Source organism: Oncorhynchus masou, chromosome 7 (assembly GCF_036934945.1).
Source record: "Oncorhynchus masou masou isolate Uvic2021 chromosome 7, UVic_Omas_1.1, whole genome shotgun sequence".
NCBI classification, from domain to species: Eukaryota; Metazoa; Chordata; class Actinopteri; order Salmoniformes; family Salmonidae; genus Oncorhynchus; species Oncorhynchus masou.
In genome coordinates, this window is record NC_088218.1 from 21,578,136 (window position 1) to 21,715,801 (window position 137,666).

The following is a 137,666-nucleotide window of genomic DNA, read 5'->3' on the forward strand; positions in this document are numbered from 1 at the left end:
CCTTTAATCAGTCAAGTTGTGGCCATGCCTCCCATGTCACCCAGTATCCAAACACACAACCTCCACTATCTTGTCTTCTCCTCTCTCTGCCACAAAAATAATTTATTGAGTGGGTATCACTTGAAAACATTGGGCAACGCTCTCCTTCTCCAAATCCACAGAGCCCTCTCCTTCCCCATGACAAAGACAATACTATAATGTTGGTACCAAACTTAAATAGTGTATCACTTCTACTAACAATGTTCACTGGTTTCCGTTGCTTTAATATCACATGGGACTACCCTTTTAAGTTAGTAAGCTATACTCCATTGGGTAGCTTCAGGCTTCGTTGCGGCCCCTCTTCAAGATGATCTTATATAAGAGGATGCTATTTTGCAACAGAAGGCGCACCGTTAAGGTAGCATCTTTTGAAGTTTTAAGTCAACCTTAAAAGTTGTTCCAGTTATATTCAAGTATACTGATACGATGCATGAACTAGGACATAACTTCTGACATACTAGATAATATACATTATACAGTAAGAGGAAAAATCCAGCAGCTTGTCTGTAAGTCAAAGAGAACCAGACCTGGGTTCAAATAGTTTTGGAAATTATTTCTGATATGGTCTTGATTGAGTTTACCTGGTGTAATGGAACCAATAGAATAGTTGCAAAAGTGCTGACGTTGACCATCTGACACTCCAGGCAGACTAAAACGAGCACTGCAAATATTTGAAAAAAACTCAAATAGTATTTGAACCCAGGTCTGAATAGAAGACAACACAGGAAAGATGAGTAAGTAGGCTAATACCCAGCTGAAGTGTGTCATTGAGTTCTTAAAACAGAAAGGCATCATCAAACACACACTGAAGAGAGGGATGTATTCCCCCAGTCACCGAGACAGTCCTTTGATGCAGAACCATCCTCCTCCCTCTCACTCACTATGCTGTTGATGAATGAGCAGAAAGTGTGTCAGGAGGCCTGGAAAAAAAGAGAAAGAGAAGAACATCAGATAGAATTTATTCAGAGGGGTTCTCTGTTGAACTAAATCTCAATTTCAGTGGCTGGAATTATACATTGGCATGAATGTTTTCCTGTGGATTTTGGGACTATGAGCAGGACTTGTGGGGTCAGTAATCTGGAACTATGGACCAAAGTTACCCTGACCATTTTAGATCGCATCCTTCTCCCAATTGTGACAATGATTCCGTCATTACGTAACAATGGGGATTCAGTCATTACCATAACACTGAAAGAGTGGCTTGGCCCATAATGGATTTAGTGCAGGGACTGACAAATTCAGAACGGCATGGTATAATATCTGCATTGGCATCCCACAAACAGAAACACCCCCAAATGAAATGAAATGGGAGAAACAAAGAAGACACACAGGAAGGATTATTTGATGAAAAGCCTATCACAATAAAGCCAATGAGATGTATTAGGCTCTTCGGGGGACTCAAACACGTACCAAAACATACAACAGCCATATGAATGCACTCTTACCAATTTGGTTTAATTGGTGCAGCATGTTCAATGCCATCTCTTTGAAGTAGAAAAACACATGAGATGTGTCTATGGTGTATTCTGTTTGTTTGACAATCAGGTGTTAGTGCAAGAGTCGTGCGGATGGTTTGAATGTTAAATGCCTTACACAATTCATTTCTGATCCATTGGGGTCTTGTCTACTATAAACATAAGAGTGTTGGTAGGATTTGGAATGGTGGTCTCTTTTTCAAGGAGAATATGGCGAAGGGCAAACTTTGGGGTAGATTCTGTAGATACAGAAGTAGATATTTTTTCTTACGCAACGTGGGGTTTACTGACCTCTAGAGTGCTTTTTGTGACTTTCCCGGCCCAAACATTTCAGCCATCTATCACAATATGTCTGTCATCCCTCCTACGACCCCCTTGTGCCTATAAAAATGTACAAACTGGAAGGTCCCTCGATGAACGGAAACTGTAGTGTTGTTATTAGTTGTGACATGTCCTGAAAGGAACTCGGACTGCTATTTCAGACACCACAACAAATATTGACCATATGGAGGTCGAAACCAGTGACATACACGAGCCGTCACATACGACATCGGAAATATAGGAAACCCTAAACTGTAACACCTCACAATAGAACAATTCAGTTCAGAGGCAACCCTGCATCAAATAACAGCACAAATGAAGCGTAGACATTCTAATTTGTATTCTAATTCATGGCAAATGTATGCCATCTCAAGTTCAAAATGTTTTCTGACACCAATGAATGGGTTTATGTGATAACACAAGGACTTGCGAACACAGCTTCCTCTCATACTCTCAATGCAAATATGTTCTTACTCCCTTGGTGACAAGCCATGTACTGTCTTGCCAGATGAGGACTTCTCTCAGGCCAACAACATGTTTTTATCTTTTCAAGCTTTATTGGAGAGTGATCCCTGTGGTTCAAACCATCTTTGCTGTTATCTGGTGCCCTGCAAGCTACTGGCTTTTTGCTTTCACAAAGATCTGTGTTTGATGCACTTGGATATTGTCACATTGATTGATGTAGGGCCAGGTAAACTTTGGTGAGAGACTGTGAAGTAGATAACAGAATGCAGCATAAGGCAGGTTTTGTCAATCTAGCAGATCACTGGATTAGTGGATCACTGGATTATTTGCAAGGTATTGAGGTGGTATCACAAGGTCAAAGAGAGGTGAAGTCCAAGAAAAATATCTGCAATTAAAATGTTGAAGGCAACTCAGATTGGCAGAAATAAGTAGTGTTCTCATGAGTGGCAACACCATTTTATTTTAGCATGGAAGTTGGAGGGAAGAGAAGGGAGGAGAGGAGAGTGTACCGTATGGGGAGAATGTGGAAATTAAACAGAGTAGCCGTATCCTAGACTAAATGTGGGTGACTCAAAGAAAGTATACCTTATTTCAAAAATACAGGAATATCATCCAGGGTTGGATGTGTTGATAATTATTTCATGAAGCTGGGTGGGGAAATTACCATACCTCTGTCTGCTCAAAGTGCTGAGTTCTGTTATTCTTAGATGATACTAATAATGGTATGCTACACAATGCAACTTTGGGATTGAGATCCATGGATCGCATTATGAAGTTTTAAGTAAGAAAGTATACAAATCTATCATCAGCAACCTTATTGAAGATGGGGGTGCCTGGGGATTGAACTGCCTACCGCAGCAGTTTCCCATGTAATTATTCATATACACTATTGTTTTCTACCTGAGAGAACTGGTAGGCTGCGAAGAAATTCATTTCCACCGTCTATATGTAGTCGCCAGATCCTCACGGTACCTTAGGGTTGATAAATATTGCATACTGTATATGATTAACTCTTGAAACCACTGCATATGAGGTATTATATGCCGATACTATGTAAAGTTGAATCACAACGTAGAGTGCTTGTGATTGGCTGTATTTTGTCGTGGGACTATTGCATTCAAGAATGACAATAGTAATGGATCAAATGAGATTGATCATTGGTGTAATAAAAGTGGGAAAAGTGGGAATTAGTTCCCAATGGTGCCTATTGGTTCGTCAATGACTCCGTATCACCATTATTCCACAGCTGCCTCCGACACCTTTCTGACAGCTGTACACTCTAATGCTGGGTTGAGATCCCCTCCAGGAAATACAGAATAATTTTCCCTCTGCATGTTACTACAACCAATTTATCAACCACCTATCCTACACATAGTCCCACTCTAATGCAACCCACTTGCCCCATAAGGGTACTGGTAATAATCAGAGTCATAACAGTTATGACTCCATCGTGTTATATTGCCTATATTGTATGAGGGATTTTTATTGGTTACATCTCAATGTAATGTGCTGTTCTGTTGGCGGCAACCACAATGAGTAGGCTGCACTTTGGCATACAAAACCCTATTGGCTTTACTAGTAACAGTATGGTATGATAAATTCAGGAGGTGGAGCCAAATACTCAATGATTCATTGATGCCGTACTTACTATAACTTTCAAGGGAAAGGGTTGTTTTAAGCAATGGGTTGTTGATTTTGGGGCACTTTTTGACTAGTCTAATCCCCCGGGGCCATGCGGGTTAAGTGTGTTGTTGGTTCTGTGCCGCTGCATAAGGCTTCCCCCCAGGCAGGCTGACCTATAGTGTGGATGGTTCCTTACTCTGACAATTTTACAGTATGGCAGGTCCAACTTCAGAGTAATGGAATACTTATACTGTAGGTCACGGCCCAGGGCCTTTGCTTTAAAACCTCTTACAGCTACCCCCTACTTTTTTCAATTTCCGCCTGAAAACATTCCCAAATCTTACTGCCTGTATCTCAGGCCCAGGACCAAGGATATGCATACTCTGAAGTTTGTGTAAATGTGAATTGAATGTAGGAGAATATAACACAATAGATTTGGTTTAGATAATACAATGAAAAAAACATGTGTTTTTTTTCATTTTTATTGTTGTATCATCATCTTTAAAATGAACAAGACAAAACAAACATTCAGATAGGTTGATGGGGACCATTTCAATGGAAAACATGAGAGGGAAACTGTACTTGTGTAAAGTTTCAGAATGATAACTTCCAAAATGAGTGTGCTACATGACATTTATCATGAAGTCACCCATGTGACCCACACAAGTAGCCCACATGTACTCAAGTGGCCAAATTGGTGAAGTTATACATTTTGAATGGAATAACTATATACAAAATACCAAAATGGTATTCTAACACACCCCCCCCCCAAAAATAGAAAAAACATGACAAATATATATATACATTTACAAATAACACTTTCAATATTTGGAAGACCCTCAGTCCTCTACACAATGTCATGCTGCTGATGCCAGGTGCCATAGCAGTGTCTTTCTGCTGTAAAGCAGAGGGTCACCAAGCATGTGGTGCAGGTGATGGGGGACTTCATTTTGCAAAGAACACAGCGACGCCTACATACTGTGCCCTTTTGGCCCTGAGGCACGTCCATGTCTGCAGAAATACATTTGGGTAGATGAACACCACTTGTGGCAGGAGCTGGATGAACCAGCTTCAGTGGGGGATAGACACCTTGGCACTGGGGGCTCCCATTCGGAGTCAGTGTCACTGTGACAGAAAATAGTTTCACATATGAGCCCTGTATCAACAGTTATAATAAACATATATATATATATAGAGTACAGGGAACATAAGGTTAAATATATTATTATAGACCTGCTAGATCTACTGTCTTTATTATATTACAACGGACCAGCTGTATCTACTGTCTCCATTTCACTTTAGCATTGTTGTGGGCCTGCCCTCCCCTCAACAGCCTCAAATAGGCTATTTCATTTCACAAATAATATTTTATATTATTAATTTCAAACAACGGCATTAGTATAAGAAGAACTTACCATTTGGGAATCGCTAAATAAATCGTCCTCCAACAATCTCTGTCTCACTTTCCCGATCAATTTCTTCTAAAATTGTGTGAACATCTGTATATCTAGACTTAGATTTAGCTTTCCCTGACTTTGTCGCCATACTGATTGATACAGTGGGGCAAAAAAGTATTTAGTCAGCCACCAATTGTGCAAGTTCTCCCACTTAAAAAGATGAGAGAGGCCTGTAATTTTCAGCATAGGTACACTTCAACTATGACAGACAAAATGAGAAAAAAAATCCAGAAAATCACATTGTAGGATTTTTTTATGCATTTATTTGCAAATTATGGTGGAAAATAAGTATTTGTTCAATAACAAAATTTTATCTCAATACTTTGTTATATACCCTTTGTTGGCAATGACAGAGATCAAACGTTTTCTGTAAGTCTTCACAAGGTTTTCACACAATGTTGCTGGTAGTTTGGCCCATTCCTCCATGCAGATCTCCTCAAGAGCAGTGATGTTTTGGGGCTGTTGCTGGGCAACACGGACTTTCAACTCCCTCCAAAGATTTTCTATGGGGTTGAGATCTGGAGACTGGCTAGGCCACTCCAGGACCTTGAAATGCTTCTTACGAAGCCACTCCTTCATTGCCCAGGCGGTGTGTTTGGGATCATTGTCATGCTGAAAGACCCAGCCACGTTTCATCTTCAACGCCCTTACTGATAGAAGAAGGTTTTCACTCAAAATCTCTCGATACATGGCCCCATTAATTATTTCCTTTACACGGATCAGTCGTCCTGGTCCCTTTGCAGAAAAACAGCTCCAAAGCATGATGTTTCCACCTCCATGCTTCACAGTAGGTATGGTGTTCTTTGGATGCAACTCAGCATTCTTTGTCCTCCAAACACGACGAGTTGAGTTTTTACCAAAAAGTTATATTTTGGTTTCATCTGACCATATGACATTCTCCCAATCTTCTTCTGGATCATCCAAATGCTCTCTAGCAAACTTCAGACGGGCCTGAACATGTACTGGCTTAAGCAGGGCGACACGTCTGGCACTGCAGGATTTGAGTCCCTGGCGGCGTAGTATATTACTGATGGTAGGCTTTGTTACTTTGGTCCCAGCTCTCTGCAGGTCATTCACTAGGTCCCCCCGTGTGGTTCTGGGATTTTTGCTCACTGTTCTTGTGATCATTTTGACCCCACGGGGTGAGATCTTGCGTGGGGCCCCAGATCGAGGGAGATTATCAGTGGTCTTGTATGTCTTCCATTTCCTAATAATTGCTCCCACAGTTGATTTCTTCAAACCAAGCTGCTTACCTATTGCAGATTCAGTCTTCCCAGCCTGGTGCAGGCCTACCATTTTGTTTCTGGTGTCCTTTGACAGCTCTTTGGTCTTGGCCATAGTGGAGTTTGGAGTGTGACTGTTTGAGGTTGTGGACAGGTGTCTTTTATACTGATAACAAGTTCAAACAGGTGCCATTAATACAGGTAACAAGTTGAGGAAAGAGGGGCCTCTTAAAGAAGAAGTTACAGGTCTGTGAGAGCCAGAAATTTTTCTTGTTTGTAGGTGACCAAATACTTATTTTCCACCATAATTTGCAAATAAATTCATTAAAAATCCTACAATGTGATTTTCTGGATTTTTCTCTCTCATTTTGTCTGTCATAGTTGAAGTGTACCTATGATGAAAATTACAGGCCTCTCTCATCTATTTAAGTGGGAGAACTTGCACAATTGGTGGCTGACTAAATACTTTTTTGCCCCACTGTATATAAACAGCTGAAGATGCGCTTTATCAAAACAACGCTGTGCGTAACGTGTGGCACCTTCCGGTATGAATCTTCAATGGCAAATGAACCTCTTTACGCTGGAGTTTACTACATGGGTTGGTCTTCCAACACATAAACATTACATATTGCCATTTACCTCAGCTCATTAGCTATCTACCCAGCTAGATTTCAAGACGATCAGTGGTCATTGGGTTAAAATACAGTCAATCAATGAAACAGCGGTCATATCATTGGTGTACAATGATGTCATTACTTGTTGTCTTCAAATCGGTTTCTTTCAGTCAATATCTCCAGCAAAATGACCCATCAGGTTTGGTTGTTTTACAAACAAACCAGTTGATTGCAATGAAACCAAACATGACTGGAAAAGTCACATTTAGTGTGTGTATTTACATCAAATTGGTCGTCGAAAATGGAATGAGACCGAATTCACGACACAAGCGGTTCACAAAATGTTTCGTGTTAGGTTATAAAAATGGATTTTATCAAACAAAAGACCATTCATTGTGTTACAATGACCATTGGGATTCCAAACAGAGGAAGATCGTCAAACGATTTAAACAATTTATTTTATTGCCGTTTGTGATTTTGTTACGCCTGTGCTTGGTTGAAATAGTTGTTTTTTATGGGGCTCTCTCCTCAGATAATCGCATCATATTCTTTCGCAGTAAATCCTTTTTTAAATCTGACAACGCAGTTGTATTAGCAAGATTCTAGGCTTTCGAAACATGTGAGACACTTGTATTTTCATGAATGTTTAATATGACTATTTATGTAGCGATCAACGTATGTTGTCGAATGTCATCCCGCTAATTTGTTCGGTGCGCAAAGGTTAATCAAGCTAGATGGCTGGATGGTGGAGAGGCCGAGTGTGAAGCATTTTTTGGACATGTACTACAGTATGAATACCCCATTTGTTGGAGGCACAGACCTACAGTCCATGATTGCCGTCGAAGATCATAATTGTACATAGCAAATTAAACTGGGACAGTGTTAAATGTAACACTTTCAGTGTACACATGAATCCCACTAATCCAGTGTTAAATTAACCCTTTTGAGTATTGTAAAAGCAACACTTCCTTGAGAGTTAATATTTACACATATTTAAAATGCAATTCTATTCAGTGTACATGACTATGAACAAATATTTTGTGTATTTAAAGTCGCCGAAGGCACATCAGAACATCCAACACACACAAATTCATTGATAAATACGGTTTTAATCACAATCCAGGAATTCTGGTAATCATTTGTTTATCTTCACCGGACATATAAATCATAAACTATTGGGCTTTTTCTAGATTCAATCATTCAACAGAAATGCATTAGGAACAAGAAATGTTGTCTCTGAAGTTTGTCCATTGTTCATCCTGTTGCTATAGCGTATGTACAGGTGTGCTACAGAAATCATTGATTTGAATGGATGCAAAACCAGATATTACTGTCATATATTGATATTATTTCATGAATAGAGCAACATTATAACCTAAATAAATAAGGGAGAAAAACAAACACAGATATCTATACCTAAATACATTTATGGCAGAACAGAACATGTTGACATTCCATAATGGGCCAGACAACATTAGAAGCCAGCAACGATGAGTGCACTTAATGCATGAAACAGTGTCAGATTGAATGTGCCAATGTGACTGACCGGGATTCAAACCCAGGTCTCTTGCATGCCACAAGACTGTGTTAGCCCTCTGAGCTAAAGCCTAGGCATTAGCTCTGAAGGGCGAACTCAAGTCTTTGCATCTCGGGAAAGATTACTCATCTTACACCAAGACCAAGATATTTTATTAATCTTACACCAAGACCAAGATATTTTATTCATCTTTCACCAAGACCAAGATATTTTATTCATCTTTCACCAAGACCAAGATATTTTATTAATCTTACACCAAGACCAAGATATTTTATTAATCTTACACCAAGACCAAGATATTTTATTCATCTTTCACCAAGACCAAGATATTTTATTCATCTTTCACCAAGACCAAGATATTTTATTCATCTTTCACCAAGACCAAGATATTTAATTCATCTTGCACCAAGACCAAGAGAAATGACTCATCTTACACCAAGACCAAGAGATATTACCTATCTTACGCCAAGAACAAGGGATATTAGTCATCTTACACCAAGACCCAGCCAACACTGCCTCATCTACACAGTAGAAAAGGGACGGGAAACCACAGGGTCTGTAACTGTTTAAAGGCCAGCGTGTGTAACCACACACTCTGCCATTATATCACTCAAACCCAAAACACACAACAAGCTTAATGATCAAGTAGCAAAGTGTATTTACATACCAGAGATACATGTCACTACTATAAGCAATTGGCTGCAAGTTGGTAATGGTAAAATACATGGGCGCACGACTTATTCTTTATGCGTATATAAATGTGTTATATATTTGAAAACTGTCGTTGTGAATCCCAGCCATTGACCCCAGGATATGATTGGTTGCTCTGTAACCAACCAGAGACTGGCAGTTTATCACAATCTCTTGAACTGTACTTGTAATCTGAGATACAGGTCTAAGATGATAGGGTTAAGGTTATTTTTTTACATTTTTATCGCCACTACTCATGCGATATAACATGCATAGAGAAACAAGAGACAGTGCCATCTAGGCATGTTCTCTCGCCCAGAGCAGCGTGATATGGACAATGGTAATGTTTCATCAAATGTTAGCTACTCCCATGCCGTTGATTACATCTCCTCATGGGATGTGTTCGATGTTTGGTTACAATCTAATGACTATGGCTCGTTGTCCTTGCCCTGTAGAACAGAATTCATGCATCAGTTGTATACTGAGAGACTAATACATCATATGTGCTTCTTTGATAGCTGTGCAGAATAGATATATAGAAATATAGAAATGGATGACGATGATATGCCGCTATCAGTGGTCTCAATGACCTTGATTTACAATGCGTTTTGTTGTATTATTTATATTGGCTGTGCATTTGATAGATAGTCTCTCATGGCATTCATTGCTTATAAAAAAAATATATATGATCAACCCCATATGTTAATTCAATAGATGTTCAAGCATTTAAAGAGGACAGAAATGTCATCGGTATTTCACATGGTCTTATAAAACAGACAACTAATTAGACAACTCCAAATACAAATTTGCACACTGACATCACATCTGTTATATACATTATATTTACAGTTGGAGGTCATTTCAGCAGTGAAGATCAGTCAAATGGTCAAAAACAAACAAACGCTCAGCCACTTCAGTGGTATGTTGTGAACAAACGCTCAACCCTGCCACTTCAGTGGAATGTTGTGAACAAACCCTCAACCCTGCCACTTCAGTGGAATGTTGTGAACAAACGCTCAACCCTGCCACTTCAGTGGAATGTTGTGAACAAACGCTCAACCCTGCCACTTCAGTGGAATGTTGTGAACAAACCCTCAACCCTGCCACTTCCGTGGAATGTTGTGAACAAACCCTCAACCCTGCCACTTCCGTGGAATGTTGTGTACAGAGGGAATCTATGGTCTACAATGCTCGCACGCAAGAGAGGGAGTTAACATACTGTAGTTATAGTCAACGTTACACCTTACAAAAATATCCAAATATTTCACAAAGACATGTTATACAGTATATAGCACAAGGCCATTGGCAGGAGAGTTCCACAGCTACAGTATCAAAGGTGGAGCTGATTTAAAGGAATGAAGTCAATTTACTGAGTGAAATCCTGTCATGCATTCACAATATCAGGTAGAAAAAGATGTGAACCATGACAGATTCATTGAGTGCAGTGGTGGGTATGTTTAGATTACCAATCAATATTCCAATTTCAAGACTGCTTGACAGGATTTTGAAAACTTAATGGACGCCAATTAGCAAAATCCAGAACCTGAGATATTATAACCCTCAACCCTAGACATTAATTTGCACCTGTGTTAAAATATTATAGTTCAGTATGTAATAATAATAATAATAGTAATAATAATAATGATGATAATAATAATAATAGCAATACTACTACTACTATTACTACTACTAATAATAATAATAATACACTGTACATAGACATACAGAAACAGGACCACTTCACTGTAAAATATGCAAATACTGTATGTGCACTTGAAAAAGATATTATCTGACCAAGACAAAAAAATATATACGTGATAAAGATGGCAAGCATCACAAAACATGAGTATATAATTTTTGTATTGATCCGCATTCATAAAAAATAATATGTAAATAATGATAAAGTTTACACCACAATTCATTGTGTATATGCATAATACATTACATAACATTGGTATTTTATTTGGGTTTGTTAACAAAACTTTTTTTTTTATGGTTCCCTTTTCTTTCTTGCAGATTGCACAAATTGAAATGGGTATAAAGAACATTATCAAACTGCAGAGAGGGCAAAAAGACTGGGAAGTATACAGTCCCAGTCCTACAGTATGGGTATTTATCTACATAGTTCTGTACAAAATTTGAAGAATTAGCAATCCCACCGCAATCCACAATTTGAGTACGACTGCAAATATAAAACCTTGAACAAAAGGGTCAAAGCAGTTTGTCTGTGTGACATAGAGGCAGTCCTTTGTTTTTCCAAGACAAAATGATGACGAAGGAGAACGAAAAAAAATGACAACACCATCTAACCCTAAAATCAGTCAATCAGTTGACATAATACATCCAGTAGATTAGATTAAAGAGGGAGAAAACGGAGGGGAAGATAATCCGCGACCACCTGTCGATGGCGTTTACGTCCGTCAGGTCAGGGATTTTGATTTTGAGCTGCGACGAGCGCCGCCGCAGTTTGTGCCTCTTGAGCTGGGCGTGCCTGTCGAGGCTGTGGCGAGGACCCGAGGCCCGGCTCGCCTTCCTGCACTGGACGCCGGTACCTGTGCTGGTGTTGTCAAATCCCATGACGGAGGAGTTCCTGCTGTCCGCCAGGCTGGTGGTGACCTCATTTCCGGCCACCTCGTTGTGGATCTCCAGGGTGGTCAGCAGGATATTACCGTGGGACTCCGCCTGGAGATAGAAGTAGATGATTGATGTATGATCTGGAGCTACAACAACATGATTATCCTGCTCTGGACAGGTTCAAGGGTGAGATGAGAACCGGAACTATGTTCATTATAGACCCATTTATACCTGTGGTTCTCAATCCTGGTCATGGGGACCCAATTTTTGGTTTTGCCTTAGCACTACACACCTGATTCAAATCATAAAAGCCTTTTGATGAGTTGATCATTTGAATCAGGTGTGTAGTGCTAGGGCAAAACTAATCATGTGCACCCCTTTGGGTTCCCAGGACCAGGATTGAGAACCACTGATTTAGACCAATGACATACATTAGATAATCAAGATATGAGACTATGTAGGAATGAGGTCACTTTGAATGAACGTTTGAATGGACAACACAGCACAATATCTGTTTTCTAGCAACACTACGGAACATATGGCTTGCAGGTTGCATTGGACATGCAAATGTCAAACCAGAAGTTGAAAAAAGGACAATGGCAACTTGGGTAGCAAGTGACACGTACAAACTCATTAAATTATCATGCGGACATAAAAAAAAAAATGTAATGTCAGTCAATGGTGACAGACAAGTCAGACAGATAGTGAAAAAATATGTGTCCGCTGGTCAAGACTCACCGACTGTGAGACACGGAGCGTTTTTGCTCTATTAGGCTGCTTAGTCAGCTTAAGAGATGACGTTTTACCTCCTTCCTGAGGAGACTAACCACAAGAAACACAACACCATATTTATAGAGTTTCTGATCTGCCGTCGTAAGAGTGTACGGACTGCAAAGATAACACCCGACAATTTCTCAACCTGAAACCCAAGAACCTTGGAAAAACTTTGAAGAAGTTAGAGCGTCTCGACAGAGATCTTCATGACGACTTACCCGATTGGTGTCATATTTGGCCGCTCTCTCGTTGTTGGCCCTCTCGGCTTTCTCTGCCAGCTTCTTCTGCATCTGTGGCCCACGGCCGAAGAAGATGTAGTTGACGAAGGCGTACTCCAGCAGGGCCAGGAAAACCATGACGAAGCAGCCCATCAGGTACATGTCAATGGCCTTGACGTAGGGGATCTTGGGAAGCGTCTCTCTCAGATGGGTATTGATGGTGGTCATGGTGAGCACAGTGGTGATCCCTGGAATACAATTGACAGTTTAAGGCAGGGTTCCCCAACTGGCCCCCACAAGTTTTCTGAGAATTTTTTAAATTTTCATTGTTGGACATAAAGACTGTAAAAAAAAGTCAGGAAATCAGCTCCAAGTCATTTTAATTAAATCAATCTGTTCCCAAGTATCCCCATGCTTAATGGAGAGACACGTGATCATATACAAATTTAAGCAAGGTTTGAAATAATTGTGTTTTAGTCAAACATTATGTCTGTTTGAGATTCTTGTGGTCAATTTGCAGTCTACTAATTATTTGTAATTATGTTCCAACCAAACCACTTCCCAGAACAGAGGGGAATATTATTTGATATAATTTTAGCCTCAGATTGCCTCGTAGTAGCCTGGTGCTCCAGTCTGTTTGTGCTTTTGCCAATTAACTCCTCCTCCAAAACATGCATGGCGTGACAATGGTAGAAGAGTTGGCTACAGTATATAACGAATGGGACTTGGTTGTCTTGTTGTGCTCTGAGCCAAAATCAGAGATAATAACCTCCCCGAATAGAAATTCAAAAGTTAGTCCTCTACTTGCCCCTCGGACACCACCAACCTCAAATAACTTGTTGAATAATTGTGTACATTCAGCCTCCAGCTGTGAGTGACATTTTAACCGTGGAAGGAGTTGAATTGAATGTCTCATGTTAAATATACTACACATTCTGTCCTAAAGAAAGGCCCCTAAATGGAAACAATGCATTCTTTGCACATGCTTTATCTGTTGTCCGTGCAGAAACACATATGTAGGAAAACTGACCTCAAATAAAATAGTAACATGTATTTTCTTTGACAATAAATATAAACCATGTGTATCAGTAGCTAGTACTGTCATAAAGCCACACTGGAGGTAGTTAGAGTGTAGGATCAATCTGGCCCTTTCCTTGATTTATTGGAACATTAAAGGAGACAGTTAAATATTACCGGTTTGCTGTGACAGTGTGTGTGTGTTTCTCTCTGTGTGTGTGTGTTTCAGCATTCTCCCCTTTTGCTTTTACTCATTGCAACGATCTCTGTGGTTTTGCTGAACGGCAGCCATGTTCTTTATCGGTGTTCCCTCTGTGGTTCTATTACTCTCTGTCCTTCACTGCACCCACCGACCTGACAATTTAATCACAGGGCCATGTGCCCGTGGGCCTCCCTTCTTTTTCATCAGGAGACCGGACTCTCTGGGGATAAATATATTTTTATGGAGCTTCTCTATCTATCTCTCTCTCTCTCTCTCTCTCTCTCTCTCTCTAGCCACTTTCAAAGGAAAAATGTCAGGCATTGTGCATTTAAATAGTACTTCCCAAAAGGTGTGTAGGTATTATGCATTTAAATAGTACCTCCCAAAAGGTGTGTAGGTATTATGCATTTAAATAGTACCTCCCAAAAGGTGTGTAGGTATTATGCATTTAAATAGTACCTCCCAAAAGGTGTGTAGGCATTATGCATTTAAATAGTACCTCCCAAAAGGTGTGTAGGTATTATGCATTTAAATAGTACCTCCCAAAAGGTGTGTAGCCATTATGCATTTAAATAGTACCTCCCAAAAGGTGTGTAGGCATTATGCATTTAAATAGTACCTCCCAAAAGGTGTGTAGGTATTATGCATTTAAAAAGTACCTCCCAAAAGGTGTGTAGGCATTATGCATTTAAATAGTACCTCCCAAAAGGTGTGTAGGCATTATGCATTTAAATAGTACCTCCCAAAAGGTGTGTAGGCATTATGCATTTAAATAGTACCTCCCAAAAGGTGTGTAGGTATTATGCATTTAAATAGTACCTCCCAAAAGGTGTGTAGGCATTATGCATTTAAATAGTACCACCCAAAATATGTGTAGGTATTATGCATTTAAATAGTACCTCCCAAAAGGTGTGTAGGTATTATGCATTTAAATAGTACCTCCCAAAAGATGTGTAGGCATTATGCATTTAAATAGTACCTCCCAAAAGGTGTGTAGGTATTATGCATTTAAATAGTACCTCCCAAAAGGTGTGTAGGTATTATGCATTTAAATAGTAAATCCCAAAAGGTGTGTAGGTATTATGCGTTTAAATAGTACCTCCCAAAAGATGTGTAGGCATTATGCATTTAAATAGTACCACCCAAAAGGTGTGTAGGTATTATGCATTTAAATAGTACCTCCCAAAAGGTGTGTAGGTATTATCCATTTAAATAGTACCTCCCAAAAGATGTGTAGGCATTATGCATTTAAATAGTACCTCCCAAGAGGTGTGTAGGTATTATGCATTTAAATAGTACCTCCCAAAAGGTATGTAGGCATTATGCATTTAAATAGTACCTCCCAAAAGGTGTGTAGGTATTATGCATTTAAATAGTACCTCCCAAAAGATGTGTAGGCATTATGCATTTAAATAGTACCTCCCAAAAGGTGTGTAGGTATTATGCATTTAAATAGTACCTCCCAAAAGGTGTGTAGGCATTATGCATTTAAATAGTACCTCCCAAAAGGTGTGTAGGCATTATGCATTTAAATAGTACCTCCCAAAAGGTGTGTAGGTATTATGCATTTAAATAGTACCTCCCAAAAGATGTGTAGGCATTATGCATTTAAATAGTACCTCCCAAAAGGTGTGTAGGTATTATCCATTTAAATAGTACCTCCCAAAAGATGTGTAGGCATTATGCATTTAAATAGTACCTCCCAAGAGGTGTGTAGGTATTATGCATTTAAATAGTACCTCCCAAAAGGTATGTAGGCATTATGCATTTAAATAGTACCTCCCAAAAGGTGTGTAGGTATTATGCATTTAAATAGTACCTCCCAAAAGATGTGTAGGCATTATGCATTTAAATAGTACCTCCCAAAAGGTGTGTAGGTATTATGCATTTAAATAGTACCTCCCAAAAGGTGTGTAGGTATTATGCATTTAAATAGTACCTCCCAAAAGGTATGTAGGCATTATGCATTTAAATAGTACCTCCCAAAAGGTGTGTAGGTATTATGCATTTAAATAGTACCTCCCAAAAGGTGTGTAGGCATTATGCATTTAAATAGTACCTCCCAAAAGGTGTGTAGGCATTATGCATTTAAATAGTACCTCCCAAGAGGTGTGTAGGTATTATGCATTTAAATAGTACCTCCCAAAAGGTATGTAGGCATTATGCATTTAAATAGTACCTCCCAAAAGGTGTGTAGGCATTATGCATTTAAATAGTACCTCCCAAAAGGTGTGTAGGCATTATGCATTTAAATAGTACCTCCCAAAAGATGTGTAGGCATTATGCATTTAAATAGTACCTCCCAAAAGGTGTGTAGGTATTATCCATTTAAATAGTACCTCCCAAAAGATGTGTAGGCATTATGCATTTAAATAGTACCTCCCAAGAGGTGTGTAGGTATTATGCATTTAAATAGTACCTCCCAAAAGGTATGTAGGCATTATGCATTTAAATAGTACCTCCCAAAAGGTGTGTAGGTATTATGCATTTAAATAGTACCTCCCAAAAGATGTGTAGGCATTATGCATTTAAATAGTACCTCCCAAAAGGTGTGTAGGTATTATGCATTTAAATAGTACCTCCCAAAAGGTGTGTAGGTATTATGCATTTAAATAGTACCTCCCAAAAGATGTGTAGGCATTATGCATTTAAATAGTACCTCCCAAGAGGTGTGTAGGTATTATGCATTTAAATAGTACCTCCCAAAAGGTATGTAGGCATTATGCATTTAAATAGTACCTCCCAAAAGGTGTGTAGGCATTATGCATTTAAATAGTACCTCCCAAAAGGTGTGTAGGCATTATGCATTTAAATAGTACCTCCCAAAAGGTGTGTATGTATTATGCATTTAAATAGTACCTCCCAAAAGGTGTGTAGGCATTATGCATTTAAATAGTACCACCCAAAAGATGTGTAGGTATTATGCATTTAAATAGTACCTCCCAAAAGGTGTGTAGGTATTATGCATTTAAATAGTACCTCCCAAAAGGTGTGTAGGTATTATGCATTTAAATAGTACCTCCCAAAAGGTGTGTAGGCATTATGCATTTAAATAGTACCTCCCAAAAGGTGTGTAGGTATTATGCATTTAAATAGTACCTCCCAAAAGATGTGTAGGCATTATGCATTTAAATAGTACCTCCCAAGAGGTGTGTAGGTATTATGCATTTAAATAGTACCTCCCAAAAGGTGTGTAGGCATTATGCATTTAAATAGTACCTCCCAAAAGGTGTGTAGGCATTATGCATTTAAATAGTACCTCCCAAAAGGTGTGTAGGTATTATGCATTTAAATAGTACCTCCCAAAAGGTGTGTAGGCATTATGCATTTAAATAGTACCACCCAAAAGATGTGTAGGTATTATGCATTTAAATAGTACCTCCCAAAAGGTGTGTAGGTATTATGCATTTAAATAGTACCTCCCAAAAGGTGTGTAGGTATTATGCATTTAAATAGTACCTCCCAAAAGGTGTGTAGGTATTATGCATTTAAATAGTACCTCCCAAAAGGTGTGTAGGTATTATGCATTTAAATAGTACCTCCCAAAAGGTGTGTAGGCATTATGCATTTAAATAGTACCTCCCAAAAGGTGTGTAGGCATTATGCATTTAAATAGTACCTCCCAAAAGGTGTGTAGGTATTATGCATTTAAATAGTACCTCCCAAAAATTAGAAAGTGGTAAGTACTCCACATCTGCTAACATACTGGTCTGCTACTGAACAATGAACTATTTGGGTTAGTCTACTGGTAATTACTGTGCTATGGAGCCTATACTGTGCTATAGAGCCTACAGTATGTGATCCTGTATGGCTCAGTTGGTAGAGCATAGCGCTTGCACGGCCAGCGTTGTGGGTTAAATTCCCAAGGCCACCCACATGTAAAATGTATGCACACATGACTGTAAGTCACTTTGGTGCTAAGAACTGACCATAGATGATACCAAAATGATAGTTGCAGCCATGTTTTTAGGCTATACAGTGTATGTGTACCATTCCATTGTTTACAAACTATGGCATACAACAAGCTAATACATTGGTTTCTGATGGGGTATGACAGTTAAAACTAAGCTCATGAGGCATTTATAAGAATCAATGGGTATATATATATGTATATATATATATATATATATATATATAAACACACACATATATATATATACCCATTGATTCTTATAAATGCCTCATGAGCTTATGAGATTAGTTTTTTTATATATATATATCACTCATTTAAAAGTTCAAAAATGGATCCACCAATCCCAGACTGCTCCTTTAATGTCTATCTAATTGTATGTTTCAGACAGCCTCCCTACTCTATTTCTGCTGCATAATCATCAGGAAGGAGCCACTAAAGCACCGTGCAAATGACTTCAGATCCTGTAGCACTCTGCTTGCTAACGGCATTATCGCTACATTATCCCCATCGTCTGTTCTCTGAAATTGGGGGGTTACGAGGTTATCAAGAAATGAGATTTGGTCCACACTTAACTGTCTCTAAGGTGTCAGAAGATACTCTCGTCTAAAAGTGAGGAAGTATGATCGCAGAGCCTTAGCAACTCTAGAGGACATTTAACCAAAGGAATACAGTACTTTAAACAGCACCAGTACATGGAACAGCTCTGGTACTTTGAACAAACTTCCGGAGTGTTACATCGCTGAACACTGCATATACAGGTCCAGGTTATTGTACCCTGCTTTCCCTGCACCTTGCATCCTGTACACCACTGAACGCATGCAGAAGGTGAGCTACACTGAACACACTGTAGGTCCTGTGTGGCTCAGCTGGTACAGCACGATGCTTGCAACGCTCAGGATTGTGGGTTCAATTCAATGAAAATGTACGCACTCATTACTTTAAAATTGCTCAGGATAAGAGAGGCTACTAAAATGTACATACTGAATGGGGAGTTTTATTTCTTTTGCTCAGAGTTATTGATTAAAGGTACTCCACGAGAGAGTGAAGAAAATGTGCTGGAACAAGATTAGGGCCAAGTGGGTCATCTGGATTTGGAATTCACTGTAACACAGCTCCCTAATCAATTTTACCTTCAAACAATTCAATTGTTTTCCCACTGCATTGATATCTTGATTGCTGCTCTTACCGGCATGCAGCTTCCACAAAGCACCCTTCTGGGTGGTAAAGGAAATCCCATAACGATATATCACTGAGGGAGTTAATGTTTTTCTCTGGTGGACTCCTTATTAGCAAACCACCGGATATTGCAGGCCTTTGCAAAGACCTCCCAATTCTCTGTTTTATGTTCATGAGAGAGTGCAGGGGAATCTGTCCATTCAGTAATACAGAGTAGACCATCAAAATAGAATTAGAGTATAATTATCTCATGGACTAGACTGTATGTGTGGCCCTACAAAAGGGTTCCAAAAGCGTTCTTCGTTTGTCCCCTTTTTGGTTCCAGGTAGATGAACCCTTTTTGGTTCCAGGTCGATGAACCCTTTTGGGTTCCATGTAGAACCATCTGTGGAAAGGGTTCTACATGGAATGCAAAAGGGTTCTATCTGGAACCAAAAAGGGTTATTCAAAGGGTTATCCTGTGGGGACAGCCGAATAACCCTTTTTAGTCCTAGATAGCCCTTTTTTCCTAAGACTGTATAACTAGTGGGATGTTGGGATCAGTCACAATAATAGGGAAACGGCATTCAGATACTTGTTAATATTGTACAATGTGTAACATATGGTGCTTGTACACCTACCTAATGCCACTCTTGCAGCCGAGGCATCGTAATTGATCCAGAAGGAGACCCAGGACAAGATGGTGATCAGGATGGAGGGCATGTAGGTCTGCAGGATAAAGTAGCCAATGTTCCTCTTTAGCTTGAAGCTCAAAGACAGTCGTGGGTAGGCACCTATGAAAACAAGATGTTGAGAAGTTGAACAGAATGAACGACTTCTTGGTTCGAGGAGCATTATGGAACACCTCGTGTTTTTGTTTTTGTTTCTATGGCAATGGCAGCATGGGTTGGATTTATCACCATGGAAACAAGCATCCTTGAACCATACTTCACAACAATTTGACACACGTTGGCGATGAATGCGAGGCAAATAATAAAATATTTCAATACTAACTGTGATGAAAGAAAATGTTGCACTTTCAATCGACATATATTATTTTATAATTTATGCATGTATAAAAGTCTTAGAGATTGATATGTTAGGCATTTGGTAATGTATGTATTTCTTCTCTGACCTGGCTCATGAAAAACAAACTTTATGATTCATCACATATCTGTCGTCATAAATGACCATTTGAGTTGAATGTATAGTGCACATTCCTCTCTGTATAGCATTAAACCAGTGATGCATGACTCTGGTCCTCAAGGGTCGTAGCGTCTGCTGGTTTTCGTCCATGTCTTGCCTTGTTAATCAGAGACGAATTAACATCTGGGTATAGTGTGTGGACTCCTCAGCCAATCAATGACACTTATTGATCCATTAAGAGCCAAGGACAAACGAGTACCAGAAGCAATGCAGAACTCAAGGGTGTCAGTTGTACACCTCTAAGCGATAGGAGGAAGTCCTTCCACTGCTACTACGACAAGTTGACCTAAAAAAATATCCTCCAGACCACACATTACCGTGGCTATTTATGTAAGCATGGGATTTAAATCACGCTAACATAGATCATAAAACTCCCATTGATTTGCACACAGAAATTCCTAAACAAACCAATCAAAACTCTCGGGTCAGAAACTATCTGGATCCATGGATTGCTGTCCATGTACTGTATACGTGAGACGAGGCACATTCGTGAGGGTGCCACAGGGTTCAATTCTTGGACCGACTCTCTTCTCTGTATACATCAATGATGTCGCTCTTGCTGCTGGTGAGTCTCTGATCCACCTCTACGCAGACGACACCATTCTGTATACTTCTGGCCCTTCTTTGGACATTGTGTTGACAACCCTCCAGGCAAGCTTCAATGCCATACAACTCTCCTTCCGTGGCCTCCAATTGCTCTTAAAATACAAGTAAAACTAAATGCATGCTCTTCAACCGATCGCTGCCTGCCCCTGCCCGCCTGTCCAACATCACTACTCTGGACGGCTCTGACTTAGAATACGTGGACAACTACAAATACCTAGGTGTCTGGTTAGACTGTAAACTCTCCTTCCAGACCCACATCAAACATCTCCAATCCAAAGTTAAATCTAGAATTGGCTTCCTATTTCGCAGCAAAGCATCCTTCACTCATGCTGCCAAACATACCCTTGTAAAACTGACCATCCTACCAATCCTGCAGTCTGACATTTGCCATCCGTTTTGTCACCAAACCCCAATATACTACCCACCATTGCGACCTGTACGCTCTCGTTGGCTGGCCCTCGCTTCATACTCGTCACCAAACCCACTGGCTCCATGTCATCTACATGACCCTGCTAGGTAAAGTCCCCCCTTATCTCAGCTCGCTGGTCACCATAGCATCACCCACCTGTACCACACGCTCCAGCAGGTATATCTCTCTGGTCACTCCAAAAAAACAATTCTTTCTTTGGCCGCCTCTCCTCCCAGTTCTCTGCTGCTAATGACTGGAACAAACTACAAAAATCTCTGAAACTGGAAACACTTATCTCCCTCACTAGCTTTAAGCACCAGCTGTCAGAGCAGCTCACAGATTATTGCACCTGTACATAGCCCACCTATAATTTAGCCCAAACAACTACCTCTTTTCCTACTGTATTTATTTTATTTATTTATTTTGCTCCTTTGCACCCCATTATTTTTTATTTCTACTTTGCACATTCTTCCACTGCAAATCTACCATTCCAGTGTTTTACTTGCTATATTGTATTTACTTTGCCACCATGGCCTTTTTGTTGCCTTTACCTCTCTTATCTCACCTCATTTGCTCACATCGTATATAGACTTGTTTATACTGTATTATTGACTGTGTGTTTGTTTTACTCCATGTGTCGTTGTATGTGTTGAACTGCTTTGCGTTATCTTGGCCAGGTCGCAATTGTAAATGAGAACTTGTTCTCAACTTGCCTACCTGGTTAAATAAAGGTGAAAAAAAAAATTGTCATGGAAGGGAACTGTCCCTTTAAGAATGGTAACATTATACGAGATATAGTTGGAGGCGAAAGTAGGTGTTGAAAGAAGATTGGTGATACAGAGGATGTAGGTGTGCAACTAAGCGTTCACACTAGCTGTGTCTGGACGTTTGTCAGCAAGTGGGAGAGTACACCGTATGTTATGAGGAGGAGGAAGAGGGGGATGAGGAGGAGGAGAGGAGAGGACGGAATAGAGGAGGATGGTGATGGTGATATGGTAACCATGACAACACCCATGACGACCACGACGTGAAAACTCTCATAATGTAAGGGTGCAATGTCCAACAACGTTCTGACAACGTTCACCAGTTCAACAGAGATCCCCTTTATCCACTGCTAAAGTGAGAGGGGGAAAAAGCATGTGGAAACAACTCATCTGAAACAACCAATCTGAGTTGACCTTTGTATTTCATTTATTTACATTTTCGCACTTTCTCTATTCACACTCACGCACCCTGACATTCCAACACACAAACACTCAATTCATAATTTGCTCACACATTTACAATGACTCTACACACCCGTACACCCACTCACATACACACTGAAACTACTCCTGTTTATAATATATGCCTTACCCCTATACATATCTACCTATACTCTTCCAGTATCACTGCACATTGTAAATATGGTACTAGAACTGACTGACCCTGTATAAAATATGCTTACTTACTTTCTTGTGTTTTTCTTATTTTTTATTTCCTGTGTTGGGTTCAAGATAGGCATTTCACATTTCACAAATAGGAATGATGATGGTGTCTAGGAATCGTTGACAGACATGTTCTCCACTTGGTTCTGGAGCTGTACATGACATTACACCTTGAAACTTGAAATCATTATGGCGATGTTTCCTTGTGAGCTTGGAGGGGAATAATTGATGCTCTGGGCCTTATTTTCCACATGAATTTCTGATGCTCCGTTTCCTAGGCCGCTTCTCCATGGCTTCTCTCTTTTAAAGAGCTGAAGAAAACAGCTGGGTAATTGCCATCCTACCATCATTCACTGCTCCTGTGTGAGTCTGTGTGAGTGAAGCAAGCAACAGCAGCACATGGAGGAAAGTTGGTCTTTAGCCAGGCTCGGGGAGGGAGACAGGCCTTTGAAGTATGATGCAAGGGTCCTCAGAGGAGCCAGGGAGAGGGGAGACAGAGGACCAGACTGAGGAGCCAGGGAGAGGGGAGACAGAGGACCAGACTGAGGAGCCAGGGAGAGGGGAGACAGAGGACCAGACTGAGGAGCTAGGGAGAGGGGAGACAGAGGACCAGACTGAGGAGCCAGGGAGAGGGGAGACAGGGGGCCACACTGAGGAGCCAGGGAGAAGGGAGACAGAGGACCAGACTGAGGAGCCAGGGAGAGGGGAGACAGAGGACCAGACTGAGGAGCCAGGGAGAAGGGAGACAGACGACCACACTGAGGAGCCAGGGAGAAGGGAGACAGACGACCAGACTGAGGAGCCAGGGAGAGGGGAGACAGAGGACCAGACTGAGGAGCCAGTGAGAGGGGAGACAGGGGGCCACACTGAGGAGCCAGGGAGAGGGGAGACAGAGGACCAGACTGAGGAGCCAGGGAGAGGGGAGACAGGGGGCCACACTGAGGAGCCAGGGAGAAGGGAGACAGAGGACCAGACTGAGGAGCCAGGGAGAGGGGAGACAGAGGACCAGACTGAGGAGCCAGGGAGAGGGGAGACAGGGGGCCACACTGAGGAGCCAGGGAGAAGGGAGACAGACGACCAGACTGAGGAGCCAGGGAGAGGGGAGACAGAGGACCAGACTGAGGAGCCAGTGAGAGGGGAGACAGGGGGCCACACTGAGGAGCCAGGGAGAGGGGAGACAGAGGACCAGACTGAGGAGTCAGGGAGAGGGGAGACAGGGGGCCACACTGAGGAGCCAGGGAGAGGGGAGACAGAGGACCAGACTGAGGAGCCAGGGAGAGGGGAGACAGGCGGCCACACTGAGGAGCCAGGGAGAAGGGAGACAGGGGGCCACACTGAGGAGCCAGGGAGCAGGGAGACAGGGGGCCACACTGTGGAGCCAGGGAGAGGGGAAAGAGTATAGAGGGGGCCAGACTGGACACTAAACTTGAATGGCTGCCATCAGGGACTCAAATAAAAGGTAGGGATGGTGAGGAGTTCTCGCATAAAAGCAAGTGCATATACATACAAACTCTCACAACCTGACATGCATGTGCCCGCATACACGAACATGCACGCACCCACGCACCAAATGATGTCAAGGATACCGATAACATTGAATCCGAACTGGAAGATACAGCCACTAGAGAACTTAAGTAGCAGTGAAGAGTTTCATAGTGGAGCACTGGTTGGGTAAAAAGCGAAATGGAAAATAACATGGTAAGGATGTGTATTTTCTGAGCATGTGTCAGGATTTGGCCAGGGTTGTTCCGGGTTTTGGTCACTAGATGCCCCCATTGTGCTTTTTGACCTTATGTTTTTTCCCTTGTTCCCCATTATTATTTGCACCTGTGCCTCGTTTCCCCTGATTGTATTTAAACCCTTAGTTTCCCTCAGTTCTGTGCTCTGTGTTTGTATGTTAGCACCCAGCCCTAGTGTTCTGTGTATTCTTGTCGATTCCGGTGGATGCTCTTGTGGAATTCTGTTTTTGTTTTTGAGTATCTCTTGAGGCTTTTTTGTGCTATTCCTACCACCTTTTGGATTTGCCATTTTTTGTATTGGAGGACTTTACTTTTTACTTTATTAAATACACCGTCTTAAGTACTGCTGTGTCTGCCTCATCTTCTGGGTTCTGCTGACTATTCGTGGCTCAGTTGGTTAAGTGACTGTTTCTCACTCCGGAGACCCAGGTTCGTAACCGGGTCCTGACAGAAACACAGAGCCAAAAATGAACCCAGAGGCAGCCAGTTCCCAGGACCTTTTTGCCATGCTGTCCCACCACCAGGAGACTGTCCAACGCCACAAAGCCGCCCTGGTTCAGCAAGAGGCCTTAATGGCTAGACATTCTCATCTTCTGTCGGAGATGCTGACTTCCATTAAGCAAATATCTGATCGTCTTACCCCGGCAACAGTTCCTGTCCCAGTACCTCAGATTCACGTACCCATGGCAGTTAACCCCCTGGCTGAACCTCGTCTTCCACCTCCCCAACGGTTCTCAGGTGATCCAAGTGCTTGTAAAGGGTTTCTCACCCAATGTTCTCTCTCCTTTGAGCTACAACCCTCATCGTTTCCCACCGACCGGTCTAAGATCGCTTATATCATCACCCTGCTGTCGGAGAAAGCCCTGGCCTGGGCTACTGCTGTGTGGGATGCCCATAGTTCCTGCTGTGCCAGCTACTCTGCCTTTGCTGAGGAATTCAAACGAGTGTTTCAAGGCCCAAGCAGTGGTTCTGACTCAGCCAAACAGCTCCTGACTCTCCACCAAGGTTGGCGCAGCGTGACGGACTATGCCATCCAGTTCCGCACGGTGGCAGCAGCGAGTGGCTGGAACAACGAGGCGCTCACGGTGTGCTTTCTGAAAGGCCTTTCCGACACTATCCAAGATGAACTGGCCACTCGGGAACCACCGGACAATCTCGAGTCCCTGATCAAGTTGGCCTCACGCATTGACCAGCGTCTGAGAGAGAGAGAACTCAACCGTAGACCTCTAGCCCCTATCAGTCCCAGCTCCGAGTCCCCACCTTTATCCTCGCTGGCTCCATCGGAACCCATGCAGATTGGACGCATCTCCCAGGCTGAGAGAGACCGCCGGATGAGGGAGCGACGCTGTCTATATTGCGGCAAACCGGGCCATTTCCGTTCCACGTGTCCCGGGCTCCAGGGAAACGCTCTGTCCTGTACAGACCGGGGGGAACTGTAACGGGAAACATAACCTCCTCCCATCCGTCCAAATCCCGTCTGCTCATTCCAGTCACCCTCTCCTGGGACAACCACAAGCTTCACCTTCAAGCCTTGGTAGACTCTGGAGCCGCAGGTAACTTCATGGATGGTGTCTGGGCGAAGGAGAATGGCGTTCCCTCTGAACCTCTAAGTGAACCCATGAGGGTCACTACATTGGATGGAAGCCCTTTGGGATCTGGACTTGTCACTCATGTCACTACCTCCTTGCGACTTTCAGTTTCACAACACCAGGAATTGATGAACTTTCATTTGATCTCCTGTTCCGAGTTCACTCTCGTCCTTGGATACCCCTGGCTTCACAGCCATAACCCTCACATCGACTGGTCTGTGGGCACTATCAAGCAGTGGGGTCCTACGTGCCAAGCTACTTGTATTTTCCAGAATTCCCCGAGTTCTACTCCCGAGTCTTTAGAATCCATCGACCTGACCCGAGTTCCCGAGTGTTATCATGACCTCAAACTGGTGTTTAGCAAACAGAGGGCCACCATGCTACCACCCCATAGACCTTACGATTGCCCCATCGACCTGTTTCCGGGCACTTGCCCCCCAGGGGTCGGATCTTTTCCCTATCTCCACCCGAACGAGCTGCTATGGATACCTACATCAAGGACGCTCTGGAACCAGGCCTCATGCGTCCATCCACCTCCCCGGCGGGAGCAGGGTTTTTCTTTGTGGCCAAGAAAGACGGTGGATTACGTCCTTGCATCGACTACCGGGGACTCAATGCCATAACCGTCCGTAACCGTTACCCGCTACCCCTTATGGCCACAGCCTTCGAGCTGCTCCAGGAAGCAGTTGTTTTCACTAAGCTTGACCTGCGGAACGCATACCATCTTGTGCGGATCAGACCTGGTGACGAGTGGAAGACCGCTTTCAACACGCCTACTGGTCACTATGAATACTTGGTGATGCCCTTCGGCCTGACCAACGCCCCAGCGGTGTTCCAAGCGCTCATAAACGATGTGCTTAGGGATATGCTTAACATATTTGTGTTCGTTTACTTGGATGACATCCTCATCTTTTCGAGCTCCCTTCAAGAACACACTAAGCATGTCAGACAAGTACTCAAACGCCTCCTGGACAGCCATCTGTACGTTAAGCCGGAAAAATGTGAATTCCATTCATCCCGAGTACAATTCCTGGGATTTGTAGTGGAACCCGGTCGAGTCCAAATGGACCCCAGGAAGGTAGGGGCGGTAGCGGATTGGCCCACCCCCAAATCCGTTAAGGAAGTTCAGCGTTTCCTGGGCTTCACAAACTTTTACCGCAAGTTCATCAAGAACTTCAGCTTGGTGGCAGCCCCTCTCTCAGCTTTAACCAAGGGTGGCAATGCAAGGTTTTTGTGGGGAAGAGAAGCTGAGACGGCCTTCCAAGGACTCAAGCAGCGCGTTCTCTCTGCTCCCATCCTGATACTACCGACTACGGATGAACCATTTGTGGTGGAGGTAGACGCATCAGAGGTTGGTGTTGGAGCTGTCCTGTCTCAGAGGGGTGAAGACAAGAAGCTTCATCCGTGCGCTTTCTTCTCACACCGGCTTACCCCGACTGAGAGGAACTACGATGTGGGGGATCGTGAACTCCTAGCGGTTAAGATGGCATTGAAGGAATGGAGACACTGGCTCGAGGGGGCTTCTCACCCGTTTCAAGTGCTTACGGACCACAAAAATGGTCCGTAAGATGGTCTCTTTTGGTCTAGATGGTCTCTTTTCTTCAATCGATTCCAGTTTATCCTCACCTATCGGCCTGGGTCGAAGAATCTCAAACCGGATGCCCTGTCCCGAGTCTACGCTCCTGCCATTCGAGATGACACGGACATGCCTGTCCTTCCTGCTGCTAAGATTGTGGCTCCGATCTCGTGGCAAGTTGAGGATACCGTGAGACGTGCTCAAGCTAGCGAACCGGACCCGAAAGGAGGTCCTGCCAATCGGTTGTTTGTCCCCAAGGCAGTGAGGACTCAGGTCCTTCTGTGGGGGCACTCCTCTCGCCTCACCTGTCATCCGGGCGTAGGTCGCACCTTGGAGTTCATCCAGCGTAAGTTCTGGTGGCCTACCATAAGAGAAGACGTTGCCACTTTCGTCAATGCCTGTCCCGTGTGCTGCCAGGGCAAATCTTCTCACCTCCGCCCTCAAGGACTCCTTCACCCTTTACCTGTTCCCCACAGACCCTGGTCCCATATCTCATTGGACTTTATTACTGGACTTCCTCCATCCCATGGCAATACTACTATCCTAGTCATAATCGACAGGTTTTCTAAGGCGGCCAGGTTCGTCCCTCTGACTAAGTTACCTTCTGCCAAGGAAACGGCTGAGTTGGTAATTAATCATGTGTTCCGAGTCTTCGGCATTCCTCAAGATATGGTTTCTGACAGAGGTCCCCAGTTCGCCTCAAGGTTTTGGAAGGCCTTCTGCCAACTCATGGGGGCTTCTGCCAGTCTATCTTCAGGGTACCATCCGGAGTCCAACGGCCAAACAGAGAGGATGAATCAAGAGCTGGAAACCACCCTCCGATGTATGACTCGTGACAACCCGTCCACATGGTCATCCTTTATTGTTTGGGCCGAATACGTGCACAACACCTTGCGCTCCTCCTCCACTGGTATGTCCCCGCACGAGTGTCAGTTTGGCTATGCTCCTCCATTGTTCCCGGACCAGGAGGCAGAAGTCAGAGTGCCTTCAGCCTTGAAGTTCGTCAGACGCTGTCGGCTTATGTGGAGGAAGACCCGTCTTAATCTTATGCGTTCCTCACAGAGGTACCAACAACAAGCCAACAGATGTCGCCGTCCCGGGCCTACCCTGCGCCCCGGCCAGAGAGTCTGGCTCTCCACAAGAGACTTACCTCTACGGGTGGAGTCTCGCAAGCTGTCCCAAAAATACATCGGTCCCTTCAAGGTTGCCAGGAGAGTTAACCCAGTTTCTTATCGCCTACACTTACCCAGATCCCTTAAGATTAATCCCACATTTCACATTTCATTGTTAAAACCTGTTGTTTTTTCTCCCCTTGTCCCGGCAGACAGACCTCCCCCTCCGCCTCGTGTCATTGGAGGCCAGCCGGCTTATACCGTCCATCGGATACTGGATTCCCGCCGGGTGCAGCGGTCCTGGCAGTATCTGGTGGACTGGGAAGACTACGGTCCCGAGGAGCGCTCCTGGGTTCCTGCCAAAGACATCCTGGACCCTGACCTCATTCGTCAGTTCAGGGCCCTCCACCCTGAGAGAGCTGGTAGGAACGTCAGGAGCCGTTCCTAGGGGGGATTCTGTCAGGATTTGGCCAGGGTTGTTCCGGGTTTTGGTCACTAGATGCCCCCATTGTGCTTTTTGACCTTATGTTTTTTCCCTTGTTCCCCATTATTATTTGCACCTGTGCCTCGTTTTCCCCTGATTGTATTTAAACCCTTAGTTTCCCTCAGTTCTGTGCTCTGTGTTTGTATGTTAGCACCCAGCCCTAGTGTTCTGTGTATTCTTGTCAATTCCGGTGGATGCTCTTGTGGAATTCTGTTTTTGTTTTTGAGTATCTCTTGAGGCTTTTTTGTGCTATTCCTACCACCTTTTGGATTTGCCATTTTTTGTATTGAAGGACTTCTCCTTTTTACTTTATTAAATACACCGTCTTAAGTACTGCTGTGTCTGCCTCATCTTCTGGGTTCTGCTGACTATTCGTGGCTCAGTTGGTTAAGTGACTGTTTCTCACTCCGGAGACCCAGGTTCGTAACCGGGTCCTGACAGCATGTGATAAAAACATTTTTTTTAAAGGGCTTTACCTGTGGAAAAGACAACATTTCTGGACACCAGCTTGTAGTCCACTATGGAGAACTGTGGCAGCTCAATGCGTGTCACTCCCGTCACTGCATTGTCTCCTCCCTTCCAGTAGAACTCAATGTCATCTGTCGTGTATCCATCTGAACCACAGAAAGAAAGACAGGGTTCAAATGTACCTACTGGAGTTGGATACCATGTGAAGAAACTAAGTCACAGATCATTAAATCTCCACTCACTCAATTCAACTGCTAAAATGGCCCAGTGCCATCAAAGACATGATTTTCCTGTGATTTATATACACTGAGTATACAAAACAATAAGAACACCTGCTCTTTCCATGACATAGACTGACCTGGCGAATCCAGGTGAAAGCTATGCTCCATTGTTGAAGTTACTTGTTAAATCCACTTCAATCAGTGTAGACAAAGGGGAGGAGACAGGTTAAAGAAGGATTTTTAAACCTTGAGACAAATGAGACATGGATTGTGTATATGTGCCATTCAGAGGTTGAATGGGCAAGACAAATGTAAGTGCCTTTGAACGGGTTATGCAAGTTGGTGCCAGGCACACCTTTTTGTGTCAAGAACTGCAACGCTGCTGGGTTTTTCACGCTCGACAGTTCCCAATGTGTATCAAGAATGGTCCACCACCCTAAGGACATCCAGCCAACTTGACACAACTGTAAATATGGGCCAGTGTGGATGCTGGATGCCTACAACACATTGTAGAGTCCTTGCCCCGACGATTGAGGCTGTTATGATGGAGGGGGGGTGCAACTCAATATTGGGAACATATTGCTTGTATACTCAGTGTTTATTTCCACACTCAAAGGTTACAGAAATACTGTGAAATTGTGAAAATTATGATAATAGCCTTTTAACGTAGGAGCTATTTGAAAACACCGCCTGTTTTGGCGGGAAGGAGTTTTGGCCTGCCTGGTGACATCACCATGTGGAATATTAATATCATAGACAAATAAGAAAGAGAGTTCCAAACATCTCTGCCAATAACAGTTATCAGTTTTCCCCTCCCCACTCCGACCACGCCCAGGGAGTCAATTTTTGTTTCTTGTTTCAAATATTTATTGAAAATAATCCAGTAAGGTGATTGTTACCCAGAAATGATTTGATATTGAGATAAAAACGGCTGTATTGGACCTTTAACACATCACAGTAATCTCCATTGGATTGGATATCTTATACTAAACTCAGCAAAACAAGAAACGTCCTCTCACTGTCAACTGCTTTTATTGTCAGCAAACTTAACATGTGTAAATATTTGTATGAACATAAGATTCAACAACTGAGACATAAACTGAACAAGTTCCACAGACATGTGACAAACAGAAATGGAATAATGTGTCTCTGAACAAAGGGGGGGGGGGTCAAAATCAAAAGTAACAGTCTGTATCTGGTGTGGCCACCAGCTGCAGTAAGTACTGCAGTGCATCTCCTCCTCATGGACTGGACCAGATTTGCCAGTTCTTACTGTGAGATGTTACCTCACTCTTCCACCAAGGCACTTGAAAGTTCCCGGAATGGCCCTAGCTCTCACCCTCCGATCCAACAGGTCCCAGACATGCTCAATCGGATTGAGATCAGGGCTCTTCGCTGGCCATGGCAGAACACTGACATTCCTGTCTTGCAGAAAATCAAGCACAGAATGAGCAGTATGACTGGTGGCATTGTCATGCTGGTGGGTTATGTCAGGATGAGCCTGCAGGAAAGGTACCACATGAGGGAGGAGGATGTCTACCCTGAAAAGCACAGCGTTGAGATTGCCTGCAATGACAACAAGCTCAGTCCGATGATGCTGTGACACATCGCCCCAGACACTGACGGACCCTCCACCTCCAAATCGATCCTGCTCCTGAGTACAGGCCTCGGTGTAACGCTCATTCCTTCGTCGATAAACGCGAATCCGACCATCGCCCCTGGTGAGACAAAACCACGACTTGTCAGTGAAGAGCACTTAAGCCAGTCCTGTCTGGTCCAGTGACGGTGGGTTTGTGCCCATAGGCGACATTGTTGCCGATGATGTCTAATGAGGACCTGCCTTACATTAGGACTACAAGCCCTCAGTCCAGCCTCTCTCAGCCTATTGCGAACAGTCTGAGCACTGATGGAGGGATTGTGCGTTCCTGGTGTAACTCGGGCACTTGTTGTTGCCATCCTGTACCTGTCCCGCAGGTGTGATGTTCGGAATGATCCTGTGCAGGTGTTGTTACATGTGGTCTGCCACTGTGAGGACAATCAGCTGCCCATCCTGTCTCCCTGTAGCACTGCTTGTGCACGGCTGTCCTGGGGTGCGTCGGGTTATGTACCCATTATTTGATTGTTCTGTTTTCCAGTGGGTTTTTTGCTCTCCTGCGTCTGACTTCTCTGCCGCCAGTACGCACCCTTTACATTTATACTGAAATTTTACACTGGATTTAGTTTTTATACTGAAATATTGAAATACTGAAATGTAATACTGAAATTGTCATTTCAGAGGTTGATGGTATTGGGGTCACTCACAGCTCTCGATCTCCAGAGTGCAGTTCTGCTCGTCCAGAGGGTACCTCCTCAGGTCCATCATACAGGCTGCCGTCGTTGTGATCCTGAGGTCAACACACACACACACAAGGGCGAAGAGGATCACATTAACTTAAGCTTTACCAGGAGCACACACACACATTCTCCATCCATACTGTCTGCTGTGGATCCACCTTAACTTCTCATCTGTGCATGAAAGCATATAATTACAGTATAATGTTATTCACCATGACGTTATGATCTCCTGAACAACCACAGTCAAGTCCACAGAGAGAAAGGATATCTCTCTGTTCCCACTTGTAAGCAAGAAGAGCTGAAAATGAACACATTCCAGTATAGACTATAATTGTTGAAGAGAAACTACAACTGTGCCTCGATCTTTACTCATAGTGTTTCAGTTGGTATTAGGTTCAGCCCGGTAGACCAGATTAACTTAAGATATGACGACATTCAGAACCAGAACTCATCATTACTGTACACTCACGTCTCGGTTACTTTAGTGGACAGGTAATGTAACATCGGAACATTCCACATAGTAATGTCTGGAGATCCTACTTTGGCATTCCATTCCATACATTATCACTTACAGTTGGACCGTGGGTTTCAGGGTGAGTGATTGATTGAGTTGGGATAATAACAAGTGGACTATGGTCCCGTATGGCTCAGTTGGTAGAGCAGGGTGTTGCAGCGCCAGGATAATAGGTTCATATGACTGTAACGCTTGGGATAAAAGTGTATGCTAAATGGTATAGATATGAACACTAGGGACTTTGTCCTTTTGGTCAGAGGTCATGAGGTTGAATATTTTCGGTACGACAGCGATTGATCTTCCTCACATGCCCTCGGCTTGAAGAAGTCAGAATCTAACCATGTTTACACAAGTTGCTGAATTCCTGGACTCCGTTAGTGAAGCTGTGACCATTAAGACAGTTTAAGCTCCACAATCTAAAGCAATACGTCATACATGTCTGTATGGATAAGAATGCCAGGTCACAGAGCTATACTGTCATCTCAGAAATAAATGCATTACATCCAGACGAGTGTGTTCGTCAGAAGCTATTAGCCATTAGACAAGATGGATGATTCCACCTGCGCGCGCACACACACACACACACACACACACACACACACACACACACACACACACACACACACACACACACACACACACACACACAAAGTACAACCACGCACGTGCGCACACACACAAACACACACACTTATCCACACAAGCACACGCACCCACCCTCACACCAACACACAGCTAATAACACAACTCTATATGAGCTGTACACAGGGTCAAGCTCATGCACCCACATACACACACACAAACGTGTTCTTTAGAGGGGATACATGAAACAGATTTACAGTATGTTAAAAGAACAGAATCAACGCATTGTATTAAATCCAATTGATATAAAACAACTGCGTATAATTCAAAACTAGCCCACTGCGAGTGATTAAAATGCAAAAATCATTGAATTTCCATGCTGGATGGCTCAATTTGGAAGAAAACCATGCATTATACATATTCATTATCCTGATGAACAAGTCAGGACTGGTCAAACAACAAAGACCAATGGTTATGGATATTGAAACAGGGAATCATAACAAAGAAACAGCTGAGCTTGCGTCATCATCTATACATTCTCTTTTTTTTCTTCATGTTTTCTTCTCACCATATATTTGGAAAATACATATTTCAACAAAGCATGACAATGTACACGCTACTGCACCAATATGTCGAGGGAAAAGCTAAACTGAGCCTATAGGAAGGGATTATATTTACTCGCCAAAAACATAGCAGCTGGTGGCCTAGAGGTGGTCCAGTGGTCTAAGCCATGCCTCCGGAACACAAAGATCACTGCAGCATGGTTAAAAATCTGGTCCACTGCTATTTTTGGACTCTCTCCGCTATTATTCCTCTGTCTATGCTATCCAATAAACAGACAAAAAAGAGAGGAGTGGGAATGCCCCACTTCTTCAAAAACACATTTAAAAAAACCTAGCAGCTCATACATACCACACAGTATTTATTACTATAAAATAATCAAATAATCGATTGTGATATCCCTTCAAATGAATCAGTCTTGGATGCATTCATCTAGAACCCATTGATTCCACTGCTTTGGAACCCACCTCAGGCCGTAGAGCACTGTTCCATCCGGGTGGAGGCGGATCATGCGGTTCTTGACCGTCACACCGTGGACGAAGGACTTCTTGTCATTCAGGAAGTAGGTGTCAGGGACCCAGAGTGAATCTGCCACCCGGTTATCCAGGGTGAGGTTCAGTGGGATCCCTAAGTACGCCAGCCTCTTGTCCCTCCAGTACTGCTGGAAGTACATGGTTAAAGTGTAGTCCTGGAAGGAGATGAACATATGGTGATGTTAGTATACTGTAGTATATTCACTTCCTTATTTTTGATTGACATACAGTGTGTGTGTGTGTGTGTGTGTGTGTGTGTGTGTGTGTGTGTGTGTGTGTGTGTGTGTGTGTGTGTGTGTGTGTGTGTGTGTGTGTGTGTGTGTGTGTGTGTGTGTGTGTGTGTGTGTGTGTGTGTGTGTGTGTGTGTGTGTGTGTTTCTTGAGGCTCTGAGAATGATTGTGGATAGGCCTATTTTGGGAGGAGAGATGAGGAGTTTACAGTCACAAGCTGTCAGAATGGTGACGGGTTCGGTTGCAACGTGGTGGCACACAGTACTCTACTCTGACCCATCCCCATGCCAACCAAACTGGTGTTCCAAATTTTCTCTCCACCCACTCCACTCCGCCTCAATTACCGACCCTCTGTGTCAAAATGGCCGCCGCAGTAGAAGGCTTCCCACCAGGCAGCAGGAGGTGTGGCATGGCTGTGTGTGGCATGGCTGTGTGTGGCATGGCTGTGTGTGGCATGGCCGTGTGATTCAGCCACAGTTCTAATGGTGATTACACAACAGCCATACTGTAGGCAGGGCCAGGCTGTACCAGGAGTCTGTCCAAGTGGCTCCGCCACACACTCCAAAATACCCGACAGCGATGTGTTTCTCTCTCTACGCCAGCAGCACTGTTATGAGTGGAGCCAACCACATGGTCTCTGACTAAAGCCAATTACATTGTGTGGTATTGGGTCCAATATTTCAGTGCACAGCCTACTCAGTCCTTGCATCTCGCTATGGAGGGGAGCCAGAGGCAGGACGTCATGCCAATTGAAACTGAGGGGGCACGTACTCCCTCCATCTGATCAGTTTTTAGGATAAAGAGATACAAAATGTACACTAAGTGTATGACTCTCTACACCTCCAACCAGCTATTCAATGACGTCCCCGGAGATTATTTCAGGTATTTCAAGACGGGAGTGTTCCAGGGGTGAGAATTGTAAACCAGTCAGGGATGTAGTTTTAGATGAGTCTTTACATGAAAGAGCATGAATGATTTAAATAACCACAACCACTGTAGCCGGGTCCTGCATTCAAAGCCGCAGCTGCCTTGGAATTCTTATAAATCTTGCACGTGGACAATCACAGAGCATTTCAAATAAAGGAGTAGTTGCTCACCTTGAATCAGACAGTTTATCACACTGATGCTGTCATGCTACAGTGGCAATTGTGGTGATCTCCTTGAAGGAGGAATCTGCACTTTCTGTTCCATTCAAAGTATCAACCTGGAAGGACTGAGGGGAAGGCTCTTTGCATGTTTACTGCACACTGTTTAGCTGTGTGTGTGTGTGAGTGTGTGTGTACTTGTAAATAGGCTTTAATCTATTTTCATTCAATAACGCACCCTGTAAGGACTTATCAGTCATGGTTGTCCATATTATTGCGATTTTACTGATACTACATTCTCCAAGAAAGCTTTTTTTTGTCATTCTTGTCAGGACCCGGTTACGAACCTGGGTCTCCGGAGTGAGAAACAGTCACTTAACCAACTGAGCCACGAATAGTCGGCAGAACTCAGAAAATGAGGCAGACACAGCAGTACTTGAGACGGTGTATTTAATAAAGTAAAAAGTGAAGTCCTTCAGGAAAACATGTAACTCCACAACCTCAAAAGGAATTCCACAAGAACAAAGGTAATCCTCCAAGACAAAAAGGTAAATCCACAAGGTGGTAGGTATAGCATAAAAAGCCTCAAAAGATACTCAAAAATAAATAAACAAGAACAAAAAACAGAATTCCACAAGAGCGTCGACCGGGATCAACAAGAGTTCACAGAATACTAGGGCTGGGTGCTAACATACAAACACAGAGCAAAGAACTGAGGAAAACTAAGGGTTTAAATACAATCAGGGGAAAACGAGGCACAGGTGCAAATAATAATGGGGATCAAGGGAAAACAAAAGGTCAAAAAGCACAATGGGGGCATCTAGTGACCAAAAACCGGAACAACCCTGGCCAAATCCTGACAATTCTGTAATTCATTTAGTGACCTAATGTTACTGATGACACTGGATGCGTCCCAAATGGCACCCTATTCCTCACATAGTGGGCCCTGGTCAAAAGTAGTGCACTGTATAGGGCATAGGGTGCCATTTGGGACACTGGCCCTGGTGGGAGGTGAACCTGCTCTTGTTTGGTGGCGTCGTTTATTCAGCCTACAGTGTGTGATGATCCCTGCATACTGACCGACGCAGTGGCCTACTATTCTCATTCGTCTATCTATTTGTTTATCTGCTCCCTGTCTCCAACAGACTGTCTCCTCATTATCAAACGAGCTTATCATGATCACGCTTTCACACTAAACCACTCTTTATGGAACCGGCTCCATCCCACCAACAACGTCCGTAATTCTACGGTCACACGCCTTGACGTAAATCTGTGTACTTTTAGTGCATTTACAAATGGGCTCTTTATGACATTGTGCATCCGTAGAAAGTTGAATGTGTGCGTAGACCCCAAGGTCATTAGCCAATACAATATCAACTGATATTGTGAGAGGCTATGTGAGGCTTATCTGTACGGTCCTTAGCTATATATTATCATACAGATTGACGCAAATCAAATGAGATATTTATAGTGTAGTGGCAATAGTCAGCTAGCAGTTTGTGACGGACTGATCGCAAACATTCTCTACGTTAACTACAGTATGTCGCTCATAGCTCAACTGAGGTCTCTTAGCTAAAACACCTCTGGATAGTGTGAGAAATAATAGCCACCTTGATAACCATAGTAACCATCAATGACAGCATACTAAGGCAAACAGCGATAACCTACACGAACAGTGATCCTCAAAATTGCAAGTGCAGTAATAAAAGTTATAAAAACAAATCAATGCAGCTAATTCGGGTTATACATGATTAATTATCAACCAAAACTCAGTAAATAATCATTTGACGCAGTCGGTCATTTTCAAAGCAAATTCCACAGCCCCCCCCCCCAGAGATTTCTTCTTGGAAGCCCATTTTCCACTGCGGGAAATCACCCTCTCTCCCCACTTCTGTGGTGAACCTCAACAGCATGTTAAAAATAGCATGCATGGCCTCTGTTCTACTCTAAGAGCCTTTAGTAGTAGGAGCTGATTACCCCAGAAATGATCTTACATACGCTATGAGAGGGGAGACCCAGAGCCATATATGGAGATGTAATGGACACTAATGGCTTCTAAACACACAGAGCTTTGGCTGCGATAACAATGGATCTCTCTGTACGTGCATTAGTGTGGTTTGATAGATAAATCAGGATTAAAATGGTGATAAAAGGCTTGATACAGGATTTACAAGTGATTCACAAGGGGCAGGAGGCGACCAAGAATTACACAGAAGACTGAAGGGATAAATAACTGCCTGTGTACACAGACACAAGCAACATGATATGATGCTGGGCCAAAGCATTGCACAGGAAATGTGGGCACTTATCTTCAGCTTTTGCCATGCCCAAAAGAAAGCACTCGCACACACACACACATACACACGCTCTATAGACTTTGTAGAGGGATCATGCTACTGCAGAGAGCTGGCTTCATGGATCGATAGAATCATGTCCGATAGCAATCATAAATGATAAAGTGGGGGTCAGCGTTGAAGCATAACCCCATTACTCCTCTTTTAACTCTCCTACAGCACTCTGGGAAATACGGCCTTAACTTCAGGAGACCAATTGCCTCACAACCCCTAGCAGACCTGCCAATATTCATAGGGGTTATAATGGTGCACTTTGACATCTGGTTATACATAGTCCCTGATGGAACGTTAAAATGAACCTATATGTAAATTCCAGGGTCAGTATGGTCTATGGGCTGTAAATAGGGCAGGATTTCTTCAGATAGACACAGTGAAAAGCAAACAGTTATGACAGGAACAGTTGGAGAGAGGAAAAATCTCCACTTCATATGCCAGATTTTCTGCACCCACACACCCACACACTCTGCAGAGGGACATGTACTGACGGCTGGTTACTCGGGCTATCTCAGAGTGAATTCAAATCGTTATCTATTTCTGCAGTCCCTTGTGGGTTCGTATCTCCTCCATACAACACAAAATAAGCGTGTCATACAACAACAACTTGACTGAAGCTACCCTACAACATTTCTTCTCCAGTTGTCTATGATTCAACTAACCTGAAATGGACAGTAATTTAAGTTGAAATCTATTGTTCAATAAACTGCGGAAATATAACAAAGGAAGTGCACAGTGGCCATTCAGATCGTTCATCAATATTCTTTGGTCAATACTGTTTTTCAAGTTATAACATCACCTGGGTGCAGTCAACACACAGTCATATAGTTAGTGCTAGTAATTACCCCAGTTCCCATGGTAACTGATGGCTACGGCTATGACATTCTCTCCCCTGCCTCCTCCATGCAGTGTTAAGAGTAGAGAGAAAACATCCCTTTGGAAGACAAACTGCAAATGTAGCCATCACTGAGGTTATCTCACAAACACACACACAGAGAGAGAGGGAGAGAGAGAGAGAGAGAGAGAGAGAGAGAGAGAGAGAGAGAGAGAGAGAGAGAGAGAGAAGAAGCTTATTAACCAAAGATCACTGACTATACACAAAAGCAGTATTTACCTACACATGTAGGCCCAGCCAGTGTTTTAGAGCTAATTCTGCCATTTCAAAGATATAGAGTCCCCACGGGACTACATATTATCTTCAAAGAGATTCTTCTATCAAAGGGAAAAGAGGAGCATCTCATTTACACATTTCCTACAGACTTCCATTGTCGCGGCGCAACAGTGCCTCCTGTTCCAAGGTAAACAACTGTCCCTGGTTTCAGGAAGTTCAAAGCACATTAATGGTTTACTTGGTCGGGTTACAGTGCTTACTAGAACGACCGGAATCACTACAAGACCAGGGTCCGTATGTGTTGAGTATCACAAAAGGAGGAGTGCTGATTTAGGTTTGGGTCCTCCGTGTCAACGTAACCTCATTTGTTATGATCTAAAGGGCAAAACAGATCCTCGATCAGCGTCCTGAGACGCATGAACATCCTCCAGGGTGACTATTACATCATCCAAAACTTGTTGTCTTAATTGAACATCATCCAGAACATTCATTATGTAATCAGTGAATTCATTAGTTCATATTTTTCTTCTATTTGTCTCTCTGTATTTTCCTTTTTGTGTCTTGTTCTTGAGAATGTCACGTGTATGAAAAACCCGAGGCATGGACTGTTCTCCGTGCTCCTGTGCTAAATGTAAATTGATTAGAGGTATTACTCCATTACACTGCAGTCCATTGATTATTTATTGCCATTACCATTTGTATGCATCTATTTATCATGCTACCAGTCACTATTACACTATTACATTGTCAGAGGAAAAACCAAGCCATGAGGTTGAAGGAATTGTCCTTCAAGCTCAGAGACAGGATTGTGTTAAGGCACAGATCTGGGGAAGGGTACCCCAAAATTTCTGCAGCATTGAAGGTCCCCAAGAACATGGTGGCCTCAATCATTCTTAAATGGAAGAAGTTTGGAACCACCAAGACTCTTCCTAGAGCTGGCCACCCGGCCGAACTGAGCAATCGCGGGAGAAGGGCCTTTGTCAGGGAGATGACTAACAACCCGATGGTCACTCTGACAGAGCTCTAGAGTTCCTCTGTGGAGATGCGAGAACCTTCCAGAAGGACAACCATCTCTGCGGCACTCCACCAATCAAGCCTTTATGGTAGAGTGGCCAGACTGAAGCCACTCCTCAGTAAAAGGGACATGACAGCAAGCTTGGATTTTTCCAGAAGGTACATAAAGACTCTCAGACCATGAGAAATGAGATTCTCTGGTCTGATGAAACCAAGATGGAACTCTTTGGCCTGAATGCCAAGTATCACGTCTGGAGGAAACCTGGAACCATCCCTACAGTGAAGCATGGTGGTGGCAGCATTATGCTGTGGGGATGTTTTTCAGCGGCAGGCAGTGGGAGACTAGTCAGGATCGAGGCAAAAATGAACGGAGCAAAGTACAGAGAGATCCTTGATGAAAACCTGCTCCAGAGCGCTCAGGACCTCAGACTGGAGCAAAGGTTCAACTTCCAACAGGCACACAACCAAGACAATGCAGGAGTAACGTTGGGACAAGTCTCTGAATGTCCTTGAGTGGCCCAGCCAGAGCCTGGACTTGAACACGATCGAACATGTCTGGAGAGACCTGAAAACAGCTGTGCAGCAACGCTCCCCATCGAACCTTACAAAGCTTGAGATGATCTGCAGAGAAGAATGGAAGAAACTCCCCATCTTTCCCAAATACAGGTGTGCCAAGCTTGTAGCGTCATACCCAAAAAGACTTGATGCTGAAATCGCTGCCAAAGGTGCTTCAACAAAGTACTGAGTAAAGGGTCTGAATATTTATGTAAATGTGATTTATTTTTATATCTACATATATAAATTAGCAAAAAAATCTAAAAACCTGTTTTTGCTTTGTCCTTCTGGGGTATTGTGTCTAGATTGATTAGGGGGGAAAACAATTTAATAAATTGTAGAATAAGGCTGTAACATAGCAACATTTGGAAAAAGTCAAGAGGTCTGAATACTTACTTGTATATCCTAATACACTTTTTATGTATAAACCCACCTCAACCACTCCAGTACCTCTGCACATTGAATAAAGTACTGGATCTGATCTGTATATACAGTACTTGCATTCTATTATTTATTTAACTCACATCGTAGTTATTTTTCAAATATTTGTTGTTATTTATATTATTATTATTAACACTGCATTCTCAAGATAAGAATTTCACTGTACTGTTTCACACTTGTTGTATCCTGTGCACATGGCGAATTAACGTTGAAACTTGAAATGTGTTGGCGCTGTCCTAAAGTGACTTCTCACCTGAAGTGCCTGTCCCAGGTAGGGGAGCAGCCCAGAGATCATTATTTCTGATAGAGACGCGAACAGCTGCTGTGCACATGCTGCGCCACTTTCCAGTATACACACTGCACAGGCACAGTTGTAAGAAGTTGAGCCCAGGCATGTGTATTCACAGACAAGCCACAGATGCATGGGGTGGTAAAGGTGTGTGCGGGCTGGGGGTGTAGAGGTATGTGTGTGTGTGTGTGTGTGTGTGTGTGTGTGTGTGTGTGTGTGTGTGTGTGTGTGTGTGTGTGTGTGTGTGTGTGTGTGTGTGTGTGTGTGTGTGTGTGTGTGTGTGTGTGTGTGTGTGTGTGTGTGTGTGTGTGCATTCATGAGAGAGAGCTTGCGAGAGTAAGAGAGAGAGAGCTTGCGAGAGTAAGAGAGAGATAGCGAGCGAGAGTAAGAGAGAGATAGCGAGTGAAAGAGAGAGAGATACAGAGAGAGAGAAAGAGAGCTTGAGAGAGTAAGAGAGAGATAGCGAGAGAAAGAGAAAGAGAGTGAGAACTTGAGAGACAAAGAGAGAGAGAGAGAGAGAGAGAGAGAGAGAGAGATGTGAGGGAGAGCTGGGGAGAGAGAAAAGAAACTTATTTGAAACCCTTATTCAAGGTTTCAAAGACCTCTCTGATGAGAACAAACTGCCGGTCATGTAGGGGGAGGACACAGAGAGCTGTGTGTTGGCAGCTCACTACATTGCTGCCTGCCATAAGATGAGGTACATTTTCTGTCAGACCAACCATCCCTGCTCATGTCCTTTATGCCATTGTTATTGTTATTGGTTATTTTGACCCTTGATTATCGTTGTTACTGTTGTCCCGTTGACAATAGATTATTACTTTTTTAATTATGTTAATATTGTAAATCTCCAAAGTAAGCTTTGGCAATATGTACATTGTTACGTCAGGTCAATAAAGCAAATTGAATTGAACTGAGAGAGAGAGCGAGATAGAGAGATAGAGAGGGAGAGAATGTCCATGTCTAAGCTTCTAATACTCCTCTTTGAAGTGCTGGAGTTGCTGAACATACTGTACCTTTCACTTTACTTTTCACTTTTCAATAACTCTAATTGTAGGACATTATTGCATGATTTTGAATGAAAGTTTACGCATTACGTGAATCCGCATTACGTGAATCCCAGGAGAAACATATTCAAGTACTATATGAAAGTGAGCAAAGCAAAAAGCACAATTGTGTGAGTCCCAATGTGTACAGTAATGGGGGGGGGGGGCGAGTTCACTCACCATGTTGACTTCGGATACCATGTCTATGCTCGCCACATCTATACTCATGCCAACTGCAACAGGGGCCCCTGTAATGCAAATGCAATGGTATCATTTACAATGACAGTGAATTCAAAAAATGGCTGCAATATGAGCCCAAGATGAGCGAATCTGCATAGTAAACATGGGCACGCTGCAACATGGTTGCCCCACTTTTGAAAACGTACCTCCAAAGTCTGGTCGAAGACGAATATCATATCCCTTTAGTAGTTTGTCCACCGTCTCTTTCACAAACGACATGTTCCCTGGTTCATTCACGCTGAAACAACAACAAAAGGATAGCGTTTACTACAAAATTGCACGTTCGTTTTCCCGTCACACTTTTACTAGAGAAATCACTCACCTTTGTGCGCAGCACACGACAGCTACAATCACTGGTGCTGAAAGAACACTAAATAATTTTCCACTCAGAAAAGCCCACATTCCTTACTGTTTTGGTGAAAAATGTGCAACGCAAAAACGGTACAATGTGTTTACAAATCAGAATATTCCATTGGCAAGTTCTCGTGGAGGAAGTCGTTGGCTTTTCAGACCGTTCAGATCTGTTCGGTTTGACATCACTCGTATTTTGGATTTCTCTCCTCTCTCTCTATGCAACGGGGAGACATGAAGGAACTATACTCCTAACTGAAATGTATATTGGCAACTGGCAAAGACTCCACCGGTGGAGGCGGTAAAGGTACTTGCTTGGATTGGAGCCAACCCCTCTCACTCCAGATATTCATCTAATTGACCGTAAACCTGAATATGTTCTAATCCCAATAAAATGTCACATAATGGGCCAAATAGATGTAGGCCTAGACTGAATTGCTATACCTGATGCAACGTGTCATAAGAGGTCTATCTCCCTTCCTCCAAGTCCTATTCAATAATCAAAATCGACCACTCGAGCCCGTGGGGACTGTCAGTCTACCTGACTGACGTACTTACCTGGTATCATAGATTGCAAACAACTTCTTGTTTCCATCGACTGCATTCCTGGGGGGGGGGGAAACAAGAGGAAATATGACTCAGTAGAACACTTTCATTTTCACCTGTACAGTAACACATGGTGACTATGATTTATATATACGCTGATAACTCACACCTAGCAACATACAACGCAGTGTAAAGTCTGTAATTGAGTCAATTTAGTTTTAGGCGTCGCTATAGCAGCTTTGCAGTGGGTAATTTGTTTTTGGACCATGAGATGTTCTTATAATAGCACACACTTGGCATACTCTCTTTCCCAAACACTGGAAGTGCTTTATATGATAAGCATTGCACTTTAGGAATAAGTATTTTAACAGTCTCAAGTTTGTTTCAGCACCGTGGACAGCACCACCCGATGGAATTAATGTAGGGTCAGAACGCGCGTATGGGAAACGGAGCTGTACAGTTCAAACGGGGGGCTGAAACACCTTAGCACCAGGTATTAAATAACTCTCATATACCTGGCACTTTACAAGACAGTGCGACATGTGTCTACTTGGTGCAAATAATTCACGTATTATAGATCTGTCAAACTGAACTGTCAACTATTGATTGTAATGTAAAATGGTGTAGAAATGGAATATGATTAGTCAGTATAATGTTCTGTCCAAAAAATATGGAGTTAGAGTACCCTCTTATGGCAATTGGTATAACGACTGTGTTTGATGTAGGCTAACTGTAAAAAACAACAACGTGTTTTTTCAGTAAGATTGTGTAATCACACCTTTTGATAGACATTGATTTATTGCGGTCCTTCTTTTCATATTTGAGTGCGGTCATTCTCGATTTCCTCTGGTCATTACCGTAATAATTCTCATTGATGGACCTTAGGCTGGTGAGTCATCGTGGAATAATAGGTCGGGGTCGGAATCAAAGGCAGTACTCTGGAGGCAGCGGTACCATGTGCACTAGAACTATAATAAGCGGTACTTCTCTTTTCAACAAAGCTGACGCATTTCCCACTGAATGAGAGAAAAAGCTCGGTAAACAGAGAGGACCAAAATTGGACATGTAGGTGAATAGGTGAACTATTTTATTGGGTCCTTGGGATATAGCCTGATTTTTTTCCTCTTCTGGATGGATCAACCCACTGCCCCTCATTGATTAAATTGATTTCGACTAGACAGCTAATTAGCTTGCGGGAGAGGATGGCGTTTTATTAACTAACCACAGCAATATGCATAGGCTAGAGTAGAGTAGCCTACAGTGGCAAGTAAGATAACAGTGGAAAGTTAAGTGACGCTTGGAGTTCCTGGAGGATCGTTTTCACTGTCGCACCTATGATAACGCACCGGTTAGCAAATCGTTGCAGTGTGTGCATGTGAGCAGCAACTGGAGGTGAGTGTGTTTTCTGACTAAGATGGGGCGCCAGGCCGCTCGTCCGCTCTGAATGTACAAATACCTTGAGACTAAGGGTATGTAACACGAAAAACGTTGTTGTCACAACCGAAGATGAGTGCTCGGCATTAAAACCTCTCATCTCCAAAAGGCGCGAAGGAGATGGTGGCACAAGACGCAAACATCCGCTTGATATGAGTAGGAAGCCAGTCAAGCAAATCAGGAGAGAACAATACACGATCGAGACTGCCTGCGGTGGCAACTATAAACGGAGTATATCTTTATCCCTCTGAAGGAGCAGCAGCATGCCCTTGACTTTCATTGCTGCGGGTTTTGTATCGCTTTTCTAACCTGGATTTAAATCAAGATGATGGCTCTCTCTACAGGTAATTGATTTTCAACCCTCTTTTATGCATGAGGATGGCATCAGAAGCACCCCCACTCTCCTTCCCTCTTTTGTTAGGGGGGTATGAGTGGGGGGGGGGGGGTCTGGGGAAAGGGAACAGTGAGGGTACATCATTAGCCTACATTGAAAATCTATTTCACTGCCTGCGAATTCATACGCAGTGAGGATCACCAATACAATGCAACTGCGAACACGAACAGTTGCCGCAAAGTGGGGAGATGTTATAATACTGCTGCAACAAGGTGTTTAGCATTGGGCAAAATGAATGCACACAAGGACGTGGGCCAGGAATGTAGAAAGACATGAATGGTATATTCACAGTTTCAAACAGTTATTGTATCAAGGTTAGCCTACTGATTACTCTTGTAGGTCCATTATAGGGCTGCTAGTTGAAAGTGTGCGTGGTCAGGTGTGCGTATTGGGGGAGGGTGGGGTACAGTACAACACCAAAGTACTTATCATTATGGTACTATAGTATTACTAGTACTGTAGTAATAATACTCTGGTAGGAGTATAGTGTAGAAGGTGAAGGAGAAGTAGGAGTGGGAGTATGATGACAATACATACTACTGAAAGTACTGATTGTGGATTATATGTTGTTATTCCAGACAAAGAGGACAAAATGAACAGCTTTTCTACAATGAAACACGTGTGGATCTCTGTCTTGCTGGTGTGTATTACATGTCACGTGGGGTAAGTGAAACGTTTACCATCCAATCTGACTATAAACTGCATTACATCCTCATTTGAACAGTAGATGTACATGTCCAACGATGATGTGCTTTATTTACATCGACACTAGCCTCGTCAAGCAGTCTCCATGTTACAGTATGTGGAACTAACCAGCCTGATTGATGTTCTGTCTTTCCCAGTCGTGGCCAGACCACAGCAGAGGCATTGAAAGAGGCAGAGGCGAATGACAACATCACCATCTTCACGCGGATACTGGACGGACTGCTAGACGGCTACGACAACAGACTCAGACCAGGACTTGGAGGTAATGTATACCGACTTACAGACCACTCTGATCCAAACTCACATCACTAGAGGTTACAGTACAAAGCAATACAACACAATACAGTATTATATCCGTATGTATTTTCTTGGGGCAAATGTCATTCACTAATACTCTTATTTGATGTTGTATTTCCTCAGAGTACATTCAAGCCAGGTGCAGCAGGACCATTGTAGCATGCTGATGCAGGGGATTTATAGAACCGAAATACAGTGTGAAATGTGGATGTTTCTGTTTCAACTTACAGTTTGTCTTTGTTTGAATTTATACTGAATGTATTTTGGTTCTTTTGCAACTTGAAGGGATTTGATGGGGGAAAGAGATATGCCAAGAGAGTGTGCCTGTGTGTGCACTGAGTTAATACAATTATATCACTGTAGCCTAAATGCTATGCAGGTTATGCTGCAGCAAATTGACCTGTCACAAGAAAACAAAGTTACCAGCTGATGAGACGATAAATGCATAGTGCGCTCCATACAGAGATGCGCTGTGTGACCCCACATGGGACCAACTATATGTTTTGGAAACACCCCCTTACTTGCAGGGAGAGGGCTCTGGGGCGTTTTCGTTTTGGTTGGGGGCACCCTGGAGGCCACCTCCCTCTTCCCCAGAAAGCATATGAACACATCATAAGCCATGGCAAAATGACTAGCAAATTAGCTTTGAAACGGCAACATTTTCTCTCAGTCTCATGGCAAAGTGTTTAGGGGGGGGGGGGCTCGCAAAACTGCAGTATTCCAATGCTTAGCCTCATACATAATTTGTGATCCAGAATAGCATTTTCCCCCTCTATAAAATCACACTTGCTCGACTTCTTGGATTCAGTGAGGAAAATTAAGAGACTGTTCTAATATACAGAGTTGCATTGACTGGAATATATTCCAAGAGCAAAGCAATCACAGTAATAGATCAATCCTAAGTGAGAAGGAACTGCACTGCCAACACGCCATATATCACACAGCCCCCCTCATGACCACCACCTCCATCTGCAAAAAGTAACCTTGAGATCCAGACCTCTATTCAGACGAGAGAGAGAGGGAGTCAAAGAGTGTTCACCGGAAGATAGAAATATCCTGCATCTCTTAGAGGAAAGAAAATGCTCTGCCTCCGATTTGGGCTTACAGTGATTTTTTTTAAATCCTTTTCCCCCCCTTTCTAAATCTTTTTTCATAATGTCGCTAATGTAACATGGATACATCCAACATGGATTTGCCAACTGGGGTTGGAGAACAGAGCTGCACTCACTTCCTTAGAATGGTTTCTGTCATTGAAGGCTGTAAAGATTTCAAATGGAAATCTCGATGATGATTACTCATAAATTGAATTTGTCCCTGTCCCTTGTCTCTTCATGTTCACGGTCATATTCCAAATCCCATTCTATCCACAGAAAAGGTCACGGAGATCAAAACCAATATATTTGTCACAAGCTTTGGCCCAGTTTCAGATACTGAAATGGTGAGTCAATTTTACAGCCCATTTCATTATGCCACATTTCAATGACGTCCAGTACCGTAATTCTTTGCGATCGGAGCAACACCACACCCTCATGTAAATGTTAAAATACACAGCAATTATCCTAGGCGCATATAGTGACATGTATTAATATTTTTTTTGTTAAGTAATAAATCAATATATTATAAAGAAATACATCATGGGCCAGATTCCAGGATGCAGATTAAGCACAGTCCTGGACTGAAACGTTATTTCAATGGAGAATCTCCTATTCGTATTTATTTTTGTTGTCCAGCACTAGTTTTACAGTTTAATATTTTAATTTGAAAAGAATCCTGCAGCAACAGGAAATGTGAATTATTACATGGATTACAATTAATGGACATTTTTGTGGGCGTTGATACAGTTTTCGTTAGGGAAAATCAAGTCTGACATTTTTAAGGTGAAAATTGCTAACTTTAAACCTTTTTATTCTCATAGTTTATACAGATTGTCAATTGAAGATTTTTTTTCAAAAAGTATTATTATATTATTGATCGATTGACTATGACTTTTTGTAACAGTACTCTTCCTGCGTTGTCAGTCATCGACACGGAACTCCAATGAGTAGCACCAGTCATGGAGATTTATTCTGATAGCAACAGCACAAAATTGCACGTCATGCAATGCACGGCTCACCATCCAACTCTGCACTCACGCACGCTGGTTTGGTGCTTGTTCACTGGGACGATTCTAACTGGAACATCCCCCCTCAAATCAAATCAAATTTTATTTGTCACATACACATGGTTAGCAGATGTTAATGCGAGTGTAGCGAAATGCTTGTGCTTCTAGTTCCAAGAATAACCAACAAGTAATCTAACTAACAATTCCAAAACTACTGTCTTATACACACAAGTGTAAGGGGATAAAGAATATGTACATAAAGATATATGAAGGAGTGATGGTACAGAGCAGCATAGGCAAGATACAGTAGATGGTATCGAGTACAGTATATACATATGAGATGAATATGTAAACAAAGTGGCATAGTTAAAGTGGCTAGTGATACATGTATTACATAAAGATGCAGTAGATGATATAGAGTACAGTATATACGTATACATATGAGAGGAATAATGTAGGGTATGTAAACATTATATTAGGTAGCATTGTTTAAAGTGGCTAGTGATATATTTTACATCATTTCCCATCAATTCCCATTATTAAAGTGGCTGGAGTTGAGTCAGTGTGTTGGCAGCAGCAACTCAATGTTAGTGGTTGCTGTTTAACAGTCTGATGGCCTTGAGATAGAAGCTGTTTTTCAGTCTCTCGGTCCCAGCTTTGATGCACCTGTACTGACCTCGCCTTCTGGATGGTAGCGGGGTGAACAGGCAGTGGCTCAGGTGGTTGTTGTCCTTGATGATCTTTATGGCCTTCCTGTAACATCGGGTGGTGTAGGTGTCCTGGAGGGCAGGTAGTTTGCCCCCGGTGATGCTTTGTGCAGACCTCACTACCCTCTGGAGAGCCTTACGGTTGTGGGCGGAGCAGTTGCCGTACCAGGCGGTGATACAGCCCGCCAGGATGCTCTCGATTGTGCATCTGTAGAAGTTTATGAGTGCTTTTGGTGACAAGCCAAATTTTTGCAGCCTCCTGAGGTTGAAGAGGCGCTGCTGCGCCTTCTTCACGATGCTGTCTGTGTGGGTGGACCAATTCAGTTCGTCTGTGATGTGTATGCCGAGGAACTTAAAACTTACTACCCTCTCCACTAATGTTCCATCGATGTGGATAGGGGGGTGTTCCCTCTGCTGTTTCCTGAAGTCCACAATCATCTCCTTAGTTTTGTTGACGTTGAGTGTGAGGTTATTTTCCTGACACCACACTCCGAGGGCCCTCACCTCCTCCCTGTAGGCCGTCTCGTCGTTGTTGGTAATCAAGCCTACCACTGTTGTGTCGTCCGCAAACTTGATGATTGAGTTGGAGGCGTGCGTGGCCACGCAGTCGTGGGTGAACAGGGAGTACAGAAGAGGGCTCAGAACGCACCCTTGTGGGGCCCCAGTGTTGAGGATCAGCGGGGTGGAGATGTTGTTGCCTACCCTCAACACCTGGGGGCGGCCCATCAGGAAGTCCAGTATCCAGTTGCACAGGGCGGGGTCGAGACCCAGGGTCTCGAGCTTGATGACGAGCTTGGAGGGTACTATGGTGTTAAATACTGAGCTGTAGTCGATGAACAGCATTCTCACATAGGTATTCCTCTTGTCCAGATGGGTTAAGGCAGTGTGCAGTGTGGTTGAGATTGCATCGTCTGTGGACCTATTTGGGTGGTAGGCAAATTGGAGTGGGTCTAGGGTGTCAGGTAGGGTGGAGGTGATATGGTCCTTGACTAGTCTCTCAAAGCACTTCATGATGACGGAAGTGAGTGCTACGGGCGGTAGTCGTTTAGCTCAGTTACCTTAGCTTTCGTGGGAAGCTATGCAAACCAGCCAATAAGATGCCATGTTGAGTAGGTGAAGGCAAGACAAAACTCAAACCAAAAACCCATTGGCTTAACAATAAAGTGGCAAGGGGAATCACCAATATAACCCTGTTACACTTGCAAATCACCCATTCTGTAGAAACTATGAGAATAGAAAGGTTCAGAACTTTTGTGAAAAAGCACAGTTAAAAATATATGGCAAATAGAAATCAAACTGGATGGTCTTCAGAAATAGACGGGAGGGGTTGAGGGTAGTGGAAGGATAGGAGTAAAAACAAACAAAAGATTGTAAAATATATTGTGTCTGTAAAATGTACAGTGCCTTCGGGATAGTATTCAGACCCCTTGACTTTTTCCACATTTTGTTACGTTACAGCCTTATTCTAAAATGTATTAAATTGTTTTCCCCCCTCATCAATCTACAATACAATACAACGACAAAGCAAAAACAAGTTCCTGACTAATCTCCCAGTCCCTGCCGCTGAAAAACATCCCCACAGCATGATGCTGCCACCACCATGCTTCACCGTAGGGATAGTTCCAGGTGTCCTCTAGACGTGATACTTGGCATTCAGGCCAAAGAGTTCAATCTTGGTTTCATCAGACCAGAAAATCTCATTTCTCATGGTCTGAGAGTCTTTAGGTACCTTTTGGCAAACTCCAAGTGCGCTGTCATGTGTCCCTTTTACTGATGAGTGGCTTCCGTCTGGTCACTCTTCCACAAAGGCCTGACTGGTGGAGTGCTTTAAAGATGGTTGTCCTTCTGGAAGGTTCTCCTTTCTCCACAGAGGAACTCTAGACCTTTGTCAGAGTGACCACCGTGTTCTTGGTCATCTCCCTCGACCTATTGCTCAGTTTGGCCAGGCTGCTAGCTCAAGAAAGAGTCTTGTTGGTTCCAAACTTCTTCCATTTAAGAATGATGTTCTCGGGGACCTTCAATGCTGCAGAATATTTTTGGAACCCTTCCCCAGATCTGTGCCTCGACACAATCCTGTCTCGGATCTCTACGGACAATTCCTTCAACCTCATGGCTTGGTTTTTGCTCTGACATGCACTGTCAACTGTGGGACTTTATATAGACAGTTGTGTGCCTTTCAAAATCATGTCCAATCAATTGAATTTACCACAGCTGGACTCCAATCGAGCTTGTAGAAACATCTCGAGGGTGATCAATGGAAACAGGATGCACCTGAACTCAATTTTGAGTCTCATAGCAAAGTGTCTGAATACTTATGTAAATATGTTTTTTTTTTTTATATTTGTTTTTGCAAAAATGTCTAAAAAACTGTTTTTGCTTTGTCATTATGGGGTATTGTGTGTAGATTGGGAAGGATAATTATTTTTAATCCATTTAAAAAAAATCTTTAACGTAACAAAATGTGGAAAAAGTCAATACTTTCCGAAGGCAGCATGTATAAGCTGGAAGTAGAAGCTGAAGTGTTGTTGTTCGTTAGTTTACTTCAATTAGGGGAGGGGTGGTAGGGTTAGTCAAAAATACTAAATCTAATCAAATAAAAGAATACAAAATGAATAAACCTCAGGTACACTACACATTGCATTTCCTCCTGCACAGGAACATTCTCTGAGTCAGAGGGATCAAATTAAAATAGCAGATCTGCATGTGTCCACGGGCTTTGACTCAGAGTGTTATCACCATGTATCAACACCATGCCTCTCTCCACCTTAGGAGTACACCATTGATGTGTTTTTCCGACAAAGCTGGAAAGATGAGCGCCTGTGTTTCAAAGGACCCATGGAGATGCTGCCTCTGAACAACCTCCTGGCCAGTAACATCTGGACCCCAGACACATTCTTCCTCAACGGGAAAAAGTCTATCGCCCACAACATGACCACGCCCAACAAGCTACTGAGACTGAAGGATGACGGAACGCTGCTCTACACTATGAGGTACCAACCGCGGGCCTGTTCAGTACTATTTCAGATAGAAATGTATCACATATGAACAGATAGGAAGTGCCTGTAATGTAGTGTGGGGAATTGTGTCAGGTCTATTCAAATCAAATCACATTTTATTGGTCACATACACATGGTTAGCAGATGTTGATGCGAGTGTAACGAAATGCTTGTGCTTCTAGTTCCCGACAGTGCAGTAATATCTAACAAGTAATCGAACAAATGCACAACAACTACCTTATACACACAAATGTAAAGGGATGAATGAGAAAATGTACATATAAATGCATGGATGAGCGATGTCCGTGCGGCATAGGCAAGATGCAGTAGATGGTATAGAATGCAGTATATATGCAGTGGGGCAAAAAAGTATTTAGTCAGCCACCAATTGTGCATGTTCTCCCACTTAAAAATATGAGAGAGGCCTGTAATTTTCATCATAGGTACACTTCAACTATGACAGACAAAATGAGAAAACAAAATCCAGAAAATCACATTGTAGGATTTTTTATGAATTTATTTGCAAATTATGGTGGAAAATATTTATTTGGTCACCTACAAACAAGCAAGATTTCTGGCTCTCACAGACCTGTAACTTCTTCTTTAAGAGGCTCCTCTGTCCTCCACTCGTTACCTGTATTAATGGCACCTGTTTGAAATTGTTATCAGTATAAAAGACACCTGTCCACAACCTCAAACAGTCACACTCCAAACTCCACTATGGCCAAGACCAAAGAGCTGTCAAAGGACACCAGAAACAAAATTGTAGACCTGCACCAGGCTGGGAAGACTGAATCTGCAATAGGTAAGCAGCTTGGTTTGAAGAAATCAACTATGGGAGCAATTATTAGGAAATGGAAGACATACAAGACCACTGATAATCTCCCTCGATCTGAGGCTCTACGCAAGCTCTCATCCCGTGGGGTCAAAATGATCACAAGAACGGTGAGCAAAAATCCCAGACCCACATGGGGGGACCTAGTGAATGACCTGCAGAGACCTGGGACCAAAGTAACAAAGCCTACCATCAGCAAGGGCATTGAAAATGAAACGTGGCTGGGTATTTCAGCATGACAATGATCCCAAACACACTGCCCGGGCAATGAAGGAGTGGCTTCGCAAGAAGCATTTCAAGGTCCTGGAGTGGCCTAGCCAGTCTCCAGATCTCAACACCATAGAAAATCTTTGGAGGGAGTTGAAAGTCCGTGTGGCCCAGCAACAGCCCCAAAACATCACTGCTCTAGAGGAGATCTGCATGGAGGAATGGCCAAAATACCAGCAACAGTGTGTGAAAACCTTGTGAAGACTTACAGAAAACGTTTGACCTCTGTCATTGCCAACAAAGGGTATATAACAAAGTATTGAGATAAACTTTTGTGATTGACCAAATACTTATTTTCCACCATAATTTGCAAATAAATGCATTAAAAATCCTACAATGTGATTTTCTGGATTTTTTTTTCTCCATTTTGTCTGTCATAGTTGAAGTGTACCTATGATGAACATTACAGACCTCTCTCATCTTTTTAAGTGGGAGAACTTGCACAATTGGTGGCTGACTAAATACTTTTTTGCCCCACTGTATATGAGATGAGTAATGTAGGATATGTATGCATTATTAAAGTGGCGTTATTTAAAGTGATTAGTGATACCTTTATTAAATCCATTTATTACATTTATTAAAGTGGACAGAGATTTGAGTCTGTATGTTAGCAGCAGCCACTCTATGTTAGTGATGGCTGTTTAACAGTCTGATGGCCTTGAGATGTTTTTCAGTCTCTCGGTCCCAGCTTTGTTGCACTTGTACTGACATCGCCTTCTGAATGATAGTAGGGTGAACAGGCAGTGGCTCGGATGGTGGTTGTCCTTGATGATCTTTTTGGCCTTCCTGTGACATCGGGTACTGTAGGTGTCCTGGAGGGCAGGTAGTTTTCCTTCAGTGATGTGTTGTGCAGACAGCACTACCCTCTGGAGAGCCTTACGTTTGTGGGCGGAGCAGTTGCCGTGCCTCGTGGTGATACAGCCTGACAGGATGCTCTCGATTGTGCATCTGTAAATGTTTGTGAGTGTTTTAGGTGACAAGCCAAATTTCTTCAGCCTCCTGAGGTTGAAGAGACACTTGCACCTTCTTCACCACGCTGTCTGTGTGGGTGGACCATTTCAGTTTGTCCGTGATGTGTACGCCGAGGAACTTAAAACTTTCCACCTTCTCCACTACTGTCCCGTCAAAGTGGAGATGCTGTTTCCTGAAGTCCACAATCATCTCCTTTGTTTTGTTGACGTTGAGTGAGAAGTTATTTTCCTGACACCACACTCCGAGGGCCCTCACCTCCTCCCTGTAGGCAGTCTCATCATTGCTTACCACTGTAGTGACGTCTGCAACCTTGATGATTGAGTTGGAGGCGTGCATGGCTACGCAGTCATGGGTGAACAGGGAGTACATGAGAGGGCTGAGAACGCACCCTTGTGGGGCCCCAGCGTTGAGGATCAGCCCACACCACCTGGGGGCGGCCCGTCAAAAAGTCCAGAAACCAGTTGCACAGGGCGGGGTTGAGACCCAGGGTCTCAAGCTTAATGACAAGTTTGGAGGGTACTATGGTGGTAAATGCTGAGCTGTAGTCAATGAACAGCATTCTTACATAGGTATTTCTCTTGTCCAGATGGGATAGGGCAGTGTGCAGTGTGATGGCGATTGCGCCGTCTGTGGACATATTGGGGCGGTAAGCAAATTGGAGTGGGTCTTGGGTATCAGGTAGGGTGGAGGTGATATGATCTTTGATTAGTCTCAAAGTACTCCATGATGACAGAATTGAATGATACGGGGCTATAGTCATTTAGTTCAGTTACCTTAGCTTTTTTGGGAACAGGAACAATGGTGGCCATCTTGAAGCATGTGGGGACAGCAGACTGGGATAGGGATTGATTGAATATGTCCGTAAAGACACCAGCCAGCTGGCCTGCACATGCTCTGAGGACACGGCTAGGGATGCCGTCTGGGCCGGCAGCCTTGCGAAGGTTAACACGTTTAAATGTTTTACTCACGTTGGCCACGGTGAAGGAGAGCCCACAGGCTTTGGTTGTGGGCCGTGTCAGTGGCACTATATTGTCCTCAAAGTGAGCAAAGAAGTTGTTTAGTTTGTCTGGGAGCAAGACATCGATGTCTGCGACGGCGCTGGTTTTCTTTTTGTAATCCGTGATTGACTATAGACCCTGCCACATACGTCTCGTGTTTGAGCCGTTGAATTGCGACTCTACTTTATCTCTATACTGACGCTTTGCTTGTTTGATTGCCTTGCGGAGGGAATAGCTACACTCTTTGTATTCGGTCATGTTTCTACTTGCCTTGCCATGATTAAAAGCGGTGGGTCGCACTTTCAGTTTTGCGCGAATGCTACCATCAATCTACGGTTTCTGGTTAGGGAGGTTTTAATAGTCGCAGTGGGTACAACATCACCGATGCACTTGCTAATAAACTTGCTCACCGAGTCAGCGTATAGGTCAATGCTGTTGTCTGAGGCTACGCGGAACATATCCCAGTCCACGTGATCGAAGCAGTCTTGAAGCACTCGTGCGTCAAACTAAGTAACATAATAGCACAAATATCCCCTTTAAGCTAGGTATATGTTTCTTTGAATGGGCTGCGTTTTTCAGACCATGTGACATCCCGAAAAATCGGTCTTCTCACAAAAACCTCTGTAGCGTCTGAACGATTTGGGCTACAAACTAATAAGACCCCGCTATGGAAAGGAGGTATTCTCACAAACACGATGGTGTTCTCCGTTTTGGATTTACGATCTCCGCAAGTGTCACTCGTCTGAAGGTAACTGGTAAAAAAATAAATGAATGGAAGTATGGAGTTAGTTTTGTGCCAACAAAAAAAGGCGGTTAAATGTGTGTCCAAAAAACAAAAGTATTTACTTACTGTAGCTTTCTTATATCTCTTAGATAAAGTGTGTCAAAATCTTATTCCCCCTTTTATTTTTGGACTGTCTGTTTGGCCATTTATGATTGTGTTATTCAATGTGTTTCTATAGGCTATAGTAGTAAAGACCAAATTAAAATTTTGGGGGGAATACCTACAGGGGTCCTACAATTCCAAATCAAATAGCTAAATGATCCATGGTCTGACCATCTTAAAACAATTCCATATGTTAGCTGAACCTCCCCCACCCCACCAAAGGCTTAGACTTATCGAGGATAATTTCGGAGCTCTGTGTCTGAAAAGCTAATGCTACGCTCACTGAAATACACCCAGCCATGATTCACAAATGCCCCTGAACTGGTTTGGTTACTGTTGTTGTCTGTGTGTAGGAGGTAACAAAAGCCTCTGCACAGCTATTCTACTCAGCCCAGCTCTTGGTAACGTAGACAATTTTCTGTTCTTTTGTTCTTTGTGATGCTGTATTTTGTATGTTATCAGACACTGACCAATATGTGGCAGGTTAGATTAAATATTCACCATTGAATTCATAATAGACAGGAACAGAAAGTGATGACAACCAATAGCAATCATACGAATAGATCAGGACTTCCTGGTATCATTTTTAGGAGGTATCAGTTAGTCCAGATCAATACCACCCACTAAAATCATCTTAATGCCAGATAAATAGATGAACCATATTAACCCATTATAGCCATGTGACCGGGCACCATTTGGCACGATCAGGCATCGCCGTCGCTGGAATCAAAGTCTGATGAGTGAAAGAAGAAGAAGAAGAAGCAGATACCAGGCCCATCATTTTAAAAAAGGTAATAGATTTCCCAACGACTCAGGAAATGAAACATCAGGACGTTTCTGCTTTTAATCGCTCCGGTTTTTACTACTGTCTCCTAATGTATTTCCATTACCAGGAAAGAGATTAACGCGCTACCTAGATTTATTGCATGGTCCAGCCTTTCAGAATCCACCGACATCAGGGGAGGGCTCCTTCTCTCCAGTGGAGATAATGACTAAATGTGATTGCATTCTCACCCCCCCGATTCCCGAAACATTAGCCCGAGAGCAACAGAGTTTTCAGAAACCTTCAGAAGAGGTTGAAGCAAGTGAGCATCATGCAGTATTCTTATATCCAGAGCAAACTGTACCTCTGATACAGGAAATATGCATATTAAGAAACTAGTGCAGTCTTTTTGCCATGTTCATTCCTTTGAGGTGCACTGGTGACATCAACACGTAACAAGTAAATGTTATAATGTTAATCACACAAGAAATGCAGGTGCATAATTGTAAATGCAAAATAAATGAGTAATGGGGATGATTTAGAATAGATGGCACCTGTTACATGTAATTTGAGGGGGAATTTGTAGCCCTAATTCTGAAAGGGAAAAAGGCAGCTCTCTATGCATGGACCTACATTAGGATATAGCTATTCAAACCTGTATACCAATATGCTTTCCTTGTGAGACAGAAAATCCAGTTCTTCAATTTCCAGTCCTGCAGTTTCTCTTGTAACCACATGATGGCAGCCTTCCCTGTTCACAATACAGACCAATGAGAATTAGAGTTGGTCTTCCTATGATCCAATAAGATCTTAAAACATGTCAGCTGTCTTTGACGCAACATAAGCAAAGTAATAACATTGAATAAGGATGCAGTGAATTGAACACAACCGGAGTCCATATGGTCCTCAAGGACGAGAGGTGGCCTCATTTCATTGTTTTATCAACGTGTTTACATGTGTCACTATATGTGGTTACTTTGTGGACATGTTCTCTGTGAATACACTCTTGACGGACAGTACATGGGGGATTTGAAGTGAATGACAGCTGGGAATTCACAAATAATACAACCACCACAAGATGGCAGTATATTCAAATGTAATGCCATGTGATTGGCTCAGGGTGAATTCTTGGTGATTCTGTCTAGAAATACTACAAGGGAAAAAAACGGCCTGTGATGTAATCGTACTGGCATTGTGCTATCTATGCAACTAACATTAGCACTGGAGATGAAGATGTTGATGATGACGGCAGATTTGAAATAACAGGATTATGATATGTAGTATATCTGTAGGGGATTTGGGTTTATTGTCTTGATCTTTTATGTCTCTCTCTAGGTTAACCATATCGGCAGAGTGTCCCATGCAGTTGGAGGACTTCCCAATGGATGCTCATGCTTGCCCTTTGAAGTTTGGAAGCTGTGAGTAAAATTCCATGTGTTGATATTTAGTGTATTACTCTTTGCCACATGAATAATACAATGGCACAGATCCCATACGTATAAACATTACTAGGCCCAGACTTCTTATGATCTGAGTATGAGTCAATGACAGCACTATTTATCAAACCTCCAACTCAGTAAACTACCAAATCAATTCCTTTAAAGTGACAATTGAGCTTGCACAGAATTATGTAGGATGGTACCTATGGAACAAGGGAAGAACCACAGAATCCAGCCACAACGAAGGCGCTGCAATAAGGAATGACCTGAATCCTGAAACCGGAGGAGCTAAACCTGGTTCAGTTAAACTAGGTGGAGGGCCAAAAGGTCTATATCCTTTAATCAAATTGCTTGTCCTTAATTACCTTTCATAACCTGGTCCTTAATTACCTTTGCTAACTTGGCACGTGTCCTGTGACCTCAGCACCTGGGCTATCCTACTGTACCACCTCGCCAGGGCTCCCAGGGTTGTATTATCATTTACCAATTAGACCTAAAAGCAGACTATGGTCAGGCAGGGCCATCCCCTAGACTTTTTGGGGGCCCTCTGCGAGATTTGGTTGGGGGGCCACCATGCCTCGCTGGCAAAACTTTTTGGTGGCCCCCCTCTTGACGGCAGAGAGAAAAAGTTAGAGTTAAAGTACAATTCCACACATTTTGCCATGGGGCATAGAATTTCTTTTGCAATTTTAAAGCACATTTTCTGCAATTCTACACATTTTGCTGTGGGGCGGAGAGAACATTTAGCAATTGTATAACTAATTATATGCAGTTCTACACATTTTGCTATGGGGCGGAGAGAAATTTTAGCAATTGTATAACTAATTATATGCAGTTCTACACATTTTGCTATGGGGCGGAGAGAAATTTTTGCAATTGTATAACTAATTATATGCAATTCTACACATTTTGCTATGGGGCAGGGAGAATATTTAGCAATTGTATAACTAATTATATGCAATTCTACTCATTTTGCCATGGGGCGGAGAGAACATTTAGCAATTTTATAACTCATTCTATGCAATTCGACTCATTTTGCCATGGGGTGGAGAAAAAGTTGCAGTTTTGCAGATCATTTCCTGTAATTCTACACATTTTGCTATGGGGTGGAGCAAATTATTTGCAGTTTTAAAGATAATTTACAGAAATTTGACACATTTTGCAATGACTTATGCCATGTTAATATAATATTTGAGTGAGAGTGACTAACAAAATCAATGGCCCTTCGTGCCTGGTTGGTAATTCAGCCATGATTACTACATTTACATTTTAGTCATTTAGCAGACGTTCTTATCCAGAGTGACTTTTAGCTGCAACTATGGTTAAGTTCCTTGCTCAAGGGCACATTGACAGATTTTTCTCCTCGTCGGCTCAGGGATTCAAACCACAACTGTCCGGTCACTGGTCCAACACTCTTAACCACTAGGCTACCTGCCTCCACTACAACAAGTTTAAATAGCTGGCTAGACCTATATAATGCTGACATGGGCTAATTGAGAGACTGGCAGTGACTGGCATAACAAGAAAATAAAAAATTGCTTACGCAAAACCAAGTTTCGAAATGTCGCCCCATGTATTCTGCTATTCTAACGGGTGTTGCCTGCCTGCCTGTTTTAAGTGCTGGCCTGAAATAGCTCAGCTGTACTTTGACCTTTTAGAAGTGGACATCGCAGATGGATAGTCCCAGGGAAGCTAATAGGAATGCCCTGAGCAGGGTCACGCCATGCCACACTATAGTAAACCCTGGGCTTTGTCACACCATAGGACGTATATAGCCAGATTAACTAGCTGATTGAACTGCCCCTACAGGTGTAGGATCTTAAGTTGATCACTCTTTTGTTGCGGAGATATTTTTCTGCTCAGCAGGAAATGGAAACTTGTAGTGTATTTGAGTTTTAAAAAGCCTTCTAAAGTTTAGAATTTCACTTTGAAATTACAGACTAGGTTTGTCCTAACAAAAAAGGCCAGACACTCGGAAAACATTTGCATTTGAGTCATTTACATACAGAGCATACCGACACAGCTACTACAGTATAGCCAGTTGTCTGAGCACTGTGACCACAGGCTCTATTTCTCATTCCATCACCCACACATCCCACTTCACCACCAGATAAAACTGCTTTCCTGCGCAGCCGAGCTCACAGGGGATATGAAGGATGATGGAAAGTGCATCTTGCCTTTACTCTCTTGGCCCACAGTTGACCTTTTTTTCAAGCAGCACAGAAAAACTAAGTCTTATCAAATAATGTTCATGATAAGTAGGATGGATGTGGTAGGGTGTGGGGAGGAGGGAGTGTGTGTATTTTTGTACAGATGTAGGATTGTAATTTGGTCACCCTATTGCAGGACATTTAAAAGGTGTAGTCTATTTAAGAGTTAAAAATGCTTATGAAGTTTGTCAATACCAATTTGACATTTTTTGACTTGATTGCCCTAATGAACAATGTATTGCATTAATTCCATTAATCATAATCCACTTAATAATTTATATTACCTGTTACTGCAGGATTATTTTCCTGCTATAGCAAACTGGAACAAATTAAGATCCTACGTTTGTATAGGTCTGTGGAGTAGCATGGAAAATGTCTGACCTGGCCATGCTGCTGCTGCTAAGACGAAATTCGGGGGTCAATGCAACGTCATATTTGAGACGTGGGATCTCCTTCTTATGCTTTTTTGACTTACTACTGTATATTGTATTGATAGCCGACACTCTTTTTAAGATTAACTCATAACTAGTGTACTGTACTACAAGGAACAATAAAATATTGAAATCACCAGCAAATAAACATCACAGGTCAAAAATGTGCCCTTTTGACACTATTCCACATCCAAATTCATAAAATGGTTAAATTGATGTTAAAACTATATCGTGATGCGGAAATAATCTACAAGAGTGCTGTAATAAACAGTCATTGAAGTCTGTGGAATGATGACACTCAAGACTCTCTCAGTCTTCAACCGATTAGAGCTGTGATGAACTGAAGTGTTTTTAGTAGCTGGGTTCTCTATTGTCGTCCATGCATTACTAACACAAGGTTATCTGTATGGAGTAGAGATGGAGAGTACAGAGGGCCATATGCGTCCCAAGTGGCACCCTATTCCCTATATTCTGGTATAGTGAATAGGGTGCCATTTGGGACCTGGGCACAGCCTCTTTTGATAAACAAAGCTGATTTAAAATGGGTTGTATACTACAGGCAACGCTCAATCAGTGCATTGCTGTATACCTGGTGTAGCTCTTTTCTATTCCCATGGTCAAGTAGGGGTTTTAGACGCTGTAAAACCATCCTATTGCTATTATGGACTAGCACACTCTCCTCACAGGTACAGTAGATGGCTCAGGTTTTCAGATTAAGATGTATTGGTGCGTGGACAGTATGTAAACAAAGATGATATCAAATCTGTCCATCGTTTAATTTGTTCATTTGTTTGTTCATTCGTTTATTCATTTGTTTACTCATTCATTCATCCATTAATTCATTCATTCACTCATTCATCTATCGCAACTCCCAATGTTCATGTTATGTAATAGATGGGTGTGTACCGTGCAATCTTAAAGTCAGTAAGAGGTTGCCGTAAAGTTGGCATATGTGAAGGCCCCGTCTGCCAAATCCTTTAGCTCTACTACTAATTCATGGTATTCCCCGCATCATTATCCTTAAGGCTTCTAAACCCACCCAACTTTACATTTTGGCCCTGGCTTTCGGCTAAAGCCATCCAAGAAGTCTGACTGTAAATAGCAATCCACTAGGCATGGCCAGTAGTACCAGTACTACAGCAAAGAGCTATGACATGCTATTGAGCTTGGTTGCTTAGTTACTGCACTACACTACATTGATCCATCACTTTCTTTTTCTTTGTTCTTCCCACCCAACACACACACACACACACACACACACACACACACACACACACACACACACACACACACACACACACACACACACACACACACACACACACACACACACACACACACACACACACACGCACACACACACACGCACACACACACACACACACACACACACACACAGTCCTTACATGACAAATGCCTTTAATTTTCCTCCTACAGCTAGGGAGAAACGCTCGTTTAGTCCCTAGAAACATTCACAGTGGACCTCATTTTGATTATTTTCTTTAATCCAGAGACACTTTGTCATCCGGGGGATTAAACTACAGTTATTCTTTTCATCCATAATTAGAGAAAAAAAATAAAAGATAGATTTTTTTAGATTTTATTACATGGAACATGGAAATGAAGTAGAAATGAAGTAGACTGGTACAGTGTATAGCCTTGAAGTACATGACTCACCCTCACATTTTCTTTCTCTCTCTCAGTGTTCTCTCTCTCTCTCTGTTTCCTTTTCTTTCTTCCAGGCTCCTGTGGCTCATCCCTTTCTTAACCTAGTTCTCTAGGCCTTTGTGTTTTTCTATTTTGTATACAGACCATCTACAAAAGCTGAGGAATCTATAGAGATGTAGGATATTAATTTGATCAACCTGTTGCAGATGTTCAAATGTCCTGTTGCTGTAGGATTATTTTCCTGCTATAGTAAATGAAGATCCTATGTCTGTACCTCCACTCATTCCCCATGGTCCTGACTGGCCCATTAGTCCTCACGATCCACCTTCCTCTGCATCTCCCTGCATGCTTAAAGAGACCCAGGCCTCACATTGATAGCAGACAGGAAAGGTGCTGTTTCTGAGGTTTCTCGCCGAATGTTGGCCCTCTATTCTCAGGACAGGTGTGGTTTCACATCAATATCCCCACCGTTTCAACAGTGACAGTGTTCAGGAGAGGAACAGCTTGCCAGTTGTTTCAGTTTAAATTAGGCTAACACCTCTGATAATGCGTAAATCCTTCATCTGCACTTGATTGAATTCTTTTGTTGGACTGCAGGTACTGTCCTAGCCAGCGCTTTCCTGAATCCCGACAGTAGGTTACGGACTACCCTAAAGGTTGCAATTATACTTTACATACAATATAAACGCAACAATTTCAAAGATTTGACTGAGTTACAGTTCAAATCATGAAATCAGTCAATTGCAATAGCTTCATTAGGCCCTAATCTGTGCATTACCATGCTGAAACATGAGCTGATGGCAGCGGATGAATGGCATGACAATTGGCCTCAGGATCTCTTCACTGGATCTCTGTGCATTCAAATTGCCATCAATATAATGCAATTGTGTTCATTGTCCTTAGCTTATGCCTGCCCATACCATAACCCTATCGCCACCTTGGGGCACTCTGTTCCCAACATTGACATCAGCAAATTGCTCACTCACATGACGCCATACACAGGGTCTGCGTTTGTGAGGCCGATTGAACGTACTTCCAAATTCCCAAAACGACGTTGGAGGCGGCTTATGGTAGAGAAATTAACATTCAATTATATGGCACCAGCTCTGGTGGACATTCCTGTAGTCAGCATGCCAAATGCACGCTCCCTCAAAACATGAGACATATGTGGCTGTCACACTGATCTGTTTCACCTGTCTTGTGCTTGTCTCCACCCCCCCACCAGGTGTCTCCAAGTTGTTCCCATATCCCCTGTGTATTTATACCGGTGGTTCTGTTTGTCTGTTGCCAGTTCGTCTTGTCTCGTCAAGCCTACCAGCGGGTTTTTCTAGTCCCTGTTTTCTAGTCCTCCCGGTACCAACCTTTTCTGCCTGCCCTGACCCTGAGCCCGCCTACCATACCATTCTGCCTGCTCTAACCTCGAGCCTGCCTGCCATCCTGTACCCATCTGACTCTGACCTAGTTTATGAACTTCTGCCTGTCATCGACCTGCCACTTGCCTGTCCCTTGTCTATTAATAAATATCAGAGACTCAAACCATCTGCCTCCTGTGTCTGCATTTGGGTCTCGTCCTGTGTCGTTATAGAATGAACTGGCCATGACTGACCCAGCAGACTCGGACTAGCTCCTCAACACTGTCTCCCTGCATGGAGCCACCATTGGGAGAAATTAGGAGCTACTCCAGAAGCTTATGGAAGTACATACTTTGGCAGAATGCAATGACCAGGGTTTCAAATCATTACTGGAGCAATTCCGTGGACTATCTATCAGGCATCATGCCACAACTGAGACCTCCGGGATGCTCAGTAATCCCCCTACCAGTGGTGATTTTGTCCAGCCTACCCCGGCGATGGGCGCCTACAGGAACACAGGAGGGAGAGGAGGTCTGTTCTCGGCTACACTCGCTCGTCCATGGCTGCTTTCTCGCCTTCGAAGAACCCCGGAAGTCCCCGACGCCTGCATTCCCGAGAGGATCCGAAGTCACCTGAGCCCCCTCGGGAAACATCGGTGACGGGCGATTCGTTTACTCCAGAGCCTATGCAACTGGGCAGGGCTAGATTGTCGTTTAAGGAACAATTACGTAGGCTGAGCTCCAACTGTTGCCTGTATTGTGGTTCTACAGGGCATTACATATCCACCTGTCCAGTAAAAGACCAGGCTCATCAGTAGGTACGCTGGTGAGTATGCTGGTGGGCCATACTGTGCGTCTTATAACTCCTATTACTTGTACACCTTTCCATGTTATCCTGCTGTGAAGTAATTGGTCTAAATCTCTCCGGGTGATCATTGACTCTGGGACTGACGAGAACTTCATGGACGCTACTCTAGTATCTGAGCTGGGTATATCCATACAAATCCTCTCCATTGCCATGGACGTCAGAGCACTGGACGGACGCTCCATTGGCAGGGTCACTCACAGTACGGTTCCCACTAACATGCGAGTGTCGGGCAATCACAGTGAGTCCATACAGCTTCTACATATTGAATCTCCCCATGTTCCTGTCATTTTGGGATTTTCACGGCTCCAAAGGCACAACCCCCTGATTGACTGGACCACTGGTCCTATCCTGGGTTGGAGCCTGTTTTGCCACTCACATTGCCTTAAAGTGGCGCAGCTGGCCCAGGACATCCTCCTGCGGGCTCTGGAAAAGCATTGTATATCTCTGCCATTCACGCGGAGTACCAGGACCTCCTGGAGGTTTTCAGCAAGGCTCGCACCAACTCCTTTCCTTCGCATCGCCCCTATGATTGCGCCATTGACTTTCTCCCGGGCACCACACCGCCTCGTGGGTGGCTGTATTCTCTCTCTGGCCCTGAGACCAAGGCCATGGAGGAGTACACTAAGGACTCTCTGCCTGCTGGGAGCATTTGACCTTCTGCCTCCCCTGCTGGCACAGGTTTCTTCTTTGTGGAAAAGAAGGACAAGACCCTCCGCCCATGTATCAACTACCAGGGCCTCAATGATATCACTTTGAAGACTCGTTACCCTCTACAACTCATATCCTCGGCTTTCAAACCTCTCCAGGGGGCAACCTTCTTTTCTAAGTTGGACCTTCGGAACGGCTACCACCTAGTTCGGAAAAGGGAAGAAAACGAGTGGAAGACCGCTTTCAACCCAGCTAACGGACACTATGAGTACCTGGTCATGCCGTTTGGACTCACCAACGCCCCTGCAGTTTTCCAGGCCCTGGTCAACGATGTGCTCTGTGACATGCTGAATCGGTTTGTGTTTATCTACCTCAATGACATCCTTGTTTGTTCCCGTTCTGCTCAAGAGCATGTCTGACAAGTCCTCCAGCGCCCCTTGAGTTGTTTGTGAAAACTGAGAGGCGTGAATTCCTTTCGCTCCACTATCTCTTTTCTGGGATACGTCATCGCTAAAGGGAACGTTCAGATGGATCTTGACAAGGTGAGAGTGGTGGTGGATTGGCCCCAACACCCATGTAGAGTGCAGCTGCAATGTTTTCTGGGATTCACTCATTTCTGGGATTTCCCATCTCTAAAATCCTTTGTCCCACTGTTCTGTTGCTTCTCTTCGTATACATCCCATGGTTCATGTGTCTAAGATTTGTCTCACAACCCTTTGTCTCCTGTTTCCAGGCCCCACTCCCCCTCCCCGTCTCTGTCTCATTGATGGCCATCCGGCATATGTGGTGAGACGCCTGGTGAGTGTTCGACCTCGGGGCAGGAGTTTCCAGTACCTGGTTGACTGGGAGGGTTATGACCTGGAGGAGAGGTGCTGGGTCCCTACTAAGGACATCCTGGACCCGGCCCTCATCGTTGACTTTCACAGCCGGCATCCCGGTCAACCAGGTATGCGCCCAGGTAGGACGCCAGGTGGCGCCCCTAAAGGGGGTTACTGTCACATCCTGATCGGTTTCACCTGTCTTGTGCTTGTCCCCACCCCCCATCAGGTGTCTCCAATTTGTTCCCATTATCCCCTGTGTATTTATACCGGTGGTTCTGTCTGTTGCCAGTTCGTCTTGTCTCGTCAAGCCTACCAGCAGGTTTTTCTAGTTCCTGTTTTCTAGTCCTCCTGATTCCGACCTTTTCTGCCTGCCCTGACCCTGAGCCCGCCTGCCATACCATTCTGCCTGCCCTGACCTCGAGCCTGCCTGCCATCCTGTACCCACCTGACTCTGACCTGGTTTATGAACTTCTGCCTGTCTTCGACCTGCCTCTTGCCTGCCCCTTGTCTATTAATAAATATCAGCAACTCGAACCAACTTCCTCCTTTGTCTGCATTTGGGTCTTGTCCTGTGTCGTTATAGTGGCATTGTGTTGTGCGACAAAACGGCTAATTTTAGAGTGGCCATTTATTTTCCCCAGCTCAAAGTGCACTTGTGTAATGATCATGCTGTTTAATCGGCTTCTTGAAATGCCACACCTGTCAGGTGGATGGATTATCTTGGCAAAGGAGAAATGCTCACTAACAGGGATCTAAACAAATTTGTGAGAGAAAAAAAGAGAGAAATAAGCTTGTTGTGTGTTTGGAAAAATTCTGGGATCTTTCATTTCAGCACATGAAATATGGGACCTACACTTGACATGTTGCATTTATATTTTTGTTTAGTGTAGAATGTACATGGTAAATGTCTGATGATTGGAAATTTGATAGTAACAATGCTTTTGTTTATTAATTTAAAAAAGAAAAATAGATACATTTGTACTTCAAATGATAACTCTCTGTCATGAGTAGTGGTTTCTGGCTGTAACAGATCGCCAAACTCTTCATCTTCATATTTTGGTTTATAGTTCATATTTGACATGCACCTACCTGATCACAATAAACTATAGCTGACCTGACCTGACCTTTGTATTACTGATCGAACCAGACTGTTCTATAGATATCCTCAATGTTGGCAGGCCGTTGTGTTCTCTCTTGAGTCAGTGTTTCAGGAGAGGAGCCAATGCAACTCCTTGTGGATGTCATGAGTCTTTAGGGCTTAGCCCCAGCTTTAGAGTGAGCTCCACGCTGGACCCTCCTGTAATCCTCTAGGTAAGAGGGATGATGTCCTAAAGGTGGAAAATCAACACTGAGAGCTGACACGAGAAATCATTCCCTTTTAGATTAATTGGGAAATAATTTGATTACAGATCACCAATTTGAGCGAAAAGACTAGTAGGCTACAATCTGAAGCTGGTGTTGGTGTGTTTGTGTGTTTGTGTGTGTCTGCCTGCCTGCCTGCCTGTCTGTCTGCCTGCCTGCCTGCCTGCCTGTCTGTCTGTCTGTCTGTCTGTCTGCCTATCCGTCTGTCTGCCTATCCGTCTGCCCATTTGTCCATCTGTCTGCGTATGCATCCTTGTCTTTCTGTATGTCACGATGCCTGATGACCCTCTCTGCTGTGGCAGAGGCGTAATTTGGACCAGACCTTGGGGGTCAGCGTTAGCCGACACCCTCAGCTCCAATCAGCCACTGTGGGTGGCTATGTGATTAACAAGCTGTGTTGCTTTGCAAACATGTGCTCAACCACAGCTCAATCTAAGCCTGAAGCCCCCAGAGGGGCAAAGCTGGCAGTGTCCCTTACTCTGGTCTATACTGTACAGCTCCTGGGGTATTGTCCTACTATGGTAAAGGAAAAGAGATTGGGTATAGCCATGTTGTCTCTTAAGCTCTGTTCTTAGAGAGAAAACCATTCACCACATAATCCACAAACGCAATGGGTGCCTAGCTGTACTTAACACAGCAGGATCAGAAGCAACTTTTTGGCACTGAGACTTTGCATTTGCTCAGTAAATCAACTAGGACACCAAACCACGATGTAGTTTCACTTAGAGTAGGATATGAGGAACCTTGTGTCCTGGACATAAGTAACAAACTGTTCCGTTCCTTTTCCATCATGCATTTCATTCGTACACGACGTCGGCCTACCGATATGTGTTGCCAGAAGAACGTTTAGTCCTAGTAATAGCTTCATCCTAGTTTCGCTTGACTCAACATCTGAGCTTCAACTATGACTTTGGTCTGAGACTTGCTAGTTCCTGATATGTGCCCTGGCCTGTATAATATCTCATTAGCGCCCTCACGGTGTCCCGTTTCTCTCTTTCAGATGCCTATCCAGTCTCTGAGGTGGTGTACCTCTGGCAAACCGGTGCTGCCAAGTCTGTAGTGGTGGCAGAAGACGGATCCCGTCTCAACCAGTACCACCTGATCGGCCAGACCGCAGGCTCTGAGGACATCTACACCAGTCGAGGTGAGGTATATTCTCAAAAAAAACTTTTTCAGCTCTCTTCCAATATCCACACTAGCATACCCTAGAATTAAGCAATGTATTACGGTATGCATTCTAATTGGTATGCACATATGGATGTTGGAATGGAATGTAGCCTGAGACATTTTGATTTAGAATTGTACCCTTTAGGTATCAAATAATATATATAGAAAATGTTTGATAAAATATTGTATTTTGGCCTTTACTACTATAGCCCATAGAAACGCATTGAATAGCGCATTCATAAATGACTAAAAAGACAGTGCAAAAATGAAGGTTTTGAAGTGTCTGTCCTATATCTAGGAAACATAAGAAAGCTCAGGAAATATTTGTGTTTTTATGGACACATATTGAACAACCCTTATTTTTGTTGGCACAAAACTACCTCCATACTTCCATTCATTGTATGGGTTACCTTCAGACGAGTCCTGTGACACTTGTTGGGCTAGTAGGGCAAAACAGAGAGTCTCACCTTTCCATAGAGGGGTCATCTTAGTTGGGTAGGCCAAACCCTTCGGACGCTACAGACGTTTTCGTGAGAAGACCGGACAAAGAGGGTTGTCTCATGGTCTGACAAACACAGATGTAGCTCGGCCACCTTCCACCGCAGGTGCGGAACGTTGTCCATAGGTGGACACGGTGGGTTAAGATACAGCTCATGCAAATATCTATCTTAAGCTGACCGATTTTCATGGGGATTCTGTTATTATGTTACTTAGATTGAAGCACGGGTGGGTCAGTAGAATCTTGAATATTACGTTGGGGGAAATGAATATTTTGGGTGAAGGTATCCTATCCCTTTGAAATGTCATTTTTAGTCTGACTGTACTTCGCTGTAGGCTAGCGGGGGGGGGGGATATTTTTGGAGAAGGAGCAAGAGCAGAAAGGAGCCAGCTGTCACTTAGGCTACACATGGACTCACTTATTCCTGTCCTGAGCTCCCTGGGAGTCACGGGTTAATCCCGTGTTGACTGTCCCATCAGGCTTTTGCATAAGAGGACAACATCACAGTGCCCGCAGGGATTGGACATCCCAGGCTCCCGGGCAAAGACACGTGGGACTGAAAGGCTTAATTCCCTTTATGTAAAGCAGAACTGTAGTACACATTTCGGCTGCTGTCTGCAGAATGGCTGTTAAAAGTGTGGATTTCCCTGGTGTTGTGCGTAGAATGGCAGAAACCATCCAGCACCGTGAGAGTTATCATCACAGCCGTTTAACTCCTTGGCCATGAAAGGAAAGGAGAGGCAGGACAGTCCCTCCATGGCAATCTCCCTTGATCATGGATAAGAACTAAAACCCTCCCTGCCTGTTATGTAGGCAGCGGGATCCTATAAGCTTCCCTGCAGGGCCACTGATAAGTGTAAACTATAGTCCATTTGTGGACTGACCCCGAACTTCAGTAGGCCCGAGAGCTAAAAGTATGTTTCTGTGGCTCTCCTTTCCTCCACCTGCTCCTCTCTGCTTGCCAGCAAGTGACAAATGGGAGCTGCGGAGGTCAGGTGGTGGCTGTGGGCCGTCTGTCTGGCCCAGGGCCAAGTCAGTAGAGTTCACTGTCCCCGATGGGAATCCAGTGGGTCAGTTCTGTTGCGGTTCTTGAATTAGCATGTGCCTAATCTTAGCTACAATCCCTCTATGGCTAAATCAAGACGAGATTAGCAACAGCTCGGTTTAGGGACATGACATCCTATACCCCCTCACAGTACATTTACAGCAAACCACACTGAAAATAAATATCGTACACCCCTAAAATGATATAGTACACTGTTTGGTAAAAGAGGGAAATATAGTTTGTCCTGCAAAATGGAGTCCCTTAGTTGGGTTTAGAACAGTGTGCTTTTATGTCTCCTTTGGACATATCCCAAAACCCAGCCTATTCCAGTTTCCTTTGTTTATATTTGCACATTTACATGTAAATGACATTTACTTAAGTATTTCAAGAACTTTCTGGGACCACCGTTGCCTTAGTACTCACCAGTTGACCAACATGGCTGCGTTATTGTCTGCAATGAATGGAAGTTCCCCATAAACGCTCCAAAATCCTTGCAGTAAAATCCACCAAAGGTACATGTTCATTCCTCTATGAGTCTCATCGGGCTCCATGCATCAACAGCAAACAGTCGGGATGGAGGATCGGATCCCCGGTCGGTCGGTTGGTCGGTCGGTCGGTCGCTCGGGACGGAGAGAGGCTGGGAGTCATGGGTGTCTCCCAGGTGGGCCGAGAAGACGCCGGCTAGCTGGGGCTTCTGGGGCTGGAGACATGATGGTCCCTGCGTTGGCCCTACGTCCGTTTGGCTCACAGAATCACAAACTTCCCATGGGGCACCAGGTCAGCCCCCCTCCATCACACCCCTGGGAGAATTGTTGTTAACTCGGAGCTTAGGTCTGTAGATATCTGTCCGTCAGTCACTGGAGATTTGGTAGCGTCGCGTCCTTGTCGAGTGCGCGAGGCCAGAGCACAGCAGAGCAGAGCCGAGCTGAGTGAGTGGGCAGGACTGAGCTAGCGTTTTCCCTGATGGCAGGATGCAGATTGTGACAGGGGATTAGTGAGATACAAAAATCCGATTTTGCCTGGAGAACGCAGCAGTCATCAGTGGATTTTCTATAGTTTATCAGGCACCGGCTGTGGGAAGCTAGAAAGGATTTTTTTAAAGCTTCAAATGCAATCTTCAGTTGGTTAACCGGATATGTTTGTTTTTTCCCTCTCCACTTTTTTACCACAACACATTTACCTCACACAGTAACTGTCACATTATTGAGTGTAACATACATATTTTAGCGAAGCCATTTTATATCATATTTTATTCATCTGATTAATTGTTTTCTTAGATAATTATATTTGTTGGCGATTGTTGCCATGGGCCATGTGTCATTGTCATGTGTTTTTTTTATATAACTTTTTTTAATATATATTTATATTTTATAACTTTTTTTTTTTTTACAAAAATGCATATTATTATAAAGCTCGATAAAATTATGAAATATATAATACAATTAGACAAAAATGCAGGATGACTTTGCGATCCACTCTCTCTTTCCACTGTATATCTCTATCATTGTTGCCACTGCAATTATTCATTTATCTTTGTCCCACTGTCCTCTAAACCAACAGGACAGTACACAGTTATGATGTGTCACTTCTACCTGAAGAGGAAGATTGGTTACTTTGTCATTCAGACCTACATGCCCTGTTTCATGACCGTGATCCTGTCCCAGGTGTCCTTCTGGCTCAACCGTGAATCTGTACCAGCCAGGACCGTCTTTGGTTAGTATAACCGCACCACAACCACTTGAATCAACTCGAAAAGTGTACTTTCAACTCAAAATGGACAGTATGTGTTGCCCCGTCACACAACACATACAATTATCACAATTTTCATGATTGAATGTTAGATTTTTTACATTTAAACCTTTAGTTAGCCAGATAAGTCATTGAGAACACATTGTCTTTCACAATAACGACCTGGTTAAACGACAATTATCTATACCATCCATGATCATGCCAATTTGAAATAGATTTTCAGGCAATTATAGACATCAGAGGTGATAACCACCTTTTCTCTTGTCCCTAAAAAAAACCTGAATGTCTACAGTAGGGTTCCCCAACTGGCAGGATGATTTTATTTGGCTCCACAAGTTCTGAGCAAAAATAAATAAATCCTTTTTTTATACTTGTTTTATTTATTGTTGGACATAGAAGACTGTAAAAACACCAGCAAATCAGCTCTAAGTGAATTTAATTTTGAAAATCTATTCCAAAATATTCCCACCCATAATAGAGAGATACACTAAATGACCAAATAAAGTATGTGGACACCTGCTCATTGAACATCTCATTCCAAAATCATGGGCATTAATATGGAGTTGGTCCCTCTTTTGCTGCTGTAACAGCCTCCACTTTTCTGGGAACATTGCTATAGGGACTTGATTCCATTCAGCCACCTGAGCATTACTGAGACCGGGCACTGATGTTGGCCGATTAGGCCTCTGGCTCGCAGTCGGCGTTCCAATTCATCCCAAAGGTGTTTGATGGGGATGAGGTCGGGGCACTGTGTAGGCCACTCAATTTCTTCCACACCAATCTTTGACAAATCATTTCTGCATGGACCTCGCTTTATGCACAGGGGCATTGAAACAAGACTGTTGCCACAAAGTTGGATGCACAGAAACGTCTATAATGTCATTGTATGCTGTAGCGTTAAGATTTCCCTTCACTGTAACTAAGGGGTCTAGCCCGAACCATGGAAAGCACCCCTAGACCATTATTCTTCCTCCACCAAACTTTACAGTTGGCACTATGCATTCGGGTAGATAGAGTTCTCCTGGCATCCACCAAACCTAGATTCGTCTCTCGGATTGCCAGATGTTGAAGAGTGATTCATCACTCCAGGGAACGCGTTTCCACTGCTCCAGAGTTGGCGTCAAGCTTTACACCAGTCCAACTGACGCTTGGCATTGCGCATGGTGATCTGAGGCTTGTGTGCGGCTGCTCGGCCATGGAAACCCATTTTATGAAGCTCCCGATGAACACTTCTTGTGCTGACATTGTTTCTAGAAGCAGTTTGGAACTCGGTAGTGAGTGTTGCAACCTAGGACGCGCTATGTGCTTCGGTGGTCCCGTTCTGTGAGCTTGTGCGGCCTACTGTACCACTTTGCGGCTGAGCTGTTGTATGACGGCACCACATTGAAAGTCACTGAGCTCTTCAGTAAGGCCATTCTATTGCCAATGTTTGTCTATGGAGATTGCATGGCTATGCGCACAATTTTATACTCCTGTCAGCAATGGGTGTGGCTGAAATAGCCAAATCCATTCATTTGAGTGGATTTAGTGTATACTGTATGTTATAGTGTATACTGTATGTTATCGAATACAAATGTATGCAAGGTTTGAAATGATTATGTTTTAATGAAGTATTATACTTGTTTGGTCTTCTTGCGATCAATTTGCAGTCTACAAATTATTTTTAATTATGTTCCAGCCCCCTGACCTTCCGCTCAATAACAAATCGGCCCACGGCTGAATCTAGTTGATGATCCCAAAATGTCTACAGCTACCACACGTCACTACAAATTATGTTAACGACTCTATTCCCATATACTAAAAAATATATTACAACCTGTTGCTCACTCATTATACAGGGGTAGTGTTCATTAGGCAGAGAATGGAATAAAATGGACTGAAACAGGGAGGGAATACCTGGCCTTGTCCAAGTAGAAACTATTATTTTATTTTTTCTGTTGCAAAACATTTGAAACCCTTTTCCACTGTGTGCCCTAATGAACATCATGTATCTGTTTTTCTACCAGGTGTCACTACAGTGCTGACTATGACTACTCTCAGTATCAGCGCTCGCAACTCGCTGCCTAAGGTGGCCTACGCCACAGCCATGGATTGGTTCATCGCTGTGTGCTATGCGTTCGTCTTCTCCGCACTTATCGAGTTTGCCACCGTCAACTATTTCACGAAGAGGAGCTGGGCGTGGGATGGCAAAAAGGCCATGGAGGCTCAGCACCCAAAGGTGAGTCCAGGTATCCCACTCTCCTTTCAGAAAACTGTCAATGAAACACTATTGAAAAGTGATAGAGAGCTATGGTCGTGTTTTTGGGATGACGTAATGGAAACATTGATGCTGTACATGCATAATAATTACTGACAGAAATCGTAAAGTTAAAATAAAAACCGTTTCGCCCCGGTTTGTGAGGATCGACATGTAACACAGACTATTTGTATCCATCCAACACAAATAGTACCGTATTAAATATTAAATGATACATTTTAAATGTTTTATCTCAACAGAAAAGGGACCCTATGGTGCTTTCTAAGAAGCCCAACAATGTCTGTACAGCAGGAGTGAACTACACCCCCAACATCACTAAGGATATCTCTATCTCCACCATCTCCAACAGCACCTCCATACAACTAAGATCGTCTGAAACAGAAGTCCTGGACCCCAAGAAAACCTACAACAGCGTGAGCAAAATCGACAAAATGTCCCGGATAGTTTTCCCTGTCCTATTTGGAACCTTTAACCTAGTGTACTGGGCTACTTACCTCAACAGAGAACCGGTCATCAAAGGAGTAAACATATTGGCTCCAACATAGTGTCTTTGTCAAACACACCACCCTACCTTCAACCGTATTGCCCTACAAGCTGCTAAAGAAAATGCTACTGTCTCACAAAGGATGGGAGATGTCATGGTTTCTGTCTTTCTCATTACTGTCATTTGCATGAAGCTTTTTGGAGAGATACTCTACCCATGTTTGCCTTGATATTCCCTCTTTATACCTACTGTACATTGCTTTAATACAACAATGACATTTTGAAAGTGAAAATCAATGACATTTTGAAAGTGAAACCAAGGTTTTGAAATGCTGCAGTGTGGACATTTTCCCTGGCCTCAAATGAATTGAAAACTGTCATGGCATTTATGTTGTTGTTTATAACCCGGTCATCTTGAAGAATAAGAGACTGAGAAACACATGCTGTGTTAGTGATATGAAGTAAGATATTGGAGGCTAGGATGGTAAGGAAGGTGGCGAGTAATTTCAGTGTCATTTCCAGTCAATTTGTAAAGTTTGTATAATACTGCAGACAAATCTCTCTTATCTCTACTGGATACATATGTTATACTTTTGTCATTTTTTGCCCATCTCACATGTACTGTTTGTACAATTTAAAATGTTACTATTTCTTACCTCTATCTATATAATGTACAGATTAATAATTTGTTGACAAACGTGGGTCTAACTGTGGAGACAGAGGCCAAATAAGCTAGCAAGATACAACGCTGTGATGTAATTGATGATACAGTCTAATCAACCTAGGTGAAAGTGCACAGTGGGAAAATTCTAAGCATTACCATGTTATAAAATGGTTGGTTGATAAGGTCTGACTTTTTCAATTGCAATGAAAGCGTTTTCCCCAAGCCTGAGGGAGTGGATGCCTACTTAGAAGTTTTGAGCTGTCCTTTGTCGTGAAAGGTTGAACTCGTATACTGTAACAGGATCCGTTTTCAGGGTCTTTGTTCCTTAGCAATCAAATGGGGAAAAAACGGACTGAAACATGGATGCACTTCCTGGATTTGTTCAATAAGAAACACTCATTTCATTTACCGTTTCAAAACATTTTGGCACAGTTTGCCCTACTGAACACAGCCCTTCTACACTGCTGTGCTATCCTCATTGTGTCATGACCAGATTGGCCCCAGTCCCTGAAGTCTGCTAGGGTTGAATTAGCCTGGGATAATGAGCTTGTACCTGTTAAACACTCTATCTGATATGGCCCCTGGAGAGAGAACGAACCACATGGGACTGACCACCCACCCTCACCCCAGGCCCAGAGCGCTTTGTTCAGGGTACGGAATGGAGAGCATGTGGGTAGAGCTCCGGGTCATGGTGCCTCTGTGGTAACACCTACTTTCTTGTTACAGTCTCAAGAGATTAGATATGGTATCTTTTTTTTTAAAGAGAAAGAAAGAAGAATAATGGATGAAACACAAAATAATAAGTTTGTGCTTCAAGGCCACCGTACTGGAGAGAGAAAAATGAATCCCCACTTCGGTAAAAAATGGAGATACAGCCTATATGAAACAAGCTGTTCCTGAGAATCATATGAACTCTTCGACACAGCGTGTACAGAGAGAGAATAGATGGATAATTATGGATATGATGATGGATAATATTAGTGACGGATGGATCATTTAAATGTCACTGACGTTACAGTTCTCATTAAAGTATCATGTTGTAGATAACGCAATAACTCAACATGCATTGTTATTAATTATTTTATATTCAAATCTCCTAGGCAACAAAGACATCCTTCATGTATATAGAGACAGTGACTAAAATACCTCTTTATTTGTATGTCTCTATGTGACTTCTTGTGTTAAAGGAATAATCCACAAAAAAAACTTGTATGTAATCTTTTTCATTAGTCCACATTTGATACAGTCCCAAAATTGTTTTGCATGTTTTCAAGATAAAGGACTTTCACAAAGCAAATTGCCACTTGCCACATCATTAAATTCTGTCATTCCATTGCAAATCAAACCTATTTAATTCAATGTCAGATATAGTATATTAATTAGTTATGTGTACTATTCTCCTTGTACTGGTGTCAATGTGTACATACTTTGAGGCTGCAGCAAACATTTTTTTTAAGCACTTGACAATGAAGCATCCCTCTGAAAAGAAATCCACCAATCAGACTTAAAGTACATCTTAATGGAACAAATGGAACATGACCCCATGGAGGTGTCATGTATGAGCTATCCCTTGTCACTAATAGCAACTAGCAAAGGATAGGAGAGGAGGGGACTGCGCTGATGACTCGATGGATTATAGAAATACTGGCCCATGAGGTTCTGTTGTGTAGGGAGAGAGAGGACTGATTCCATCCCATCAGTCACTGTGGCAGCCACATCTGCCATACATCTGTTTGTCAAGGATTTAGTTCCGCTTAAGTTGCTTTTCCATTCAGGAGCCCTGTGTGCTTCCCTCCAATATAAGCCCTAACTGATGACAAATGGTGGTGCTCCTATGCAGTGGACAGCTGGGGTGCGTGTCAGCAGGCAGGGAGAAATGTACAATGGCAATGCTACGCTGAGACAAAGACACATGATAGCACATCGCTATGCGGTTGTAGCTTAGCATAGTGCATACACTACCACCCATGTGTGTGTGTCTGATGCATAAATGGATTATGTGACTAAAAAGTGTCAATAAATGTATGTACATTATTTGATTAAATGAGTACACTGAAATCACTTTTTACCCTGTTATTATATTGTGTTTTCAGGGGGGAGAAATTATCAAACAGAATGGATGGTTTTCAGTCACAGTAGCCTATATCCTCTGTGTATGCATGTTGCATGTAGATAGGCTATACAGTAGCCTATATCCTCTGTGTATGCATGTTGCATGTAGATAGGCTATACAGTAGCCTATATCCTCTGAGTATGCATGTTGCATGTAGATAGGCTGTACAGTGGCCTATATCAGGCAACTTGTATTACACAGTAAAGCCACATAATCCATCGATTTGAATCAAACCTGGGAGAAAGCAGGGGTACTGGTTGGAGGATTTGGATGAAAACATCCTAATTCAGATGTATTTATATGTCATGAACATCTTTCAAAATTAATGAGCTTGACATAATGGAAGAGATGGATGCTTGCTTTACCTTTATTTAACTAGGCAAGTCAGTTAAGAACAAAACCTTATTTTCAATGACAGCCTAGAAATTGTGAGTTAACTGCCTTGTTCAGGGGCAGAACGACAGATTTTTACCTTGTCACCTCGGGGATTCGATCTTGGAGCCTTATCGGTTACTAGTCTAACGCTCTAACCACTAGGCTACCTGCTGCCCCATTTCCAATTGGTGTGGGATTATAATGTGCATCCAGGGAACAATAAACCTCTCTCTCCCACTTCTGTGGCTGCGTTCTTGCTCCACACTGGTTCCTGCTCCACACTGGAAGATGCTATTTCCTACTAGGGCAGATTACATTTTGGGACTGAGACATCAAAAGGTAAATCCTCTGTACAGTATTATTCCACTGGCATACAGACCAGCCTGGTCTCATAAGCTAGATTTAAGATAGTAATTGTAAATCCTGGACTCTCAAATTAGTACGATATGTTGCGTTTGGTATAAAACAGATGGTTACTTAAGGCAAAACAAAAAGTATGATGGTTGGTCGGGGGGTTGAGTAGGTGTATAACGAGAATGTCTAGCAACCCAAAGGTTGTGAGTTTGAATCTCATTACGGACAATTTTAGCTGATTAGCAACTTTTCAACTACTTACTACTTTTTATCTACTTTACAGCTACTTAGCATGTTAGCTAACCCTTACCATAACCCTTTTAGCTAATCCTTCCCCTAGCCCTAACCCTAATCTTAACCCTTTAACCTAACCCCTAAATTTAAACCCAACCCCTAGCCTAGCTAACGTTAGCCGACTAGCTACCTAGCAAGAATTCATAACATATTGTACGTTTTACAAATCCGTAAATATTGTACATTTGTACATTCATAACATAAAATAAGAATTGTAATTTGTAACATAACATATGAAATGGGTGGTGGACATTCAGTAATTAACACATACCATACAAAACGTAAAATATTATACTAAAAATTGTATATGAGATTTACGTACAGAATATTGTGAAATGCTCTGAGACCAGGTTGGACAGACATAGTAGCCCTAAATTGCAGTACCGCCGCCAGCCGCAGGGAGGTGGTCTGGCTTCTCAGTGCAAACTTCCTCACGTTTTGTTGATTATCTTTACAGGTTTAATCGAAAGCAGGCTACTAAAACGAACGCAACCAACACGAATGTGGCCAATAGCATTATGTGTCAGGGTTTAGCCTGGGATAGTTAATCTGTACATGTTTCGTGTATCCCAAAAACAGGGAGAGCACGACTTTGGTTGGGAAAGCAATGTAGGGAACCAGCCTTTTCTCAGAAAGGGAGCAACTTTGAGAGGATATGGTGCCATTTTCCAGTGGCTTTCTGCTTGAAATGTATCAAGTGATTATTTATCTTAAAGTTAAAGCGTGTTATAGCAATATGTGATCTAATGAGCTACAATTTGTAATGAAAAACATTTGAAAGTGAATAGGCTAGTCAAAGTTAAGATGTTGCTTGCATACTTTAATGTTTTTTAAGGCTTTTTACGAGTCTCGTTCTGTAGGTAGACGCCCTACTGTATCGTGTGAACGATAACGTCATCATGTCGGTGCATAAACTGGTTACTGTAATTGAATGGAACGGAAGGAGGTGGGGTGCTGCTGTTTAAGACGTTGATCATTGACGTTGCAAAGAAGGACCGGAACGGCTCAAACAATCTCGGCGACTTCCGAACGCGGATGAATTCATCCTAATCCATGGTCGATCATCAGGAGATTTGATGGATTTCCTATAGGAAACTATACTCGGGGTGCATAGTTCCAGTTTATATATACCGCTCCTTCTCCTCCCTGGCTCCCTCTACTCACCGCTCTAACAACGCAGAAGTCTCCACCGTCTTCATCATAAGTCATTTTCATGAACAATGACAACCAAGTTGCTGGTGTCTTTCTTACTTCTGACAGTCCAACGGGTGCGGTAAGTCTCTCGTGACTGTTATGATAATATGTGTTGTTTTTACATAGTCGAAATGTGAATTGTAGTCAAATGAATGAAATCAATTAGAGCCTATTATGTGCTGTGTATGTCACGCGCGTCTTTGATACGCAACAACACCGACGCGCTTGCAGAGTATTAATTGAACTTTCGAATCATTGTTTGGCCAAATAGCTATTTATACTTACCATTTGCATTATTAATTGTCGAACGTGTTTGCATATGAATAGTCTATTCTATCAACAAAAATAGGTAGTTAAATTCTGTAGGTAGCCTAGTTTAATTACTGTAAGTAAAACCGGGAACGTCCGTAATAATTTGTTTTGTGTTGAGATGTGTTTGATTTTGAATTATATTTTTTTCTGTTAAATAAATTACTTCTTGTACGATTTCAGTTTGGTTTCGTCTGCACTTGTTATGCACTGAATTCAAAAACCTAGGCCTGATCGACTTTTAATGCATGAATTATAATCTAATGTCTGTGATATTGAGATTATTTTAAAATTAATAAAACAAACTTCTTTTTTATATGTTATTTAGTTCTGACCCAGACCCAAGGGACTACGATGGGGACTATGAGGACACTACTGTCAGTCAGATGCTGGCTCCCAAAAACCACCAGGCAGAGGCCACGCTCATATTAAATAACTTACTTAAGGACTACGACAAGACACTACGCCCTGATATTGGAGGTGAGTTACATTTCTATATTTTTACTGCGGATATTACAAAAACTTTCAATGGAGTGTCTAAATTGCTTTGGTGATACGCGCACCTTCACTGGCTACGTCGGAAGCGCGCTGTCCATGGTGTTGAACTGTCCTCCTCGGGCGCGGTGCTCGCTCACTGGTGGTTTTGTGCGTGTTTGTTCCACCAACGCGCTCAGAGCTTCACCTGACAACCTTATCAACCAAGCAGGAGGAGAAAATCATTCCAGATAAACAGATACACATTTGGGCAGCCTATTTGTTTACCGGTCCATGGTAACAATGAGTGGGGCACTGTATTGTATAGTAGGCTTAGGTTAGTTTCCGTAACACAACCATCTCCCCATCTGTCCCTTGTTGATTACAAATGGAATCTAGATGAAAGGGAGTTGTCAAACTCAATGCTGGTCATAAAATATTAACATTTGCACTTGACACAACCATCTCATGCAGCCAAAGACAGATTCAGGATATTTATGTTAATTATCTCGGTTGGGAACTGAGTTCTTCCCACAAGGCTGTCTTCATACAGTAGACACATACTGTTTCTTTTAGCTCCTTGAGTCTGACAACTAAATGATAGAACTATACTGAACTATACTGTACAAAAATATAAACGCAACAATTTAATTCATTTTACTAAGTTACAGTTCATATGAGGAAATCAGTCAATTTAATGAAATTAATTAGGCCCTAATCTATGGATTTCACATGACTGGGAAGACAGATATGCATCTGTTGGTCAGACAATGGGCCTCACAATGGGCCTCAGGATCTCGTCATGGTATGTTTGTGCATTCAAATTGCCATCGCTAAAATACAATTATGTTCCCTTACGCCTGCCCATACCATAACCCCACCGCCACCATGGGGCCCTCTGTTCACAACGTTGACATCAGTAAACTGCTCGCCCACACGCCATACACACGGTCTGCAGTTATGAGCCTGGTTGGACTTACTGTCAAATTCTCTAAAATGATGTAGGAGACAGTTTATGGTAGAGTTTATGGTAGAGAAATGAACATTCAATTCTCTGGCAACAGCTCTGGTGGACATTCCTGCAGTAAACATGCCAATTGCATGCTACCTCAACTGCACATTTTAGAGTGGCCTTTTAATGTCACCAGCACAAGGTGCACCTGTGTAATGATCATGCTTTTTAAATTAGCTTCTTGATACGCCACACCTGTCAGGTGGATGGATTATCTTGGCAAAGGAGAAATGCTCACTAACAGGGATGTAAACACATTTGTGTACGACATTTTTGAGAAATAAGCTTGTTGTGCGTATGGTAAAAAAAAAGCATGATATTCACTGTATTAGGTTGCACATCAAAACGTATTGAATCATACCTGATTGGATGCATTAAATGGTGTGTTCGATGAAACATGTTACTTGATTACCTCAGCAGTCTATTTATAACACTTCTTAATAAATCACTATGAATGACTTCATTAGATGATTGCTCATGATTTGGGTCCAACCAAATTATGGGCTGGTGCCACTAACTGTAAAAGGTAGTGGCACCAGTTACACCGTGGCATAATGCTAGTAATTAGTAATTGATACTTAGAGTATGTGTTGATTCAGGGGAACACACACGACAGGCTCTAATTTGCAATATATCCTAAGTCATTAGCTTGGATTTCATAACGTATAAAGCTTAAAGGAATAATCCGCTTAAAATTATATTTTGGTATTTATTTTATTAGTCCACTGTTGATACAGTCCCATAATATTTTGCATGTCAGCAATCTCGTTTTTCAACATATAGAACTTTCAAAAAGCAAATTGTAATTTTCCACCATCATCATCATCATGATGATGTGGCAAGTGGCAATTTGCTTTGAGTTGGTAGTGCGCTCAGTGATGTGGGCTTGTGTGGATAAAATACCAGGACCACATTTTTGTCCCATCCCGCCCCTTTTGCATGTAGGGGTTTTACAGTCATGTCTGAAGGTCAGATGTAATGTATTACACACAGGGTCAAATGTACTCTTTATTCTAATTGTATTATGTATTATTGTCTCTTATTCATGTGGCCATGTAAACCACATATTTACTGTAGACATATGCTCCTTTTGAATGCTGTACAATGCCATAATATGCATTGTATATTCATAAACATGTATGAATATATTACATGCCTGTTATACAAGCCCTATACTACAATGCTTTGCGCCTTGGGACATTGTATTGCCTGAGTTCCGAGCTCCAACATCACCTCACAGATTATGGATATTGAAGCATCTCTCGGTTCAGCTCACATGAGGGAAGTGGCTGCTTTTGTGTCCTTATTATGTCAGCTTCCTTTTGGGTTGTCAGGGGAGATCCTAGACAAAGTGGGTCAGAATATTATTCCTCAGCATATGCCAAGATGATGCACCACCCAGTTTGGGAATCACACCACGGTACATCAGCATCAAACTCAGGAAGTACCAGTACCTCACGTGGCACTCCTCCGGTGCAGGAACGGGCACAGTGGAGGATTCAGAGGGATTCATTCACGGAGAACAGAGTTGAACCTTGGCTGCTTCTCTAGATGTCTATGGGGCTAGGATGGATGTGTTGGGCTATGTTTGATGACTGTCAGGGCATGTCCACTTGGAAGATGTAAGTCACAGGTTTATTTCCAGGTTGAAGGGTGTGAGAGTGTGAGTAACACTTGATGTTGCTAATTGTCTGAGTGGCATGGCCACCCACTGCCAGCTGTTGTAGCACATGGGAAAGTGTCACGTTCGTCAGACATGTACCTACACCAGCCTGTGTTTGTATGTGTGTGTGAACTTGTTTTCCTATTTGTCCGGACCAGAATGTCCTGAAAAGACAGGAAGTCAAGAACAATTCTGAAAAGTCAATTCTGAAAAGGTTTAGAGTTAGGTTAAGAGTTAGGATTATGATTTTTAATGCGAATACATATTTACTTCCCAAAAAGTTCTGACAAGTAACAAAAAAATGGCTTTATATGTGTGCGTGTGTGTTTGAGCATGGCATGTGAAGGTGTGTGTGTGTGAGTGTGTTTGAGCACGGCATGTGAAGGTGAGTGTGTTTTCATAGAGTGGGTGGGTGGGTAAGAGGAGATCCTCACTCCAGTCTATCTTTTTGAAGTGTGAATTAACAACCCCGGCATTAGTCAGGCTGCTGTTGGAAATGATTGAAGAGGGACTTTGATTTCTGACAAAAACGCAGGTGCATCACTGTTAAATATAAATTGCCCTCAGACACGAATGGATTTAGAATGAATGCAGCTGCTCTTCTCTGAATATCCCTGTTCCTGGCGGCCGATTTGTTCAACGGAAATGCTTATCCCCTCCCAAAAGATGCATTTTAAACTTTAGTTCTACATTTTCATCCATGACAATAACTCTGGAGGGGGTAGCATTGCTGTCGTCCAGCATAATGCAAAGCTTGATCCCACGTTGAGTTTGAACCATTTTCGAAAATCACACCATCCAGATACACAATGAAGGCAATCCAAGGTCGACACTCATTTTCCCTTCTGAACTTTGGATGGCACTTATTCAGGGAGATGAACCTTGCTCACCCAGACACACTGCAAGACTGGCTGTACAGCACACCTACTACCTACTTCCACTGGGTCAGATGTGACTGCACAGCCTCCACATTTGCCCTCAGCAAATGTCTTTAGACAGTCTCTTTCAGAATGGAGATTCCAGCGCTAAAGCTGCGTTGGCTGGATCACAAGCCGATGGAATCGGTTTTAGATATTTCGGCAAGGTTGGCCGCAGAAAGTGGTATTGCCATTGATTTTCTTGTGCTGTTTGCAGGGCTATCTGGCGTTAATATCCTTGACGATAGCTACGTATTCTTCCAGTGCCGTTATCCCCTGTTTTAAGTGATGTCATCAGAGACACAGCACCCAGTTTTCTATCCTAATGATTTTTGAACCGAGGGTCACAGAATTGGTCTGGACATTTCATCCACTCGGGTTTAGTAGATGGACAACGGTCAGAGAGTGGTAAACTTGTAGAATCTTAAAGGCTTCGCTTGACTGCACTGGATAGTCTCAGTCCTCTCGCAAAATCCAGTTTTCTATTGAATTGATTTCAGAACAGGGGCCCCCAAAATTGGTCTAGTCATTGGATCTACTTCAGGTGTAGTATATGGATAATGGTCGTAGATTAGTAGACTTTTAGAATACTATAAGCTTAGCTACATTGGGAAAAGTCAGTCCTCCCAAGCTTCTCCAGAGTGACACATTGAGGCAACCTTCCAGCAGACAGGGAATGCCTGATACCCCTTTCTCTATTTTAAGCCCCTGAAATGTCATTAGATTAGATCACCCACCAGAGAGGAGAGCCGAGATTCCCAGACAGACTCAATTAAATGGAACCCACATCTGATCAGGGGAGCACTCATCTCTGACTCCTCATTTAGTTCCACCACGGCCATCCCCATTTCCTGAATCTAGCAGGTGCCCAGAGAATCATGCAATACTTTGATTGGCTTGAAATGGGCACTGCTGAGGTGCAAGGGTGTGAGTGGAGGTTATCCTTATGGATGTTCAACTTCTTAAGAGTGTCTTCCACCCTCCCATTGTTAAGGATTACTAGGGTGTTTAAGGGGGGAATACAAATGATTATTTCCACAGTTGAAATGCAAAGGGCTTTGGAACCAGCTCAGTGTAATCCCCAGACTTTGTCAGAATCAACTGTGAAATATACAGTATAATACAAATGGAAGCCGTCTGACGGTTTTAATACACGACTAATCTTTATTTGGATTTGTTTTAATGAAAGAGGGGATGTAATATGGAACTGAATATGCTTCAGGGTGGGTGGTGCTGGTGGTGGTGTTTACTTTTTACATTCCTCACCTGCCCTTTTGTAATGTGTAAGACGAAACATCTTTAATACAGTACTTTCAAAGTGCTTGACATTTCCCAGATTGACCTGCCTTCATGTCTTCAAGTAATGATGGACTGTCGTTTTGTCTTTGCTTATTTGAGCTGTTCTTGACTTTGTCTTTTACCAAATAGGGCTGTCTTCTGCATACCTCCCTACCGTGTCACAACACAACTGATTGGCTCAAATGCATTAAGAAGGAAATAAATTCCACAAATTAACTTTTAACAAGGCACACCTGTTAATTGAAATGCATTCCAGGTGACTACTTCATGAAGCTGGTTGAGAGAATGCCGAGCGTGTGCAAAGCTGTCATAAAGACAAAGGTTGGCTACTTTGAAGAATATAAAATCTATTTCGATTTTTGGCTACTACATGAATTCCATATGTGTTATTTCATAGTTTTGATGTTTTCACTATTATTTTACAATATAGAAAATAGTAAAAAATCCAAACTTTTGACTGGTACTGTATATCAACCAACTTGTCCCACTTCTGGACCGTACAAGATTGATGTTATAAATTACCCACATACACATCGAGGAAACTCCTCACTGGTCATATCAAGCAACTGAGCATCCATCTTGGATTCCCCTCCATCAGAAATGAACAGAGATCACTTGACCTAATGTCACCTGTTTCCCCATCAGGTAAAGTTCAGCCAACTCTTCTGGCTCTACAGTGATCAGGTTAGCAGGAGCCACAATGTTTCAGGCAGGACCTGAAACAGAACCAGACATCCTAATGAAGATAGGATCGCCAGAGGTGCACAATACATGTTCAAAGCCTCTCTCATAATGAGCTCTATCCGTATGCCCCCTCCTATTCTGCTGAACGTAATACTGTTAGTGTGGGCCTCACAGGTCTCAACTCCAGCAAAGCAGGGCCTGGTGGATTGATAGGCTATTAACCCATTCCCTGTGCTATCGTTAAAGGGACGCTCAGCAATTTAGCCGGGGCATTCACAAACATTGGAACCCAGCAACAGATTCATTTGCTGTTGTTTTGTTCCGAAGCAGCCCCATATCCTCATGCCATTTGGTGAGTAATTGGTGAGATTAGATCATGGTGTCCCCGGTCTATCTATGTCTACTTTTCAAGAAAATGGCCTAATAAGTCTTGTTAGGGACCCTAACAAGACATGGGGAAGCAGATGAAAATCAATTCAATGGTTAGAGGCAACAGGAAATTATGTGGACTTGGGTCCCTAATTCAATCAATTGCAGATAAAGGAGAAAACACATTGCAGGTTCACTCAAAATGTTTGTCAGAGGCTACGTTTTGACAGGCAGCCAAAACAGACCAATCAGATCAGCTCTGAAAAAGAACTGATGTAAAAAGGTCTGATGTGAATAGCCAAAATACCAATTAGTGGAAAAACAATGAGAATCGACCTGTCTGTGTAAATGCAGCCAGAGTGTTAATTGTGACAAAACCAACACACCACATATCAGGTCTTAGAGATCCTATATGGATTCTATGTGTATTTCTCTGCAAATTAACTACAAAAACTACACCTGCCCTAACTGTGTTTACATTATGTATATACACATATCATTTATTTTCCACTATGTATGATTGATTGGGTCTCATTAACATTTTCAAATTTACTTTTTGAAATTGTACAGCAATACTGTCACCAATACATGCTTTGTGGTTGTCAAATACAGCTCTCTCTGGCTGGTCTCTCTTTTGATAAGGACAAGTAGAGGATATTAGTTTCAGGTTGCAGCGGAGGCCAGGGACACAGTCACCTGAAATGTCTCACTTCCTATTTTAATATAGTCTGTCCCCAAACTCCCAGAACACACTAGGTCCTGTCTGTCTACCACCTCGCTTTTAATGACCTCTGTCTGGCAGAGTGAAGTAGAAGACAGTTAGACGGAGTGCAGTAAGGCTTGATTCAACCCCGCCGCATCCCATGTGGCACCCTGTTCCCTTTGTAGTGCACTACTTTTAACCAGAGCCCTATTTAAGGAATAGGGTGTCATTTTGGATGCATCCACTGTTAACACGACTCCTAAGGCGGATGACAGATATCACCCGGCGCCCATTGAACTCGTCTGAAGATGTTTGTGTTTGGATTGTTGTTGTGAAAGATGAAATTAGCTTGTCACGATTCTGGCTGACAGGAGGTAGAGGGGAAGGGAGCGATTTGAGGCTGACGAGAGTGGCTTTACTGAGGGTATTGTGCTCATTTACTGGGCTAGAGACGCAGACCCTGGACATCTGCTTTGCTAGCACACGTGACCACCCTCCCAAATGATCTCACCAGTCGGCACCACCGAACAGTTAATGATTCAGCAGAGCAAGTGGCGACACTTCAGGCTGAGGAGTACGTTTCACCCATCCCCATGTGCTACAAAGACACTGGAGAGCCTGTCGCATAGCTTCTTACCATCTCAAAATAGGGGTGCCTGACCTAGGATCAGGATCCCACTGTCCATGTAATCACATTCAATCTGACAGTCAATTCAATCTAACAGTCAAAACCTCAATTGATCCTCAATCAGCACTCCTACCCTGAAACATGCCAGCTCAGAAAAGATCAGACCAGAAAACAGTGACGCAAAAGGCAACAGAAAACATTTTAATACAATGTAAGGGGAATAAACTAGGAGAATTGAGCGGTTGTGGTGAATGAGACCGGTGGGGCTGACGAGGGCAAGTGTATTTCTCATCACATTGACAGGTTAACTGTGTGTAAAAGACGCTCCTCCATTAAAACTCTCATGGGGGCATTTTACTCTGCAGATGGGGAGTTGTAATTATGCTTGCTTGATAAGGAAGGGGAGGCAGGGAGGGCGGAGTGTGTGTGTGTGCGTGTGTGGGGGGTGGCCGGCCTTGGTGCAAATAAATCTCTGATAACAGTAACAGTAAGTGGACAAACTCAAGTCAAAGCAGCGTAGAACAAACATATGTGGAAACTCTACAGAGGATTCGTGTGGGCAGTGCATTCACCTTCCCATATGTCATGATTATATTGAATTTGACAGTAAAACTACTGTACTACAACTTTGAATAACATTCCAATAGCACCATTTTTCTTCAATTAAAGCAGGGTTTCCCAAACTCGGTCCTGGGGCCCCTCCTGGGGACACATAGCACTACACAATTGATTCACAGCTTGATGATGAATTGGTTGTTTGAATCAGCTGTGTGGTGCTAGGGGGAAAAAACTAAATGTGCACCCAGGGGTGCCCAGGCCTGAATTTGGGTAACTCTGAATTAAAGTACTTTACCAATAACTACAAAAAGTTGCTGCCATAAATGTACATTGTGTTATTTGATGATAATGGCTAAAGTGGAACTTTAGTAATGTCCTATCAAATCAAATTGTATTTGTCACATGCGCCGAATACAACAGGTATAGTGGACCTTACAGTGAAATGTTTACGTACATGCACCTTAACCAACAATGCAGTTAAGAAGAAATAAGTGTTAAGAAAGTATTTACTAAATAAACTGAAGTAAACAATAATCAAATAACAATACACCTTTTTTTTTAAAGACAAAATTTACTCTGCTATTTTCTTGCGTCTGAATTCTACAAAACTGTCATATCTATTTGTCCATTACACCCTGTTGCAATTAAAAACGTCTTTGTGCGGATCTTTCTGTCATAGTCTGATGTGAGTGTACTGCACCACCTCAACAGTTAATTGCCAGAGTTGCCAAAGCCTATGAAAGAGGCTAATGTGCAATGACAGAGGTGCACTTAGCCACACAAGCGTGAACTGCTAATTACAGCAACGCCTTGTAAGATTAGTTACAGAGAACAGGCTTTAAATTGTGAAATGTAGGGTTGGAATCGTGTATGGCATGTTATCCAATAGATTTGAGCCGTGTGGAAAACAGTTTCCTACATCTCCAGTGAAAGGTGACTGCCTGGAATGAAACTGGTGAACCGGTGAACCACTTCATGTATAGGAATCACTTAAAGTGATAGTTCACCCCCAAAATCAATATGTGTCAGGTGTTTTCCTTCCTCCGACACGGTTGAAAGTCGACCAGAGTCAACAACAGATATGTAGGCATGTCCTTTTAAATACTTTTGACATGGCACCCTAGGTTTGGCAGTGTTACTACACTTGGTTGTGGTTACAATGTGCTTTTACAGTGATTTTTCTTTCTGTCTTTTACAGTTAAACCAACGCTTATCGACGTTGACATATACGTCAATAGCATCGGACCTGTATCATCAATAGACATGGTAAGTGAAAATCTCTCTCTCTCTCTCTCTCTCTCTCTCTCTCTCTCTCTCTCTCTCTCTCTTTATATATGTATTTATCATGAACATCATTTGATTACTTTGTTTTTCTGTGCTGCTTGAATAAAGGTCAACTGTGGGCCAAGAGAGTTAAGGCAAGATACGTTCCATCATCTTTCATATCCCCAGTGAGCTGGGCTGCACAGACAGGAAAGCAGTTGTATCTGGTGGTGAAGTGGGATGTGTGGGTGTTGGAATGAGAAATAGAGCCTGTGGTCACAGTGCTCAGACAACTTGTTATACCGTAGTCACTGTATCGGTATGTAAATGGCTCAAATGTAAATGGCTCAAATGTACATGACTAAACTTTAAATGTTTTCTCAGAGTCGGGCCTTGCATTGTAATACTTAGTAGTGAGAGCATAATGAATATTGAATACATTTGATGGTGTAATACAACTCTGGCTTCCACTGTAGTAAGAACAACCCTTAGTGTGTTATTCATGATATACATCGGGGTGCTTAAGCCTTGTTGCTTATTTACTTAATCAATCTTATATGTGATATCCCTATGTTTTGTAATCAACTTCATGCTGGTCTTGGGTAGTATAGTGTGCTGTCACCTACAGTGTGCTGTCACCTACTAGTGAGTCACCAGACCATCACATAACTGAATGGTATTCACCCCACCTTGGATTTTTACCTGATTTATTTCAGGTACACCGTGATTGGTGAGTCACACAGATCTCCACCACGATGTAAACTTTGGCCAGACTACGATAGCCTATAGGAGCATCCCACGCCCTCCCTTAGCCCCGCCCCTGTAACTGTTTGTCCTGGCAACATTACAAAAGCCAGGAAGAAAAGAAAGACAACAGATTTCTTCAGCTCGGCTTGGCTGCAAACCCCCGTCACACTTCAGTGCACCCCGAGCGTCACCCTGTGAACTGTGGAGTGACCTCCCGTGCCTCGAATGTCCATTTAACGCATTTAGATCATCAGAACTCTGTTTCTGGAAGACAAAGCAGCAGGTCAAGTTGATGGGTTGTATGGAACAGGACATCCATATTGATCATCTACTAAATTGTTACTTGTTCATATACAGTAGGGTTAGTAGTCAATGGACTCACCCAGGTATGATGTTCTATGGACATGGTTAGGGATCTAAGAGAATGATAATATACATGTTATAATTTGGAACTTTGTGTGATACCCAATAATAGAGTTGAAATCGGAAGTTTACATACACTTAGGTTGGAGTCATTAAAACTCGTTTTTCAACCACTCCACAAATTTCTTGCTAACAAACTATAGTTTTGTCAAGTCGGTTAGGACATCTACTTTGTGCATGACACAAGTAATTTTTCCAACAATTGTTTACAGACAGATTATTTCACTGTATCACAATTCCAGTGGGTCAGAAGTTTACATACACTAAGTTGACTGTGCCTTTAAACACCTTGGAAAATTCCAGAAAATGATGTCATGGCTTTAGAAGCTTCTGATAGGCTAATTGACATCATTTGAGTCAATTGGAGATGCACCTGTGGATGTATTTCAAGGCCGACCTTCAAACTCAGTGCCTCTTTGCTTGACATCATAGGAAAATCAAATTAAATCAGCCAAGACCTCAGAAAAAGAATTGTAGACCTCCACAAGTCTGGTTCATCCTTGGGAGCAATTTCCAAGCGCCTGAAGGTACCACGTTCATCTGTACAAACGATAGTACGGAAGTATAAACACCATGGGACCACACAGCCGCCTACCGCTCAGTCTCCTAGAGATGAACATACTTTTGTGCGAAATGTGCAAATCAATCCCAGAACAACAGAAAAAGACCTTGTGAAGATGCTGGAGGAAACAGTTATATCCACAGTAAAACCACAGTAAAACATGTCCTATATCGACATAACCTGAAAGGCCGCTCAGCAAGGAAGAAGCCACTGCTCCAAAACTGCCATAAAAAAGCCAGACTACGGTTTGCAACTGCACATGGGGACAAAGATTGTACTTTTTGGAGAAATGTCCTCTGGTCTGATGAAACAAAAATAGAACTGCTTGGCCTAGAGGTCGACCGATTTAATCGGAATGGCTGATTTCAAGTTTTCATAACAATTGGAAATCTGTATTTTTGGACACCGATTTTGCAGATTTTTAAAATTTATTTTTTATTTTTACACCTTTTATTTAATCTTTATTTAACTAGGCAAGTCAGTTAAGAACACATTCTTATTTTCAATGACGGCCTAGGAACAGTGGGTTAACTGCCTTGTTCAGGTGCAGAACAACAGATTTTTACCTTGTCAGCTCTGGGATTCAATCTTGCAACTTTACGGTTAACTAGTCCAACGCTCTAAAAATCAAAACACAGAAGTATATATTTTTAAACCTGCATATTTAGCTAAAATAAATCCAGGTTAGCAGGCAATATTAACCAGGTGAAATTGTGTCACTTCTCTTGCGTTCAATGCACGCAGAGTCTGGGTATATGCAACAGTTTGGGCAGCCTGGCTCATTGCGAACTAATTTGCCAGAATTTTACGTAATTATGACATAACATTGACAGGTTGTACAATGTCACAAGAATATTTAGACTTAGGGATGCCACCTGTTAGATGAAATACCTAACGGTTCCGTATTTCACTGAAATAATAAACGTTTTGTTTTCAAAATGATAGTTTCCGAATTCGACCATATTAATGACCAAAGGCTCGTATTTCTGTGTGTTATTAGGTTATAATTAAGTCTATGATTTGATATTTGATAGAGCAGTCCGACTGAGCGATGATAGGCAGCAGCAGGCTCGTAAGCATTCATTCAAACAACGCTTTCATGCGTTTTGCCAGCAGCTCTTCACAAGCACAGTGCTGTTTATGACTTCAAGCCTATCAACTCCCGAGATTAGGCTGGTGTAACCGATGTGAAATGGCTAGCTAGTTAGTGGGGTGCACGCTAATAGCGTATCAAACGTCACTCACTCTGAGTCTTGGAGTTGTTCCCCTTGCTCTGCATGGGTAACGCTGCTTTGAGTGTGGCTGTTGTCGATGTGTTCCTGGTTCGAGCCCAGGTAGCGGCGAGGAGAGGGATGGAAGCTATACTGTTACACTGGCAATACTAAAGTGCCTATAAGAACATCCAATAGTCAAAGGTATATAAGATAAAAATGGTATAGAGAGAAATAGTCCTATAAATACTATATTAACTACAACCTAAAACCTCTTACCTTGGAATATTGAAGTCTCATGTTAAAAGGAACCACCAACTTTCATATGTTCTCATGTTCTGAGCAAGGAACTTAAACGTTAGCTTTTTTTACATGGCAGATATTGCACTTATACTTTATTCTCCAACACTTTGTTTTTGCATTATTTAAACCAAATTGAACATGTTTCATTATTTATTTGAGGCTAAATTGATTTTTATTGATGTATTATATTAAGTTAAAATGAGTGTTCATTCAGTATTGTTGTAATTGTCATTATTACAAATAAATGTTTAAAAATCGTTCGATTAATCGGTACAAGCTATTTTTGGTCCTCCAATAATCAGTATCGGTATCGGCGTTGAAAAATCGGTCGACCTCTAGTTTGGCCATAATGACTATCGTTATGTTTGGAGGAAAAAGGGGGAGGCTTGTAAGCCGAAGAAAAATATCCCAACCGTGAAGCACGGGGGTGGCAGCATCATGTTGTGGGGGTGCTTTGCTGCAGGAGGGACTGATGCACTTCACATAATAGATGGCATCATTAGTTAAGAAAATTATGTGGATATATTGAAGCAACATCTCAAGACATCAGTCAGGGAGTTAAAGCTTGGTTGCAAATGGGTCTTCCAAATGGGTCCCCAAGCATACTTCCAAAGTTGTGGAAAAATGGCTTAAGGACAACAAAGTCAAGGTATTGGAGTGACCATCACAAAGCCCTGACCTCCATCCCATAGAACATTTGTGGCCAGAACTGAAAAAGCGTGTGGGAGAGTTTGACCCAAGTTAAACAATTTAAAGGCAATGCTACCAAATACTAATTGAGTGTATGTAAACTTCTGACCCTCTGGGAATGTGATGAAAGAAATAAAAGCCTAAATAAATCATTCTCTCTACTATTATTCTGACATTTCCCATTCTTAAAATAAAGTGGTGATCCTAACTGACCTAAGACAGGGAATTTTTTCCCTGGGATTAAATGTCAGAAATTGTGGAAAAACTGAGTTTAAATGTATTTGGCTAAGGTGTATGTAAACTTCTGACCTTTTGACTTCTGACAGCTGTATGTGTTGGGTTTATATAGTCAATGAAGGCTACTCACTCAGACATGATATTCTATGTTCCTGGCATGTATTCTATTGTAATGGTTCTGTTTAAGCCATATATACAGTATAAGGCTAGTATGTAGTCACCCAGACCTGATGTTCCATCGGCATTGTTCGCGATCCAAAGAGAAGGAGTGTCTTTTTTGCCATCGGGGAATGGTTAGGGTTTATTTACACCGACGAGACTGAGTCCTCGGATGGTTCAATGTCACTGAAGAAGATAGTAATCTAGGACAGAGTGCGATGGGAGCATGTCTGATTCAGTACCATTAACTCAGAGCGCAGTGGTCATAGTTGCTGGTGCTATGCAGAAAGATAGCACGTCGAAATAGTTGAGCAAAAGAGGACACTATGCCACAGTAATCTCGGCCTACAGTCCATCAGTCCATGTGGTGCCATTGAAAAATGATGGATATATGATGTTATTTGGTGCATTTTCACTGTGTGAAAACAGATTGTGTTAATATGAGGAATCAATATTCTTCCACAGGGCATGGTTATTTGTTATGTTCCACAGGATTAGTGCCAATAAAGACAGAAATAAGATCTTCAGAACCTGTCTGATTTGTTTTCTCTCCTCAGAATGAAAATAGATTGATTGAGTCTGCCAAAATGTCTAGCCCAGATAACAACGGGTTACATAATGTTAACTAGTGAGGAGCCACCCCACAGAGAGGAAGAGAGATGTTTGACGATGCCATGTTTAAAAATGGAGTGCATCTAAGATGTGACACCAGGTCTCAGGGGAACAACAGTGGATCAGTGAGTAGTGTTTACTCGACCAACAGAGAACTCGTTCTATTAAGCAGCCTGTCTCACCTTCAGTTTCTGATAGATCTCTAAAGGATTGCATCATGACATCTGTCTCAATATCCATATGATACCACTTATATTGACATTTTAGTAATTTAGCCGACACTCTTATCCAGAGTGATTTACAGTAGCATGAGGGTTAAGTGCCTTGCTCAAGGGCATAGACCGAGTTTTCACCTAATCGGCTTCGGGATTCAAATCAGCGATCTTTCAATGACTGGCCCAATGGTTTTAACAACTAATATTCATAATTTGGTGTATATTCTATGCAGTGTGCTAGTAGGAACATTAGACTTTGTCTACCCTCCTCCGGATTCCAATAGATCGTTAATGGATTAAATGGCAACTATAGGATTATATGAAGGCTACAGGCCCTGATCATATCTCTCCTTTCTAATAATTGGTGTCATCGTACCTCCGTCATCATAGAGCAATGAGCACAGGAAATATTTTGCTTGTAGATTCCATTAGCTTTGGTATCCAATATCCATACACATGCTAGGATTTACAGATACAATTACTGTAACAAAACACAGGAACGCAATGGGTCCCTTGGACTAATCCAATACCATCCCTGTAGTACATATCAGAAAAGAAAAATGTGAGTTTTCAACATTTTTTTTCAACAACTGTTTTCACAGATTCTCCAAGTATCCACACATTCTGAGTTTCTGGATTGTAAGATTTCAGCCACAATGACACCTGTTTTAATGACACTGGTTCCTCTGTGTACTCGTTGAATTATTGACACATTTTGTTTGAAGGGACATCTTCACAATTCTCTGCAGAAAGGAAATGCTATTTTTAGGGTATATCTGGGAGGCTCACTCAGTGTCCAAGGCAACGGGGCTACCCGTAGCAGAAGCCACAGCCAGCCACACACAACATGCAAAAGTTCAAAGCTCTCTACAAGCAAGCTGCCCATTGTTGGCCAACCTTTTTACACTGACCTTTTGGTCCCTTCTCACTGTAAGCCTTTCTATAAAAAAATATATATAAAAAATGCAAAAAAAAAGAAAAGAAGTTTGGCTTGACCATGACAGCAATGGAGTAGGCAAGGTCAAACAGATCTGGGACCAGGCTAAATACACAAGGTAGAATAGGAATATGTGTGGAAGCAAGTGTAATGAATCATACACAAGTCTGTGAGTACTTCTAATGGGTTGATATTGTGGATTTGCAGATCGTGGCATTGTACTGTAATGCTGTCAGTCCTTGGAGCGTCTTCTTCCCCTCACTTGACCTTTCATAATGTGGCATTTGATATGCTCATTTTAGTGCCTGCTGTTGGACTCTAAATTCACGAGGGGCGCTTAGTGTTTGCCTGGAAGTTGCGCTGTGGGAGTAATTCTTAGCCTTGTAACGACGGACAGAGAGGCCAAGGCACGTTCGTAAGTTACCTCTTTTTAACATGTTTAATTTGAACTCGAGTTCATCGCGGTAAGACTGTTGCTTTGCCTTTTTTCTCGTCTTGTAGCATCAGTCATTAAAAGCGTGGGTGTGAGCTTTCGTAACGATTTCCATAATAGTTAATGACACAGAACGAGGAAAGAGGATGTGGTTTTTTCCTTCCATACATTGATAAGCTGTTTGAGCACAGCGTGTATTTTATAACCAAATATGAATCGCCAGAGTGATGATTTGAACAGTAGTAATCATATCCCACTGTTTATGGCCCTCATCTGAGGTAGATAATAAGGCTTTTTCTAAAATCTTTACATTTAGTGTAGAGATGGAATAGACTCCAGGGTAGACTTAATTTGGAAAACGTAGTCCCCTACAGGCGTGTTAAGACCTTAATTAGAGACCTAGGCTACTCATATGCCTGGATTGATTAGCTCTTCCCTAATGTGTGGATTTTAGTACTGGGATCCTAGGGACTTCCAACTCTGACATCACCACTTTCATGTTGACATTTAAAATGGTTAAAGGTAAGGGTTAAAGTTAGTGTAGGGACGTCCCAAGTATTCCGGATAGCACTAACCCTTGTAAAAGAGACTTGGATCTCAGTGTGACTTTGCTGTGTACACAAAGGTTAAATAAATAAAACATGTATAAAATATACCCTGAATTCCTGTCTGATGACATAGTAGTCTACTGTACACACCCTCATGATGTAAGGAAGCCAGGTCTAACAATAGGAATCAAGTCATTTTCGTGTGTTAACTATTTTTTTTCAAGACTATGAAATGTCATTGCAGTCTTAAGGTTGCAAAGAATTTACTGAAGTGAAACTAATTGCGATGCTTCTGAGGGAAATATCTATTCATATTTATACAGTTTATTGACCTTCATCTTACATTTAAAGGGTATTACAGGACTACACAGAGGCTGTTAGAGGGGGAGAGAGCAGAATAAATGCATACTTGGTATTTTTTTTACTTTTTAGATTTCTTTAGAGATTAATCACTGATTTCATATCACATTCGTCTTCATAACTTAGCTAGTGAGAAACTCATGGGTGAAATAACATAGTTAAAATGTTAGATCAGCATTATTAATTCAAATCTAGTCATCAGTAGGTAAATGATCTATCTTATCTGTGATACCAGTTTGTCTGATCAAGCCCGTTTCACTTCATTTCTCATACATTAATGTATGCCTTTTAACAGATGCTGTTATCCAAAGCAACTTGCAAGTCATGCGTGCATACATTTTTCTTAGGGTTGCCCCAGCGGGAATCACACCCATAAACCTGTGCTTTGCTCTACCAATTGAGCCGAACAGGACCTTATATATTACAGTGGCTATTACCTGGGAGGCTTGAGGAATAGACTCTTTAGACTGACGTGTTGTGTGATTGATTGTTCTTTTACTCCTTAAGGTCATGGTAACAGCTACAGTCGTGCTGCTCCCATCACATTCTAATTAGTGCTGTATTAAAGTCAGGTCCCATGTGCCTGTAAAAGTTTCCAAAAGGTCACCCGTCAGAATCAAGATGCGGTTTCTGGGGGACGTCAACATAAGGGATTAGGAAAAGAGAAATGCTTCTATTTTTTAGCACTTTTAAATGTTAAGGCAATTTATAATTTATGCTTGTCTTATCATATAATCATTTATGGTATGTTTTGTCTAAGAGAACAAGGGTCTTGTCTCGTTCTGTCTCTATGTTCGGGTAGACCATCAACACTGCCGATCTGCAGCTGCTCTCAATTTAAAAAAAAATGAACATCTTAAAGTTAAATATATAGCATGACTGGATTGTAGATGATCCCCCCCCCCAGAGTTGGGACCAAAATGTATCATAAAAGATGTAATAATATATGAAATATGTATAATATATGTAGGTTAAAGGTCAGTTTCTTCTGTTTTGTTACAGGAATACGAAATTGACATCATTTTTGCACAGACGTGGATCGACAGCCGTCTGCAATACAACAGCACTATGAAGATCCTGACTCTAAACAGCAACATGGTGGGAATGATCTGGGTCCCTGACACCATCTTCAGAAACTCCAAGAACGCAGACTCTCATTGGATTACGATGCCCAATCAGCTTCTGCGTATTTGGAACGATGGGAAGATATTATACACGCTGAGGTAAAATAAGTGGCTTTTCTTTATCAGATATCACAGACATTGTTGTTTTGAACAGCCAACTATCGTCCCATCTTTGTTCTTAATTTACAGCTTAGCAAACATTGGGTTTCCCTTTCAAGGAAAGAAAAATAGACAATATAAATGAAAATAGTGTCATTACTGCCCATCTTTGGACTGAAGATCACATCTAGAATATTCTAACTTCCTCAGAACTCAGGTAGAGTTCAACACAGTGTAAGAAGGTGGCACAAACGCACTGACATCTGTGCCACATACTGATGCTACACCAATAACCCAAAATAAAAATCTGTCTACTCTACGATAAGAATAACATTGTTTTGTATCTTTCATCACTTCTCTGCAAAGTGGGTTAGCACTTGGTACATTCGCTTTGCACACTCTAGTACACTGTCTTCGGGAGATCATGCTTTTTAGGGCGCAAATGTCATCCTTTCAGTCCTTTTTTTGCTAAGTTTTCAACCGCGGATTCACCTCTGCTGAGAAAAAGAGAGACATCACCTGCTGTTTGCATAACTGACTGAGGTATTCCCTTGGCAACAGGCAAAGCACAGGACAAAGGAAAGAATGTGTGGGCAGGTTAATTATTGTCAGGACTGACCTGGCTGGCTCCCCAAGGCGGAATCATACAAGATCCGACAATATCAGCCATTCTCAGTGAGCTTTATCGGTTAGTGTATTATCTTTGAGCATTATTGTTTGGCATTATACAGGATATGGACATTATCACTGAACATTATTGTTGAGCATTATCACTGAGCATTGTTAGTTAACATCATATAATGCCCATAATGTCTATACACACACCATCATATACATATATATTTATATTCCGGACTCTGACATTGCTCATTCTAATATTTCTCTATTTCTTAATTCCTTTCTTTCAATTTTGTTTTTTGAGATATGTGAATTGTTTTGTATTGTTAGGTATTACTACACTGTTGGAGTTAGGAACATAAGCATTTTGCTTCACCCACATGAGCATTTTCAGTAAGCATTCAGTTAGATTTATTCATCAGCGTTATCATTGAGCAGATCTATAAATCTTCTCGAGTGGCATCCTGGTCTGATTAAAACAATGGAGTGAATCTAAGCTCCCATTAATTCCTCTTCACTGTGACCTTCAGTCAAGCCAACGTAAACAAGAGTGACATTTTATCAGCGAGACAGAGGAAGAGGAGGAGGAGAAGAAGAGAAAGAAAAGAGGAGACGAATAGGGCGAAATTCAGTCCGATGACCTACATAACTTTGGGACGAGAGCATTTCTAAATCCGTTCATTTTTCTTAACTAGTCTGTCGGAGTTTGTTACTCAAGAAAAATACCAATTTGCAGGGCTCACCAGACTCGGTGGCGACCAGCCGGCCGGCCGCCCCTCAATCTCCAGCTCCCTGGCACTGGCAGTCATGTCAGGATAATAGGTGGCCCATTAGGTCTCTCACAGGCATGCAACAAGGTGCCAGTTTGTTAACCCCGCAATCGCTCATTCTTTTCACACCAACAGAAAAATGGAAACAGCATTATGGCTCTCTGTCTCTGTCTCTTTCGCAGCATGTGCAGTATGTGAGAACAACACCAAGAGCCAGCCTTCCCTTATTTCACACCCTATGCTGTCTTCATCAATAAATTACACATTCACATCACCAGTGGTGTATGTGTTTAGCGCAGTGGTGGTGGTGGTTGTTGTTGTTGTTGTTGTTGTTGTAGCACTGCTCTCTCAGAGCAGAGGTGAACTATATGTGAGAAACGATGGCAATGCTCACTCACGGCCTCTCTCTGACTCGTGCTGTAGGTTGACCATCAATGCAGAGTGCCAGCTGCAGCTCCACAACTTCCCTATGGATGAGCACTCCTGTCCCCTGGTCTTCTCTAGCTGTGAGTATTGTACGGCCAGGCAATCATGTCACCCATTCCTATGTCATATATTTTGTATAAACATATAAAAAAATGGGGAAATCATATATTTTAGTATATGAACAAAACATCAGGACGCATCATATTTCATGTAGATGTATGAAAAAATACATGAGAAAAGAAGTAATATATTTCATATGGATTGAATAATTGACGCCGCCACATACAATTGAAGAAAATAATCTAGGGTAACACAATAAAGCTTGAAAGATGACTTCTGTTGCGATCCTTTTGAAGAGGGAAGGGGGGCGTGCGGGTGCAGCAAGGTTAGGCAGCAATGGTAGTGGCAACAAACAATGACGGACAAAATTGTTGTTTCATACATTCAGCAAATTAGTACAGTTCTATTTCCTACTAAACATCTTCGGACAGGTATATCTCCCTTGTCTCACATACTCCAAATATATACAGAACAATCAATGTCTTATATATGTACAAGACAATCACAGTATGATACACAATAGATACCAAAAGCCAGACCATAATATCCCAGGCATTTTCTTCTCCTCCACGTACTGTAGTCTTACTTACTCACTTTTATATAAACGATGGAGGTACCTGAAATGAACGCCATTGGTCACTACAAGGTCCGTTGTACTAGATCCAAATGATACCGTGTGTATTCTGTCACAGTATGAGGTCGATGCACATACAACTGTTTTGAGTTGGAGGCTTGTTGGGCAGATTCCCTGAAAGAGAAGGATTGTCTGCAGCTTTTCATGAGAATGCGTGAGTCACCAATGTGAAAGCTTGATGCAAAGCTACTCTGTACCTCTATACCGTTCTTTAAAGCCACATTGAAAACCAGGCTTTCTGGGCAGTCCATTAACAACACGACAACAGCACATCACCTGCAATAAAATGGGACAAAATTCAGTTCAGGCAGAATGGCAAGTGAACATAGAGCATTATTGTTAAGTGAAAAAGAACACTGAATTTCTATTGGTGGGAACAGGATGTGAAAGCCATGCATGCTGGACCTAATGGATTTCCAGCTGTTTCCCAGATAAAAGACCTTGATCCTAATTCTATTCAGTCTACAATAAATCACCCCCCCCCCACCCACCCCCCCCCGTGTACGTATGCCCCCCCTCCATTTCCCCACCCTTCCAATGCAACACAATTGCTTCTCCATCTACAGCCTATGTACATCCATACAGTAAGTCATCCTCAAAAATGTTGCTTTCAGAAAATAGTCCTTTCATATTATTATGGTGTGAATGTTTTTTGTTGTTGGAAGTAAACATCTTGGTCTGATTGCCCAGACACAAATTGAGCGTAGTCTTGGTTTAAAAAGCATGCTCAATAGAGAATAGGCTTAATCTCCGTCCTGGAAACAGGGGGTCTGAAGAGTTAACTTAAGCAAAACGGGAAAACTCAATCCAGTCCTCCACACCACCCACCCACTGGCTTGACAGAGCCAACAGACACATCCTCGCTGTTTGATATTTTCACTTACCCCAGGGAAAAGAACATTGGACATGTGGCGTGCTGTGTTCCCATGGCGATAATGACTGCAGGTAGTCTAGCGGTTAGAGCGTCGGGCCAGCGATCGAAAGTTGCTGGTTTGAATACCCGTGCCGACAAAGTGAACGATCTGCCAATGTGTCCTTGAGCAAAGCACATAATTTGTTCTAAGGGCACTGTACTGCTATGGCTGACCCTGTAAAACAACATATTTCACTCATAGGAGTTTGGTGGCATCTTAATTGGGGAGGACAGGCTCGTGGTAATGGCTGGAGCCAGAATGAGTGGAATGATATCAAAACACATGGTTTCTATGTATTTGATGCCATTCCATTCATGCTGTTCCAGCCATTATTATGAGCAGTCCTCCCCTCAGTAGCCTGCACTGATTTCACTGCACCTTTTATTAGTTAATCACTGTGGACTTTCTCACCTTTCAGATCTTTAAACGGATAGTTATGAAATTACATATTTGTTTCCTTACCCTGTAAGCAGCCTAGAAATGACAGCAATCCATGCTTTGGTTTACCTTTCCTGGCACTGTTTTCAAATGTTCATGTTTTAACATTTGTGGCACAAATCCCATTCAAGTCACAGGACCGATTATTACACATTTTTGTACATCATCCAAATCATCCCAAAGTATCTTAAATGTATTGTGAAGCTCAACAAAGTCACTTATAGATGATTTGAACATGAGTCGCGGAAAATGCTAATATCGGTCCCATGACTTGAAAGGGATTTGCGCCACAAATGCTAAAACGTTAGCATTTGGAAACAGTGCCAGGGAAACTAAACCAAAGCATGGATTGACATCATACCTTGTCCATAGCATGGATCATACCTTGTCCATATACTGCTTACAGGGTAAGGAAACAAATGTCATTTTGTAATTTGGGAGGAAGCGCATCGTGCCTCAATCTAACGTGAAAAAGAGAATTCCAGATAAGACATGAGTCATTGCTGTCCATTGAAGTGTTTATATACAACCAAACCTAGAGCACAGTGGATATAGGCTGCTATACAAGGATTCATAGACATATGGCCCTTTTACATTCTCTTTGCTTTGACCCAAGCTGTTATCTGTGCAGAGGAGGAGAGAGGAGTTTGGCTGGGCTGTCTACCATGGCTCGTTTCTATGTAACCTACAGTACAGAGTGGGATATGTCAATAACTGACATTTACCAGTGAAGTCAGTCCTACAGTCCTACTGACTGTACTCCTACCATCTTAATGGAGATGGGAGAGTATGTGGTTTCAGTTGTGTATTGGGTATAGTTGTTGTGTGCACGTTAAGGAGTGTGCCTAGACGCTCCCATATATAGCGTGCCCGCCCCATAGGTGTAAAAGTTCAGTCACCTGCCAACATGGCGTTCATGTTTATTGCCTGCACCATGGAGTAAATAGCCTAAACTTGCCTTTCCGACCTCCTCGTTATTGGATTGTACTTTCCCTATGTCACGGACATACTGAACACGAGGCGGATCCGAACTAGAATGTTTGAAGAGGATTCAAGAGTAAACATAAAATGGGCTCCCGAGTGGTGCAGCGGTCTAAGGCACTGCATGTCAGTGCTAGAGGCGTCACTACAGACTCTGGTTTAATTCCAGGCTGTATCACAACCGGCCATGATTGGGAGTCTCATAGGGGGGTGCACAATTGGCCCAGCGTCGTCCGGGTTAGAGTTTGGCCGGGGTATGCCGACATAGTAAATAAGAAATTGTTTTTAACTGACTTGACTAGCTGAATAAAGGATAAATAAAATTTGATTTTCCTTTTCTGACGTGATCATGGCTTTTTATGGGAAGATTAAGGAGTTTGTTGAGGACGGCCAAGCGACGGCTGGAGTGGTGTAAAGCTCGCTGCCATTGGACTCTGGAGTGATAAATCACGCTTCACCATCTGGCATTCCGACAGATGAATCTGGGTTTGGTAGATGCCAAGAGAACAGTTTGGGGAAGGCCCTTTCCTGTTTCAGCATGACAATTCCCCATGCACAAAGTGAGGTCCATACAGAAATGGTTTGTCGAAATCGTTGTGGAAGAACTTGACTGGCCTGCACAGAGCCCTGACCTCAACCCCATCGAACACCTTTGGGACAAATTCGAACGCCGACTGCGATCCAGGCCTAATCGCCCAACATCAGTGTTCGACTTCACTAATGCTCTTGTGGCTGAATTGAAGCAATCAATTCCCTTCAGCAATATTCCAACAGCTAGTGGAAAGCCTTTCCAGAAGAGCGGAGGCTGTTATAGCAGCAAAGGGGGGACCAACTCCATATTAATACCCATGATTTTGGAATGAGAGGTTTGATGAGCAGGTGTCCACATACTTTTGGTCATGTACTGTATAAACTCAGCATTGGTTTCATGTTTCATGAGCTGAAATAAAAGATCTCAGAAATGTTTCATATACACAAACAGCTAATTTCTCCCAAACAAATGTTCACACATTTCTTTATATCCCTGTTAGTGAGCATTTCCCCTTTGCCAAGCCAATCCATCCACCTGACATTTGTGGCATATCAAGAATCTGGTTAAACAACATTATTACAAAGGTGCACCTTGCACTGGAGACAATAGAAGGCCACTCTAAAATGTGCAGTTTTGTCACACAACACAATGCCCCAGATGTCTCATGTTTTGAGGGAGTGTGAAATTGACATGCTGGCTGCAGGAATGTCCACCAGAGCTGTTGCCAGAGAATGTAATGTTAATTTCTCTACCATAAGCCACCTCCAACATTGTTTTGGTAGTATGTCCAACCGGCCTCACAACCACAGATCACGTATAACCACGTTGTTGTGTGAGCGAGCAGTTTGCTGTCAACGTTGTGAACAGAGGCAGTGGGGTTATAGTATGGGAAGGACAACAAACTGAACTGCATTTTATCGATGGCAATTTGAATGCACAAAGGTACTGTGAAGAGATCCTGAGGCCCATTGCTGTGCCATTCATCCACCACCATCACCTCTTGTTTCAGTATGAAGATGCACGGCCCCATGTTGCAATGATATGTACAAAATTCCTGGAAGCTGAACATGTCCCAGTTCTTCCATGGCCTGCATACTCTTCAGACATTTCACTCATTGAGCATGTTTGGGATGCTCTGGATTGAACTGTACGACAGCGTGTTCCAGCTCCTGCCAATATCCAGCAACTTCGCACAGACATTGAAGAGATGTGGGACACCATTCCCCAGGACACAATCAACAGCCTGATCAGTTCTATGCGAAGGCGATGTGTTGCGCTGCATGGGGCAAGTGGTGGTCACACCAGATACTGACTGGTTTTCTGACCCACTGTAACTCAGTAAAATCTTTGAAATTGTTGCATGTTGCGTTTATATATATATGTTTAGTGTACATTAGGTTCTCTACTCGCTCCGGCCCTGCCCACTGCTAAGAGTTATGAAAACATAGTGGCATGTTTGAAGCGGCCTTTCAGCCCAGATCCGTCAGATTTTTTAGTTTATTTTTTTATTTCACCTTTATTTAACCAGGTAGGCTAGTTGAGAACAAGTTCTCATTTGCAACTGTGACCTGGCCAAGATAAAGCATAGCAGTGTGAACAGACAACACAGAGTTACACTATGGAGTAAACAATTAACTAGTCAATAACACAGTAGAAAAAAAGAGAGTCTATATACATTGTGTGCAAAAGGCATGAGGAGGTAGGTGAATAATTACAATTTTGCAGATTAACACTGGAGTGATAAATGATCAGATGGTCATGTACAGGTAGAGATGTTGGTGTGCAAATGAGCAGAAAAGTAAATAAATAAAAACAGTATGGGGATGAGGTAGGTAAAAATGGGTGGGCTATTTACCGATAGACTATGTACAGCTGCAGCGATCGGTTAGCTGCTCAGATAGCCGATGTTTGAAGTTGGTGAGGGAGATAAAAGTCTCCAACTTCAGCGATTTTTGCAATTCGTTCCAGTCACAGGCAGCAGAGAACTGGAACGAAAGGCGGCCAAATTAGGTGTTGGCTTTAGGGATGATCAGTGAGATACACCTGCTGGAGCGCGTGCTACGGGTGGGTGTTGCCATCATGACCAGTGAACTGAGATAAGGCGGAGCGTTACCTAGCATGGACTTGTAGATGACCTGGAGCCAGTGGGTCTGGCGACGAATATGTAGCGAGGGCCAGCCGACTAGAGCATACAGGTCGCAGGGGTGGGTGGTATAAGGTGCTTTAGTGACAAAACGGATGGCACTGTGATAAACTGCATCCAGTTTGCTGAGTAGAGTGTTGGAAGCTATTTTGTAGATGACATCGCCGAAGTCGAGGATCGGTAGGATAGTCAGTTTTACTAGGGTAAGTTTGGCGGCGTGAGTGAAGGAGGCTTTGTTGCAAAATAGAAAGCCGACTCTAGATTTGATTTTCGATTGGAGATGTTTGATATGAGTCTGGAAGGAGAGTTTACAGTCTAGCCAGACACCTAGGTACTTATAGATGTCCACATATTCATGGTCGGAACCATCCAGGGTGGTGATGCTAGTCAGGCGTGCGGGTGCAGGCAGCGAACGGTTGAAAAGCATGCATTTGGTTTTACTAGCGTTTAAGAGCAGTTGGAGGCCACGGAAGGAGTGTTGTATGGCATTGAAGCTCGTTTGGAGGTTAGATAGCACAGTGTCCAAGGACGGGCTGGAAGTATATAGAATGGTGTCGTCTGCGTAGAGGTGGATCAGGGAATCGCCCGCAGCAAGAGCAACATCATTGATATATACAGAGAAAAGAGTCGGCCCGAGAATTGAACCCTGTGGCACCCCCATAGAGACTGCCAGAGGACCGGACAGCATGCCCTCCGATTTGACACACTGAACTCTGTCTGCAAAGTAGTTGGTGAACCAGGCACGGCAGTCATCAGAAAAACCGAGGCTACTGAGTCTGCCGATAGGAATATGGTGATTGACAGAGTCGAAAGCCTTGGCAAGGTCGATGAAGATGGCTGCACAGTACTGTCTTTTATCGATGGCGGTTATGATATCGTTTAGTACCTTGAGTGTGGCTGAGGTGCACCCGTGACCGGCTCCGAAACCAGATTGCACAGCGGAGAAGGTACGGTGGGATTCGAGATGGTCAGTGACCTGTTTGTTGACTTGGCTTTCGAAGACCTTAGATAGGCAGGGCAGGATGGATATAGGTCTGTAACAGTTTGGGTCCAGGGTGTCTCCCCCTTTGAAGAGGGGGATGACCGCGGCAGCTTTCCAATCCTTGGGGATCTCAGACGATATGAAAGAGAGGTTGAACAGGCTGGTAATAGGGGTTGCGACAATGGCGGCGGATAGTTTCAGAAATAGAGGATCCAGATTGTCAAGCCCAGCTGATTTGTACGGGTCCAGGTTTTGCAGCTCTTTCAGAACATCTGCTATCTGGATTTGGGTAAAGGAGAACCTGGAGAGGCATGGGCGAGTAGCTGCGGGGGGGGGGGGGGAGCTGTTGGCCGAGGTTGGAGTAGCCAGGCGGAAGGCATAGCCAGCCGTTGAGAAATGCTTGTTGAAGTTTTTGATAATCATGGATTTATCGGTGGTGACCGTGTTACCTAGCCTCAATGCAGTGGGCATCTGGGAGGAGGTGCTCTTGTTCTCCATGGACTTCAGTGTCCCAGAACTTTTTTGGAGTTGGAGCTACAGGCTGCAAATTTCTGCCTGAAGAAGCTGGCCTTAGCTTTCCTGACTGACTGCGTGTATTGGTTCCTGACTTCCCTGAACAGTTGCATATCGCGGGGACTATTCGATGCTATTGCAGTCCGCCACAGGATGTTTTTGTGCTGGTCGAGGGCAGTCAGGTCTGGAGTGAACCAAGGGCTATATCTGTTCTTAGTTCTGCATTTTTTGAACGGAGCATGCTTATCTAAAATGGTGAGGAAGTTACTTTTAAAGAATGACCAGGCATCCTCAACTGACGGGATGAGGTCAATGTCCTTCCAGGATACCCGGTCGATTAGAAAGGCCTGCTCACAGAAGTGTTTTAGGGAGCGCTTGACAGTGATGAGGGGTGGTCGTTTGACTGCGGCTCCGTAGTGGATACAGGCAATGAGGCAGTGATCGCTGAGATCCTGGTTGAAGACAGCGGAGGTGTATTTGGAGGGCGGGTTGGTCAGGATGACGTCTATGAGGGTGCACTTGTTTACAGATTTAGGGTTGTACCTGGTGGGTTCCTTGATGATTTGTGTGAGATTGAGGGCATCTAGCTTAGATTGTAGGACTGCCGGGGTGTTAAGCATATCCCAGTTTAGGTCACCTAACAGAACAAACTCTGAAGCTAGATGGGGGGGCGATCAATTCACAAATGGTGTCCAGGGCACAGCTGAGAGCTGATGGGGGTCGGTAGCAGGCGGCAACAGTGAGAGACTTATTTCTGGAGAGAGTCATTTTTAAAATTAGTAGTTCGAACTGTTTGGGTATGGACCTGGAAAGTATGACATTACTTTACAGGCTATCTCTGCAGTAGACTGCAACTCCTCCCCCTTTGGCAGTTCTATCTTGACGGAAAATGTTATAGTTGGGTATGGAAATCTCAGATATTGTGCAGAGATTCTAATTTCATAAATGTAAACAAAATGCAAATCAGAATATCTCCAGTTTCATTGCTGGTCTGCGCAGGCTTTCGGTGCACCATAATTGGGAGCTTTATCTTAGCCAGGTCGCAATTGTAAATGAGAACTTGTTCTCAACTTGCCTACCTGGTTAAATAAAGGTGAAATAAAAAATAAATAAATACATTTTGGAGATCAGCTGGAGCCGATGCTGCTTGACAGAATTGTTAGATGAGTCTATTGGCTGAGCCCAATCTGATATTTAGAGTGGCCGAGGGAAAAGCCTTGGCAGCTGAGCCCGCTTTAAATCATGCCTGCCTGCTTCACCATGAAAGACCAGGGGCCTCATTTATGAACGTTTATAAACGTTGCGTAGGCACAAAAGAAGGTGTACGCCACTTTCTAAGCAAACGTTGAGATTTATAAAACAACAAACTTGATGGGAGAATGTGCGGTCCTCCACGGACATTTTGACCCATACGTGCGCACATAACCTGGAGAAACTGCGACCCCGATGGCAGAAATTGATACCATTGTGTAAAATATATCAAAATATTACATCTAATGTATTATATATGGAGAGTTCCCTGGAGTGCACACACAAAAAAAAACATGATTTAGGATATTAAATACAAACGGAGATCTGTTTTTGCAAAAGAACCCCTCAAATATGTTGTACAGTTTAAATCAATAGTTGCATGTTGTGACATTTGTTTTCATAAAAAAATGTGCACAGTTTCATATTTCAAAAATGTTCGTTGCGCAGAACTGTCAATGTGATTTTGGCCCAGTCATTGTCAGTTACAAATAGGGTAATTACCACACCTGAAGGTGTTACGCAATTGGGTGTCTTTGACAATCAAATGGGTGGGTATAAAAATGCATGCAATTACAATGCGTAATGACGCACAATGGCTGCTGTTGGAAGATGTGGCGAATGGAAGAATTTGGAGAGAGAGAATTTTCAGAGACCTGCCAGATTTACTGGCCAATGATGATGAGTGGCTTATGAGCCGGTTCCGATTACCAAGAGCTGTTCTCTTGGATCTCTGTGCTGTAGTGGGCCCAGCATGACAGAGAAGCACCCGCAGAAACCAAGCCGTGCCTGTCCCATTTCAACTCCATGGCAACCTCGGTTAATAGCGTCGATGGTGTCCCTTTGCGTTTGCAGGACTGCATCTGTGAGGACACGGCCACCGGAGGGTTGTGACTCACGAGGTGCGGTGGAGACGCCAGGGGGTGGGCGCACTCAGCTCCTGCTCAGCTGCAGCACCGCCGACCCTGCTGGAACACGCAGCGACTAAAAATAGATGCCAATTGTTTGTAAATAAATGTGTAAACACAACTACAATCCATTTGGTTTACTCTTTTCAAACGAGGGAGTACTAATTACATACCTGGGTCATCCCGTGCATCTTGCATATCCGTGTCCACCTCCGTCACTATTCCACTCTGGAGGGACCCCCCCTATAATACTGGTAATCGCTCATCAAGGGGCTTGAGCTCCTTGTCTGTGTAAGGCTATGTGCCTTTTTGGCTTCCACTTTAATGTTGGATAACGTCTTATTTCTGAGAAAGTTTGATGTTCTGAGCCAGCGGCATTCACAGCGTCCGCCACATGCTGACACTCTGAAGCCCCGGGGCAGCAGGGTAGCCTAGTGGTTAGAGTGTTGGAGGTTCAAATTCCCGAGCTGACAAGGTACAAATCTGTCGTTCTGCCCCTGAACAGGCAGTTAACTCACTGTTCCTAGGCCGTCATTGAAAATAAGAATTTGCTCTTATTAACTGACTTGCCTAGTTAAATGAAGAAAATATAAATGCAAATTGTAATTCCCACACTTTACCACCAAACAATGTATTTTTTCTTGCTTCAACCTCCCCTACAAGATCTTCCGTTTCACACTGGGTGAAATGTATTTTTTTTTTTACCTTTCTGTCGGGATTTGTTGTCATGCAGTCAGTATGGATGAATATTAATTAGGGGTGTTTCCCTATCTATGGGCAACTATGGGCGTTAAAAGGGTAGGACAAGACGTGCGCTCACGCGGGCCAAATTTCGAGTTGATTGTGATTAATAAAGGGAAACTGGCGTGGGAAGTGCGTGCACACTGTGTTATAAATCAGAATATTTTTGTGCGTAAGCACTTTCTGTGTGTCGTCCGTACGCCACCTTTTGACGTGAATCCTCCTCACAGTTTTATGAATGAGGCCCCTGGTCCTCCAACTGTGCCTGACATTCATCTCGCTGAACGTAGTAGTAGGCCGGTGCGCACGGAGGGAGGGGGGTGGGGAGTCAGAGTCAGAGTCTAGAGTCCAGAGAGGACTTCAGAGCCCGTTTCAGATGTGGAGGTGCCCATAATTCCAACAGCTGTAGGTTTAGTGTTGCAACCTGTCACTACTGTAAATGGAGTGGACATATACTGTAGCTCGACTTTGATTGACAAAGGTCCCAGTCCCAGGCCTCAGGCAGCTCAGTCATGCCCACTAGGACCACACAACAGACACACTTGGAAAACTGTCAGCCAGACCCTGAGAAGTATGTTGTCTCTAGTATCCATGGGAGGCCACAGCCTGAGAGGGAGAAGTACATTTTTGCTGCACCCAGTGTTGAGTTCCAGAGGTTCCACATTGACAAGGATGGCATGCGACCAACCCAGGATAAGGTAAAGGCATTCTTCCCAGAACAAGTCTGAGCTCCAGTCGTTTCTGAGGCTTCTCAACTTTTACAACTACTTCCGGCTTGATAAAGCTACTGGACCCGGCCGCTCCCTGGAGTGGGAACGGCACTCATGAAGAAGTCTATAAAGAGGCTAAGCAGCTGCTGCAAGCAGATGGGCTGCTAGCCCACTGATGATAGAAAACCCCTGTTACTGGTCTGTGAGGCGTCTTCATATGGGCTCGGTGCCTTGTTTAGTCATGTGGAATCTGATGGTCGGGAGGCACCTGTGTGCTACGCATCTAGGACCCGAACTGTCACTGAACAGTACTCTGCATAGCTGGATAAATAGGCCCTGGCGAACATTTTTGCTGTCAAGAAGTTCCATCAGTATTTGTGAGGTCGCCATTTTGTGGTCTACACCAACCACAAGCCCTTGCTGGGCGTGCTTCATCATATGAAGCCCATGCCCCAAAAATATTTTCACTTGCATGGTCAGATGGAGCCTGATACTGGGACCCCATAGTTATGAGCTCAGCTATCATCCAGGGAAGCAGTTGGCTAATGCAGATTCCCTGAGTTGCCTGCCACTCACAACCTCTTTGTCCAGGCACCACCTCACTGGGAAGTGATGATGTTGGAGATGGTGCCTGTCCAGGTGTCACCTGTCCTGAGTCACACCATGCTCACCCAAGGCTGCCTTGTACCCATGGGAGTGGACAACAAAGAAATTGTCTTCATATAGACTTTTCTGGGCTATTCAAAGGAAGGACTTTTCTCATTATGGTAGATTCCCATTCAAAGTGAATGGAAGTAGCCATGGTCATCTTGATGCCCTCTGGTGCTGTAATAAGCACCCTCCATTTGCTGTTTGCCATTCATGTGTTGTGTGACGTCCTGGTGTCAGATAATAGAGCTGCCTTCACTTCTGTGGAGTTGAACGAGTTCGCTGGGCGGAACTGAATCGGACATGTCACCACAGCCCCATAACATCCGTCCTCCAATGGCCAAGCTGAACACATGGATCAGACAACCAGGGAGGCTCTGTCTATGATCTCGGTGGGTGACTGGCAGACCTGACTGTCAAGAGTCCTGCAGTCTCAACATGTTATGACGGCCTCTACTGGGAAGAGTCCAGCCGAGCTGTTAACGAACAAGCGGTTGACAACTGCTTTAGATCGGCTGCACCCGGACATGGCAAGTGACATGCGTCTAAGGCAGGAGGGTGATGCAGACAGGGGGGCCGTGATCATTTAAGGCATTTTCTACCTGACGAGTCTGTGTACATGAGGAACTACTCTGGAGGCCCTATGTAGGTCCTTGCAGTTGTGGAAGAAGCCACTGGACCGGCCTCTTACAGGACTCAGACGCCTGACGATCAAGTGTACCGCCGCCGTGTGGATCAGCTGCAGGGCCACGAAGCTGCAGCCCCCTTTGCTGCCCCCTCTATCATTGGCCTGGTTGCCCTGGACACCACGCCTTTAGGAGGAAGTGCCAACTCCAGAGCCAAACCCTGATACCCAACTTGCAGCTGAGCCCTAGCCTAAACTTACCTTTCTGCCTCCTCGTTATTGTATTGTATTGTACATAATAGTTTCTAAGATATTGACACACACTCCACATCATCTCACCAGCTTTCCTTTGTTGTAGCTTTTGCTAGTGTGAATAACATTGTCGCTTTGTGTGTGTGTGTGAGAGACACACCTTATAATAACATGTTAATGGGATACAGTTCACCTGCTTGAAATCATCAGAGCACAATGAGGTGGTTCATTTCCGTTGCACGGCTTTCAAATTAGATTTCACAGGCACACACACACTTCTGTGAAAAGTGAAGGTCAACTCCAGCATCAACACAATGCTCTCTCACAGTAACTCAAAGTATCCTATTACACTCTGTTGTGCTCCTTTTCATCTGCTCTTACAGCACTTTACTATGGTCATGTTTTTTACTTTTTTAACGGTCTAATGGTGCTCTACTCTATACTGTGTGTCCGTGTGTCTATGTGTGTGTGCGTGTGCTGTTCCCATATTTAGGTATATTTAACAGTATGCAATTGTTTTTTTTTATAATACATACATAGGAATTTGTCCAGTAAGACCCATCAAACAATAAAACATGTATTGGTAAGATTGAAGCATAAATCTTATTTTATTAGAATGAAATGCTACCATAGGGTCACAGGGTCACTGTGTGTTTACTTGACTTACAGATGGTTACCCCAAGGATGAAATGATTTACAGATGGAAAAGGAACTCCATCGAAACCTCAGACCAGAAGTACTGGCGCCTCTACCAGTTTGACTTCATGGGCCTGCGGAATTCCACAGACGTCCTAAAAACAACAGCAGGTACAGCAAATTAGTTACCGTACATTTAATACCCAAACAGCTGACCTTCTGTTTTTCACGATCAATAAAATAAATCCTCCTCACAGCCCTTCGTTGGCTCCTGTGTTCTCCATCCAATTTTTCTCTGAATTATTAGATACTGACTCATGAAAATTCCAAGGAAAAAAGGACAAAGTGTTATTTTTAGCTGTTTTTAATCAAATGGTCTACATTTACTATAAATTATCTGTTATATTCTCCTGTCTATTAGCAGGGGGAGACAGCAGGCACTACCAGCTGGTGTCTTGAGGTCTGGTGCCACCACTCTGGCTTAAGTCAATTGCTTTGCAAGATATTGCCAGAGAGCAAAGACAATGCCTTCTCTTGGAAGATAGTCAAGATATGTAGTATTATTGTACCATGGAAATGACCAAGACAGCATTTGGCAGGGCAGAAAACAGGTTGAAATTGCAATTAGGAGTAGTACTCTGGTAGTAGACTAAGAAGTAGTCATTTGGTGGTGGATTTAGGAGTCGTACTTTGGTAGTAGACTTAGGGGTAGTACTGTGGTAGTAGACTTAGGGTTAGTACTGTGGTAGTAGACTTAGGGGTAGTACTGTGGTAGTAGACTTAGGGGTAGTACTGTGGTAGTAGACTTAGGAGTAGTACTGTGGTAGTAGACTTAGGGGTAGTACTGTGGTAGTATACTTAAGAGTAGTGCTCAGGGAGTAGACGTTGTCTTTATCATTCACTGTGTAATGAAAAAGGGCACAATGAAAGTGCATTTACCTGTCTTCATAATTCATTGTGACATTTAACATATTGTTTCTCTGTAGATTGCTTGAAGCTCATCAGTAGTCCCCTCTGGTATAAAGGCAAACATATTTTTACACAAACCATCTGGATTAAAGATTCAAAATATTTAATTATTCACTTAAATGATTTTCAGAGTCCTAGGATGTGGTTTGGTTTTAATACTGAATTCTACATCTATTTATTTACAACAATCATTCCTTGCGACCAAGGTCGTGTTTTACAAACAGGTATCTAATTATACTCATGAGTGGTGCTTGCTGGAATTACTTTGTAATACATTGGTAATGCATTCATGACAGCATTGACGACTCATGTAGCAGCGTTTCAAGGGGCTGATGAATTGATCTCATGTATGAATCCTCAAGCTGTAATTAACCCACATTGACCCTATTCTCAAATTTCATAGGTGACATTGTTCATGCTGTACTTTATTCGTCTTGAAAACTCATGTGATCCAATAAATGGTGTGTTCTACGTATGGTGCACTGTGATACAAGTCCACGTTCTTCCTTCAGTTCTGTTCAAGGAAATTAGTTTCTCATCTTGTTTTCCCTTTTTCTTGACTCCCAGCTTGCATCATGCTGCATGATGATTAGCTAGCTTGCTCCTGCAGCTAAAAATAGCATGTCATTAATTTACATCTCAACAAACTCTGAAAACAAAGCGCTAAATGTCTTCTTCTTGTTTCTCATCCAGCATGAAATGAATAGGTATTGTGCTGTAGCGTGGTAATGAGGACAGCGAGTGGACAGTTCCCATGCCACCGTGCCATCGGGGACTTCTGGTTATACCGCTGTTATACCTACCTCCTTTCTATTGTTACAGCATCCCCTCTTCAAAAATCACCACAAGTAGACTCCCTGAAGCATTGTGTATGGTGCCTTGTTCTGTGGTTCCCCCTGATGCTAGCTCTCATGATTATCTCTCTCTCTCTGTCTTTCTCTTCCCCCCCTCTCTCCCTCCCCACGCTGGCTTGTTCTTGTTCCACCTGACGCTCTGATTGTCCCTCAATCTCTTCTCTTTCTCCCTCCCTCCCTCCCTCCCTCCCTCCTCCCTCCCTCCCTCCCTCCCTCCCTCCCTCCCTCCCTCCCTCCCTCCCTCCCTCCCTCCCTCCCTCCCTCCCTCCTCCTTACCTCGCTCCCCCCTCCTCGCCCCTCACTCCATATACATCCCCCTCTTTATCCCCCCCCCAGGTGATTATGTGGTCATGACAGTGTATTTTGACCTGAGCAGGAGAATGGGTTATTTCACCATCCAGACCTACATCCCCTGTATCCTCACCGTGGTGCTCTCCTGGGTCTCCTTCTGGATCAATAGCGATGCCGCCCCCGCCAGAACAGCGCTAGGTACCTGATCTGAAGAATACCATTTGACAGGATACACACTGATATTATAATAAGTAGATGAAAAAACCCAAGGGTTCAATCAAACTTGTTCCACCAGTGTTCATGTAGTGTACTGTATGTGTTCAGCAATGACTACCTCTGCATGTGTTATTCTGAAAGGAAAAAATACATCTGAGTCTAGCTGGTTTGTTGAAAAGATGGTTACCAACTCTTGGTACCACAATGGAAGATTGCATTAAAAAAATCTATATTTTATTGTTTCGACTAGAGAACAATCTGCATGTGTTTATGCAATGTTATGTTCTGCTTTCAAGATTCTTGTACCGCCTTATTTTGTTTATGCGACGTGCTTGTAATTTATCAAGGCTTAACAATGACCTTTTTGTTTACGTTTGCAATTCATTCATGATTTTTTCCCCCCGATGCATGCTTTCCATTAGTGCATGTACATTCGTCTGGATTATGTTGTTGAAGGTGATTGGGAGTTTGAGTTGAACTTTGCGGTAAGTACGATTCAATTCCTCCAGGCAGCTCTTGTAGCGGACCTTGATCAGGTCATTTTTTTTGTCTTCAAGATCAAATATATCACATTTAGTCCAAATTAGAGTATTTGCATTATACTTGGCTTTTAACTAAGTGACAACACAAGCACATTTGCAATGGTGGTTAAACAAGTCAAAGCCTAAAGTGTATTAACGAGTCCGTTTCATCACCAAACCATCCTTGAACCACCACAATCACATCGAATAGTCTCGCTCGACCCTCTTGCCACCTGTTACGGCACAGTACAAAGATAAGCCCGGAAACATGTTTGTCTTTCCCCTAGCTAACAGGCAAGGATGCTGTCTGTAGGAGTAAAAATAAATATCCCATTCTCGTTGATAAAATAAATGATTTAGTATCTATTCTGGGGCATGAAAGCGCAGCGATGATTTTTCCGGGCCTTCCCGCTGATCGATCAGCGGGTTGAAAAGAAAGAGGAGTGATAAGGAAAATGGGCTATGACTGCAAAGAGCAGGAGATATGTCAGAGTGGCTGGTGGTGGTGGTGGTGGTGGTAGGGGGCTAAGGAGGAGGCAGGTGCTGACATGCAGGTGTCCCCTGAGGGTGGAGTGTGGTTGGGGGGGCAGTGACTGAGTGTAGTGGGTGACATTCCCAAAGAGCCAGGTTCACAAGGGCCACCACAGATGGTAATGACGATCAGGCTATACCTGACAGGGAGTAAGGGACAGAGGATGCTCAGGTCAGTGACTCATATAGTGTGACCCCTCCCACTTTTTTTGTCTCTCTCTTTCTCTTTCTTTCTCTCTCTTTCTCTCTCTGTGTCTTTCAGTCACGACAGCACTGTAGACTGATATCTTTGTACAATGTTCTTTGTATCTGTATTATTTTCTATGTGTTGTATCTGTTCATGTGACATCTTTGGGTATTTTTTTTGTTTTTTACAACGATACCTTTTTCTCATTCATTACATTTTTGCCATTTTATTTGGAGGAACCAGTTGAAGGTGCTCTGACACCTTTGCCTGTTTGAAAGTTATGAAGGACCTCTGCTGACTAAGGGCCATAAGTATTTATAGAAGGTAAGGGAAATAGGTGAAGGTAATCACCGTGGCCAGTAGAGTCTGAAGGAAGGAAGGGGGGATTGAGTATGAAATATCAGCTCAAAATAGATGGGCCTTCTGGTCTCCATGGTAACTGCTTGAAAACAGCACAACATTCAGTCATCAAATGAGAGGTTCCTGGTGATGTGCATAAAAGAGCGAGAGAGAGAATATGTGTGTACGTGTGCGCATTTGAGTGTGTGCATATATGAGTGTGTGCGCATATGAGTGTGTGCGCATATGAGTGTGTGAGGGTCACACCCAGCATTTTATATCAAAGGCTCTATACATGCAAAATCTCAGCTGGTACCTTCAGCTCACTTTTCAATATACACACTGAGCAAAAATCTAAATGCAAAATGTAAAGTCTTGGTCCAATGTTTCATGAGCTGAAATAAAAGATCCCAGAAATGTTCCATAGGCTCAAAAAGCTTATTTCTCTCAAATTTGGTGCACAAATGGGTTTACATCCCTGTTAGTGAGCATTTCTCCTTTGCCAAAATAATCCATCCACCTGACAGGTATGGCATATGAAGAAACTAATGAAACCGCATGCTCATTACACAGGTGCACCTTATGCTGGGGAGAACAGAAGGCCACTTTTAAATGTGCACTTATGTCTCAAGTTTTGAGGGAGAGTGCAATTAGCATGCTGACTGCAGGCATGTCCACCAGAGCTTTTGCCAGATAATTTAATGTTAATTTCTCTACCATAATCTGCCTCAAACTTCATTTTAGAGAATTTGGCAGTACATCCAACCGGCCTCACAACCGCAGACCATGTATAACCACGCTAGTCTAGAACCTCCACATCCGACTTCTTCACCTACGGGATCCTCTGAGGGGTGGTGCTGAGGAGTATTTCTCTCTGTAAGAAAACCCTTCTGTGGGGAAAAGCTCATTCTGATTGGCTGTGCCTGTCTCCCCAGTGGGTGGGCCTGGCTGCCAAGTGTGTGGGCCTACGCTCTCACAGGCCCACCTATGAAATGCATAGATTAGGGCCTAATGAATTTATTTAAATTGACTGATTTCCTCATATGATCTGTAACTCAGTAAAATCTTTGAAATTGTTGCATGTTGCGTTCATATTTTTGTTCAGTATATTTAAGCGCTGACCTTGTATTAATGTAAACGTCCATTTATTTCTAAAGTTAAAACTACATGGAGACACAAACTACCCTCGTTAATTGATAAAAATATCTTAAAAACATATTTGCAAAATATATTCAGACTATTGCCAGAGAAAACTATTGCCACCGTTTTGCCAAGACAGATATCAAACAGTTAGTACCGGGTGGCGGGTAGCATTCAGTTTTGGAGGTGAGTGTTGGGCCAGTTGCTGGTTTGATTCCCTGAGCCGACGAGGTGAAAAATCTGTGTAATGATGCTGACTTTGTCCTTTCAGGTATCACCACTGTGTTGACAATGACCACCCTTAGTACAGTGGCCAGGACGTCCCTACCCAGAGTCTCCTATGTGACGGCCATGGATCTCTTCGTCACTGTGTGCTTCTTGTTCGTCTTTGCGGCCATGATGGAGTACGCCATCCAAAACTACTACGCCTACAGGGCACAGAAGCCCCGCTACAACAAGACAAACAAGACGCAGAGACTGGTGAGCTTTCGTCCATACAATGTAATGGTGTACCTTTCCTCCGTACAATGTAATGGTGTACCTTTCCTCCATACAATGTAATGGTGTACCTTTCCTCCGTATGACGAAATGGTGTAACTTTTCTCAATGCAGTGTAATGCTGTTATAGACATGGACCGAGGTGTTTGTGTTATCACAGTCAATAGTTCTAGCCATGGTAGCGATTATGGTCTCAGTGGGTGGAGGTCTAGTCCATCCTTCATATCTCCATCCTCTTGCATCAGTCACACTGTGCATGGGCTGTGATAGTATTACAGTCAGTGGCTCTGACCTGCATGGTAGCAAATTGGGAGGTTGCCCCCCGGTGAGGGTTGAGGTCTGGTCCATCCACCATCCTTCATATATCCATCCACTTGCACTGCCGACCGGTCACACAGTGTACTTGGTAAATGCCGTGTCATAGCCTGTCATGTCATCATGTCATGTCGTGTAATGCTGTCGAGCCAATGAGTGAGTCCCAGCTTCGGTAGAGCACTAAGCCGAGGGGTTCTATCTCATTGCCTGCCTGGGCTATGACAGCGTCCTGCTGGGTGTGGGAGGACACGGCCCGCTGTGGAGCTTTAATGCATGACAGCACAGCTCCACTCACAACGTATCAGATCTCTTTCTCTCTTCATCTCTTTCTCTCTGTCTCTTTTCATCTTTCCATCTGTCTTTCTCCCTTGTTTGCCCACATGTATTTCTTGTCTCCTGTCTGGCTTTAGTTGTCCCCCCGCCCCCTCCCTGTTGCCTCACTCTCTCCCTCTCAGTATCTAATTATGAGGCCTTCCTTCCTCTCTCCCCTCATCACATTTCTTGCCCCCCCACCCTCACCCTCTCCCTCTCCCTTTATCGCTTACGCATCTAAGGAGATGGCCTTCCTCTGTCCCCTCCCACAGACCTACTCGATGCTAGACACAGGGCCCAGGTCCCCCACGACTGTGGTTCCATTGAACAACAACTACTCATACTGGCAGGACTATGAGGACGTGTACGAGTGTCTGGACGGGAAGGACTGCCAGAGCTTCTTCTGCTGTTACGAGGAGTGCAAGGGGGGAGGGTGGAGGAAAGGACGCATCCATGTCGACATTAAGGAGCTGGACGCTTACTCGAGAGTCTTCTTCCCTACGTCATTTCTCCTGTTCAACATCGTCTACTGGGTCTCTTATCTCTACCTTTAGTAGTTTCAGTTGGATTTGATAGAATTTGATTGGACAAATATGGAAAGACTCAAATGGGAAGAGGAGATGTCACAAGACATAAGATGTCACTCAGTGGCAGCTTTGTGCACGTTAACACTTGATTGGTTGGTGGGTTAGTGTAGCCAGCCAATAGATATAGCTGTGAGACACTAACGCCGGGATGCTAGCCAGATAAGAGATAATGAAGCATCCACAGTGCCTTCTTCAGGAAGGGGCCATCACCTATACAGAGGTGCAATAAGGGGACTAGAAGCTTTGAAGTTTTTCCTACATAGGTTATCCCACATATGCCATTTCAACGCATGCTATACTGTTCATTAAAAACAATGAAAAGCTAGGGGGGACTGCACTATGAAATTCTTCTATTGTTGCTTTGTATTAATTAGTCAGTTGCATAGTCATTGTAAGCCATTTGACATATATAGAACCTCAATATGATTTATTTTAGGCACCAACAGGGTCTTAAATATTAGGTCATTGATAACATTGATTTGGTTTAGATTAATATACGTTTATATCATAAACATTTGAATGATGTTTTCTACCAAGGGTGATGTACAACAAGAACATGCATAGTATATCTTACAACAACACTATAACATAATAATGTAAAGATGAAAATAGTTATTTTGTAAAATAATGTATCTAATAAACTTTTATTTTGTAACATATAGAGTTTTCCAGACTGTTTGATAATTAAATCAATTGTCTGAGGACAAGGTATGGTAAGGTTTCAAACTATAGTGGTATGGAGATAGATGATGTTGTTGAATTAATTTACAGAATCTGGACATAAATTTATCTCCATACAGCAGGCCGACAACACATCATAGGCTAAGGGCCAGGGTAGCATTTGGGTCAGTACAGTACTGTATATATTGTGCTCGTATTCAGTACAGTACTAATAAAAAATGTATGGTTTCTCTCCAACAACACTACTGCTATTTTCTTGAGCAAGAACATGTGTAATTCATGTTATATCATACAGGTGCTGTTGTATCAAAGCAGACAACATCACAAATAATTGTAAAAGGTGTGTTTATGGAGTTAAAAATAGTTGATTTACTGTACTGTAAGTAACACTGTTGTTTCTGCGGTGGTTTGACTTAGAAGTATGGTAGAACCCTGTATTCTATGTTTTAAGAGAACGTGTATGTGAGAGATGTTTTCATGCTATTTTCATAGTTGAATGTAGATCATACTTTAGACCAACAACAAATAGTGGTTTTCAACTCTGTATTACAATACAAATATTGCACTTCATAAGTGTCTTAGTTTGATATAATGTATTTACAATAAATCAAAGACTATTTTCTAAGTCTGATGGAACGCACCCTTTTGTTACAGCAGATCTGAGAGAACCACTGTCTTGGTACAGCTATGCTTTTTAGAGAATCCAGTCTGTGGTATTGCTTAAATTAATAAAACTATCTTTGCTTAAGGTCTGGAGTGTGTGTGAGTGTGCTTAAGGTCTGGAGTGTGTGTGTGTGTGTGTGCATGTGTGAATGTAGGTCATTTGGATCATTAGCAAACTGTGCTCTTTCTTACACACTTTAGAGTTATTTAAGATGGAAATATATTTCAACGTGAAGGAATGGTTTTGTCTCTGACGTGGTTTTGATAGCCCACTTCAAACCTCACACTGTGCATCCTGTTGTTTCGAAGTAAGGAGGCAAGTCAATGAAAATTCATTATGTACAATAATCACTTATTAGGAAGTAGGCTATACGGAAATCCAAAACAGACCCTTTTATTCCCACAGAAGGAAACTAACTCTACACACGATTCATGTCTATTGCAGAGTAGATCATTATACAATTAGCATCCCCATATAGAAATAACCGGAAGTTATTGTTCAGGGCCTGCATTCACAAAATGTCAGAGTAGCAGTGTAGATCACATGAGATCATATACACAAGGGACACCTACTCTGAGATACTTTTTGAATGCGGTCCTGGAGCTCACCACAGAATATTGATACCCCTGGTACATTGATACCCCTGGTACGTTGATACCCCTGGTATGTTGATACCCCTGGTATGTTGATACCCCTGGGTGAGATCTGCAAAAGTGCGTCACTGTTAGACTGACTGTATATTTGCTGACCTAGATTGAGACAACACTGCGTATGATACAAAGAGAAGGAAATCAGTGGAACGCTATCAAAAAGTGGATGCAGTGCTGAGAGGGAACTCAATCAAAAATAGTAGCCTAGAATAGAGATCCCACTCAACTGAACGGGGGGGGGTAAATATGCTCACATACAGTACTTAACAAATTAACTTAGTCATGCATACAATTTTCTGAACGATAGGGCACCTGGACAGGAAATCCCAAGGGTGTTTGTGTGAGTAGGGATATGAGATGATGGGGGTTGTTTGTGTGAGTAGGGATATGAGATGATGGGGGGTGTTTGGGTGAGTAGGGATATGAGATGATGGAGGGTGTTTGTGTGAGTAGGGATATGAGATGATGGGGGTGTTTGTGTGAGTAGGGATATGAGATGATGGGGGTTGTTTGGGTGAGTAGGGATATGAGATGATGGGGGTTGTTTGTGTGAGTAGGGATATGAGATGATGGAGGGTGTTTGTGTGAGTAGGGATATGAGATGATGGAGGGTGTTTGTGTGAGTAGGGATATGAGATGATGGGGGTTGTTTGGGTGAGTAGGGATATGAGATGATGGGGGTTGTTTGGGTGAGTAGGGATATGAGATGATGGGGGTTGTTTGTGTGAGTAGGGATATGAGATGATGGGGGTTGTTTGTGTGAGTAGGGATATGAGATGATGGGGGTTGTTTGTGTGAGTAGGGATATGAGATGATGGAGGGTGTTTGTGTGAGTAGGGATATGAGATGATGGGGGTTGTTTGGGTGAGTAGGGATATGAGATGATGGGGTTGTTTGGTGAGTAGGGATATGAGATGATGGGGGTTGTTTGTGTGAGTAGGGATATGAGATGATGGGGGTTGTTTGTGTGAGTAGGGATATGAGATGATGGGGGTTGTTTGTGTGAGTAGGGATATGAGATGATGGGGGGTGTTTGGGTGAGTAGGGATATGAGATGATGGGGGTTGTTGTTTGATGATGAGTTGTTTGTGTGAGGGGATATGAGATGATGGGGGTTGTTTGTGTGAGTAGGGATATGAGATGATGGGGGTTGTTTGTGTGAGTAGGGATATGAGATGATGGAGGGTGTTTGGGTGAGTAGGGATATGAGATGATGGGGTTGTTTGTGTGAGTAGGGATATGAGATGATGGGGGTTGTTTGTGTGAGTAGGGATATGAGATGATGGGGGTTGTTTGTGTGAGTAGGGATATGAGATGATGGGAGTTGTTTGTGTGAGTAGGGATATGAGATGATGGGGGTTGTTTGTGTGAGTAGGGATATGAGATGATGGGGGTGTTTGTGTGAGTAGGGATATGAGATGATGGGGGTTGTTTGTGTGAGTAGGGATATGAGATGATGGGGGTTGTTTGTGTGAGTAGGGATATGAGATGATGGGGGTTGTTTTGTGAGTAGGGATATGAGATGATGGGTGTTGTTTGTGTGAGTAGGGATATGAGATGATGGGGGTTGTTTGTGTGAGTAGGGATATGAGATGATGGAGGGTGTTTGGGTGAGTAGGGATATGAGATGATGGGGGGTGTTTGGGTGAGTAGGGATATGAGATGATGGGGGTTGTTTGTGTGAGTAGGGATATGAGATGATGGGGGTTGTTTGTGTGAGTAGGGATATGAGATGATGGGGGTTGTTTGTGTGAGTAGGGATATGAGATGATGGGGGTTGTTTGTGTGAGTAGGGATATGAGATGATGGGGGTTGTTTGTGTGAGTAGGGATATGAGATGATGGGGTTGTTTGTGTGAGTAGGGATATGAGATGATGGGGGTTGTTTGTGTGAGTAGGGATATGAGATGATGGGGGTTGTTTGTGTGAGTAGGGATATGAGATGATGGGGGTTGTTTGTGTGAGTAGGGATATGAGATGATGGGGGTGGTTTGTGTGAGTAGGGATATGAGATGATGGGGGTTGTTTGGGTGAGTAGGGATATGAGATGATGGGGGTTGTTTGGGTGAGTAGGGATATGAGATGATGGGGGTTGTTTGTGTGAGTAGGGATATGAGATGATGGGGGTTGTTTGTGTGAGTAGGGATATGAGATGATGGGGGTTGTTTGTGTGAGTAGGGATATGAGATGATAGAGGGTGTTTGGGTGAGTAGGGATATGAGATGATGGGGGTGTTTGGGTGAGTAGGGATATGAGATGATGTCTTTTGGGGGGGTGAGTAGGGATATGAGATGATGGGGGTTGTTTGGGTGTTAAAGGTCCAGTACAGTTAAAAATGTGATTTTCTAATGTTGTGTGTGTATATATATATATATATATATACACACACTATGAGATTGGAATAATACTGGGAAATTATGAAAAGTACGAGAATTCCCTTTTAGTGTTAAAGCTGTTTGAAACGACTCCCTGAAATTTAAGCCTGTTTTAGTGGGATGGAGTTTTGGCCTTCAATGGTGACATCACTATGTGGTAAATTAGACCAATAAGAAGAGAGTTTGAAACCTCTCTGCCCATAACAGCTAATTTCAGTTTCCCCTCCACACTCAGACAGTCCTAGCAAAACTTCCCTTTGATAAGAAGCTATTTTTCTTTCTTTTTGACCATTTATTTGAAAGAATCACAGTAAGGTATTTAATTGTCACCCAGAAATGATTTGATATTTAAGATAAAAATGGCTGCGTTGGACATTTAAAGCTGGATCTGGAGACGTCCTCCTCCACTTAGGGAGATTCTCATGGAACAGCAGGCTCTCACAGATGCTACTGCTGACCTACTTTATGACATACAGCTATATACACTACCATTCAAAAGTTTGGGGTCACTTAGAAATGTCCTTGTTTTTGAAAAGAAAAGTACTTTTTTGTCCATTAAAATAACATCAAATTGATCAGAAATACAGTGTAGACATTGTAATGTTGCAAATGACTAATAGCTGATTTTTAATGGAGTATCTACATAGGCATTATCAGCAACCATCCCTCCTGTGTTCCAATGGCACGTTGTGTTAGAGTTCCTCTGCCCAGTGTCTGTGTTCTTTTGCCCTTCTTAATCTTTTCCAGTCTGAGATATGGCTTTTTCTTTGCAACTTTGCCTAGAAGGCCAGCATCCCAGAGTCGTCTTTCACTGTTGACATTGAGACTGGTGTTTGCGGGTACTATTTAATGAAGCTGCCAGTTGAGGACTTGTGAGGTATCTGTTTCTCAAACTAGACACTTTGATGTACTTGTCCTCTTGCTCAGTTGTGCACCGGGGCATCCCACTCCTCTTTCTATTCTGGTTAGAACCAGTTTGCGCTGTTCTTTGAAGGGAGTACATCATTTTCATAATTATTCAGACATTTTGCTATATAGACTCGAAATTGAGCTCAGATGCATCCTGTTTCCATTGATAATCCTTAAGATGTTTCTACAACTTGAATCCACCTGTGGAGTCCACCTGTGGTAATTTCGATTGGACATGATTTGAAAAAACACACACCTATCTATATAAGGTCCCAAAATTGACAGTGCATGTCAGAGCAAAAACAAACCCATGGGGTAGAAGGAATTGTCCATAGAGCTCCGAGACAGGATTGTGTTGAAGCACAGATCTGGGGAAGGGTACCAAGAAATGTCTGAAGCATTGAAGGTCCCCAAGAACATAGTGGCCTCCATCATTCTTAAATTAAAGAAATTTGGAACCCCCAAACTTCCTAGAGCTGGCCGCCCGCCCAAACTGAGCAATTGGGGGAGAAGGGCCTTGGTTAGGGAGGTGAACAAGAGCCCAATGGTCACTCTGACAGAGTTCTAGAGTTCCTCTGTGAAGATGGGAGAACCTTCCAGAAGGACAACCATCTCTGCAGCACTCCACCAATCAGGCAATTATGGTAGAGTGGCCAGACGAAAGCCACTGCTCAGTAAAAGGCACATGACAGCCCGCTTGGAGTTTGGCACCTAAAGACTCTCAGGCCATGAGAAACAAGATTCTCTGGTCTGTTGAAACCAAGATTGAACTCTTTGGCCTGAATGTCAAGTGTTACGTCTGGAGGAAACCTGGCACCATCCCTACGGTGAAGCATTGTGGTACCAGCATCATGCTGTACCACCAGGATCGGGGGAAAGATGAACAGAGCAAAGTACAGACAGATCCTTGAGGAAAACCTGCTCCAGAGCGCTCAGGACCTCAGACTGGGGCAAAGGTCCACTTTCCAACAGGACAATGACCCTAAGCACACAGCCAAGACAACGCAGGAGTGGCTTCAGGACAAGTCTCTGAATTTCCTTAAGTGGCCCAGCCAGAGCCCAAACTTGAACCCAATCGAACATCTCTGGAGAGACCTGAAAATAACTGTGCAGAAACGTTCACTATCCAACCTGACAGAGCTTGAAAGGATCTGCAGAGACGAATGCGTGAAACTTCCCAAATACAGGTGTGCCAAGCCTGTAGCGTCATAACCAAGAGGACTTGAGGCTGTAATCGCTACCAATTGAGCTTCAACAAAGTACTGAGTAAAGGATCTGAATACTTATGTAAATGTGATATTGCAGATGTTTATTTTCTATAAATATTCAAACATTTCTAAAAACCTGTTTTTGTTTTGTCATCATGGGGTATTGTGAGTAGATTGATGAGGAACAAAACGATTTAATCAATTTCAGAATAAGGCTGTAATGCAACAAAATGTTGAAAGGGCTCTGAACACTTTCCGGATGCACTGTACATATGAATCATTGTTTATACATTATTGCATACAGATTTTGTTCCAGTCCATTGTGACTTTAATAAATTCAGTAGAAACTACCCGTATGGATCACAAACATGTATTGTTCCCAAACACTGAATCATAACCAATGGAAAGCAAGAAAAACATGAATAATTTACATCCTGGAACACCAGAAACAGGGCTGAGGGCACACTCACTAAAAAAAGAAAACATTGGTCTATCGTGTTTTGCTCATATAACTGATTTGTAATTACAATTAGCAGTAAATGAAGGGCACACAAAAGACTGCATATGCCTGGCTGCTCTCCCAAAAGGATTACGAGAATCCATGACCATGTTAGACGGGACAAAGTGGCCCTTAGTCATACTTAATTACACCATAAGTGAATTTGTCCAAATACCCATGACTTCTTCACATGGGGGCGACTAGATACATTAAGTCAGTGGTAGCCAACCCTGTTCCTGGAGAACCGCAGGTACTGTAGGATTTCGTTCCAACTCGGCACCACACCTGACCAACTGAGCTAATTGATCAGTTCAATGACTGCCTATATTCAACACACCTGGTATTCCAGGTCAGTTAAGTCAAAAACAAAAAGGTGCCTGTGACACTCCAGTATCCAGGAATGCCTACCCGGGCATTAAGTGCTTTTCATGAAACATATACAGTGCCTTGTGAAAGTATAAGGCCCCCTTGAACTTTGCGACCTTTTGCCACATTTCAGGCTTCAAACATAAAGATATAAAACTGTATTTTTTTGTGAAGAATCAACAACAAGTGGGACACAATCATGAAGTGGAACGACATTTATTGGATATTTCAAACTTTTTTAACAAATCAAAAACTGAAAAATTGGGCGTGCAAAATTATTCAACCCCCTTAAGTTAATACTTTGTAGCGCCACCTTTTGCTGCGATTACAGCTGTAAGTCGCTTGGGGTATGTTTCTATCAGTTTTGCACATCGAGAGACTGAAATTTTTTCCCATTCCTCCTTGCAAAACAGCTCGAGCTCAGTGAGGTTGGATGGAGAGCATTTGTGAACAGCAGTTTTCAGTTCTTTCCACAGATTCTCGATTGGATTCAGGTCTGGACTTTGACTTGGCCATTCTAACACCTGGATATGTTTATTTTTGAACCATTCCATTGTAGATTTTGCTTTATATTTTGGATCATTGTCTTGTTGGAAGACAAATCTCCGTCCCAGTCTCATGTCTTTTGCAGACTCCATCAGGTTTTCTTCCAGAATGGTCCTGTATTTGGCTCCATCCATCTTCCCATCAATTTGAACCATCTTCCCTGTCCCTGCTGAAGAAAAGCAGGCCCAAACCATGATGCTGCCACCACCATGTTTGACAGTGGGGATGGTGTGGTCAGGGTGATGAGCTGTGTTGCTTTTACGCCAAACATAACATTTTGCATTGTTGCCAAAAAGTTCAATTTTGGTTTCATCTGACCAGAGCACCTTCTTCCACATGTTTCGTGTGTCTCCCAGGTGGCTTGTGGCATACTTTAAACAACACTTTTTATGGATATCTTTAAGAAATGGCTTTCTTCTTGCCACTCTTCCATAAAGGCCAGATTTGTGCAATATACGACTGATTGTTGTCCTATGGACAGAGTCTCCCACCTCAGCTGTAGATCTCTGCAGTTCATCCAGAGTGATCATGGGCCTCTTGGCTGCATCTCTGATCAGTCTTCTCCTTGTATGAGCTGAAAGTTTAGAGGGACGGCCAGGTCTTGGTAGATTTGCAGTGGTCTGATACTCCTTCCATTTCAATATTATCGCTTGCACAGTGCTCCTTGGGATGTTTAAAGCTTGGGAAATCTTTTTGTATCCAAATCCGGCTTTAAACGTCTTCACAACAGTATCTCGGACCTGCCTGGTGTGTCCCTTGTTCTTCATGATGCTCTCTGCGCTTTTAACGGGCCTCTGAGACTATCACAGTGCAGGTGCATTTATACGGAGACTTGATTACACACAGGTGGATTGTATTTATCATCATTAGTCATTTAGGTCAACATTGGATCATTCAGAGATCCTCACTGAACTTCTGGAGAGAGTTTGCTGCACTGAAAGTAATGGGGCTGAATAATTTTGCACGCCCAATTTTTCAGTTTTTGATTTGTTAAAAAAGTTTGAAATATCCAATAAATGTTGTTCCACTTCATGATTGTGTCCCACTTGTTGTTGATTCTTCACAAAAAAATACAGTTTTTATATCTTTATGTTTGAAGCCTGAAATGTGGCAAAAGGTTGCAAAGTTCAAGGGGGCCGAATACTTTCGCAAGGCACTGTATGTATGAAAATGAAAGGGGACATTCTGTACTGTTGCCTCATATGAAACATTTGAGCTCAAATCCAAAATGCTGGAGTATAGAGCCAATCCCAACTTTTACTGTGTCGCCTACAGCAGGGGATCCCAAACTTTTTCACTCCAGCATTGGGGAACATCCCGAGCCGCCCCCTGCATGCGTGTGCAGGGGCCACCTCTATTTCTATGGCCACAAGCACTGTTCATGATACAAACTGTTTACATCCCTCTTGTTGGTGGAGAGAATGTTGCAGGTTTAATGCTTATTTCCTGCAATTCTACACATTTTGTCACGGGGTGCAAAGAACATTTTGCACTTTTAATGCACATTTTCTTGCAATTCTATACATTTTGCCATGTCTGATGTGTATTCATGTGATATTCGAGTGACAAAAAAATTACAACAATATATAAGGGCAAAAAAAAAAACTAGAAAAGAAACTGGTCTGGACAATTCTGACAAGTTATAAATAGCTCTCTACGGTATGCAATGTCTAACATGACAAGAGGAACTGATGATGCACTACCCAATTTCCTAATTGCACAACTTTCAAGAGTATGTTTCACTGTGAGTGTGTTATTGAGTGGCCCTCACACTGTACCAATTCCACAATTGAAGTTAGATGTCTTGCAGCTCAAAAAAACGTGAATTCAAGCAACAAGTGTAACGCCAAGGCTGTCTACAACATAACATTAAGCTGCCGAAATGAGATGCTGCACACCTGTCAGTCCACTACAATCTGCCCCATAACTCTGCTACTGTAGCTCTTTGCTAGCGAAGGCATATCTATAATAATGCCCTACCAGTCAAGCCAATTTGCGTCCACAAGTTGAGTAGAAGCACAGTGAGAACAACAAGCTGAAACAAACCCAGACTTGGAATCCTATCTCCTTTGTCCTTTCAAGGGACACAAGTGTAAACGTGGCGCCGTTCTCACCTCCAATCAAATAGTTTTCCTCCTCACTTGTCAGAGTTGCTGCCTTTTGCAAATTGCTCTCCTGTTTGGCCACCTAATGTCTACTTGTGTACATGTCACAAAAAAACGTGCAGGCTGAGACTCGTCATTTGTCAAAGTGTCATTGACTTTGTGTGTTCGTCAACCTCCCACAGGCTCTCATTGGCCTTTCTGGCTTCTCTCAAATATGTCTTCTTCGTGATGAACATTGTGACCAATTGTTTCTTGACAAATGTGAAATCAGAAAAATGTGAGAATAACATGACAAAAAAAATGTAACTTTCTCCAATGGTGAGTATCTGTCAATAAAGTCAATATTGTGGGTAGCACTTCAATTTACATGACTGTTTTCAGCGTTATCTGCCTGATATCTACTACAAAAGTATGTGGTATCAATGCTCACATCAACCCACAGTATGTCCATATACATAAACTATGCATCAGTGCAAACATTCAGATTTCCCTCTCTCAACACCAAACTAGTGAGAACCACGCCAAACGGAGTATGTCGATATCTCTAAGGACAGTAGGTGCCCACAATGATTATCATCTCTAAATTGTATATGCCAATAATGGGGAGAGTGTTGATGAAGAATGAACCATTAGCCCTGCATCTGTTATCACCCTGTTAGTTTTCTGGAATCTGTTGGGAGACCCGAGGCTATATCATCGCATGGACCAGCTGTTTCCTCAAAGGCCTTCCCTGGAACTGGAGATTCTAAGTGTGTGTGTGTGTGTGTGTGTGTGTGTGTGTGTGTGTGTGTGTGTGTGTGTGTGTGTTCGGTTTTTACTATCCTTGTGGGGACCAGAAGTCTTCACAAGAATAGTAAAACAAGGAGAAGTTGGAACATTTCGCAAGTCCCAACAAGGAAAAAGGCTATTTTAGGCTTAGGGGTTAGGTGTAGGATTTAGATTTATTGGTTTGGAGTTAAGGTTAGTGTTAGGGGAAAAAATATTTGGAACGGGAATTAATTGTTTGATAGTAAAACAAATGTGTGTGTGTTGTGTGCATACGGGTTCCTAGAGAGGACAGGGGAAGAAGAACAGGGGACACCTATAAAACCAGACAAAATAGCTAAACCACAAAAAGGTGAGACTTTCTTTTGCACTGAAACATGCACACACAAAAAATCCTGCTAGGGGGAAATGCAGGTTTTAACTATTATATTATCTTCATGAACAGTCTCTGTGTGTAAAATAAAAAGTGGTCAATGTGAACCTAACTCACAGCTACAAAATAAATTAAGAAAGCAATCCAATGTTATATGTTGCCTAGACTTTACTGCAAATGACACTCAAGTCTTGAGAAAAAGCAATAAACTAATATTGTCACACCCTGATCTGTTTCACCTGTCTTTGTGCTGGTCTCCACTCCCTCCATGTGTCGCCCATCTTCCCAATTATCCCCTGTGTATTTACACCTGTGGTCTCTGTTTGTCTGTTGCCAGTTTGTTTTGTTTGTGAGACCTACCAGCGTTTGTTCCCCTGCTCCTGTCTGTTTCTTGCTCCTGTTTCCCAGTCTTTCCCTGTTTTGACCCTTCTGCCTGCCTTGACCCTGAGCCTTCCTGTCGTTCTATACCTTGACCCACCTCACTGGATTACTGACCCCTGCCTGCCTTTGACCTGTCGTTTGCCTGCCCCTGTATTAGAAATAAACGTTTGTTTCTTCGACACTCTGCATCTGGGTCATACCTGAAACGTGATAAATATTGCAGTTAGCCATGACAGCCTTTGTAATAGAATGCTTGTGATGACACACATCTAAATATTGCACATGGGGGAAAAAACATCTTAAAGTAGAAATAGAATGAAACAAACTGGCATTCTATTTTTTGCTCTATTTTAGTGGATTGATCAAGTGCACAAGGCTACATGTGTGCAAAAATAATGTTTAATGAGTAAAAAATGTAATAATCCCCTCTCACTCACACACAAGTGTTACTGTCAAGTTCAACACAACAAAAGCAATATCTTTGGGCTACACTGCACATTATTACATTCTACACTTTCTGCCTGTGGACATCTGTGCTACAATGTGCCAGCAGAGCATGATACTGTTTTTTTTGGCATAATTGATATTTTTCAGGCTGGCATACTGGCATACCTCTTTTTATCCACTGTATTGAAAAAGTGAGAAAGAGGGAAAGTGTGTGGTGTTCCTTTCACCTCTATAGTGGCATCCAGCTTAAGTCAGGCCCAGCCCATCTGATGTTGTAATGTTTAGCTAGCTAACGTTAGCAGTCTGACTTTATTAGCCAGCTAATTTTCACATCATAAACTCAATTAGTTGATCAGTTAAGATTGCTAATGTTGCTCAACATTTATCTGGCTAGCTAATTAAGAATTCGATCCACCTAGCAAGATACCTAACAATGCTAACAATACTCGTTCCACCACACTTTCTCCCTCACCTCAAACTTTCCAAATGCCAGTTGTTTTTCGGTTAAAGCTCATGAAGGACGCTTCATCACCTTCTCACCCACGTCTCCATGGTCAAGCTTCTCACCTACCTCTTTGTTATTGTTCAGGGGATGTAACTGTTGTAACTGGCAGACTGCCTTTCAACTCTCTGCTGTTATCCCAGAGCGCGCACTGATGCTGTAAGTAGCAAATTGGTTGTCTCTTCTCTCTTCAGTCGCGTGCCGCATTCTGTTGTTATGTGAACAATTGGCTGAACTTGATACAGCCAGGATTTCTCCAAACACGCATCACTTTTTGCTTACAGCCAGTAGTGATCCAAAGCCCCCCCTACAACAAAATAAATCACCTACTTTGGATTCAAAACAGCGAATTTTGCCAAAAAATGACCAGTTTGCATCCCTGTAAACACACATAGCTTATGTATCATAACTAAACACATACAGCTTATGTATCATACTGTATGTGTGTCACATCATATCACGTGTCTTTGAACCACAGGTTTATAATATGGTCACGTCTCTCAGTTTGCTAATGAGATATCTAAAATGGGTAAGTCAATAGACACACTGTGCTAGCATTACCCCAGAACACAGTCATACTCAAAATAAAATGAATGCATTCATGGATTGTTGCTTCTCACGCTTGATCTCACTTAGAAATGAGATCACTTCGGGCCTCCCGAGTGGCACAGAGGTCTAAGGCACTCCATTGCATTACTAGAGGCGTCACTACAGATCTGGGTTTGATCCCGGGTCTGTGTGGCTGGCTTCGGGGTTAAGCAGGTGGGTGTTAAGAAGCTCGGTTAGGCGGGTCATGTTTCGGAGGATGCATGACTCGACCTTTGCCTCCCAAGCCCGTTGGGTAGTCGTAGCGAGGAGACAAGATCGAAAATACTCTACTGTATTCTTACTCAAAAGACTGTTACAGTGTATCTGGTAGGTAGAATAAGACATTTCTGTGTGACTCTGAATGCATACTTCTTTTACTCTGCTTTTCTCTGTACTTCAAAGGCGCTTCTTGAGGCAGAGACCCCCGTCAATACTATCTTTAACTCAATCAGCCATGTATTTGTTCCTTTAACTCTTTTTCTAGTGGCACTGCTGATGCTACCAAAGCTGTGAAACCACAAGAGATCTGCCTCTGACGCCTGCATGAAAACAACAGCCGCAGGTGGCGGGGCTCAAAGGAGAATCAGCAGCGAAAATAGATATTTAGCTATACACATAAAGGACCAACTTGTTTGCTTGTTACTGCCCTGTAAAAGTCTTTGTCTCGTGGTAATCATCAACGTTTTTCAAATCAAGCTGCCTTGAGTGTCACCTGTGTAAAATCTCATTTGACAAAAGACAAGCTTGGCTGGCTCTACAGTATGTTGAATAGATCGGATTGATTTTCAGCTGCAAGCAATTTATATCAGTGATGCAGTAGTCACTAAACCTCGAGGCTGAATCGAGTCCCAAGTTCCCAGTGTTCGAGTCCAAGTCCGAGTCCTTTATACTCAAGTCACGAGTCGAGTCCCAAGTTCCCAGTGTTCGAGTCCAAGTCCGAGTCCTTTATACTCAAGTCACGAGTCGAGTCCCAAGTTCCCAGTGTTCGAGTCCAAGTCCGAGTCCTTTATACTCGAGTCACGACTCGAGTCCCAAGTTCCCAGTGTTCGAGTCCAAGTCCGAGTCCTTTATACTCGAGTCACGACTCGAGTCCCAAGTTCCCAGTGTTCGAGTCCAAGTCCGAGTCCTTTATACTCAAGTCACGAGTCGAGTCCCAAGTCACCAGTTTTCAATACAACACTGATTTATACTGTAGTTTACAGCGCCAGAATTATGTTAAAAAAAAGATACACAGGAGATGTTCACTGCATAAATTAGAGTGCAGTTATTTTTTACAAATATCTGTGTGTGCCCTATCTGTGTGTGCCCTATTGCCAACTCCTTCTCATTGTCATGCCAAACATTTGTTTAGCAATTGTTAGCAATTGTCATAGGAGTACAATACAAAACAAATCAGGGACCGGGCTATTTGTTCCCCACTTTATGGTACAAATACCGACTTTGCACCTTCCGCAATATCCCTCCAGTGTAGAAATGTGACATGCCCTTTAGATATACCTGTGTAAACGTTCGGTTGGTGAGATTCCAGAGCGACACTATAATAAGACTAAAATACGATGGGAAACCGTACCAGTCGCCGACAGCAAGGCAAGATGGTGCGGTCACACAAAGGGCCGATTGCTACGGATTCCAGGCCTAAAGTGGGATGGATTTCAGATGCCTTAAACCTCAGTCTGTAGCCCGAGGGTATTGATGGCATGTGGACCAAACCATGCACAGACAGAAGTAATTTGTTGTTTTGCCACCTATACAATAAAGTGAGCTTCTGTTGAGTTTCCTGCTACCTGGTATTGTGATTTGCGGTGGCAATTTTCCGATAGCATGGCCTTGGGTTACAGTGGCATATTGATTGCTTTGAGAGAAGATAAATGCATACAGCCCCGCATCTCTTCGCAGTAGAGCTCCTTTACGGTGTCCATTTTAGGATACCCTCTGCCTCACTCGGCTTGAGGCTGTCTTAAAATGGACACCGTACTAAATATCTCAGGGAAAGAGTCAAACGGAAAAGCAACAGCAAAATTGCAATTCATTGCATTTTACTGAGCGATGCTCTATAACACTGATGGGGATTACAATTTATGCACTGACTGAGAGCTGCATCTTCCTCTGTGATTGGGACCAGTAAATCAAGAGATGAAGAGAAAAACTCAGTTTTGAAAACATGTGTGGAATTAACTTGGTAGATTGGATAGGAGAACAGTTCCTAGACAGTTCTTTGTATTGTAGCTTGAAGGACCATCAGAAGGTCCAGACTTGGAGGGCTGTCTAGGGAGATCAGAACTATGAGTGATGGGTCGATTTATAAAGAAAAGTCACAGAATGCTCTTATGGTCACTATACTTTTGACACCCTCAATTCTCAAAGACATCCCCATATACTGTATAATACTCTCCACTTCACTCCTACAGATAAAACTCTTGAATTATATTGCTGAGTGATATCTGGAACGGAAATATGACCTCCTGTTCATAAACTCCATAATAATTCAAGGCAGGGTGGTGGAGGCAGCGGTGAGAAAGTCGTAAAGCAGAGACTCTGGGACGTTTCAGTTACAGACAAACAGCATAAATCAGCGGATGGGAAATGACATTGAAATGAAAGGATGATACGGGGGGAAATTGCTCCAAATGTTTACACTCTCCCTGTAAATGCATACAGCATTCAATCAACATTGACCAGGACAGGACACTCAAAATATATCAGTTTTTCTCTCCAATGGCCTATTTACACTATGAGTCCATAAGGTAAAGAATCGAAGTGGGCACATAGGAAGATGGTCAAGCTTGCTTAGTGGAGAGATACCAGATTTTTGCCATTTGAAAAGTCAATAATATGCTTTTTCATTTATTTCTGTTTATCTCCAACTCCTTAAAACTGTTTTGATGACAAGAATATTGCATAAGGAAAATAATCCCTGACATGTCCCCAAAACCTTGATAGATTTAATTTGGAACACTGAGATATGCCGTTATAACCTATGACACCAGTTGGTAGCAGACTCCAGGCATTAAAGGGGAAGGATATATGATGAGCTTCCTGTTCCTGTACGGCTGACAATAATGAATATTAATGACAAATGAAAAATGCATTAGTCTGGGAGATGTTGGGTCTGCTATGTAATGTTTTTCCATGGGAGCTGAGAGGAGCCAAAGATGCCCTGTGGTGGTGGGGCAGAGAATAGAGCATAAACCAAGAGGTGTCTTGTCTCCATCACTGTGTGGCTAGTCTGCTAGCAGGACAGGGTTTTAGATAATAATGTAAAAACACAACACTATCAGAATATTTCAGGATTATTTTTTTTTTTTTATCCTTTTATCATTTTACCAGTGTGTCCCACTGAGATAAAAAAAAGGGGGGGGATTGTTTTAAGGACAAAAAGTGAATGTTTGAGACTAAACTGCTTTGAAACTGTAATGATGTGCGCTGAGAGTCGGGAAGTAAGTTCAGGGAGTGAGTGTTTTAATAAATAAATGAAACATAATACAAAAAAAAGAAACACGAGCAACGCACAGACAGGAAACAGAAACAATGACGCCGGGGGAAGGAACCAAAGGGAGTCCCTTTTTCAGGACGCTGTCTTGCTAAGATAATTCGTAAAAATCCAAATAACTTCATAGATCTTCATTGTAAAGGGTTTAATTACTGTTTCACATGCTTGTTCAATGAACCATAAACAATTAATGAACATGAACCTGTAGAACGGTCGTTAAGACACTAACAGCTTACAGACGGAAGGCAATTACGGTCACAGTTCTGAAAATTTAGGACACTAAAGAGGCCTTTCTACTGACTCTGAAAAACACCAAAAGAAAGATGCCCAGGGTCCCTGCTCATCTGTGTGAACGTGCCTTAATTGCAATGTCCGTACTGTGAGATGCCTAAGACAGCACTACAGGGAGACAGGACGGACAGCTGATCGTCCTCACAGTGTCAGACCCCGTGTAACAACACCTGCACAGGATTGGTACACCCAAACATCACACTTGCGGGACAGGTACAGGATGGCAACAACAACTGCCCGAGTTACACCCGGAATGCACAATCCTTCCACCCGTGCTCAGACTGTACGCAGAGAGGCTATACTGAGGGCTTGAAGGCCTGTTGTGAGGCAGGTCCTCACCAAACATCACCGGTAACAACGTCGCCTATGGGCACAAACCCACCGTTGCTGGACCAGACAGGACTGGGAAAAAGTGCTCTTCACTGACGAGTCACAGTTTTGTCTCACTAGGGATGATGGTCGGATTCACATTTATCGTCGAAAGAATGAGC

The 137,666-nt window shown here is 42.8% G+C and overlaps 3 protein-coding genes across 8 annotated transcripts; 2 read left to right on the forward strand and 1 right to left on the reverse strand.

Annotated features, from left to right (window-relative positions):
• Positions 1–8,306: 8,306 nt before the first annotated feature.
• On the reverse strand, positions 8,307–43,836 carry LOC135543492 (gamma-aminobutyric acid receptor subunit beta-3-like). Of its 3 annotated transcripts, XM_064970797.1 has the most exons (10): positions 43,337–43,836; positions 43,161–43,252; positions 42,955–43,022; positions 34,593–34,813; positions 32,436–32,518; positions 29,922–30,059; positions 19,939–20,091; positions 13,011–13,258; positions 12,757–12,840; positions 8,307–12,126 (listed from the first exon to the last, which is right to left on the reverse strand). In XM_064970797.1, exons 1-10 carry the CDS (start codon positions 43,414–43,416, stop codon positions 11,770–11,772), a joined length of 1,524 nt encoding a protein of 507 aa, XP_064826869.1. In that variant the 5' UTR covers positions 43,417–43,836; the 3' UTR covers positions 8,307–11,769. The 3 variants fall into 3 exon arrangements, with proteins under 3 accessions (XP_064826869.1, XP_064826871.1, XP_064826870.1); XM_064970799.1 differs by lacking the exon at positions 29,922–30,059; XM_064970798.1 differs by lacking the exon at positions 12,757–12,840.
• Positions 43,837–44,837: 1,001 nt separating this feature from the next.
• Positions 44,838–77,983, forward strand: LOC135543493 (gamma-aminobutyric acid receptor subunit alpha-5-like). Its single transcript, XM_064970800.1, has 10 exons — positions 44,838–45,689; positions 46,318–46,402; positions 46,582–46,706; positions 48,112–48,179; positions 52,319–52,539; positions 58,602–58,684; positions 69,065–69,208; positions 72,336–72,488; positions 74,531–74,742; positions 75,021–77,983. Exons 1-10 carry the CDS (start codon positions 45,671–45,673, stop codon positions 75,324–75,326), a joined length of 1,416 nt encoding a protein of 471 aa, XP_064826872.1. The 5' UTR covers positions 44,838–45,670; the 3' UTR covers positions 75,327–77,983.
• Positions 77,984–79,557: 1,574 nt separating this feature from the next.
• LOC135543494 (gamma-aminobutyric acid receptor subunit gamma-3-like) lies at positions 79,558–120,995 on the forward strand. 4 transcript variants are annotated; one of them, XM_064970801.1, is made up of 9 exons: positions 79,558–80,337; positions 80,896–81,047; positions 90,073–90,140; positions 98,577–98,797; positions 100,609–100,691; positions 113,610–113,747; positions 115,736–115,888; positions 118,896–119,104; positions 119,992–120,995. In XM_064970801.1, the coding sequence occupies exons 1-9, from the start codon at positions 80,285–80,287 to the stop codon at positions 120,301–120,303; spliced, it is 1,389 nt and encodes a 462-aa protein (XP_064826873.1). In that variant the 5' UTR covers positions 79,558–80,284; the 3' UTR covers positions 120,304–120,995. The 4 variants fall into 4 exon arrangements, with proteins under 4 accessions (XP_064826873.1, XP_064826874.1, XP_064826875.1 ...); XM_064970802.1 differs by having other exon boundaries at positions 120,022–120,995; XM_064970803.1 differs by lacking the exon at positions 115,736–115,888.
• The last annotated feature ends 16,671 nt before the right edge of the window (positions 120,996–137,666 follow it).

What these genes read in the sequence shown, in the direction of transcription:
- LOC135543492 (XM_064970797.1), bottom strand. Translation starts at nt 43,416, where the DNA reads ATGTGGGCTTTTCTGAGTGGAAAATTATTTAGTGTTCTTTCAGCACCA. An exon ending in TGGTATCCGAAGTCAACATG is followed by an intron (nt 34,814 to 42,954) that starts GTGAGTGAACTC and finishes ATCTCCTTCCAG; the next exon opens with GACTACACTTTAACCATGTA. An exon ending in CCAAATATGACACCAATCGG is followed by an intron (nt 12,841 to 13,010) that starts GTAAGTCGTCAT and finishes TCTTGTGGTTAG; the next exon opens with TCTCCTCAGGAAGGAGGTAA.
- LOC135543493 (XM_064970800.1), top strand. An exon ending in GGACATCTACACCAGTCGAG is followed by an intron (nt 69,209 to 72,335) that starts GTGAGGTATATT and finishes CTAAACCAACAG; the next exon opens with GACAGTACACAGTTATGATG. An exon ending in ACCAGCCAGGACCGTCTTTG is followed by an intron (nt 72,489 to 74,530) that starts GTTAGTATAACC and finishes TTTTTCTACCAG; the next exon opens with GTGTCACTACAGTGCTGACT.
- LOC135543494 (XM_064970801.1), top strand. Translation starts at nt 80,285, where the DNA reads ATGACAACCAAGTTGCTGGTGTCTTTCTTACTTCTGACAGTCCAACGG. An exon ending in CTGACAGTCCAACGGGTGCG is followed by an intron (nt 80,338 to 80,895) that starts GTAAGTCTCTCG and finishes TATGTTATTTAG; the next exon opens with TTCTGACCCAGACCCAAGGG. An exon ending in CTGTATCATCAATAGACATG is followed by an intron (nt 90,141 to 98,576) that starts GTAAGTGAAAAT and finishes GTTTTGTTACAG; the next exon opens with GAATACGAAATTGACATCAT.